The sequence below is a fragment of the Cebidichthys violaceus genome, unplaced genomic scaffold, assembly GCF_023349555.1.
Source record: "Cebidichthys violaceus isolate CVI_PGR_0920_01 unplaced genomic scaffold, fCebVio1.0.p SCAF_13, whole genome shotgun sequence".
Taxonomy (NCBI): domain Eukaryota; kingdom Metazoa; phylum Chordata; class Actinopteri; order Perciformes; family Stichaeidae; genus Cebidichthys; species Cebidichthys violaceus.
Window position 1 is genome coordinate 5,138,781 of NW_027176296.1, and position 144,179 is coordinate 5,282,959.

A 144,179-nucleotide genomic window follows, 5' to 3' on the forward strand; every position below is an offset into this window, starting at 1 on the left:
GCTCTGAGTTATGCTCTGCTTCATGCTCTTAGATGCTTGTTTGGAAAAGGAAATGTACTTATGACTTCTGGTGACTAGTAGTTCTTTTGATTACCAATGTTGAATGCACTTATTGTAAGTCGCTTTGGATAAAAGCATCTGCTAAATGACTGTAATGTAATGTAATATGTTTGTGACCTGTTTTCATCTTTAGGAAGAACAAATTTGACACTAAAAGGCAGGAGAAGAGGCCAGGTATTGGTGGTTTTAGTCATTGTATATATATATATATATATATATATATATATATATATATATATATATATATGTATAGGATTTTATGACAATAACAAAAATATAGAATATCATCGGCCTGATCATTTAACACTACAATTTAAGTGAGCTCTTAAATTGTATTACAATAAAGATGTCTGAAACCCTTTTACTCTTCATATACATTCTGCAATAAATCTTCTTTTAAATCTAGGTGCAATATTAGACTGCCTTTGTCCAATGGAAGGTTGACTAGAACACATCTGAAATATCTAGATCCTGAAAACAGACATGTTTGATGATGGGACTTCAAGAAGAGACCTTTGAGCCTTTTCCATAACTTCAGCTGAACAGCAATGTTTAAAAAATTCTAATAAGTGGGAAGTTTTATTAATTCACTATTGATAAACCTCACTAACCTCCTGCAGATGATGTTCAACTGTTATAGAATGGATAGAGGCCAATGCTGGGAAATATCGTGATGCTGGATTGTGGAAGGAGAAGGAGACACAGAGGATGTGGTCAGCACCAGAGAGGAGGAGGGGTCTGTATGGGAAGTTAGAGAGGTCTGTGTCAATCACACAGGCCTGGGCAGTAGCTGAGTGGGAGGTGGTGATGGACCAGAGCAGGCTCCCGTTATCAAGAAAAAGGGCACAGAGGGGACAAGCTTAGACGGGCGGACGATGAGTGAACCTCGGCTAGACTGAAACAGATAAATAAATTGGGTGAATTTTTAAGTAGAATAAAGAGAGCGACAGAAAGAGAGAGGGGGGCCTCACTGTTCGGGGTCCAACATGAAACAGGACCCGAGCTCTGGAGACCTATTGTGTGTAAGATTGAGAGAGAGCGAGACTGAAAGAGATGCTGTGGGTTTAGTGCAGAGAGCAAGAGAGATGGAGGATATCACAACCGTTTTAAGGGATACACTGAGACAAGACGGGATGAAAGATAATAGAATAGAACAGAGACAGTCTTTGTTGTCCCATTCTTCACAGCTGCTTTGAAAGCTTGATTACTCAATCTATGCAACCAAATGCAAGGAGCTATCTAGGCTTTCTGTAGAGCGAAGTACACACAGGTCTGCCATATGTCTTAAAGTAATATAGAAAGCCTGGATCAAGGCACAATAAAACTGAGATAGAAGATACATTTTACAGCTAATACACGGATCTAATCTAAATCTTGTGGAAAAAAAAGATCAATGAAATGTAGCTCAGTCTCAGCCAACTTTTATTAGAAACAAGGAGCGAAGAATATCAGGTGCGGAATTTCATCCTCTTTGAGCATCTAAGGCTTTAAGCCACACTTTGAATCGGTAGTGAGGTGTGCCACCTGCAGTCTTCTCGAGCAGCCATTTTGAAACAACAGGAGGGAAAGGTGGATTATTTACTGAAGGAGACAAAAAGCTGTGGTGATGAGGGGATAGCCAAGAGGGAGGGTGCTGCCTGTACACGGTACCTACACAATCACACTCAATGAAATGTTTGAAAAACATTTAGTTTGTTCTGTTTGGCAGCTATTTGATTAAAAAAATAAGTAAACAAGACTACAAATGTGACAAGGCATTCAATGCCCACTTTTGTCATTCAGTTTTCAACACTCAGACGGACACATATCAGTCAGAAACAAAAAGTTATTTCGGTTCAATACCCCTGCCTATTCCCACTTGGTGTCTAACCTTTACATGTGTATAATTACATGCAGCAAACAACCTCCGTTTACTATTGATGACTTATTTATGTTTCCTTTTGGATAAGGCTAACAAACCACCTTTGTAGATATATCAACTACTGTAGAAGCAGTGTTTTTCCTTATTTCTAGCAGTTTGAAGTGTCACTGTTCATTGTTCAAATCAAGAGAGCCTGCCCAGACAAAATGAAAGCATTTGTACTAGCATCAACATATGGGGAGGTGTCATTTGTGGGCTGATGACTGACTAAGAAACAAGAACTGCTTAGAGAGAGAGTGACGCACGAGTTAATCATACACTGTAACAGTTGTAAGAAAAGAGATCTCATTGAGTCTGATGAAGAATTTTCTTTGAATTGGCTCCTAGAAAAACAAAAAAACATGGAAGCAAAGCATTTTCTTGTCAAACAATACAAAACCTTCAACATGCTAAGACGTGACAAGTTTCTGGAGCTGGCCACACACTTACTTGCCTCCTGAACTTCTCTGAATCACAGAGAAAAAGTATGAGAAAGTCAAAATCACAATCCATGCACGCACACAACCTGCCAGTGCAGCCAAAAACAGTGTCGTGCAGCGCATACACGTGGCCAGAAATCTTAAAAGTGATGCATTTCAATGTGTTTCATAACCTGGGAAATGTACATAGACAGGCTATCACTTAAACTTTCCTGGCAGCATTTGGGAGAGAACTGAGGATAGCAGGTCTGCATAGTGTTCCAACTGCTGCCTCCTGAGACTCATTTGTAAAAACACACAGTGAAGATTGCCTCACACATACCTTCCAATACATGTGGACCGTTAACAAAAACCTTCCCATTGAAATCTATACTCATTTGAAGCCATCCGTACTCAACACATACTCTCTCCTTCCCTTTCTCTTCCGCTTTTCGTACCTCCTGGTCTCTCTTTTTTTCTCATGCTTCACCCAGGACGTCCGGATGAGCCTCTTTAACTCCTCAATGCAGAAATGTCCCCCTCTCCTTTCACTTCTTTTCATGTCTCTGTTGGCCTGCTACAGTGGGGTGGGAGCAGACAGCCAATAAAAGAGCAGCCTGTTTCTGGTTCACCAAAACATAAAAAAGGGGCTGATCCTTTCTGTGTTGAGTGGTTTGTTTTTCCTCCTTTCTGTGTACTTTGCTCCAGATTTTGGCCTCTTTTAATGTGGTCTTAATAAGAGAGAGGGAATGATTTAACAGAATTCATTACCCCAAGCTGGCAGGCCAAAGCATTTTCTGCACACACAGCAGCGGGATGTTGAAGTCTATAAAATTCTATTAAAGCCTAAACAGAGACATAGTGTTGGTGGGGTGGGGTAGTTTAATGACTATAGTAGAGTCAACGTGTTCAGTCAATTACAAAGATTAATTTCCTCCTGCATATAGCTGGCGGCTTTGATTTGCAATGTTGATTTGAACAAACGCAGAGCAGAGATAGCTGCGGTCAGAGATGGGAATGAAAGTATTAAAATCTGTACTGCTGAATATATTCACATTTTCATTGGAAAAAAGTATCTTATATTTTTTCTTTTTTAAAAAGTACAGAGAAATACACTGCAATAGTTTTTTTTGCATCTGTAAATACAAAACACACAAAATGTATGCATCACAACAAGCCATCTGTGCATCTGTTCTTGGAATCAAAACACTATTACATACACAACGGGATAAGTAAAAATATGCATGTTGTTATACTCAAGGCCCTCTCCACCGAAACCTGAACTCCTAAAAATTCTGTTAATATTTGATTGGCACAGGAGGCTTGTTTTTTTTAAACCACCAGCACATAATTTCATTGTTAAATCTTTTAATATAGCCTGTATAAATATTTTTTTGTACTGTATTGGGCTCATGAATAATTCAGGAATGATAAAGAAGGCTCTCAGGGGCTGTGGTTGTTGTTATTGTTACTCTTTTGTTTGCCGTTATTGCACTTTTCTTGGCCCTAAGCTGTACCCTCTGTTCTTACGCGGTCCACTTCGAAGCTGGCTTGTTTTGTTCAGAGGAATCACTGTAGGCCCTTTTGTTTTCTTGAGTGTGTGTGTGTGTGTGTGTGTGTGTGTGTGTGTGTGTGTGTGTGTGTGTGTGTGTGTGTGTGCAGTGACCAATGGAGACTGCACAGAAATGAGAGTGGCAGCCATTATTATGCTGGTTGCAAACATTCAAAGGTTTTCTGAGGTGTGCGATGGTAGTCAGTAATGTTCAAACTGTTTTATCGGTTTTAGAGTCTACTGCCATGGTGACGGCTCTGTGAGGCAGTAATTAGAAGCACAATGGTGCTATAAGCTAAATGCCAATATCAGCATGCAAACATGCTATCAATGAAAATGTTAACACACTAATGTTTAGCAGGTAATATCAAATTTAAGGTTCCAATTTGTCATGTTGACCATCTTATTTTATCGTTTTAGCATGCTAACATGTATTTATTAGCACTAAACGCACGATACAGCTGAGGCTGATGGAGATGTCATTATTTTTGCTGGAATTTGACTTGAGTGAAAATATGAAAGATAATTAAGGAATCACCAAAGTGATAACAATCCTGAGGGGAACATGAATGCCAGTGCCAGGTGTCATGGTAATCTATATATAGTAATCTAATTGATGGTAATTGTTGTTGCAGCATTTCACTAAAAATCACAAATGTCTAGCTCATGGTGGCTCAAGGACAAAAGTTGTTATGATACATTTGGGCACCAAGAATAATTGTACTAAATTCTATGGCAGTAGTCTAGTACATTTTTTAGCCACGCCGCACTAAAAATGGGAATACATTTTACCCATTTTAATTTAGTGTTTTACCATTGTGTACTAAATCAAAAGTATAAATAAAGTAATAATATCCTGATACTGCATCCTGGTTAAATAAGCCATTTTAAATTCATTACACTCTGCTGATCACAGGTTTTTTATTTGCAATTCAGACAGGGTTTATGAGTTTGACCCGTCAGCCCTCCATCACGGCACAATGTCTCCAACGATTGGCCAGATAAGCAATGCAACAAATACACAATAGCAGCAAAAAGCTGTTTAAGGAAAACCTCCATCAGATTAAGGTTAAGACGTCAGATTTTCCCCTGCCTGCCATCCTTGGCCTCTCACAGCTCAAATGCAGGTGTTGTGGAGACAGCAGGGCTGCTGGGTCAGCAATCAGCACTCACTGGTAAACAAATGCAGGAGGAGGAGAGGGGACAGAGTGCTGATGGTGAGAGGGGAGAAACGAGGCGGGCAGATATAAATTTTGAGAATTCAAGAGTGAGTAGGAGAAGGGCAAGGGCAAGAGAGGTGGAAAACGCAGTGGGAGAGGAGAGAGAGAGATACGTGAACTCAAGGAGAGGTGGAGGGAGAAAGTTAGGATCGGCAGAAGTAAATTTGAGTTGAGCAACTAATGAGTCAGCGCTTGTTTGAGAGCTTTGGAGAATACAGAAGTGAGAGTATGAAACAATGTGTCAGTGGATGTGCAGTTTAAGGGTGTATTCAGACAGAATACAAAGCTAATTTTAAGAAGGTGCAACTGCATATAATTTGGAAATATTATAACCTAGTTGTTCTGTTGCTGTCTGCCTTCAACTCTGACTATACACATTACATCTCTAACCATTCTCTAACCGACGATATCAATGTGTTGGTAGTGAAAACAGCAGCCTGTTTCCAATGGCCTGCCCTCTATAGGCCCGTCTACAACATAAAGAGGCTCCGGAATAGGAATATGTGTGGTTCACCTGACACTCAACATCAAAGTATAGATCATGTCATGGATTGTTGTACTCGCATTTGCAGTGGCAAACGTGCTCAGTCAGTCGATTGCTCAAACTTCTGTGCCGTGTCAATGAATTCCAGGGACGTGCCATCATGATAAGTAAAAAACAAATAATGCTAAAATAAAATAAATATTAATATTTCTCTACTGATCTGTGCTATAAATGTAATTTACGTATGATTCCAATCATTTCAAGCATTTTCATAATCAAAATCGCTGAATTAGCGCATGTCCTGTTCAAACAGAGGAGACACGTGAGGTGAGGCAGCGACGAGCTGTGCCTCATCTCAGATTGCACAATCCCTCACAAACTGGGTTGAGCGCGTGTCTTTTGCTTTCTCATTGTTTGTCACCACTGTAATATTTGTAGACACTTTTATTATATGTCTTTTCTTTACATAGAATAGGTAATGTATTTCACGTCTGTGTAGAACATATTTAGTGTTGCTGATCTGACAGAAACCGCAGTGAAAAAGCACAGAGAGGCAAACACTACTCTGCCTCAAAGAAGAGGGCGTGAGAGAGTCCACGGGTCGGGTTTATGCTTGTTCTGTCGTTGCTCTTCTTCTACACTTCTTTTCTTCTTCTTATATTTAGCTTTGACCACAAAAATGTAAGATTCTATATCCAAGCTTAAAAATGTCTCAAAAAACAGGGAAATATGAACAAATCAACAGCAATTCAACGTCGGACAGGTAAAGTAACCTTTTATGTGTTTGTTGTTCTCTTTATACATCCGTGGTTGTTACACAGATTATCGCGGAATCTCAGGATTTTCGCGGATGGTGCACGCGAGCGCTCCGCTTCTGAAACGCTCCCGGTGGGGTAGATCGCGGCGCACACGCTCCCGGTGTAATCAAATATGTACCTTACCTATGTGTGTGTAAATAATGCTGATATGAAAAACAACCAGTAGTCAATGTGCAAGCTGCCAATTGAATGGTGATTTAAGCTACTCTATTGGGTTCATATATTTGTAAATCTGACTTATGTAGTGTCAGTGCCTCACCAGCCACGAACCTCACCGCATGTCACTGGTGAATTCATACAACTTCATTGCTTACTGGCTCTATTCTTTTGTTTCACCACAAACTAAAGATGAAGAATCTGCCCTTAGTCCAAAACGGATTCATCAAGAAAGGTGCTAGTAGCGCATGCCTCACCTTGAAAAACTGATACACAAAGATACGCATGCATCAAATCACAGTAGAAACAGTTAAGTCTAGTTCAATCATCCTGAGGTGAAACGTTAAGTAAGGTGAAAATCACTAGAATCACTAGAGTCGACTAAAGATATTTTGCAGTTTATCTGAAAAATGAACCTTCCCAGACTGTATCAATTCATTTTGGACCATTAAAGACCCACACTGCTGTGGAACAATCAATATTATGAACAAAGCTCCTACTGTGAGGGCTTTTTTTCTACAAGGAAGAAGAATGTGTGTGTTCTTTAATGTCTGTGAGGTCTGTGAAGCCAGACCACCTAGAGTTGTCCTGCACTGCATGCACACAACTTTAATCTTTTACTACTGCAGACACATAAAGATAAAGAATCTATCTGCAGTCTAAAATGGAGAGTGCAGGATGGAAGATTTAAGGTGTTTTACCCTCCCTGCTGAGCCTAAGAGTCAAATGTCTGTTTCCTTGATCTTCCTCAACTGGTTTATAGGCCTTTTTTATTGCTTCCACAATTTTTTTTCCCCCATAGGTTATCTGGTCAGATTTGCTCATGCATAAAACCACTCTGTCCTCTTCTTTATTCATTGGCTGCTTCACTATTTGGCTGTATTGCAAAGACAGTAAAATGCTCCTTGAAAGAAGTCATGTTTTCTTTAAAGAAGATGGCCACTAGTCGATGGACTGGAAAGCAGTGTCATTTCAGGCTTCAAAGAAACAAGATCTTCACTAAAAAAAGTTGTCATCTTGATCATATCCCAAAGAAAATTTGCAAGAGGAACCTAAAAGGGAAAATCTGAAATACTTCAGTACCAATGCAGCTTCACGACACTGAAACCCTACACAGAGGGTAATTTTGTTCTCCAGACATCGCCTGTGATGTTAGGCGACCTGAAATAAATCCACCAGAATATTGTTCAATCACAAAGAAAAGTTAAACATGGTCAAAGCACAAACTCTCCCTCTTTCTGCCTTTGTGTCATTTCCGCTTAACCACACACGCGTATAAGCACATATACTCACCTACGCAATACCCATCTAATCCATCTAACTCCCGAACCCCAGCCTGCAGTGGAGGTCACCACCCAATAAACCAACTATGTTGAGGAATTAAAGGTCAGAGGCCTGAGCCACTTCCAAGTTGGCCTATAAAAGCTGTGGGCACATTCTGAGAGGAAAGCTTGAAGACCTGAAATGTTTTTTTGTTACTCACCAGACACACACAGAAAATACACACACATAGATCTCATAGATCTCATTCAGCTGTCAAACTACTGTCTCCTGGCCGTATTTACGCTTGTGTAATTACTAAAGCCGGATGACAAGTTGCTGACAGATAGTAGATAGATGGGCTATGCCCTTGAGTTTGGACTGCGACCCGCATTGCCTGTTCATCAAAAACATAATAATACTGTAGGTGTAGAGTCACACATGCGGATACCAAATCCAAGGACACAGGAATGCTAGAGGTTTCAACAGAAACTACATGACTATGATACACTGCAATTCTGAATGTTCAAACTATTTCTTTCCCCAGGAGAAATATACTACCACAAGTGCCGTAAATGTATTGGCACATAAGTATCTTTGACAGCAAGTAGTCTCTTCTGGGAGCTGTTTAGTTAATGCTTGTTGGGTGAGAAAATGAGGGATTTTAAGATGTTGCTGCCATCAATCCACAGCATAATTTTCATCTGAGAGAAGAGACGGGGGCAGCCATAATGTTATGTCATCTGTTAATAAAATGCTTTCTTGCTCCCACAGCAGCCATGCAGTGCCATCCTGTTTTGAGCAGATTGAAATGCATATCATCTTACACATAATGCATCAACTATGTGGTGATGAATATTTATTTTTAAGCTGTTTGTGAGAAACATAGGATGGCAACCAATATAATTTTTGCCATTACATGAGCAAATAGTTAATTTCTAGACAAACATTGCAATCATTTAGTCAGGTTTGACTGACATATAGCCTACAGTAACTGGCCCCATTTCGCTGCAGGAACTCGGTCATAAACCTTTCATAATTCAGTCACTGCAGTATTATTACAGCTGCTACGGCCACTCACAGCAGAGCCAGGAAGACAGTTGACGTCGCCGTTCAAGTACAAAAAAAGAGCGCATCAAAAATTGGGAAACGCAGTGTCAAAAAACGTAACCATGTCACCACCATCTCTTTTTGCTTCTGGATAACTTTCATTCTCAAGCCTAGAAACTCCGGCTTTCACTTGAGGTGACCTAGCTTTGTGATGCGGTGAGTAAAGCCAAACTATAAAATATGCCTGGAACTCATCTGCAGCTAACACTTTGTCAATAGACAGTGGAGGAACACTACAGGCAACTGGGCAATTTCAAGTATTCAGCCACTCAAATCACCTGACAATACTCCTGCCACATTGGCCCATGTAGATATATTGCAATTTAAGACCAAAAGAAATACAGAAATTGCTTTGGGTATAGTCAATATATCATTAACTAGGGAATTAAAGGGGTCTGTCAAGCATAGCAACACACAACACTGAGACACTAATTTGTGATTTGTTATATTACACAGATAAAGACTAAAGCAGCCATTTGGTTGTATTACCCCTGGAAGCCAAGGGAATGAAATGTTTACGAGCACACATTACTTTGTCTCTCATTATTTGCAAGCAATCACAAGAAAATATTTACCGGTGGGCTTTTAATTTCCTGCTTGGTTTCAGCAACAGTCAACGAAAAGTTTAAACATTCTAGTTTGGTTGGTTCTTGTTACTTGTTATTAATCAAGCTTTGGAGCCGTTCAAATAGTTCTGTTCACAAAAACACAATTCCATGTTATGAGGGGGTATTGGAATGACAAGTAATTAAGTAGAAAAAGTTCTGTCAAAAGATCTCAGCAGTGAACACTGAGTTTCATCATGTAGAGATGGTTAGCATAGTACATGCCGTCATTCGTTGAGTGTGTCTGTGAGTGTGTGTTCAGCGCAGGCCTCTGTACCCGTCATCCTGTCTCCAGAAGGATTTAATCTAGTCCCTCAGGCCTTGTGCTCAAAGGCAGTGACTGACAACTGGCAGGGGGTGTGAGAGATATGCATGATACGGTGCACTGTTAGAGAGAGTGTGTGTGTGTGTGTGTGTGTGTGTGTTTGTGTGTGTATGTGTGCATACGAGTGTTCTGGATGGTTTTAAATATATTACCTTATTTATTGTGTCTGTCTATTGTGCCATTGTATTTGTGTGTTTGTCCCAACATGCACATGTATGGTGTGTGAGTGTGTGTGTGTGTGTGTGTGTGTGTGTGTGTGTGTGTGTGTGTGTTTAACATCCAGCAGCAGTGCATTTTCTGCTTAATCTTCGCAGTATGCCTGCATGGCCATACTATTTCTCCTGAGTGCAAGGCCTCCCGTGAATACCATGTGTGTTTTACAACTGTGAGAGATGTGTGCGTGTAGTAAGAAATGCATGGAAATTCAGCTCATATGGAAGAACAGATTTTGTTCAATGACTCAAATGTAAATGTTTCATCTAGAATAGGTAGGGGAAAAAGTGTATATAAAGCTTATAATTTAATATCTCTAATATAACAACAATCAGCAATTGTAAAAGTATAAAGCAGTTGTAAAAGTGTTAGATGAGAGTTACAGCATATTTATTTAAAGTTGGTGAATGCTGAGTGTAAAAGTTTGGTTTTGAGCCCAGAAACAATGGTTTGGCCATAAAATAAAAATCTTAACATTTTTATTTTCTGGAGCTTTTCAAGAAATGAATGCAAAACAACATCTTTGAACGGGGGTTCAGATCTCACCCCCATAGATGACCCTGTTAGTATAAGTATGGGACCGAAGTTCTATACTTACTGTATAGCACTGAGTTACCTCTGTGACAATTAGGCAAAATTCCTTCGGCTGATACTTTTGAAAGCTGTTGAAGAAGCCAGTAAGTAAAATTTGAGTTAAGATCACTTTTCTAAATTGGTGCCTGCTATTTCAAATAATGAAGTATTTAGCTGTAAAATGTATTAATTTAATTTGATCAAACCTGCATGTATTTCCCAAAAATATATTTGCTAAGTTAGGTTTAGTTGTAAGTTGAAGTTTAAGATTGATCTTTAAGCACGGCAATCAAGCAGGTTATTCATTTCAAATTATACCCTCCATCCACTATACCACACCACAGTTTACATTAGCTGGATGTGCCTGTCGCTGAAAGCCTGAATACAGATTGACATTTCATGTAAAGGCCTCACTGTTAATTATAACAGTGCACAGCTGCAGGTTAGTGTTGGCTAAAAATGAGTTATCAAGCCCTGAGGCTGTGAATGGTCACACTGTACGAACAGCGGTTTCGTATGTCAATCTACAGGGGGGCTACTGTTGCACCGCTAAGCCTTGTCATTGTTACAGTTGCTACTGTTGGATAGGGGATGCACTTACAGTGTTGGGATCTGGTGTGTGTGTGTGTGTAGTGTGTATAAGAGACTGTGTGTACAATGGGCAACTCCTAATGTGTTACGGGTTGAACAAATTGTGTATTTGTGTGTGTGTGTGTGTGTGTGTGTGTGCTCACACAAGTGCATCGTACAGCGTGCACAGCATGCATGTGTCAGCACAAGCACGTGGACACAAATGTGTCTGTCTTTACCTTGTGCATGTGTTCGTATCAGTGTCTCCTCGGTCATCTGTGTGCTTTCTATTGTAAGAGTATGTCAGCGTGTTCTGGCAGAATTTCAGATCCTGCGCTGACAACAACAGGACACCCAGTTTCAGTGCCAAGTCACACAGTGCCCCCTAATTCCCCATAATCCACCCTGTCTCCAGGCAGGTGATCCTTGTGTGTCTTTGTATGTGTGCATATGTGTATGTCTTTGTGCCAAGCCCTGCTCTGGGGACATCAGCAAACTGTGGCTACTCTCACAATGCTTTGGAAACTCATTTTCCCCATCAGCCTGTCACTCCTCGCAGTAACCAGAAAGCTAAGCCTGTCACAACCCTGGTTAAGCCTTATCATGTGCTTTGTCTCTCACTGGGGGTATAGGGTTATTAAATATCAAACCAAGGCACTTTGGTAGTGCCATTAGTCATTTTGTCAGCTACTAGTGTAGTATTTCTCCTTTGGGGCTTTTCATTGGCATTGCAAATCTCCTACCCAAACGTAACTGCCTCGTTAACACAGTTATTTGGGCAGCTGTCTAACTTCATAATTTATTTTTCAAAATTCAAGCAAACCGTCTTTGCCTTAGTTGAGTTTAAGCTCAACTGAGAGGTAGATTTTAGCATTACATATATATTCAAGCTAGCTGGCAACATTTGCAATGCAACAACACAGTATTGTTGAATGTCAGAAATGGCCATATTCAGACCGTATGCCTACATAAATGCAACCTTTTCATTTATTTTAATAAGTATAGCTTACTAACAAGTTAACAGATGGAATAAACAACTGAGATATAACGTTTTAGTTAGTAAGCTTTAAAAAGTGATGGTATAAGGGTTGCAGGCTACTTGTTTCCCTCTGCCACCAGCTAACCATCTCCTGGCTTCAGCTTCATATTCAGCTTACAGACAAACGAGTTGTATTCATCTTCTCATCTAACACACAGCAAGAAAGCAAATGAGCAAATTTCTTAATAATATGTTGCACTATTTCTCCAATAAAGCCCAAAAAAACCTTCCTCTGTTGAGATGGACAGCCAGCATTCAATATAAGTACTACATCAAGCAGAACTCCGGTATGGCTGCCAGAGGATGTGTTACATTACCTGAAAGATATTTCTTGCTAAAATAATAACAGATGTGTAATATAGGTGAAGCTAAACCTCATGGAGGCACACATTCATGAATGCACCCAGACAAATGCACTCAAACATATGTTCATACCCCAGAAGGCCCACATAGACATCTGTTCAAGAACACACTCTTGCATTCACACAAACGCAAATCACCCCGCCATCATTCCACCCACACCGACTTTAACATGCCCACTGCATTTGTCAATCATCCAGTCAGTTATATCAGGTGTCAATCATCTTCCTTGCTGACCAGCCATCACGCCGTGCAGCCGGAGTGAATACTGGCCCCCCTGCTGCACTCCAGCATGAACTCCTCACCCCAGCCATAATGCACTTGGCCTCCCTCCAACCTTCCTTCAGCCTCCCAGCTTTTACCTTTCTCCCTCTATTCACAACACCAGCATTTATGGACTCAAAAAGATCCATCACTCAGAGTAGTCTATGTACCATACCCCCCCCCATCCCTGTTTAGGCTCATATCCAACTATTCCTGGTATTTAGCCTGAGTGACAGTGTTTAATAATGTGTTCAAGAATAAAAGGGCATTATTAAAAGGGTGAAGGGGGAGGGTGGCTACTAAAGGCCAGCTATCAGAACAGCCAGGTGAGAAAGCATGTTTGTATGATGGGCACTTGTTTGCAGGCACAAATGGGTCATGCTGGTGGTAACGTATGCTGGCACAGAAGTGTAATTAAAAAGAAAGCACACATAAGGTGTAATAGCTTGTTCAATCAATGGACAACAATTATCTCAACAAATGCCCCCCAGTGTGCTCAGTTCGACACTGATAATGTGGTAATGACAGCGCACTATGGCGGTAATTTGGTGTGTAATTCTATGTGAAGTTAGCAATAGTTAAACATCACAAAAGGCATTACCGGCATGTCTAGGAATGTGTGCTGCGCGGCCGATCCTGGCCAATGATAAGGCACCATCTGTTACCCATGAGTGGAACTGGTGGGCTTTTTGTCCATGCACACAGATGCAAACACACACCACTCTTGTCACTTGTTCCAAAGGCCTCCTTCCATTGCCTCGATTATGGAGGGGTTTTGGTGTGGTTGTTTTTTTTGTTATTGTAATGTCTTTGGGTGACACACTGCCCTTTCTTCTTCTCTTCGGTTTCCAGCCAGGATTACGAGAAGTAAAGAGGGTTGAAGGAGTGGCTTTAAACTCCGGTCTCCGGTCTCTATCTTCAATGAATTTAGGGACACATGGCCCCATAACAGCAATTCCATTCCCCGCCATCCAATTTGATTGGATGTGCCAGTGCCAGCAGGGGAGAGGGAGAGACTTACATTGTAAGCGAAGGAGTGACAAGAAAAAAAAAAAGAGATCATATTATATCAGTTTTTCCTCATGCTGTGTAAAGTCCCTGGTTGTTGTGCTTGGAAGAGGTTCAGAGTGTGAGAGGGCTGCCATGGGGCACAGAGTGAGGATAAGGTGACTCAAACTTAGTAAAATGGTCCCAGGATTGTATTTCCACAAAAAGCTTAAGAAAAAAAGAAAAGTGGCATCACAATCTTTCTGACCTCACTGTGGTTTAATTAAAGTGCAAGTGAGATGAATGTCGATTATTTTTGAAAGTCATTTTTTCCCTACTTGCCTGCCTTGAAATATCACACAACATTGAAGCAGGGAAATTGTCCCTTCCAATCAAAGCTCCTAAATTTGTATTGTTCAGTTATCTGATTCTGGTTTGGAATGAAAGGCAGTCCACTAATAGCTGGCCAATACCGGTCTGGGGCAAGTCACTGTTGGAAGTATAACCATATGCCTGATATATGTACTAGCTGGTGCTATGTTAGGCTGTTTGCTTGCCAAATATGAGGATGGAAATGAAATATGGAGAAAAACAAGGTGTCCTTTCTTCAGCAAGAGAATTTCTTGATGTAGTCTCTATTAGGTAGTGGAGAATTTGAGGCAGTTATCTGCCATCTTGCTCTCTTGATTAGTTGAAACTGCATCACTGAACGGCCCGGTTAAACATGGAGACCAATAGTTCAATTGTTTTTATTGGTCTTCAATTTTTGTGCAATGGGAAAAGAATATTTCTGAAGGCAGAACACAAAATCCAGATACAAGATTTAAACTGATGGATCCCAATAAATCAACAGCAAGTTTTTGAATGTGTGCACTCTCCACTCTGGCTCCACTGGTTGTCAAGAAGCTTTTCTGCTTACTAGATTTTCCTCCCTTAATAAGCATACATCAGTTCACCTCAGCCCTTCAATATCCCCAGCTCACTTGAAAGTCACTTCCAAGTCTTCTTCCATTACATGGAACTTAACATTCTCCAACTTCTGGTCCCCAAGGTGGTTGCCTGCGTGACAGTAAAGGAGGGACGATAAGTAGGTGGTGGAGGAGCAACAGGAGGATTGCCAAAAAATGTGTCAGGAGATTGGTAGAGAAGCAGCAGGAGGGTGACACAGAGCTCACCAGTGGGAAACAGCGGTGAAGAGGTCTTCAAATTAATGGGAAGCCACCAGGGGAGCACCAGCAGGGGATGTAACGACAGAAGTCAGAGATAAGTTAAAGATAGTGGGTTTGTAACTGGAAAGTTGTCAGTTCCACTCATCCAACCAACTCAAAAGATATGCAGAATGAATAAGTAGTGCAGACTGCTCTCATGAACGATTATTACGTTATTTATGACATTTATAAACCAGTATGAAATGCCACAGTGGTCACTTTTTATGACCTCTGACACAACTTAACCTCTCTTCACCTTGAAATATTAGTTTTATACTATTATTAATGATAGTTCATGTACAGCAAATAGTTTGGAGCAAATGTATTATGGTCCTTGAAGAATCTTGAGCAAAGATTTAGTGGCATGATGAGCCTCACAGGTACAACAGGCCAGTTGTGTATCCAGGCCTTCCCTGCAATCCCCCCAGGCCCTTTTGGTAAACAAGCGTGTTCTTTCCAACCTGTCAGGTTAAATAAGAGGTTAACCAAATAAAGGGTGACGCTGCAGTTGCCAAGTGTATGACGTTCGGGAACTGTCGGACTTCTGGCTGCTGTCTCAAATCCAATGGAAGTCTCCCAAGTGTTTGCTGCCTGCAAAGTCTGTGTACTGTGGTGGGCATGCTATCACTCCTCAAGCTTAATGGCCACAAACCATCCTTTAGCCACTGACAACCTGCGAGGTACTTGCTTTTTGGGTCAGGGATGGCCCTTGGGAAAGGAAGACATGTCATGTGAGCATACAGGTGTCCTACCTTTTAAAAAAAAGAAAATAGTTTACATTATCTTTTCCTTGTCTTCCATCGTCTCTGCCCAGCATTGCAGTCCACCCAACTCCCACACGCTGCCAACTCATGTCACTGCGATAAAGTTGAAACAAACTAGGGTGGTTTGCCAAAACAAATTCTGTGGTGTAGCCAATCATAAAATTCCTTCATTTAACGAAAACCCACAAAAAACACGCTACTCACTGACAGTGTATTAGCAGTGACAAGTACAAGTGTATTTCTGCATTGTATGTTTATATTTTTTGCGTGGGTCTGTGCATTTGAGTTTCTGTGGTTGGGGGTCGTGAAGGAAGAAAATTGGCAGGCAGACCCCATCCTCTATAATCCCCATGTCTGCCCTGCCTCTCTTAACCTCAGCCTTCTCTCCACGCTGGTCGGTAATTTCCGTCACTCTGCAGACGTCTCAGCTGTCCTGCCTCTTCACTGTCAAGGTGCTAACAAACCGTGAAAGGTGTCAATATGGAGGTCCTCTGATCAGAATTTGGCTTCCACATGAAAGCTGTCATACATGTGTGCTCGCCTGGCCCCGGAGCACTGTGCGTGATGGCAGGTCTACGACTGTGAGGAAAAACTGATGGTGGGCCAAACGGCTCAACACACTCAGGCTCTCAGCGACCCACTCTCAATGCAGATGTGAGCAATACTTTGGCTTAAGCCAGCACGGTGCTGATCCAAACCTGTGGATCTGATACCAATTAGTGGCAGCCTAATCATGTGCCTCCCGGTCCTGGCTTTTGTTAGAAAACTAAATAAAGAGATGGAGAAAAGTAAGGAGAGGGAGCCAAAAAAAAGGGGGGGTAAAAAAAAAATCCAGAAAGTGGAGAGAGAAAAAAAGAGGCCAAGGGATTGTTTAGAGAAATGATCTGGCAGCAAAAGGCTTAAATAGTCTCAATTTAATCTTTGAAGAAAATGTTCCCTAGGTTTCATCTGTAGAAATGAGTAGGGATATGACAAAATCGACAAAACGGAAATTTGGGATGTACAGGACCTTGTGTTTGCTGCACTGTTGGCCACATGTTAGCATGATTAACCACACCCAAAAAAACTTGCCTAATGCGCACTTACTGAGGAATGCAAATACAAACACATGTACAAAGAATCACGGTCGCTCACACACATATAGATGCATAATTTTCACTGTTCTCCCGTCGCAGGTGGAGGGTTGGCATTTAACCAGTCAGCAATGCCCCGCTGAGCTCTCAGCAGATTTGCAGTTCATCACAGGGTCATATCTCTCTCACTCTCTTTCTCTCCTCATTCATTACTCTGCCCTGAGCGACAGCATTGCCCAAAACGAGGTAAAATATTGCCCCCTAGTGGAGCATATCTGTCATATAACAAATAGTCCAATCAACCCTGTAAATCTTTCAGCTAATTTGAACCGATGACCCCTGTGTGAACCCTGTGTCAATCAGAGTTCATGCTGTCTGAGTTTACAGCTAAGCTTCTTTTTATTCTCTAATAATAAAGCTTAGACACATGTCCTTGTACACTGGCATGAGTTGAGAGAATTTGTTTGTTATTTCGAAGCATCCTTTCTGTTGGTGATGTCAATGGACAGCGTTCGGAGGCTCCCAGGCTCTGCTGCCACAAGGTCGGAGCACTGTATAATAAACCTGCACATTGAGAAGAAGAGACCATTACATATATGTGTAATATATGTTTTTTTTTTTTTAAAGGAATACCTCCCCAGTCATTTCATGTTTTTTATAGTTTCCCCCAACACCCCTTCTGAATTTTCGGATGTATTTCTGAGCCTAAATAAGACATCTTTTTGTTAAAAATGTAAACACAGTGGGTTTAGTACTACTTGTAAAGGTATTATAGAGTTCCATTAAATATAACTATTTGATGTGGTTTAGTCTAGTTTTATTTCTTGTTATCTTTGTTTTTTAACTACTCATTGAAGTATAAATAAATACATATATGTATGTGGGAATGTCAGGCAGAGAGTGGATGAGTGTAGTCTATGTACATATCCTTGTTTTTGTATGGATGTATACAGTAGAGAAGACTAATATGAATAGTAATAATATGAACATTAATATTATTTATGTCAATATTATTAATGTTAATATTAACATGTATTATGTATTTATTATGTTAACAAAATTAACACATAATAATCACCATTTACAGTTACAAACAATAAAAATTAAACACCAATACAATTAACATAAGACAGAGAATCTCAACAGACTTTTAGAGAAAAAAGCATGAAGCAAAAGTAATTGTATTTAGAAAAATAAGTTAGCAATTTTGATACCACTGCTTTTAAACTCCTCAAACACTAGATTTGTCAAAGTGTAGCTGTTAGCTTGTACAACCTACCTGAAAAAAAAGTTGAAAAGAAATAGTCACGTATATTTTTTACAATTTCACATATTTCTACTGAAAGTCATGCTTTACTTTATTAAGTCTTGAAGAATGTTTATGTAGCTTTAATCAAACAGCCTAGAAAATGCCTAAATATTGGCTTTTAATCGACATCAATTCTAAAATTCATCATGGCCAATAGTGTGGCTTTTAGCGATTTTCATTTCCATTCCCTTGGTATTAATTTGAATCGTAAGATTGAACCTGTGGTTTGAAGGAGCAAGAGTCATTTTATATTAATATTTGAAATCCTGGATTAAAGAAGAAAAATTAAGTAATTTAGTTTAATTTGAATTATTGATGCCGTAAAAAATACATGACATCTATCTTACATCCTGTATTTTGTGTGGTTTGTTAAGTTCTTTTGGAGGTTTGGTGTTTATCAGTGTTGTTTCTTCTTATATATACACTTGAATTCAATATCAATCCATTTTAGGGGAAAAACAAGACAAAAAATAACTTTCATTATTTATCCGTTTTATTTAATTTATTTAGTTTAATTTAGTTTTTTTCATATTTTATTTTATATTTTGGAATAACTGATAGTAATGATTTTGGTGGTTTTGTATATTATTTACAAATATAGTCTTCTAGGATTTTCATATGCTTTTAATTTGTCACGGGAGAAATCACTGGAGATAAATGAGAAGAGTTACTAAATTTACTAATACTGACAATAGTAAAAAACCAAGCAAACAAAAGTATGTTGATGTTTACAAGTCAGACACATATTGGTGTGAAAATGTGTGTCTACTACTGAGGTCACGAGTGAGCTGACCCAGGAATAAAAAAAAGACAACTGTGTTTTTGTTAGTAGTTTCTTCTGCAGCTTCTCTGCATTACTTCTGCTCTGTGGCATATCAGGAGCACAGCTGGGCTTATTGTCAATGTTTATCATTGTTTTCCCACTCCTGACATATACACATGACCGGCAGCAATGTGGACGTGATGAAGGGGAATGGAGGGGAGATGCTAATGAGCATGCTCAGTACTAGCAAAAACATGATGCACTGGAAAGGCACACAGCTATTTAAAGAGAGAACAGAAAATGGGCCGTTGCCTCTCTGCGGCCTCCCTGACAGCATTTTCACATAACAACTGGTCTGCTTTAGTGGACACTCTTATCTTAATGAGGTTCAATCCTTTGTTTAGCCCACAGTGGATCCTCAGATAGGATTGTTTTTAAATAGGCCCCCCACGTTCCTTGTGTACCTCTGTTGGCTCGCTGTCTGCGCTGCATCAAGCCAGGCAGGCCGCCTTCCATGTCTGAACTACTGAGACATGATACATCAGTGTCAAAGTTGTCATCTATTCTGGGACTAAGAGCCTGTTAGGAAAGATCTCTCTACTTTTCTTGAGGGATCGACAAAGAGATTTGGTTTAACTGTCCCCCTCAGCCATCCTGATACATATTATGGAAAAGAAGGCGAGATAGTATGCTGAATATGCTGAGAAACCCCAGCGAGCCAACTGTCTGGGTCGTTTGTGATGTGACACATAAAGGGGAGTTTGTCAAGTGTTGTAACTGTCTATTTTATCTGAGAATCAAGAGCAAAGTGAACAGAGTACAGAATAGTAGAGGTCAAGAAAAAGTTATGCTGACTTTTATTGTGACTCCAAAGACCTGGAGGACTTCCTGGCGGCGCATAAAGACATATACCCCAATATTAACAAGGGCACCAAGTCAACATTAAAAGGCACAGCAAGCTTAGTTTTCATTACTTGTGCGTATACTAAAAGTCACTACTTCCACCTTGACCCTTCTGCCCACTTTTCCCAGACCTCTGCAAACAACCTTTGTCTCTGTTCTGCTAGCTGGCGGCCATTTACAGAGGAACGCTAAAATGTACGGTGAAAAGTTCATTTGCTGTGCGGCACTTGTGGCCTTTGCTCCCCGTCTTTATACTAACACTTACTGAAGGCAGCAAGCAGCGGTGCCGTAAGTGAAATGTTAACTCCAAGGCATGTTGTGTCCAAAACAGCACCATGTAAACTCTTAAGAATACCTTTCATATAGTTTAGTTACTGAACACATGTGAGCAAATTTAGAGACAAGTATGTGTGACGAGCTTCTCAAACATGTTCCAACCACCCAGTAAGATTATAGTGAAGACTGACGGTCCAGTTCAGGGTCATCAGACTCAGGGCGGGAACACTTGAACTTCTGGCTGCAGGACTTAGTTTTCAAAACTTTACAGTTAAATGGTCAGCTGCTACATAATGTCTCAGACACAGTGCAGCAGTGGAGTCCAAATCAAACTACTTTGAAAAAGAAAAATCTGCAAATTGACAAAGTACGTGTGAAACGAAACTGTAGAACACAAAAAAGTCACATTCTAGCAAAAAATTTCAAATATTCCAAGGAAATGAAATACCCCACTACATTTGTTTAAACTCGCACCTCTTACCATTTGAACGACTTGAGCACTCTTCTAAAATGTATAATCTTGACAACTAAAAAAAGTCTTCAACTTGCTGAAGATGATGTTGCTGTGTGAGCATGGAGCTACTGGAGGTAAAAGGTCAAGTGTGTTGTGGTGGCAGCTGCCTGACAAATGATTTGGGAAAATGATTACAATGGTAAGTTAAATTGTTACTATGCAAATATGAATGTAGTTGAACTACCAGAAAGCTACTGCAAAATGTATAGTTAAACTACTAATTTAATTACTTCACAGTATTGGAAACTATATATTTCCAAGGTATGTGCATTTATTCTATAAATATTAAAACTTAATAAAAATACATGACTTAGAACCAAACTGTTCATTTCAATTGTATTCTGTTATTGGTTATTATCAAATGTTAAATACACGTCTTTAGAAAAGCACAAAAGAACTAAATATGACTTGATGTATTACATGTAATACAGGACAGAACACTCCTAGCACACACCTATCTTGTTTTATTTACATTGAAGTGTTTTCTTATTTTTTTTGAGGGTATTTTATTTATCAATATGCAAAGATGAATTTCACTTTTCCAAAGTAATGAGTAAAGTAAATAATTAAGTGAAAATATTGTGTATCATTGAATATGAAATTCCCCACAATGTATCTGTAATATCTCCAAACTATTGTAAGTATTAACTGTACTTGTGAGTGTTACTAGCTATAAACATAAAATATACTTAAAATAATGTTGTTGTTGCTATAATATGTTATGTCTATAAGTTACAGTATTTATAAATACTTGAGAGTGGATGCTGCTGCTTTTTACATTTTTAAAGTAGGACATGAAATAAAAATATTTTAAAATAAAAATGTAACAACAAATTAAGTAGTTCAATATCGACACCTCAGTCCGAAATAATATTCCTGTTAAACCAGCAGGTTTAAAGCCAAAGGTAGTTAAATCTTTAAATATATATATATTTATATTTTACTGTAAGTTTGAGTCCATCAAGAGGACTTTAAATCATTTTGTTGTGGCTCCTGTAACAGAAAAGAGAACCCAAGAACATTTCTGCCAGCACTAATTTAGACTCACCTTAGGGACAGATAACCAAAGCAGCTTCTGAGGCCGTAACAAGTCGACAAGACAAGACAAGTAGACACATGAGAGCAAAGGTAAAAGCCAAGAGTGAATTTTTTACAGTCTGTGATAGACATACATGGGTAAAGCTAAGAAATTATAAAGAAGCACCAAGATCAGAAAGCAGATAATATAGAAATAACCGCAGTACTTATAAGAAAACATGTAAAGAAAAATAAAAAGCATACAGAGTCAACATGGTCTACATTCAAAGTTACAAAATGTACATTTAAAACTTACTGTATGTGGGACTAATATTGTGTTATAAAAAATGAAATGGCTTAGTGAATAATATTTTACCACATTAACTGTGTGTTTGCTTCACAGATAAATCCTATGATGATTTCTTGCCACAATTATACTTTTCTCACAAACTTACATAACACATTCTTTGGTTGTGAACACAGAGATGACTTGAGAGTTAATTAGTCACTTCATTTCAGTAGAGTTCACCTCACCTCAGTTTATGCTTTAGTTTTCACTCCATTTAGTTAATCACACGACTAAATGCCATTAAATATTTACAAAAGTGCTTAAAGAGAAAGTTTTTTATGCGAATGGTCTAAGACAGAAATGGATTGTCTTAATTAAAATACATCTCCAGCGAGTACGTTACCACTCAGTAGAGCACAATGGAGTCAGAAGTGTTCCGCAGGGCTCCACCCCTGGCTCTTTGCACTTATGAAAAACAGTTTTTTGTAAAATGAGTTGACATACTGTATGGTCGTTGACTTTGGAACAGGAAAAAAGAACACAGTATAAAGCTTGGCAAAATTAAGTAGCCTAGATATGTAATAATAAAGTTAACAGCATAGGCATAGGAGAGACAAATCATTTGGCCCTCTTAAACTATCATTTATCCAGGACAATTTCTCCAATTCCCCAACGTATGTGTGAAACAAATACTGAGATGTAATGTGGTTAATTAATTCAATATAAATTAAATTGGATACAAATAAACACATATTTAGTGTGTTTTTTGAAACACAGTAGTAGCAACAAATTATATTTTATTATACTTTTTTTAATGTTAATATTGGGACTTGAAGCGCAGTTTACAATGTATAATTTAGAGTTCAATATAGTGAGTCTTAAAACATTGGTTGCCGATAATCTTTAGATACATGTCTGGAAATTTGACAGTTTTTAGGGCAAGACGTGAAACAATTTTCCCACCAGAATTTAGTGGAGTAGTTGGACCATCATGGACAGATCCTGTGGGTCATACTGCCACTTTTAAATGAATGGGACAGTTGAATTACGAAAAATTTGAAAGATTCTGATCACTAAAAACTTTTACATATTTTTAGGTCTCTTCAAAGATGATCTGCTGGACTCTCATGGCCTCAGTATTCCTGAAATCCTGACTATAGTCATTGCTAAAAGAGATTTTTGCAGAAACAATCCAAATGCAGTATTGTCGAGTCAAATTCTAACAACACGACTGTTCTAGCTGTATACTATATAGTAGAATAGATTATATTCAGAGGCAACCACAGAAGAGAACCTTTGTGTAACTTTGATGTCACAGGATTTTTATTTACTGTACCACCATGTCACACATGTACCAAGTTATTATTTTCCAAGACAATTTATATATTATGAATTAGCAATTATTAATTCACTCCAAGCTGAGGTTTTAGAAATAGGGTATAATACCTTTGACAAAAGGGCAGAGGATTTGGATTAGAGAGGACAGGCAACACAGAGACATGATGCATGAATCACAGATAAGGGACAATGAGTTGGAAAAACAATGTGCATAAGAGCAGCGGTGTTATGACAGTCTGGGAAGTAAACAAGAATGAACTCATAGATCACCAAACCAAATGAGACTTCATGAGAAGAATAACTAAGTTTTCAAAGTCTCTCATAATCCGTCCTTGTTTGTTTGTGACTTAAACCAATGCATTCAATTTTGGAGACAAAAACATTATAAACCATGGAAACGAAAAAGATTAAATTGAGAAGAAAGTGAAATGGAGAGTGGGGAAAACTGTGGATGGATTATTAAGTCCAGGAGGGTTAGGGCATTGTCCACAGTTAACTTTTACAGAGAGGTTATTGAGAGGCCACAGCAGGGTGTTGTTATGCTGTGCAACTGTGTGGCATTTGTCTTGGCACTGCTCTGGTGTGACTGCAGTGTCTCGGCACAACATGAGAGCAACACTCCGGCTATGGTTTTCTTTAATTTGATGAGACATTCATTGGCTTGACCGTGTATTCTGCATGTAAGGCCGGTCAGACCGATTGCTCTTTGACATGTCCAGCACCCTCACACCTCACTGTTGTGGCACAAAGACAAGAGAGGTCACAGGTGAAAGTGGCGAGTGGGCAGCTGAAAAAGAACAAGGGCAAGAGAAGGGTGGAAAAGAGGGAACAAGTGGGGAGTCCCATGGCTAGGTCGGGAGTTCAGAGTTGGAGTTTTGTCACCTGCTCGGCTTGGCACGCAATCTCACTCAGGAGCAGCAAGACTAAAAGCTCTACTGCCTCCTACACACCCTCCATTCTGTCTCCCTCTACTTCTCGCTAATTGGATTTAATGAGCAATTTAACAACACAGCACTGCCCGATCAAATCAACCCGCTACTGTCCACCGCGCTTAATCCTGGGTCACTGCTTTATAATGCTAGCTTGTCCCAGGTCCCTCCTTTCTGCAAGACCCCTGCTGCCTCACACATTCTCTCCCTCCTCTCTCACCCTCCTGTCTGTGTCTCTTAATGTCCACCCGGTCTAACACAGAACAGGCTGAGAAATCCCCTGTCCGAAAAACAACAATGTTCTCACAAGACTGGTCGTATTTGAAGAAGAATGTCCTTGACTGTTTGTTGTTGAGCTCAGGGTAAGATCTTACCTACAGCTCAAAAGGAATCAATATCCGGCCCTGCAACTCAAGCACAGCAAGTTTGAGTTGCACCTTTTAAAAAAAAAAATAATAATACAGAACAAATGAAGGAAAAACCCTATCCAAGTGCAATCAACTGATGCCTCTGTCATCAACTAGCTTGGTATACCCAGGTTTTAGTTTCTTTGGTAGTTAGTTCACTTTAATTTCTCACATCTTATGAAATACACTGCAGTTTGAAGCAGACAGATTCAAATCTTCAGGCTTATTATTATTTTTATTTCAACCTAAAGATATCCGGCTAGGAATGTTCTCATCTGGCACCGATCTTATGTTAACGCCACATAATGTGATGAAATTCGTCCAAAACGTACTTGACGTGAACACACAAGATACACCCTCTAAATAGGATTTCTGTATTAGAACATCTATATTTTATATTTCAGCCATTTAGTACCCAAGTACATGTATCATAACTAGTAGAAGTAGTTAAACTTGTTGGGTTAGTGTTTGTGCATGCTGTAGCACTTTAACTAAAGTTTATGTATACTTTACATTTATGCAGACCACTTCGGAAACTGTGCTGAAGAGTTTCAGATTTTGTCAAAGTTGCATTATCGTTGAGAAAACACCCTCCAGACTATTCCTATCAATCTACATTGAAACTGCATTAGCTTGTAACAATAAATAAACTGTATTGAATCAGTGACTGTGATGGTTTATACAACTTAAACAAGTTTAATTAAGGAGTCTGCAACTGATTTTTCTTTTTTGCCATATGGAATTGATGGAAACCAAAAGCTTCTTTGAAGGCAAAATACAAAATCTAAAAACACTACAACATAGTTTGCAAAACAGTTAATTGTAATAAAAGAGATATTTGATCTGAAGTAAATGGGTTTAAACATGCCAACTCACTGGTATTGTCCTTGAAGCTCATATGGTTATTCACACACTGGATATTGTGAAGCTCAATCGTGTGACCATTTTGTTATAGTACATACCATCTAACCACCAGGTCCTATATGTTTCCATCTTCCCTATACTCTTCTCTGCCTTTACTCCTGTTATGACTTTCAGAATACAGGCTCTTGATACAATGTGACAGTCACTCATGCATGTGGTCAAAGCTGTATTTCTTCAAATTAAAATTTCTCACATTTATGACATATCAAAAAAGATCAGCTTATGAAGCATGCTCTTCAGCTCATGCTGTTTACAATACTTTTCCATACTCATTCTCACAGATGGCAAATGTAGGATTCATTTCTCTGTGTGATAATAATATATTTTGGAGTTCAACAAGGGAGCTAGGAAGCATCCACGTAAGACAAAGCAGTAGTTCAGTCGAGAGAGATTTGTCAGTGCAGTTTGGCAAAGCTGCTTCTCAACTTATAACACCGCAAGCAGCTTAATTATTAGGTCAAAGGAGAAATGGCCAGGACCTGAGAAAGGGAAGGGCCTGTTGGGTTGTTACAGGGTTCAACATGTATTATCTCTGCATGTGTTTAGGGTGTCATTGTAAGGTATTATTTCCTTAAAGCGTCCTAATATAACAATACTCCCTCCCCACCATGTAGACAGCTACAAGTAAATAATTTTTTTTATTATTTTGGCACCTATACTATTTATAGATTTTGTATAAATATTCTAGCACACACATATGAAAACATTTCTTACCCAATTATGACAGTTTTAAAATGTTTGACAGTGCAAATGTAACATGATAAAATTTAATACAGTTTCAAAATCTAATTGAAAAAACTCAACTGTATTTCTCCAAATTGGGCCTTTATTTTAAATAGAAATAGACTGTAAAGGAATGCTGATAGCGTTTTAGCTATATTAAAGTGCCTGAATTCATAGGTCCAATTTTATGTTTAAGTTTATATACCTACCCAAATATTATACATAAATAACTTGTCCCTTTCAATCTTTTATGCTTCTTCAAATGTTTAACATATAGCAACAGATAGAGATGGACAAATATGCTGTAGTCCGTGGTCACATTCTCCCACACGTCACATTCGGTCACAGTTTTGACAAAAACGGAGCCGTGGGTTAATCAGGAAGAAAATGCCAGTAGGTCGTTCAGACGTCTAACTTCATATGACTGTGGACGTGCCATAGATAACCCCACGGCTGTGTTCAGCACATTTGTATCCATTACGAACATCTACTTAATTTTTAATAGAGAGAGACTTGAAATTTAAATTTCATACATTTCATAAATGTCTACCTTACACCTATTTGATTTAGGAATAAAAAAACAACAAAATGTATTGTCTCTCAACCATATGTGCTGACAAATCTGCACTGAAATATGTCTTAATTCAAGTGCAACAGAGCTTGTGGGTAAAACACACTGGCCTATATTCTATTTACAGTATTTTTACATTGAGCTGGAATCCAAATAAACAAGATGAACTCCTGCCAGGCAACACGCCTGATGGCTTCCTGTCAGCTTGGTCCGGCAATATGTCATAACCCAAATATCAAGGCTGGCATTGCTGTTGACATATGGTCTAACTTGACCTTTCAGACTGAGACATTGGCAGCAACACATTCCTAGGTACAAAGCTAGATGAGCAAATGCATCTTAATGTGCAAACAGTATGAATCTAAGTCTCTTCTGTGAGGAATCATGCGAAGGACATACAACTGAATGTCTGCATATGCATATAATAGAGCATTATCCATGGCACAGCGGTGATTTAATACTTTGTTGTATATTTCATCCCTGTTTATATAAAAAGTTAAAATGTTACCTGATAAGGAGTTGCATTGTATTTAATTATTTAACGCTCCATATACAAATAAACCAAAATAACTGGGGTACGACCATAATACGGTTGTGCAAGAAACAATCAGGATTTCTTGTCACGTTAAAAGACGTATGCTGGGGGACAATACACAAATGGAATCTTTATTTTAATGGAGGTAAGTGAACCGTGTATGCTGTCTTTCAAAATGTAAAAATATGCAGCAAACATCTACACTGTCTCTTCTGTGTAATGATGTCAATATATCTGAATCTTTGATGTCCTGTTGCATCCAGCAGCTCGACAGAAGCCCATCGCAGGGCCACTGAAAGTCAAACCAATTTATGTTTTAACGCTGGGGTCTATATCGTAACTGGCATCTAGTTTGCATTGGACTTAAATAGAGAAAGATATGTATGTGCATATATCTGTTGCTCCTGCACAATGTTTGGTAGAAGCTTCAAGCCGCCTTAATCTCTTTGCCATCGCTCTGTCTCTCTTTTAATTCTGTTTTCACTCCTCTCTCTTTTTTCCAGGCTCCTTTTCCCATCCGCCCTCCCCAAGTTTGCCCAGTTTACCCTTGGTTCAGCGGCAGGGCACTGGGTCACGGCACTGGCTTGATTTTCACACTGTTCCCTCTACTGAGCGCCACATCAAGTTAATCAGGGCTAACAATTGCGGCGGTGCCTTGCTGAGCAGGGCTCCCATCGGCTTAGCGTGGCCTGGCTTTGGTGATACAGATGGGCTAGTAATCTCTGTTCTGGGAGCAAAAGGGGGCGGGCGAGGGTGGAGGTACAATCGTGGCTGCTTGGGTGGGTGCGGGTGTGGGATGATAGTTGTCAGAACAAGAGAAGTAGCAAATATGTGGAGATTGGATATTAGTTAACCCAGAATAGAAAATATTTTCAAGAAATATTGTAGCTTCAATGACAACAAAAGACTGCCAGACATATTAACATGTATAATTGTATATTTTTCATGCTCTAGCTGTTTGGTAGCTCCTCTTTTTCATTGTTTCTCTATTTCTGGGCCTCAGTGCTTTGCCAGAAAAAAAAACAACTTTTTGACATTTATAATGTGTTTACCTCAACACATAATCTCATTTATATGCCTCCAGAGCAGACCCATCTTCAAAACATATCCAACTAAAACTTTAATGTGAGGAATTGCGGATTCACTGAGCTGCATTAAAGAAATGAAAGAAGATAGGATAGAGCTACAGAGAAAAGCACAAATTAGTATTCTTTTCACAGACCGGCCAACATAAAGAGTTTGAAAAGGTGTCAAATGGGACATAAGTATCCTAAATCCCTAATGTGCTGCTACTGTCATTGACCACACGGGTCAAGACTTGAAACAGAACTAGTGCCATGTCAAGGATCAAAAAGACCCATCAGAATTACAAATCCAGAGCAAGTGTATGATGTTTTATGATCAAAGAGAGGGTGAAGACTGTTGTTAGAAGCAAACTTCCAGCACTGAAGATGACTGAAGCGTGACACATTTGGCAAAACAGAACTCTCAGCGCAACAGCAGCTGGCTAGCTTGCACAACACAGCCCAGAGTGCTCCGGCCATAGGCTACGCTGACTTAATTATTCATTCAGACAGAAGAAGCATTACACAACTGTGCTTTCCTGATAGGACCAATGGAGAAAGAATCCTGCATGTCACACAGCCTCGGGTGACAGAAATGGAGCTCAATTTTCAGCTGGACTTCCATTTGTAACATCAACCAAACTAGACTGTCCAGATGACCTTTACAACTTAAGAAACTAGGTTTAAGTCTAACTCTGGCGTGAGAATGTATTGCATTTTACCCTTCGTTATGGCAGACTTCCTGTCGCAACACATCACTTTTTTCCCGCTATACCACAACTCAAGCACTCTGCTTGTCCCTTTTTTTGCCATAACCGTCTTGCTTTCCAGATGCCCCAGCTCTGCGGAGTGACATATGTATTATTAACACAAGGTTCAAGTGCTACTCATGCAGGGACACTCACAGACTTTCACAGGTTTCTGTCGGTGCCACCATTTTGATTTGACAGTGGCTCGAGCAGTTTTTGCAAAAACATTAAGAATCCGTGACACTAGAGCACAAACTAAATATTGCATACGCTTGGCAGCTCAAAAGCTTTGAAGTCCAGGTTTGAAAGCCCTTCTATCCATTTATTACCCATCTCGACTACCATCATGAAAGTCTAATAATGACCAAATTGAAGGTGTTATTCATGAACTGCTAAGCTGTCCAATGAACGGAGAGAGGGTCTTGTAAAGTGCAAGAGCAAGATAAAGAAGATATGTGGGAAAAGTGGCGGCTGATGCTGCAGTGTGCCTTTGTCCACACTCCCATGGGTAAAATATGTATGTTGGACTGAGCTGCGATGTCCCACAAGCCCCAGTGTCGGAGTACATCATCCAAAATCATCCCTACACTAACCAAACCCAGTTTAGGGAATGAGATTGAAAACTATGAACGTTTAAGTCCCACTGAACTCCACTTGCCCTCGCTGCCCTCTTGTCGAAAAAACACAGTTCATCAAAAGTTCACGTCCATTATCATCATTGAATTAGGCTGTATATGCCTCGTACCATATCCCTGTGATTGGCAGGGAAGGAGGAGGAGGAGTGAGCTTACCAAACTCAACCCAACAACCGCTGCTGATATGACACCGAACAGTGACCCTGATACGCAGGGTCACTGTTCGGTCAGACTGCCGCTGTTGGCTGTGTGTGTGTGTGTGTGTGTGTGTGTGTGTGTGTGTGTGTGTGTGTGTGTGTGTGTGTGTGTGTGTGTGTGATGGGTGGTGGAGGGGTCCAGTTAAGAAAAAATAACCAAATATTCCTTTTACTTGCCCTGTGTCGTAACATTTCGGAGCCTGCCCCGCCCAACATGAAAATGGGTTCATTTTGAGAGTTCACGTCTAAGGCCACACCCCCTCGCCACTACGTCAGCAGGCAGACGGCGTGTCGTCATGCGTAAGACAGACCCCAACTATGCCCTACTTTCTGGTTCTGTTGGCTAAATCACAGCGACCCCCAGTGGGCCCCGTCCACACACCCATTAACCATTAAGACCAATGATTAGAACACCGGGTTTAGAAATGTGCTGGTTATCATGTCGCTTTAAAAACATGCTGTGGTCTAAAATCATCTGGAAACCAAGAAGGTCTGTGGTCTATTTTTTTAGTAAAATTCCTTGTGAGTAATATTTTTCATAGATGATGCATGCTATTTTGAAATATTGCAGAGACACTTTCAAAATAATGTTGCATGTTACAATTGTATTCAATTTGTATTATAGAATCATAATAAAGAAAATACAAATTATATATAAATATGTACTGTAAATAAAATCAAAAATATATACATAAGTAAATTCAGATTATATTCACATTACATATTGTACATTTATAAATTGTTATTTAAGAAATATCCATATTTATTTATAAGAAAATATTGTCACTAATTATTCTACTGGGTTGTAAATTAAATATTGTGGTGCATACATACATCAAATAAACATTCAGAAAAAAGACTTATTAGATTATAATGGAATATTTCTTTATTAATATATATATTAATATATATATTAATATATATATATATATATTAATATATATATATATATATATTAATATATATATATATATATATTAATATATATATATATATATATTAATATATATATATATATATATTAATATATATATATATATATATATATTAATATATATATATATATATATTAATATATATATATATATATATATATATATATATTAATATATATATATATATATTAATATATATATATATATATATATATATATATAATAGCCATTGCCACCAATATTATCCACATTAAAAACAACTAGCACTATAAGCTCTGAACTAAGTCTGTTACAATTTATGTTTAACATAAAAATAACTAACATTTTCGATCAATATTTTGTTCATGGTCCCTTACAAATTAAAAAAAATACTAAATCTAAGAACTAATAAACTGAAAATGAAAGTATAAAATATATTAGAATGACTATGAACAAATATTATGAATTTTACAACCAAAATAAAAAATAAATCTTGAGAAAAAAAAGAAAATACAATAATTTAAATTTGAATGAAACAATATTTTGAAAAGAAAAGACTATGTATTTAATTAAAAAAAAAAAGTAAAGACAATGATTAATTCATGTCCCAAGACATTCATTATTATTTCACACATAGCACTCTTTAATGCTGTTATGGAAAGGGGGAAAAAAGTTACCATTGGCAACATTATCACAAATGAAATGTGATAATTTGCTATAAATATTTCCATATATACTGTATTCAATTTGAGTTGATAGCATGTTACCTACTAAAAAAGGAATGAGCTTAAATAAACTGCATATTAAATATAAATGTACTATTAATATATTATACGCCTACATAGGTTTCTTGTGAATTATATTATAATATCATTATTTTTGTTTTTATATGTTAATATCTTTTACCGTGCGCGCGCACGCACACACACACACACACACACACACACACACACACACACACACTCTTGAGAGAATAATGAAACACAAGCCAATGTAATGCAATAAACGTTCATGTCTTCTGCATAGAAACAAGGAATAAAAAAAAAGTTGGGTGTACATGTTAAGGGCCATAAAAATATTTAAGAAATAAATACATAATAAATTTGAAACAAATAGTCTCAAAGTTTATAACATTTTTTGTGTTTGTAATGATAAAACCTGAACAAATTACAGAGAGGTACAACACATAATGCCAAGCTTACAGAAGTTATTTTCCTGATTGGTATTAATTTTTTGTACTGTAACCTAAAAAACAACTATACTATTTTTGTACAACAAAGTTCCCAATGAAAGCAGTTTTTCCCTAAATGTGTGTGATAGTGCACCTGACCGAATGGAGTTATCATACTGACTGAGATCACACTGCAAGCATTAGGCTCAGCAGGAAAGACGGGGATATACTTTGGTAGAAAGTCTAAGAGTGCCCACTAGTGTTGAAAATATGTACTACATCAGCATTAAACATTTCTTTTAAGCAGGAAACTTATTTTATCCTTTGTCAGCCTTTAAGACAGGAAGATTAGAAATTATAATTACCATTGTATTTAGGCGTTTCCCTGAGAATTGTATTACTGTGAGGTTTCAAATGCAGCTTTTTCATCACCATGGGACGATAAAGACTCCGGATGACAAATAGTTAAAACGCACATTAATTCAGTTATTTTATGTTAGTGGTTCTTTTAGACAATAACTCATTACACTGCTTCAATGGTAGGGGCCCCTCTGAAAGTATTAATTCAAAAAAACAATTTAACTGTTAAATGAATAAAAAAAAAGACGTAAAGTTTTTCAAATATTTCTCTGTGTCCATTATATCAGACGTAGATGGAATAAATATGAGTAAAGTAGTGGATTGAAACTATATTTCATCAAGGCTAAATTCGTTCTGATGTATCAGCAAATAAAATCTTGGTCCAAAATATATGTATTTTAACTTGGAGGACAATAAAGCCTGTTTTTTTTCTACATTCCAAAAAACTCCTTACACATAAAAAAAACTTTTGGTAATATCACTCATCTGACTATTTTCCGTAAGCTTGATAAATATTTGCCTGTTTTTCCCAAAAAAGTATCAAAGCTGAACAGCTAATTTATTCTCATACAGCTCAAGGACATGGGTCACCTAAATCCACAAACATTTGGCGTGTTCGTTAAGGTCAGAGTGTGATGAATCCAGTGTAGTACCGGTACACAACACAAAAGGATAGAAATGTTTTTCATCCAGAGCTTGCACACGCAGCAGGATTCCATATTTCCATGGGAAATATACGTATACACCATACGAGTGTTTTGATTAACCTCTGTAGACAAATCTGACTAGTCCAAGTCTTAAGTAAGCCCTCAGGAGATAGTGAGGTGTGTGCCGTTAGTGTGTGTGTGGGTGTTATCACTCTGCATGCTGGTCTCAACGCAGAAAGTGAAACTGTGGAGGGTGTGTAAGGTGCAGGACAGGGAATCCTCCATTGTGCACAGGCAGAAGGGAAAGAAATGCAGCATTAGAGGCAGTATGGTGGTAGACAACACTGTTATTTAGAGTCCGGAAGTTATCCGACGAAAGATATTGTTTGCCAGTCAAACCAAAAACATGGAATATAGCAATTTATTATTACGGACAAAGGGGTCCAAAATCCCAGTGACCATTTTGATTGTTACTGGCTCATAATATGAATGCATGCAAGAACAAAAATTGTCTTGCATGAATAAAATACAGGTCTTATTGTAAGTCTTTGGATACGTAAACGTGATTCAATGTCTTCCTTTATTAAATATATTATGTTTATAAAAGGCTACCTTCCATATCCAATTTTATTGCATCACATCAGCCACAGTTGTCCGCGTCGTCCACTTGCTCCTCTGTAGCAGGTGCAACTAGCCGGTTGTATGAGAAAGCCAGCATCATCTGTATAAGACAATATTAGACTAGTTTTAATACAAGAAAGACAAAAAGAAGAGAACAAAAACTGTTTGGCAATGAAGCTCTAAGAGAAAAAAACAAGTGTTGGATTCTCTTGTACATTTCTTATATTCATTTTCTGAGATCTCTCTCAGTAATAAACTCAACTTAGAAATCTCTTACAAATAAGTTGTCTATAAAAGAATTTCTCATGAATCTGAAAATGATACATTAAAATAAAGACCAAAAAGTCTGATGCCTGAGCAAATAATTTGATTTTCACACTAAGCACTTTTCTTCACTCAGCTGCAAAATGAATCCTGAAAACTGACTGATTTGGTGAAACCCTGAATCTCGACACCCTGCTTCAGAGCTGTCAGTGATGTAACAACATGTCATTACCAATGAAAGAATGTAAGAAAGAAAAGACAGGGCTGTGAAGGCAGCTTCCCGGTGGGCCTAATTTAAAAGAAAGGTGGACTCCCTTTCACCTGTTTCAAAGTGTACACACTGAGTCCTTCTAACGCAGGCACACACTCAAGTTGTGTATCCGTCTTTCTCAGTGATAGTGGAAACATTTGGTTGCTGAGCTATGGTTTGCCCACGCTTCATTACAGGCATTACAAGCATTTCGTTATGCTTGTATGTTCCCGAGCGCAAGAGAAGCTGCTGGCTATAAGATGTCAACTCGCATCTCCTATTCCTAACTGGAAACCCTTTCCTGAGCTTTGTTTGTTTCTTATTCATTCTAATTAGATTCTTGCTGCAAAAAAAGAAAAACTGTCATTGCAATTTTTGCTTGAAATGGAAATAAGATCTGTGTCTCGTGCACATTTTAAATGAGGGTAAATCAAAGTATTTGGTATTTATACCTATAGGTGCATGGCACTACAAAAGTATTGAGATTCAGGACACAGTAAAGTTCCACTGAAGTAGATTTGATTAAATTTGAGCACAATAATAATTACTACCAAAACTGGTGGCGAAATTAGTCCTCACATGGTGCAGTGAGTGACAATTCCCCAAAACACAGTCATAATCACCCTCACCCAGACTGGATGACTTGTAAATAGACACATTCTCTGTCTTTTAGTTCCCTTTTGCATACCGTTAGCAGTGCCAGCAGTGCCATCATCACCCCCATCATGATATACATGTTCTCGGTAAGGCCACCAGCCCACAGAGGGCCGAGGATGGTAGCTAGACCTCCCACTGAGCGTCGTACTCCCTGACTAAAACCTGCAATACAAGCAAGGCGCAAAGACTCAACACACCAAAAAACGCGAGGTACAGGACACACTTTCAAACATGCAATGCTTTCTATTTTCCAATGGATGGTGCAGTTTCTCACCTTGTGTTTTCTCAGAAGTAATTTTGGAGAAGAGGGAAACCTGAGCCACGGCTACAAATGGCAAACCCAAAACCTGCAGAAACACCCCAATGATGAACTCAGTTAGCTGCCAGGGGAAAGCACCTGCAAAAGAAAACACCAAAACACTGATACACGCACGATACAGCCAAATTCTAATGGGGTATTTCAAATGTTTGATCGAGAGGATGGTTGTCATAGAATTTGTATCTATTGTATACAAGAGTGTTTACCAGATTTAAGGATGTTCTATATTCAGCAGTTATTCATATAAACATGCAAACCTGCTTTGTCAAGCAGGCCTCATCAGTAAATAATGCACCATTAAACTGACTCTTCGTGGGAGATCAACTTTTGTAGCAGCATCAGTTACAGTTGATGAAGATCTGTGTGTACAATAGCAACAGTTTATTCAGTGCAGTCTGACCTAGTGGGTTAGCCAAGAAGATGAGGCACCAGACCCCAGAGATGTTGCAAATGGTCAGACCGACGGCCAGGACCACTCGATCAGCAACACGCTGGCTCAGCCAGCGCACAAACAGGAAGCCAGCGATCACCTCCACACCGCACAGACAGTACATCACGCTGTTCTCCAGCTCCCCGTAGCTGAAGTACTTCTGGGTCATCGGAGTCACCATGGTCTGAGGAGGGAACGTGTGGAGATGTTGGTACAGTGCATAAAAACACATATCAGCAAGTCAATCGTCACAAAGTCCTGAAAACTTCCTGAGTAAAAATGTCTGCTGGAAGTATCCCATAATAATTCCTACCCCAGCATGGTTTCATTTGTTTCTAAATTATTTAGAAACAAAAATCAATTCATTGAAAGCAGAACGATTACTCTACTTGTTTTAGGAAAGTGATCCTTAACTAAAGAAATATAAAGAGACTTTATTTGTGTATGTGTGCGTTTCTGTCTGCACCTCCAGCGCTGTCTGATTGAAGAGGGTGATGAACTGAGCAGCCAGCAGCACGACCACTTCTTCTCTCAGGAACTCTACAAAGAGGGTCAGAGACATCATTTTTAAGAATTTAAATGCGTTTTACAACTTTTCACTGACTTTTTATGGACCAAGAATGATATTGACACACGCACTGTAAACCACCTACCTCGGGATATGCTGAAATTCTTAAAGGGGCTGGAAGACGCATGGGACTCCGGTGGCACGGAAGAGGGAGGTGGAGAGATATGATGCAACGTGGCCTTTGAGGCAGCAGAGGAGTCGTATCCGGCTGGGTTGGATGTCACAACTGAGCCGTTAGTTGTCACAACTGAGCCGTAGGACCCCCCCAGCTCCTGTGACCCCATTAGCGGCTTTTCCTCGTCATTGTCCTCTTCCATCAGCCCTTGATCCTCCTCCACCTCCTCCCTGCTCTGGCTTGTCAGACTCTCCTTGGCCTTGCCCTTCTCTAAAGGCGGTAGGTCCCAGTACATGAAGATCACCGCTACTTGAAGGAGAGTCCACAGCAGGCACATGAACAACTGCAGGAGATGGATAAAGAGTTACAACTTTTCTTTGAGGGGGCAGCTGCGAAGTAGAAACAACTTAATGCGGACCCTTACCCCTGGCGACGTATATTTATTGACCACAAAAGGACCCAGGTGGAAATCACACAGCCTCAGGAAGATGTTAAATGCTGGACCTGTGTCAAACCCAAAGTTAAAACATGCATTTTAACCACATGTCACCCCAAAATCTTTGCAAATCATTCAGCACAATCTTGGCAAGTAGCAAACTAATCTAAAAGCAACTACAATCATACAGGCTACTTGTATTATTATCTAAATTATTATCTAAATTTGCTTGTGAGCTCTAAGCTTAAATGGGAGGCTAGATGGCAAGTAATTCCATTCAAATCCCAATCTTATTTTCTGTGTAAAGATCACAAAACCATTCCAGTTCAATCCCAATTAAACTCAAATGATCAGTTGGCAGCCTTTGGAATTTGTCATAAGAAAGCAGAGATACACTGACCAATCAGAAGGCCAGCTTGTCGACATGCCATGACAGAAGCAAATGCAGTGGCGCGGTCGTCAGGAGAGGTGCTTCGGGTCAGGAAGCCAAAGATAGATGAGCCAGCACCTGTGCCAATGCCTGGGGAAAATACATATTTCATGAGTAAATTACATTACTGAAACATTGAGGTTAAAACCTGGAGCTCTGGAGAGGATGTACAACCTTGTGGTATTATGTCACATAATGTATTATTATATACCTAAAACACACAACATCAGAGTTAAAGTGGTATACTGCGTCACCGCAGGTTAAAGTTTCAAAGCATGATCAATGTGCTGAAATTTGGGGATTTGTGGCTACTATTGAGCATTCTTACAAAGAGAAAAATGTATGCCAGTGTTTTCAAGCATTTTGGATATACTTAGCTGGTCAACCATATATTCTAATGTTATCATTTTTGGGTTAAATATGCGTCACATTTAAAATATACTGAACAGCAGCTGTTAGAAGGCTCAAACGACGATGCAACATTTTATTTACAAGCTCAAATTTAAATCTTTACATAATGATACTGCCAGGTTTTACTGGTATGAGAGGTGTATTCTACTGGCTTGCCACCAGCTAAATGGGTAATAAGTCAGAGTGTCATTTGGTGCAAACCCACCTGCCACCAGTCTGCTTGACAATAACAGCCACTTGGAGAAGCCCATAAAGTACATGAAATTACCTGGAGAGCAAAAAGTTGTAAAAAAAATAATAAAGTTAGCCATGTACAATATTAACACAATTAGAATAACAAAGGAAGTTGTGTTTTTGAAATGAGAATACGGTTTCAAGGCAGTAGTGGTATAAATACAAATATGAGAGGACTCACCAATTATCTCAAAACAGTTGGCAAATAAGATGATCTTCTTGGTGGTCTGCGTTCGGTCGGACCAGTGGCCAAACAGCGGTCCCGTCAGGAGGCCGCTCAAGCTGAATGCCGACAGGGCCAAACCCAGAAAGTAGGGTGCTGCATCCAATGTCTGCAAATACCTCCATATTGTGGGCAATATTACCGCTGGGGACACAAAAGGAAGCAGAATCAGTTTGTATCTGCCTTCTGAAGTACACTTTCATCTGAAGTAATGTTACACTTCAGTGTCTGACTTGAACAACACACAACATATGAAGTGAACATTGTATTCCAAATCTGCTGAGCCTACACTGGCTAACTTAGCGATGCCGAGTCATCTGTGTCATCATTTCCTATTTGGAGTCAATCGACCACACTGTGGCTCTGTTGGGCTGCATCCTTGTGGCACCTCATCAGTGTTTATTACAACCTTGTGACTCTCCTGAGCCCTATAGTGACATATTTATCAGTGGGTAAAACAAGAGATTAGATGATGTCTGTATGTTTCAGTTCTAGGTGCTAGTCATGCTGAGAGAGTGGTAGCTTGTTCTCCATTTTAATGCCTCCATGGCGCTGACGCTGTGCAACCTTCTTTGATGAGTTTACTGAACTGCTGTCTATAATCTGTATTGATTTTGACTGTGTTGTTATTGTTGGCGATTTTAATATCCATGTTGATAATCCCCAGGACAGAGGGTCTATAGAACTATGTGGTGTCCTTGAAAACTATGATCTGACTCAGCATGTGACAGGACCCACCCACAACAGAGGGCACACTCTGGACCTAATCATCACCAAGGGTGTAAACATTTCCAAGGTTGCTGTGACTGATGTTGCACTCTCTGATCATTTCTGTGTTTTCTTTGAGAGTGCAATCTCCTTGCACACAAATGTCCAAACCAAGGTTGTGACAAAACGTTACATCTCTGAAAACACCAGTGAACTATTTATTCAGAAGTACTCCTCCACACCAGCCCTCTCTTGCATCTCAGTCAATGAGCCTGTAGATACCTTCAATTCTAAAGTTAAATATGTTATTGATGCCATTGCACCCACTAAAGTGAAGGATGTTTCGGGTAAGCAAAGATCTCCATGGAGAAATGCTACGCTGGTCCGAATAGAGAAAACAGAGTGTCGGAAAGCTGAACGCAGGTGGCGAAAAACAAATCTCCAGGTTCACTGTGACATCTATAAAGAGAGACTTTGCAATTATAATTTGGAACTTAGAAATGCAAGGCAGTCCTTCTTCTCTGACATCATAACCAAAAACAATAACAATACACGTGCCTTATTTGCTACCGTCGACAGGCTAACAAACCCTCCAGTGTCAGTAGCTGCTGAGCTCCAATCCACCTGGGCATGCAATCAATTTGCCTCATTTTTTACTGACAAAATTCAGAAAATTAGACAAGCAGTCAGTGCCTCCACACCAACCACAGGATATGTGTTGTCCCCATCTCTGAATAACATCCATTCAAATATCATGACAAAATTTCATTCAATCGACCTTAGAAGCCTAGAAGATATTAGTCAACATCTGAAGTCATCCTCCTGCTGCTTGGATAGTCTACCAACACACTTTTTCAAAAATATTTCAAACTGCATGACCACTGATCTTTTACAGATTGTAAACACATCCCTTCTCTCAGGTGTCTTCCCACAAGCCCTAAAAACTGCAGTTATTAAACCACTCCTAAAGAAGGCTAATTTAGACTCCACAACAATGAAAAATTATAGGCCAATATCAAACCTCCCATCTTTGAGTAAAATAATTGAAAAAGCGTTTTTTCAACAACTGAACAACTTCTTGGCTGTAAATAACAGTTTTGATGTCTTCCAGTCAGGCTTTCGACAGCACCACAGTACTGAAACTGCTCTTGTTAAGGTTTTCAACGACATCCACTTAAACACAGACAATGGCAGAACTTCAGTCTTAGTATTACTAGATCTCAGTGCTGCATTCGACACAGTCGACCATGATATACTACTAGAAAGACAAAAAATCTGGGTGGGACTCTTTGGCACAGCACTTAACTGGTTTGAATCCTACTTGAAGGACAGAGAATACTTTGTGTCTGTAGCTAATTACACATCCGAGCTGACTAAAATGACATGTGGTGTTCCCCAATGTTCAATACTGGGGCCTCTTCTGTTCAACATCTATATGCTTCCACTAGCTCAGATTATGGAAAACAACAAAGTGCGTTATCATAATTATGCAGATGACACACAAATCTACATAACTATATCACCAGGGGACTATAATCCCATACAAGGGCTGGCTAAATGCATTGAACAAATCAACAACTGGATGTGCCAGAATTTTCTTCAATTAAACAAAGATAAAACAGAAGTAATTGTTTTTGGTACCAAGGACGAACGATTGAAAGTCAGCGCTCAGCTTCAATCACTGACGTTAAAAACCACAAACAAAGCCAGAAACCTAGGTGTAGTTATGGATTCAGACCTCAACCTGAACAGCCACATCAAGACAATCACAAAATCAGCCTACTATCACCTGAAGAATATATCAAGGATTAGAGGACTTATGTCTCAACAGGATTTGGAAAAACTTGTCCATGCATTTATCTTCAGTAGACTGGACTACTGTAACGGTGTGTTCACAGGTCTCTGTAAAAAGTCAATCAGAAAGCTGCAGCTGATTCAGAATGCTGCAGCTCGAGTCCTCACTAAGACCAAGAAAGTAGATCACATCACTCCAGTTCTGAGGTCTTTACACTGGCTTCCTGTCCAACAAAGAATTGACTTTAAAATCCTGCTGTTGGTTTATAAAGCACTGAATGGTTTGGGGCCAAAATACATCTCTGATCTGCTGCTACCCTATGAACCATCCCGACCCCTTAGGTCGTCTGGGACTGGTCTAATTTCTGTTCCCAGAGTCAGGACTAAACACGGAGAAGCAGCGTTCAGTTTTTCTGCTCCATATATCTGGAACAAAGTCCCAGAAAGCTGCAGGTCTGCTGAGACCTTCAGCTCCTTTAAATCAAGATTGAAGACTTTTCTGTTTGCTGCTGCCTTTGATTGAACCACATTCAAGGATTTTAATACATTTCTGCATTTTACTACTGTATTTTATTTCTTAAACTGCACTGCACTGTTTTTAGCTTTTTAGTGTTTTAATGACTGTTTTTAATGTTTGAATGAATGTTCTTAATTGCTTTTAAATCTCCTTTACTTTTGCATTATGTTTTGATACTTTTAATGGTTTTATGTGAAGCACTTTGAATTGCCTTGTTGTTGAAATGTGCTAAATAAACTTGCCTTGCCCAATAAACTAAACTAAACCCTGACAGAGGCATCTGTATGTGGGTGAGTGATAAAACCAAGTTATGCAATTGAATTTTGCTTCTTTGTTACAGTTACTAGGACATTATACCTACAGGGAGTTGCAATGAAAAAAAAACATGTACAGTGAAGTGCAATCTAACACAAGAGTCTTGTAATGAATCTTATCTTTCTGAATCTTATTGAGAGGTGTTAGAGGGGTGTGGTGTTGTTATATGGGACAACATTAGAATCATGTTAATGTAAACGGTCATGTCCTTGGGTATCATAAGGTATTGGGTATTGTAAGCGTAAGGTGGCATCTGTATGAGGGCTAAACAATGTGCTAACCCCAGCCAGATTTCACTTAATATGGATTGGTCTGCAGCTTGATTCAGGTGAGAACATCGAGTCATGTCCTTAGGTACTGTTTGGGGCATTTTGATTAACAACCTATGAAAGATTTTCCACAGGTCAAATTAGTTTTTTGTGAAACTTTTTAGACAGTAAATGACCAAGTAACGGCTTTGAGAGCGACCACAATGTAGGCAGACAGAGTTAACACAATAGACAGTTAAATGAAGTTACTGATCCACTTCTGTCCTTTGTAGAACTATAGTCCTGCTCAAAGTATATTTTTTATCCGATAGGTTCATATCATCAATGTCAGGTTCATACCATCTCATCAACTTGTCAAACCACAAGTTCAATCACAGTATGTAGCACACAAAAAAAACAAAAAGGTATGAATAGTAAAATTCACTCTACATGGCTTTAATCACCACTCTATATTACTAACCAATGTTCAATTACGACGAGTGATAACTTTATCTACAATAGCTTTACATGCATGTAATGAAATATGTCAATGTTTATGCGACATTTAGATTTTAAAGGGAACGTGATTGAATTAAAACGAGATCTTACCATATTCCACACCACTTAGAAGAAATATAAGCCCAATGGTAAAGAACGTCAGCTTCCTTTTCCGTCGATTATCCATCGTGTTTGGCTGCTTTAATACTATACTTGGAGATATATGTTCATTCGAATCTCTCCACGAAACACCTCTGTTGACATAATCCCGAATGCAGTGCTTCTAGTCAGATCTGAACGCTGTGACATATCACCAAGCCCGTTTAGAGTCAGCTTTAAACGGTCTTTTTTAGTGTAAAAAGATAAGTGCGTATTGTGCTACATATCTCTGCGGGCTGTGATACTGCACGGCGCTAGTTGATAATCGTGAAGTGCAGTAAACTCCCTGGACCTGTAAAGCTGGAAACACCAACTCCCGGCGGGCAAACAAGCAGCACCGGGATGCTCCTACGCAGTTTATTCCAACCTACATCACTTCCGGGGGACTGGAACCAATCACAGGGCCGACCCGAACCCTAACCCTCTACTGCAGCTTTAATGCACGTGTGCGAGTGCACAGGTGTGCTATACATTTGTGCTTTCAGATGCCTGGCCATTTAATGAGAATACAAATTGACAACAAAAAGCATGGAAGTATAATCTAATTTCCGCGGTGAAATGATTAGAAATCATTAAATAGCGAGAAGAGAAGCTCAATAAAGCTTTGGAAATGCTCAGAAGTGTCGTAAATAAAACCTTAGTTGTGGAAAATAGACAAGACGTGAAAAACCAATTCAGTTATGACTTTAAGAGGTTACACTGAAAAATAAGAATAAGAAGAGTAAGCTATCTGAGATCCAAAACGCAGGTAATCTTGTAATAGCATCATATGATTATAGGAGAACAAATCCTGCTCCAGTATGGCACAACCAGGAAACAACTAATGTACCGACGGCGTTATTCTATGTCTATGTAAATGCTGGTTACAGTTGCAATTTGTCACTTCTGTAATCCATGCCAAACCAACAATGTCACAATCTGAATTTGATTTGCATTCAGGGTGTTATTAGACCAGACCAAATTATGTTTTGGATGCATGTCCATCCTGAAAAGAGTATGGTGTCTGGTGAAAAGCACTGCATATGTGAATAAGTGTTTGAGCAGAAAATGTGTTACATAATGTATTTAAGTTACTGATCATCAGCACAAAATCTGCTACAGAATCTAGAACATAGATTAAACCATTCAAATCCATTATTTCCAGTAGGAAGCCAACATTTATACTCTTCTAATAACTTGGTTGGTGTAGTGACGTAATTTTGCTTTTGTTTTTTTTGTTAAGGCTGCAAGCTTATTCTAGCTTCACTACACTCAAATATTTGAAGGCTTTCCATGCACATATCAGGAGTTTGTTAGTCTTTGGCAGTGTTCCTCCACACCCTGTGACACCCATTAAGGTTGACATTGAAAAGCCTGTTACACACAAAAAGCTGCCTCTTCACCCTTAATTCAATCTTCTGTCTCACGAGTATCCACATTTTAGATTGCTGCCGTCCAAGCAAATATAGGACCATTGCCTATGGCATGCTGGGTAATAAAGTACCATATGCGAGTTAAATATTTTAACTTCCTAAATTCTTTGCCAGAGGGTCTAGACAACATCGCAACTTTAACTGATTCACTTAATGGTTAATCTGGGGATGGTTCATGTTAAACTAAGCACATCGAGTCTTTATTTACAATCTGCCTGTAAATTTAATACAGAATCTGCAGATTGACTCACAACACAGTCAAATGAATGAGCTGAGTGCATGAGCAAATGAGGTTTTATACAAACTGACAAAAAATGAGATCAGAGAGGGACGAAGTGACTTATTAATTTAAGCTGGCAGCATCTTCAAAAGATGTCATAGCATAGGCAATCTGATCTTCTCCCGTCTTGAACATTGTGAAAAGGCACTAACAGTTTGCTATTTGCAGAGACATAAAATGGATTTAATAAGAAGTAATAACGCATGGCCTCTTCAAGTTTTCGGCTTGGTCACTGTGATAAAAGACAAAGTATATGGGGGTTAAGAAAAGTACAGAGTCAGTGTGGGCCTGTGGTATGGAAGAATACATAGTCTGGAAATGTCCAGTACATATGCAAAGCAGGAGAACATAGTAGCACTGAAGGCCAAATAAAGTTGCAGCTACTCATTCTGACAACTACAGCAGGATACACACATAACAATATTCCTATGTGAATAGATCCCAAAGTCTTTTGATGTGAGCAGATTCCAGTTACTCTGAACCATTTCTGAAAAGAGATGTTGACAACTGTTCCATTGTTTTAAATGTAACTTTTTAAAGCTGTGTCTGGATTACATATCTACCAGACATGTCAGTGCTTAATTTACTGGTTGTAAGAAGGAATGCCTAAATGTATGCTTTTAATTAATATTACTTAATGTGATGTAATGTCTATCAATTATATATTTTTCCTAAAACAAAGCAGTGTTTACGACCATTGCCCTGTGAGGTACAGTGCTTGGCCCAGTTAGCATCAGGGTCTTTATAAAAACCATTTCCCGCCCTCTCCACTACAGCACAGTGTGCCTGCAGTAAAAATAATGCAGATTACTGTTACAAAACATAGCCAAATTCAACACGTTTGTAAGAGCCCCTAAGAAGTTGCAGAGGTATAAGGTTGGTTAATAAAAAAAAAATAAGAAATTGTCAAGATAAGAAAAAAAACATTGTTAAAAAGGTGACTTGACCACCTGAGAATTATGTATAAAAGAAATCTTTATTTACAGTTTGCCAGCAGATGGAGGTTGCAGTTCTTAAGTGTCACAGTCTGTAGTCCATCATCTTGGAGAAAACATTTTGTAACTACAAAAGTAAAAAACTAAATATGTTCTCTTCAGCCTCCACATACTCTGTCTATGAGCTGCTCTTGGATGATGGTCACGGGCTGCAGACTTGAGAATACCAATGTTCAGTGTATAGTTCATTTTGACTTTAAAGTTGACTGTGGCATTCGAGGAACCAGTGAAGTGGGCAAGCAGAGGTGAGTCTTAGAAGGCCAGTTTCTTCATGAGGAGGTAGACCCTGGCGTCCACCTCGAAGCCGTGGAGGTTGTTGGCGTCTCCTTGCAGCCTCATGAGGAGGCCACCGAAAGACACATAGGCAGAGCTGAAAGAAAGAGCACATCCGTGAAACTTGATTTAAGTTCCAACGTTGGTAACAACTGATAAATAATATATCATTATCTCTCACACAAACTTTTGTTGGGCAAGTTAATGGCTTTGATAATACAGTGAATAGTGGACCAATGACAATCCACTGAAAAGCCTCCTACAGTGTAATCTTTTCATCAGTAGATTTTATTATAGTATAAATATATATATACACACAACCAAATATCATTTCATTACAAACTAGGGGCATTTTTTTCTGCCGATTATTTAGCACATAAATATATTTTTTTCAACTTGTTTTTGTCATGAATTTTTCACTGCAAATAGCTCATCAACCAATCCGGTTGTGCTGTAACTTTCACAATAAAAGCCCAAGACATAATCTTTGAACCAATTATTTCGCATTTTTGTGTAACTTTTTTCATCGTGTTTCTGTGCAAATTTCAATAGGTTCCTGTGGTATTATTGCACAAATATGGTATCTATAATGGCTGCAATGCTACTTGTTATTATGCAAATGGTTTATTTATTAGTTATTGTATGAACACACGCCGCTTCAGTCAAAGTGAGAAACATCACTCACAGGCGTGTTGCTGCTTCTGTTGAAGTCTCATCGCCCTCAATCTTGTAAACCTTCCCATACATCACATAATCAAACTGGTCCGCTCTGGGAATGTAAACAAAGTTAAATGAGAGCACATATCTAAACCAGCAAACAATATTGTATCTCACAGAGGACAGTCACAGAAAAAAATATATACACTGATGGTATTACATCCTATTAAAAAAAGTAAGCAGTTGTTCGTAATGTTAAATGCATCAATAAATGAAGAGCAAATGTCTCACCTAGATGGCCGGTCATCCTGAGGATTGTACTCTCCGTCGTCTGGCGTTCCATCTTCATACAAGGTGCTGGCAATAACCAGCCTGAACTTGTCACCTTAATGAAATGGACACATGCAAGTGAGTTTCTATAGTGGGCTTAGACACCCTGGGTTATTTAAGCACAGTACTTTGCTCATTTATCTATTTATACAAAGGTGCTCTCACATATAGATATAAGACTTATATTTAGATGTTTTAATGCAAAATGAGTGCAGCCAAACACTTATGTGACCACTTTATGAAAGAGGAGAAAGATTTAGATTTAAGAGGAGCACATTTACTCTGATGGCATAACTGACTTCAGAATCTGATTGTGTTAAGACAAAAAAAAAGACTTCCAATCTTCATTTAACTTAAAATAAATTAAGACAAATATATTGCTCCTTACCAAGATCAACCGGATAGATCTGAATGTTCACATCCAAGATGAGGTCCATCTTAAAAGATTCACTTTCACAATGCAGACGAGATACTTAAGTGGAAAAAAACAAGTAATAGTAGATTTTGGATAAGTTAATTCGCAGTTTTAAAGTTAAGGACATCAATTGAAAACTACACTGAATACATGACAGTAACTAAATGTAAATATAGGTTAATTTTTTTATAAAAGGTTAAACTTTTTTCAGGTGAAATACATAAACAAAACTCAAAACAAAGGAAAGAAGCAAGGTCAACAACAAACAACTAAAATGTAGATAATTGAAGCTGTATGATTGGCCGCAGGCATCATTATTTAGAATTTGAGTTATTGGACACCCAGTCAAAAGGTAAGACCAATATTAATTCTACTTTTAGCAATGGTTACATTTCCACAATGAGAAATGCATCTGGGTCTTTAGCTTGATGCTAGACGTTATTAATGATTTTTAGATCATGTCATATTTTTAAGGTGGCTGATGGTTGACTACAGGATAAATTTACCAGTACTGTAGTAGAGACCGGAGACCATTGTGATGTATAGAGTTCTAACTTCGCACCTTCTTCAACCTTGTTTTAATGACATTTCACACACCTCTGTCAAACTTCTTGCCATCGGGATCAATGTCCTTTACATCGAAGATATCTTCAAACAGGATTCCAGCCATCTCTGCCCGGGTCTATGAACTTGGGACGGAAAGAAGATAAAAGATATCATTAAGCCAGCTTTGTTGAAAAAAAAAAAAAAAAAAAAAAAAATGAAAACAACCGTCATGCCTAGGAAGCTTCAGACTTTAATAACAAGTGCTGGTATTGTATTTACTAATGGGGGTGGGATTTTACAAACAAGGTATCTGTAAAGACTGCTACAAGTCAACCTGTACAAGTTAACGTTACCAGTTATATCAAGCTAGAAGATGCCGAAATTCATAAAAACTACAGGCTTTATAATTACTGTTCAGTGGATTTTCAGACTACACGTTGAAAGCTTCCTTTCTGACACTGGAAACATATCGCAAAAGACAGTAGTAGAAGTAGTAGTAGTAGTAGTAGTAGTAATAGTGATAATAGAGACAAACCTACTTCACAAAACTAGATGAATCACACTGAAGAAGATGAACCCCATTAGCTAGAGTCCATGTGGAACATGAACATTAACTTTAGCTTAACATGAAACGTTTAAACTTAAAAATGTGTTGGCAACTAAACACTCAACCGGCGTTAATTCAACAACGTTGCTTCAAGGTATCGCCAAGTTATCATCTGAGCAAGTTTTAGGGTCTTGAATGCTAACTAACGTAACGTTACAACTACTGACTCAGGCTAGCTGTTAGCTTTAGCATGTTGTGAACACGCTTCCCAGACTTACCTCAAATAAGATGACGTTCTTGTATTATATTGGCAACAGAATAAAGTCACAGTCACCTAATTTCTCTCTGTGATAATGCGTGTCTAACGTGTGCCCTAGTTAACTTATTCTTCATTCATTAGCGTTACTGTGAGAAGCCAGTTGTATTGAATCAATAGACTGTAGGATTGTACCGCGGAGAAATGTGCTCAACCTCTGACACGAAAACTACTTCCGGTTGAAAATACAAACTTATTATAATTTACCGACTGATGTTGGAAATTAAAATAGATGGGATACTGTTTTACTGTCTATGGCTAACAAAAGTAAGCTATATTAAAAGTAATACGAAAAATCAACGTTGTAGCTGTCGTTCCGTCGTTACTGTAATTTCACGATTTAAAAAAACAATTGTGGTTTACACGTCATTTGTTGAATAAAGAGAGAGCACGCAGTATTAACACGTTTTAGATTAATATCACAGTCGTTCTCTAAGAAATATATAATGTTTACACATCCAGATTCAGTTGCTTTCAGTTTATACAGTAAAGTGTCATACTTTACGACATTTGCGTCTACTTTCCAGTCTGCATTTCCCAACTGTTTGGTTGCTAGGTGTTAGCGTCCTGTCTGTGTACGGTTGCTAGCTAACGGCTAGCTGACTAATATTGTAAGTGAAGCCCATAAGCCTTGTCGAAAATGGATTGTAAAATATTTAGTCGCGGACGAACACGTTGAAAGCAACAATAGCCTATATTCACGAATGTGTGAAAAGGGTGAGAATGATGTCATGTTTGCTCTTAACGTCAGATCACGTTAACTGATTAGCTTGTCTGCTAGTAACGTAGCTTAACTAGCTTGCCACATTTTTTTTGTAAACGTTGATGCTGTCGCTGAAGTTGACTTAGTTAGCTAACATTACGTGAAATGGCTTTGTGATTACGTTTTTTGGGGTGTTACACTCATATGACTATTTAATAGTGCCATGTATTGTCCTATCCTCACAGGCTCTGCAGAATGCTTGATGGAAGTGCATGCGTTCTTTAATGAGTGCAGACGTCTTTGCTGTCAGTAGGTGTTTTCAAGGTTTTGGTCACTCACATGAGTTCCAGGGAGGCAGCCAAGATGGGGGACATCTTGGCAACAGAAGCCGACCTTCTTGGGATGATCAAAGAGGTAACAAATTCCAATTTTGAGAATGCACACAGAGCAATATAAGAAACTGAATCAGCCAAAACAGTAATTATATTATATAAATATTCTCAAAATGCACCCTCAATATATTGATGCAAATATAAATACATAAAAAATTACCCCAGGACAAGCTGTTACTCTACTGCTGTTGATAGGCACAAATAATGTTAACTACTTTAGGCCACTGTCTATATATTTCATTACTTTAACAATTCATCAACTGTAGTTGAAAGTTGTTGTTGTTGTATTTGACTCAATGTTGATAGCATGATATTATAGAGAGTTTTGTCAAGCCAAGAGTTGTTCAGCTGTGGATGACCTAAAACAGTACTTAATTCTGCGCTGGTTACGATAGAATTAATGCCACTTGTGCTTGTTTCTGTCTTTTGTAGTACCTTAAGTTTGGGGAATTTGAAGAGACTGTGAACAGTTTCGACAAGGAGTGCAAAAGCAAAGGCAAGCTCGTCTCAAAGCCTCAAGGAAATACTAGAGACTCAAAGAATCGTGGGATTCAGGTAAATTCCACAATTATTTGTATCTGTAGTTGATCATGTATGGAGGTGGCAACTTCGGGATGGGTAGGATGATCCAGAAGACAGAGAGTCAAGAACGGCTCATTTGTTTTAAACATTTTTTAAAAATTTTGTATTAATTGCTATTGGCTATTTCTCTAAACGTCCATTTTCAATTTGTGTTATCATGTATCAGTTATCATGGTGTGATATGTAAATAAAATGACCATTAAAAAGTAGCATAGTGTTCTTGCTGATGTTATTTTAACTCTGACTTTTCTAGAAAGACCTTCTGAGCTCTTTTGATGATGGAGATCACAAAGTGTTCTTTGAACTGTGGACAGAGAATATTCCCTCTGAGATAAAAGACACAGACACTGAGGCCCAGAGCCTGGAGTTTTACCTTCACATCCACTTCACTATCTACCCACTGAGGAGGCACCCTGGTAGACACGTATGTGGATCCATTTTTTTTCTGTAACAAGAGCATTACTTAGTTTAGATTATCTTCAAACTAAATCAAACTATATCACGACACCACAGCTGAATATCATTATGTGCTCTTTTTCAAAACGTCCACTAAGCTGTGCTGCAGGCTTGTTCTCAGTGGGCTATCAATGATGTTTCTAACGTCTATAATATGCCTGTCACTGTGTAGGTCCTTGCAGGAAATGAGGACATGTTTTAAATAATGTTAACATTGACATTTTGTAATGAACTTGAAATAAATCAGTTCATTTGAAAACCTGAATCTTTCTCAAGGACCAAGCTGAGTTTGAGGAGAGGATTTCCCTCTTCAAGCAGTACCTGGAGACTCGAGGAGCAGCACTGAGTCAGACCTCAGAGTTCCTGCCTTACTATGCCTTGCCCTTCGTTCCCAACCCTACCGTCCACCCCTCCTTCAAAGATCTTTTCCAGGTGCACAGCTAAATATGGAACATTACCTCGTTGGTTATCAACTAGTAATTACATATGCAACATTATTACCCAGTGCCAGCTTCGTAATAAACATGACGTAATTTACTAAATCCTTACCAAAAATAATATTAAACAAAAGAATTAACATAACCATATCTTCTCCCACTCTACACTCTTTATATGTAGGATTCCTGGATACCACAGTTGAAGGATAAGCTGGAGCCGTTTCTGTCGGTGACACTGAAGCCGTCCAACACCCCAAGGCTGCTGAATTTATATGTATCCTCTATTGTGACTCGTCATTGCTGTCATTATTTTTTTTTAAAACACAAAAAAATCTAGAAGGGAACATCTTAGAAATTGCACACAGGATAAATACAGAGTGGTTGTCATTCCCTCTTCTGGCTGAACTGCACATTTCAATCTCAAGATAAAATCCTTTCTGTAAGTGACTAAAGAATGAATTAACATTCAGACTGACCTGGTTGGTTAATATGCTGCAAAGAAATGGCTGTGTTTGAGTATGGCAGAGCCTAACCTGACACTAACTCACCCTCACTTCTTCAAAATAGAAGGGCAAGTGAATGATAACAAGAAGTGTTGCTTTTACTGGAAAGCCAATGGGTCGACTTTCCTCCTTACGCATGAAAATTAAACCATGAAAATAAAACCCTGTCCCTACTGGCCAACGATCAAAGCATACAGATGAATAAAGCGACTATCATCTCAAGAGCTGACCAAAGAAAATCTGTCTTTTTGTACACAAATAAAAAATAAGGGAGCGAAGTTATCTGACATGTATAATCTTTTTTATATTTAAACACTTCACCAGGCAGCAATTTTGGCAGCTGACACGACATACACACAAATGAGAAGTGACTGTTAGTCAAGTGCACACACGCACTCAACTAGTGTGTGCACAGAAACATTTACATGCTTACGTGCATATAAATGTATTTAATGGTCCCTATATTTGCCCACGCAAGGGTGTTGGCCCATGGCCCTTTTTTGAAAAAGATCTATCCCTCCCATTAAAACAAACTAGAGTTGATTCTATATTGAATCTTATTTCTTTCAGCTGAATCTTAAATAAATGTTTGATTTATGACAAATCTGCCTGCGTCAAACAGGATAGAGGACATATTGTGTGTTTGTTTTATGTCCAGTCAAACTTAAGCTAGACATTGTGTCTTATGAATCTCGGGATAAGGAAACAAATACAGTATAAATATTTGACTTGTGTTCAATTGAGTGCTAGTGCATAGTCTTTAACAGGAAGCATGCAGAAGGAGGGAGGAAGGAGCACTAAAGGTAAATATCCCTCTCCTGGTGGACAAATATTCCAGATAAAGATTTAAAAACTATATCTCAAGCCAAATACATAACTGATGAAGGCATATTATTTGTTTGGTAAAGATGAATAATTACTTAATGTTCACTTAAAGATGGAATCAACATCTGAAGTATTGACTGGCTGACATAATGTGAAAAAGCATCCATCCATTAATTTTTTTCATTTAAATTCTCAGATGACACATTTAACATGTTATTAAAAAAAACATTTTGACCTTAATTTACACAGAGAATGTCACTCATGATATGAATGTTGCATATTTGTTTGTGTTTACATTCTGTAACTTCCTCCTGTGTGTGTTTGCGTGACTGCACAGAGGCCATGCAGCAGTTACATCTCCAGCTAGTTGAATCGGACCGGCGCATCACTAGCTACGTGCGGAAGTTCAACAAGATGCAGGCAGACTATCACAACCTGATTGGCATCACTGCTGAGCTGGTCGACTCATTGGAGGCCACCGTCAGTGGAAAAATGGTAGGTCGGCTTGACTGTGGGGCACAAGCTAGACACAGAAAGACACCAACACATATGCGCACATGTGGTGCACACATAAACACTAGACAGAACTACTAAAAGGGTTTAATCAGGCTGTTCACAGTTGTATATGGAAACACTTTTTATACATAGCAACATTTAAAAACAGTCCTGATATGCACAAGTAGCTACCAGGTGACAAAGCTGTTAAACTGGGAGCCAGAAATGGCAACTTTGCCCTCCCTCTACACACAAACGGTATCTTAAAGCTCAAGGGGCCCGCTGTGTTTTTGCAGATCTCCCCTGAGTACCTGCAGAGTGTGTGTGTTCGCCTGTTCAGCAGCCAGATGAGGCAGAGTGTGGTGCAGAGCGCTGACTTCACTAGACCTGGCACTGTGAGTGAGAGCACACAGACACCTCTCTTCTCCTTCTTTCTCCTTCACACTCTCACTGGAAGGACAGTGACAACACACAAGGCCTAAACACTGGCAGAGGAAAGTGCTCTCAGGGCCTTACGTCACACAGTTTATCAACCACTTTTGAAATGTAGCTGATGAAAGGGGTTAGATTGGATGCTATACACATGGTTGATTGCATGCCAAAGTTAGAGGAGAAATCTGTGTTGTTGCCATGATTTGATAGCTGTTACAGTGTTACTCTATTGCACAGATAATCAAAAAATTGTCCACACTTAAACCATGACAATCCCGCTTACTGTCAGTGGCCTTCATTGTGGTGTTGAGCTACGGTTTGTGAAATCTTGTTTCTTTCTGTGTTGAACTGAACAACTTCTTTCTGTGTGTTTGTGTTTTTCTGTGTGTTGTGCTTTTGTCCACAAAGGGATATTACTCTATGAGTCCCTATGATGATGGCTATGTAAGTTTCATATGTTTTCATCTTTACTTCCTGTCATCGCTCAGGTCCCCACTTCTCATCTTGCTTATGCCTCGCCATGTCTCTTCTGTTTCCTCCTCCTCCTCCTCCTCCTCTCCTTCTCCTTGTGTCTGCCTCCTCTTCCTTTACTTGTATACAGTTAGCCTGACTTTGTAAACAGTCTATAATCCCTGTTATTTTCCTTTGGTTCCTATTAGATTATTCTAGTTTTAAGTCATATTAGGTCTCGTTTGTTGTAAGAATACTTCTTTTGTCAGGTCACTGACCGAGCCTCATCTTTGAATTTATTTTGTTCGTTCTCTCCCTGTTGGATGTCTGTCTTCTTTTTTAAAGGTAAAAGTGTTTAGTTTTGTTCCCACATCATTTGTTAATAGTAATAACAATGATTTTAAGTAGTTTAACAGTTTAGACAGACATAGTGACTGGACAGGAATGGCCAACACAAGGCGCTTTGATGTAAAAGCACTTCTTTCACGCTCAGGTTGTCAAACAGTTGAAGCGAGACAACCAGAAGGCGTAATGTAATTGTGATGGTTCTTAACATAATCAATAGTAAGCACACATATGATAAAACCAATTAAATAATAACACTTATTTAGATAACTTCCATGGAATGTCAGGTCAAGCCTTTAACTGTTGTATGAAAAAGTGTTGGAAATTAGAAAAATCAAACAGCATTGAATTAGTGCTTAATGTTAATTTCATGAAAGCTTATAGTCCTTAATTTGCCCTCACATGAGCTCCGTTCCGTTTATTGCCACATAACACCATAAACGACCATAATTATGAGACTCTTTATGTGCTCGTAATATTGTGAGGGCTTTCACAGATCTTTTTTTGTTACTCCGCTATGATTTATCTTGCTGCCAGGGGAACGAAAATCAGTATCAGATCAGGCAGCAGAGCAGTCTACTTGCACAGTTACATCAACAATAGATGACCTTCAGCTGTCCCCACGGTCATAAAAGAGTTAATGGTGAGACGACGTGCTAAAGAGGAGAAGAGAGTAAAGGCAGAGCTAATGTAAGCTGTGCATTGTCCGAGAATTCGGGTCAAGCATTTTCTTCAGATGATTAGCTGAAATCTGAGCATACAGGTGGCCTTGAAATAGAAATGCCTTAATATAGTTTTACCTCCTGCCTCTTAGATCCTTTTGTTTGACGCCACTATTCAACATAGGTGTGTGGCTTTCTTGTTAATAGACAGCAATGGAGACTATTTTTTTCATTGATATACATCTCTTAATCAGGCCCCCTAGGATCCAGACACTCCGGTGTTGAATGTGTCAGGGAACTTTTCTCCCTTCAGCATTCTTCAGGTCAACTGAAATGTCTACAGAGAAAGGAATTTCGAAGGAACCCAAGTAGCAATGTTCTCCTCCACTTACGTATTTCCCGCTGCACAGCAAAACAAAAATGTGGCCAGACCCCCTGATCCATCACAGATCACCTGACCTAACACTGCTCCCGCTATAGGCCTAACCACTCAGGCTTCAGATTAGATTGCAGGGCTCAAAATCCCCATCCAATAATAAAAAAACACTTTATCAGTTCTTTCAACCTTCTTCCTAACACCCTCACCACAATGACATCTTACTCTGTTCAATAGTCTCTGTTTCCTTTTCTCTAGAACAACAACAACAACACATAGGTCTACAGTACAAGTACACAGAGGTGTAACGAATGGGATGGCTGTTTCACACTAACTTGCCCTCTCTGGTACTTTTTAATTGCTGAATTATCTTTTCCCAGTTGACACTGACTGCATGGGCGATGGTGCCAAACATCACACCTGTATGTGTGGGGATTCAGCATGTACCACAAGCATGATGTATGCATGTCCAAAAAAAACCCTACTAATGACTTATTTAGACAGTAGCTGACTTGAATGTTTCAGAAGGATAACACTAGGTAAGTACGGGGACCAGAAAGTACGGATGATAAAACAGATGAACAGCCGCATGGATTAGTGTTTTCCGCACTTTTAAGTAAGAATGTGATAAATGTACTAACATTTATCACATTTATAATGTTTATAATGTCTGAACTAACCAAATTCTAAAATATGCTCTGCTCCTCTGTGTCTTCTTTTCTCAATGTTGCTCTCACTCACAGGCCTCCTCAATGCTACGAGCATCCATTGCACCGCAGTAAGTCTTAAATTTGATTCAAATTTATTTAGTTTGAAAAGTGCCATGTTAAAAAATATGGCTGACTCGTCTTTTTTATTAACATCCAGGAAATCCAAGGAGGTGCCAATGCTGCCCTCGCTGGACTATGAGAAGCTGAAGAAAGACCTGGTCGAAGGCTCAGACAGACTCAAGGCCCTGCTGCTTCAGGCGCTGCGCTGGGTGCGTATTCATATTCTTATTTACAGTATATTAGCATTTTACAGAAAGGCTAGTGTACTGTACAGTGTATGTTGTAAATGTAGTGTAGTATAGTGTTTTTAATGTAGCAACTTTAACATTCCCATGTGTTTTATTCTTTGTTAACCCAGCAAAAGCTTCCTGTTTTAACAAACAGAATGCTTTTCACACAAAGCCATAGCAGCCTAATACACTTTCTTCTACTGAGCAGGAGAGAACAATAAGAACAAGAGTGTTTTTGTTTTACCTTACAGCAGTTAATGAGCACCAATCATATTCACTTTGCATGTCTACTCCTTTGAGTTTTCATTGGTTTCTCACGTTATTTTAGAGACTGACTCGCTCACTCCCTGGAGAACAAAGAGACACAGTACTTCAGGCCTTTATCAGTAACGATCTGATGGAGCGCTACAGCACAAAACAGGTGAGATTATTGGACTACAGCTTCTAATGCAATCTTACTGTGGCATGTTTAAACACTATAAAGCAATTACTGTGGTAGACATCTCTACTGATGTGAACTGAAATGACAGTGATCTTGTTTTTCCAACCTATATTTCATGCAACCATCAGAGCCAAAGGAAAACATAGCTTCTTGTCCATTGGCCGCATGACCTAATTAATCCCCAGGGTCTAATTTCAGGAGGCCCTGAGTTGGTGAATTGGCACCCTTGCTGGGTGCACACAGATTTGTTTCTCACTTGCCATTGACTTATAATTGAATTGGGTGAAGAGCATAGACAAACTGGAGCATTTCAGATGTCAACTGGATGCTTCTGGGATATTTGTTTTTTATAAATGTTATGTTACTCCTTTTAACTTTTGCATTCCCTGTAGATAGCAAGGACACGCTCTTTCCATTGATTTAAAGAAAACTTTTACTATTTTATTTCAGTAAAACCCTTTAAAATGATCGTCAACAGATATCAGCTGTGAGCACTGAAATAATCAATAATCAGATAACTATTTGCTTTGAGAACAGTTTCCCTCCATTTTAGAATATTGTGGGTCAATGTCTTGATGAACCCAGGATGGAAAGGACAAATTGATTGGACATCTATATGCTATTTATAGAGTAACTCTTCATCATTGTCTTGAGAATTAATATAATTTGACACCTGATTTCCCACAATATTATCTATGTATGTCATCATTTTAATCTGACTGAACACTTGACATGTTCCCAGCCTCATTCTCTTGAGACATTTCCTCTTTTTACTCAACAAAAGGCCAGAGCGGGAAACACAGATTTTATTTCTTTCACCTAGCCATTAGTCGTAGGGTGCCATGTTAAAGACAATCCCTTTACAGAAGAGTAAGTGATCCTCATCTCACACCTGAGCTCTTTGTTTATGTTCTTACTGTGGTACTCCAAGCCACCCATAAATGACACTTGAGTCATTTACTCAGAGCCACAATAACAGTGGAAGGGTGTCAATTTCTTGTAATCAAATAACATGCATAACTGTTCTTTGTTTGATGATAGCCAAAAGCATTAATTAGGCAAGTTTTCCCAGTACACTGGTCGGGTTTCGGCTCGGCGGCGATACTAGTATCATGCACCATTCGGTTTGATTGGACCAGTTCCATAAACTTCCATAAAGCTGTGTGGGTCAACTCGTATGCCATGCTAACTTTACTTTACGACATTATTATTAATATTTACCTTTATTTAACCAGATAAGTCAATTGACCACCAGTTCACATTTACAATGACGACCTGATCAAAAGGGCAGGAATAGTAGGCAAGTGGATACAAGACAAAATATAACATAGATACATCTCAAACAACCTCAACAATATGTACAATATATGAAAGAACAGTGTTGCTGGAGAACCAAATTCAGAAGCAAGAGCTGTGATCAAAGACTATTGTTTGTACTGAGTTATTAAAGGAGGGTAACGGAATGAGGGTGTGGAGTTTTAGCTTCTTTTGCAACTCATTCCAGTTGCTTGGAGCAACAAACCAGAATGAGAAACAGCCGAAGGAGGTGCGGACTTTCGAATGTCCATGTTAACGAAATTGCTAGAATGTAAATTGTGGCGTCAATGTTGAAGATGATGAGTAGTGAGTGGAAATATGTGGGGGTTTTACCAATGGCAGTTTTCTAAATGAACTGATACCAGTGGATTAATCTGCGGGTATTGAGTGATGGCCAGTTGACTAGAGAGTACAGCCTACAGTGATGAGTGTTGAAATGGGCCCTGGTGATATAGTGGATTGCGGTATGGTAGATGACGTCAAGTTGATTGAGAAGATTTTTGAAGGCAGACCTGAAGATTACATCACCATAGTCTAAGATAAGAAGGACTGTCATTTTAAGCAGGGTGTGCTTTTGCAGAGTGGGTAAAGGATGCTTTGTTACGGTACAGAAAACCAATTCTTGATCTGACTTTGGAAAGCAGTGTGTTTATGTGCGTGTTAAAGGTGAGCGAACTGTCCAGCCAGATACCCCAGTACAGGACATTTTGCCTTTCGCCATTAGTCATTCTTATATGACTATAAGTCTTCAGTCTTGATTTAAAGGAGCTGAGGGTCTCAGCAGACCTGCAGCTTTCTGGGACTTTGTTCCAGATATGTGGAGCAGAAAAACTGAACGCTGCTTCTCCATGTTTAGTCCTGACTCTGGGAACAGAAAGTAGACCAGTCCCAGACGACCTAAGGGGTCGGGATGGTTCATAGGGTAGCAGCAGATCTGAGATGTATTTTGGCCCCAAACCATTCAGTGCTTTATAAACCAACAGCAGGATTTTAAAGTCAATTCTTTGTTGGACAGGAAGCCAGTGCAAAGACCTCAGAACTGGATTGATGTGATCCACTTTCTTGGTCTTAGTGAGGACTCGAGCTGCAGCATTCTGAATCAGCTGCAGCTTTCTGATTGACTTTTTATTGAGACCTGTAAACACACCGTTACAGTAGTCTAGTCTACATATCATGACAATAGTTTAGTATAGCTATCCTTTCAAAGTGTTTGAAATTTACACTGGGAAGTTTCCACACAAAGTACTCCTGGTGAAGTAAAATTTGAATGCACGCTTCATTCGAAGTTTCATCTGTGTATTTGTATTCCCGTTTTAACTGCTTGCAAAGGCACAATGACATACTAATGCAATGCAGTGGAAATACATTGTCTATATTTGCTAAATGCATTGGCAACATTACATACAACTACAGTGTACGTCACTAACCTGTTTAACATATAGAATTCCAGCATTTTTCATATTCCAAATCTCTTAGTGGAAAAAGAAAAAAAATGCACAACTTGCTCTTTGTAAGTATGGGATAAACAAAATCTGGACTGATTGCTTTTTTTTTTAAATCTTGAAATCTCAGCAGCTGTTGAGATAACATTAGCGTTTATCTGCCACACCTGTTAAGCCTGCTCATACGTTTATAATTACTGATTTTACCTGTCAGCAGTAGATACAATTCTTAACTATCCTACATTTTGTGTTTTCATAGAAAACTTTGCTTCATTTAATGAGATCAAAGAACGAGATGGTCCGCCAATACATGGCTCGTCTCATCAATGCATTCGCTTCCCTGGCAGAGGGTAAGTGCTGAAGCATCATTATTTCTTTGCAACATGAGTCATTGTCTGACTGGATGCATTTGGAGACATAGATTCACGGAAGACCTCAGTGGCTTTTACAATAACTTTGGGTTTGAAACCGCTAATGATCCCCTGTAGCAGCAACTGTTGTAAACAGACGCTGTTGTATATTTATGCTGACACAAATTACTTTTATTATGTAGGAAGTGGTTGTGGTTTGATTATTTTGTAAGAGCTTGGGTAGTTAACAGTAAGTCTGAATAACAAGGGAAAGTGGTTAAAATATTGCTTTGGCAGCCTGAAGTTTTAGGGACTTAAATACTCAGAAAACATGCAATGTGACACCAGTAAATTGTTAAGATGGTAGAAATGTATTTGTATCAGGTTTACCCTATTTGGGGCTTTTCATTGTCTTCCCTTTTGATCTTAATTTCATGTTGTGTAAATGCTTACAGGTCGGGTTTACCTCTCCCAAATCCCCATTCTTCTGAAACTTCTGACAGAGGCACTCAGGACGGAGGAAAAAGACTCTCTGACTAGAGAGAATGTGCTGGTTGCCCTGCAGAAGCTCAGCCTCAGGTAAAAAAAATGTTTTTAAATTAAATTCATACTAAATGCCATGTTTAGAACAAACATCACACAATTTTCAAAATTGGGTATTTCAACTTATAGATGGCCTAAAATAATAAACCTACATTAACATGTGCAAGGAACTTAACAGTGGTGTGCCCCGGTAGCTTACTTGGTAGAGCCCATGTGCTTACCGCAGTGGCCTGAGTGAATTCGACCTGCAGCCCAACATTTCAGTTCAAGTTGCACTTAATCCGTAATTTATTTCATTTCTTGGTAGGAGGAGCCAGCAGACTGCCATGATAGCAGCCGATCTGATTGGCTGGCTGGTGGACGAGCTGCAGGACTCGGACTGCCTGAGTGACTACACCCTTGAGTATTCTGCTGCTCTGCTCATGAACCTGTGTCTGCGAACAAAAGGTAAAGGCAAGGCACAGGTAGATACAGAACAGAGATTATGATAATACCCCAACCCTTTTGAGATTCGGCTGGATATTTTGCTGATACATTCAATTATATCATGTCCAAAATACTAGACAGTATATCTGTTTTAGACTAAATTGTTTGATAGCATTTTTCAAAATTCATCAAATGTATGTATGTAAGATGACATTGCTTTGTTCCCCACGTTTTTGTCCCTGATGAAGGCAATAAGTGGTGTTGTGCAACTAGTTTTATTTTGTTTATCTAGCTGGCCTTCCGATACAGTCTCTAGGGTTTCTTGAAGGTTAATGTTATCTCTTTTAAAGCCTCATAGAATATCTGTCTAACTTTGTTCCTGTTGGATTATTTTATTATGGCCAGAGGATGGGCCATTATTTTTTGCTTCTGCGTTTAATACAACATTTTAGCTTTTACAACTTCTTCTGAACTCAGTGCTTATCGGTTCACCCTCTCACATCATATCTAGTGTGTATCTTTGTTCATATTACTCCCCTTTAATGCACAAGATACTCTCCCTCTTTCTCAGTGCTTCCTTCTATTTTGTCTCAGTTGCCCGGGGGCCTGCTTTTTATAGAGAGCCTCAGTGCAATGCTGTAATGCATTTGATTTATCAGTGGAGATATTGTCTTACACACAGAAAGATAAAATGCAAAGGAAAAAAGGATCGGGTTGGAGGGAAGCATTCATTTATTGAATGAAATATCATCCTATTTTTAAACAAACAAAAAAGTCACATTGTGTGTGTGTGTGTGTGTGTGTGTGTGTGTGTGTGTGTGTGTGTGTGTGTGTGTGTGTGTGTGTTGGATGGCTGTCTTTGTACAGGAAAAAGGAAGTGTGCAGAGAACGCCAGACATGTGCTAAAGGTTCTAACTGACGTCCTTGGACATGAGAACCATGAGGTGATACACACATCCGTCAACACTTGCACACAGATATTAAATACACAGTACATGTAATGTGCACGTAGAACACACTCATAGAGGCTGAAAAACATGGACCCTGCGCAGCATATTAAATCATGCTCACACATTCAGAACGCGACACCGCAACAGAGAGTTGTCTAGTTTGCAGCGCTAAACTTAAAATCTAAACGCCAAAGTGGACAACACACAGCACTTCAATAGTTAACAGAATTCCCAATAACACATGAATCTTCACCACTAGTTAATCTGTTGAAATACCACTGTAACCCAAGCAGACACACCCAGGATGCCATGCAACTATGTTTATGATGCCTTCCCGAGTGTTTTGCTGTCTTAATAGAAATGGGCAAGGACTTTAGATAAGTCTATAAAACATAAACAACACTAGCTTCTTTCAACGTCATGAAAAGGCTGCCCGCAACTTTGGAGGGCCAATAACTCAATTATTATTATTATACATGACATACTGTGAGTCTATAAAGATATACTTGTGTTTGGATCCACTGCATTAGTATTCTTTCCTCTTTTTATCCACATTTCCTTACTGCTGCATTTTCAAACAAGCTGTTACCATTTGGCCTGAGATCATTAAGACAGTGGCTGTGTGTGTGTGTGTGTGTGTGTGTGTGTGTGTGTGTGTGTGTGTGTGTGTGTCACTTTGCTCTCTCAGATTCGACCATATGTGAATGGAGCCCTGTACAGTATCCTGTGTATTCCATCTGTGCAACAGGAAGCCAAAGAGATGGTGAGATAGCAGAAATGTCTTCACCTGCTTGGAGGAAACAGACCCAGTTTTTTTTTTTTGCTCTGCATTTGTCTCCTTATGACACCACACAACCAGTGTTTGGAGGGGAAACAACAGGTGTTCACAGTCATATGACACAGTCATTGTACCCAAGTACTGGTGAGCTGGTGGGCTGGAGAGTGTGGATGTAGCTGAGCCCGTCCTGTCCAACAAATATCATTTTTGATGGTCATTATCAACATAATACGTTGTAATCAACAACAAAATTGGCACTTTAGCCAATTGTCTCTACAGTGTATACCGCCTTTCAGTATTCAGTCACTGATTTGGAATCTAAAGCTAACTAGAAAAGTAGCTCTTGTGTTTGTCTGCCATGGGTGGCAGTGAAAGCCAGGGACCTCGATGGACCAGACCTGGGCGGCAAAGGCTGGCTCTGGGGACGTGGAACGTCATCTCTCTGGGGGAAGGAGCCGGAGCTTGTGCGGGAGGTGGAGCACTACCAGTTAGATCTGTTGGGGCTTACCTCTACGCACTGCATCGGTTCTGGAACCGTACTCCTGGATAGGGGTTGGACTCTTTTCTTCTCTGGAGTTGCCCAGGGTGTGAGGCGCCAGGTGGGTGTGGGGATACTCACAAATCCCCGGCTGAGTGCCGCTGTGTTGGAGTTTACCCCGGTGGACGAGAGGGTCGCCTCCCTACGCCTGCGGGTTATGGGGGGGAAAACTCTGACTGTGCATAGGCACCGAACAACAGTTCAGAGTATTCGGCCTTCTTGGAGACCCTGACTGGAGTCCTGTATGGGGCTCCAGTAGGGGACTCCATTGTTCTGCTGGGGGCTTTCAAAGCGCACGTGGGCAACGATGGGGATACCTGGAGAGGCGTGATTGGGAGGAACGGCCTCCCTGATCTAAACCCGAGTGGTCGTTTGTTGTTGGACTTCTGTGCTAGTCATGGATTGTCCATAACGAACACCATGTTCGAGCATAAGGATGCTCATAAGTGTACGTGGTACCAGAGCACCGAAGGTCGATGATCGATTTTGTGATCGTATCATCGGATCTGAGGCTGCATGTTTTGGAAACTCGGGTGAGGAGAGGGGCGGAGCTGTCAACTGATCACCATCCGGTTGTGAGTTGAGTCAAAGGGTGGAGGAAAACTCTGGACAGACCTGGTAAGCCCAAACGGGTAGTGCGGGCAAACTGGGAACGTCTGGAGGAGGCCCCTGCCCAGAAGACCTTCAACTCACACCTCCGGCGGAGCTTTTCTAGCATTCCTGTGGCGGTTGGGGGCATCGAACAGGAATGGACGATGTTCAAAGCTTCTATTGCCGAAGCTACGGCGGTGAGCTGTGGTCTCAAGGTCTTAGGTGCCTCAAGGGGCAGTAACCCTTGAACACCGTGGTGGACACCAGTGGTCAGGGAAGCCGTCCAGGATATGTTATCCCAGAGGACTCCTGAGGCAGTTGCAAGGTACCGACAGACCCGAAGGGCTACAGCCGCTGCCGTGAAGGAGGCAAAGCAGCGGGTGTGGGAGGAGTTCGGAGTAACCATGGAGAAGGACTTTCGGTCGGCACCAAGGTGTTTCTGGAAAACCGTCCGGAACCTCAGGAGGGGGAAACGGGGAAACATCCAAGCTGTATACAGTAAGGATGGGACTCTGTTGACTTCAACTGAGGGGGTAATCGAGGCGGTGGAAGGAGCACTTTGAGGAACTCCTGAATCCGACTAATACGCCCTCTACTGTAGAGCCAGAGCTGGAGGCTGATGGGGGAGCATCATCAATTTCCCTGGTGGAAGTCACTGAGGTAGTCAAACAACTCCACAGTGGCAAATCCCCAGGGATTGATGAGATCCGTCCAGAAATGCTGAAGGCACTGGGTGTGGAGGGGCTGTCTTGGATGACACGTCTCTTCAACATTGTGTGGAGGTCTGGGACGGTGCCTAGGGAGTGGCAGACCGGGGTGGTGGTTCCCCTGTTCAAAAAGGGGGACCAGAGGGTGTGTGCCAATTATCGCGGTATCACACTACTCAGCCTCCCTGGTAAAGTCTACTCCAAGGTGCTGGAAAGGAGGGTTCGGCCGATGGTCGAACCTCTGATTGGAGAGGAACAATGCGGATTCCGTCCTGGCAGTAGAACAACGGACCAGCTCTTCACTTTCGCAAGGATCCTGGAGGGGGCTTGGGAATACGCCCATCCGGTCTACATGTGTTTTGTGGACCTGGAGAAGGCGTATGACCGGGTCCCCCGGGAGATACTGTGGGAGGTGCTGCGGGAGTATGGGGTGAGGGGGCCACTTCTGGGGGCCATCCAATCCCTGTACGCCCAAAGCGAGAACTGTGTCCGGGTTCTCGGCAGTAAGTCAGACTTGTTTCCAGTGAGGGTTGGCCTTCGCCAGGGCTGCGCTTTGTCACCAATCCTGTTTGTGGTATTCATGGACAGGATATCAAGACGTAGTCGTGGGGAGGAGTGTTTACAGTTCGGTGGTCTGAGGATTGCATTGCTGCTTTTTGCAGATGATGTGGTCCTGATGTCTTCATCGGGCTGTGATCTCCAGCATTCACTGGATCGGTTCGCAGCCGAGTGTGAAGCGGTTGGGATGATGATCAGCACCTCTAAATCTGAGGATTGCCTACTCCGGGTAGGGAATGAGTCCTTACCCCAAGTGAAGGGGCGGTATTGCAGTCGCTCTACCGCACCGTTGTGACGAAAAGAGAGCTGAGCCGCAAGGCAAAGCTCTCTATCTACCGGGCAATCTTCGTTCCTACCCTCACCTATGGTCATGTGAACTGGGTCATGACCGGAAGAATTAGATTGCGGGTACAAGCGGCCGAAATGGGTTTCCTCAGGAGGGTGGCTGGCATCTCCCTTAGAGATAGGGTGAGAAGTTCGGTCATCCGTGAGGGACTCGGAGTAGAGCCGCTGCTCCTTTACGTGGAAAGGAGCCAGTTGAGGTGGTTCGGGCATCTAGTAAGGATGCCACCTGGGCGCCTCCCCAGGGAGGTGTTCCAGGCACGACCAGCTGGGAGGAGACCCCGAGGGAGGCCCAGGACCAGGTGGAGGGACTATATCTCCAAACCGGCCTGGGAGCGCCTCGGGATCCCCCAGTCAGAGCTGGCTGATGTGGCTCGGGAAAGGGAAGTTTGGGGTCCCCTGCTGGAGCTGTTGCCCCTGCGACCCGATCCCGGATAAGCGGTTGAAGATGAGATGAGTTCTGTTGTATGTTGGTGTGACGTGTTTCCCTCACATGTGTGCAGAGTGTGGAGGAGATTCTCCGTTGCTACAGCAAAGAGGAGAACCCAGACCTCAACAGACAGATTGAGTTCATCATTAAACAGCTAAACTCAGGTTAGTGAAGTCAAATGTACTGTTTCAATTGATGTATTCTTTCCTATGAACATGTATGCATACAGTATGTACTAACTGTATATGTACATTGAAGAATAAAATAATGTAATTATTGGAAGGGACGTTGTGTTAATTTGGAGTTTGGGGCATCCGCTGTTACTGGCAGTAGTCAGTTGCCACATCTAATGTTAGGAAGTGCTTTACATAACAGGTAATTAAACAACTACATGTAAATGTAAAGTCTAGTGGCTTTTGTCAGTGGTTTATAATGTATTAATAGCAGTTACCTGTTTTTTTGAGATACTTGATATGTTTTTTAAGTCAAAATCCCTAGTTTTTATATTTGATCATTTACACTATATAAGCCTTCGGAAAGTATTTTCCAGAATGATTCGAAGACTCCTGCTGCTGTTGATTTTTGGACTGTATTGTTTAATCCTTATGTTCTGGCTGTGTTCCATCCAGCTGATGAAGAGGGGCCAGAGTCAGATGATGAAGAAGATGAGGACGACAATGATGTAAGTCCTGCCCTCAACCCATTACACATTGATAAGTTATTGCTTTACACCATCATATTAAATACCTAGCTATGCATTATTCAACCTTTATTTTAACTCGCAAGTACATTGGGGTGGGGAACTCATTTACAATATAGCCAATTAAAAATAAAAACAAATCCTAATCATCAAGAAACACAGAATAAGAAACTTAAATGATAACTACTCAAAGAGTAGAAATCCTAAAGCCATAAGAATAACTAAAGCAATTAAAATGTAAAGCAAAATAATCAACTAAAATAAGAACAGCTGGAAGAGAAATAGGATGAAATCACAAAGTTAAATTGCCCTAAGTATGACCAGAAATGAACATCTATTATTTGGCACCTTTCCCAAACCTTTAGATGGCAAGCTCAGGTTGACACAGATATTGGGGGGGGGGGGTTCTGTGGGAAAGTGGGTTATCAAGATAAGGTATGTGGTAGTAAGTTTAAGTGGAAGTGGCTGGAGTCTCCTAGGTGTGTGTGTGTGTGTGTGTGTGTGTGTGTGTGTGTGTGTGTGTGTGTGCGTGTGTGTGTGTGTGTGTGTGTGTAATGTGTGCAGTGTGTGTGTGTGTGTGTGTGTGTGTGTGTGTCCCTATTCCCCTCGTGGTCGCACAAGAATTCCTTGAGTGTGAGTGCCCTTGTTCCACTGCCTCTGATCTCAAATGTGGTGTTTTGTAGCTGCTATCCATTTACCATGGCTATAAGGGGGATATATATATATATATATATATATATATATATATATATATATATATATATATATATATATATATATATATATATATATATATATATGTGCCCGCAACAAGTGCAGACTACACTGGTCTCTGTGTTCGTAGACTCACATCAATGTTATTGTGAAAAAGTAAATTAGGCATGACCAAACTAACCATAGTCACAGCAGTCAACATACCTCAGAATCTTTTATATAATCTGTTTGTAGTGGAAGAAAACATCAACATCAGCTGTGGTCATTTCATTAATTTTATTGCATATACTCAATACTCATACTGCATACTCAAGTAGTCTTTTGTGACTATCATGGTTCAGATTTTGCTTAAACACACCTTACGTTCATTGCAAATGATGTAATTTTTATCTGATTCACTATTAATGTCTTGTGCAGGAAGATCTAATGGAGACAGACCTTGATATAGAGGAAGTTCTCCAACCACAGCCCAGGGAACTGTCTGGGGAGAGTCTGCTCACGACCGAGCCTGGGAGTAAGAACACAATACACACTCTTAGTACACTCCTCACCATGCAAAGGTTAAATTAACACGTTTTATTAGAAGACACATTAACTGCTTAGAACAAGGTGGACGAGCCAGTTACACATAAGCAAATATTGAGTTTTGGTGCTCATGTTTGTACTGCCCTATGTATATAGGAAGAAAAGCTGTTCCAATGATTAGTGTCTAAAAACACAGCCAGACAACTATTTGGAAGAGATTTAAGTCGTCAACATCGTGCTGCATTTACACTGAATTAGTAACTAACCACTGTGTCACCTCATAAAACTTCTGATTAACATGATTTGAATTTAAGGCGTCTAGATGTGAATCATACACCAAACCGAATGGCTCTGAATATCCCTGTGTCATACCAGTCACTCATGCCAACACCATTTCACAGGTTTAACAATGATCTCAAGATTTTTTTCTATTCATTCCGGGTTCAGTGTCTGGATGACATCATGTCTCGCTGTTTAGAGATAACAACACATACACAAATGAACACAGATATATCACCTTTATTTACATTATCTTGTGTTTGTGTTGTGTAGATTATGACCAACATGGCAAAAGTGAAGAGGAAGTCAACCCCTCTGTCACAACCAAGCGTTGATGAACCCCTACAACGGCCAGTCACCCCAAGTTCTCATCGTAATTTCAACGTAGTGTAAGTTACACACACACACAGACAATATCAGACCGTCTAAATTGCAGTTCCATCTTGCTCTTATGCTAATTCATGGTGTCTGTGTGTCTGTGACTGTAAGGGTGCAAGATAAGATTTCTTGCTCTTGCTGAATTGTTCATGTACTATAAAAGAATGAGTCAGCAGGAAGAGATTGGAACTTGAGCTGCTTTAAAGGCAGAGCTGTGTCAATAAAACAACCTGTAATTCAGACTGAAGGGATAAAGGGAAGGGTTATTTCAGAATAATGGATATGACCGCTGTAAGGGAACGGTGCACTGCACATGACCTGGCCCCAGAGCATCAACCCACATTGACTCACAGCAAGTTATTGATGTGCTGGTTTTATAACTTATTAACTAGAACCAACAGTATTGCTAACCTTGAATTGCATAGCATGGTTAGATATAAAGCTGTACAATCATGAACAGATAGCACCAATGAAGGTCAGGAAAATCATTAAGATAAAGGTTTTGAGATGTGATATAAATACAATGATACAAACTACAATTATGATGCAATACATGAGCTTTATTGTTTGTGTCATGTGTAGGGATTATCGATGCGACGGCCAGGGAGATGAAGGTGACAGGCACAGGGAATTCCCCCTTAGCAGACAGAAGAGCGAGGAAGGAAGCCTGCCTCCTTCTCGATACAACTCCCGACCTCCTACACGCTCCGGCAGTCGCCCCAGCACTGCTGACTCCCTACGCCACAGTATCGGTGGGTGGATGATGTCATTTACCTCCCAAATGTCATTTACCAATACATTTATACAATTGATAGCGGTAGAATAAAAAGAAAACTGACTGTGACTGTTTGCAGTCAGATTGCTCATACTTAATACACTTTGTGTATCCTGGAAGTCAGCTGCATATTGATTTTCTATACTGGCTAACGTCAGGTGTGCTCACTGTTATGTTGTTTTATTTAAGTTCTGATTTATAATTCCAAACGTAGTGTGATGAAGCTTTAATATGTCCGTCCTCTCAGACTCGGAGTGCGGCCGGTTGTCGCAGGAGTCCGATTTGGACGGTCCATTCGAAGGGCGAGCCAGAAAAGGGTGTTCCCAGGAGGAACACAATGGACAATCTACCAGGTAAACCCTAAAAATAAATGTTAACTGCACACACATGCAACAATAATGAGGAACTGTGTGTTCTCATGAATGTTGCTGTAATTTAATGGTTACAACGAGAGGTCTTCAACTTGAGCCTCATTCTATTTTTAAAGTTATTTAAAAACATAGGATATAAAATACATCTATGGAAGTGCTTCAGCCACAGCATGTTTCAACAGGCTTGAAGAAGGTGGATGATATTTTATGGTATCCTGGCCTTATATACAGTCCCTCTTAAAAGGGGCCTGTTGTATTTGCACATTTTCAGTTCAATAGAAGCGAGTGGGCAAGCCTATTGATGGTTGGAGCGCGAGGTCTGTGTGAAATCAATCCAAGCAATTCCTATGTGGCGCCATATTTGATCTCTCCCTCTTTCTGTTACAGAGTGTCATTTGCTCAGTTAGAATCATTGAATTCAGTCAGGGTGAGCTTTGGGTTATGAAAATAACTGAAAAAAATGGATTTAAGATAAATACAACATAGAGAAAAGAATAACAAACCTCTGTGTGTGACTTCAAAAGAAGCACAAGAATAGAAATAACACAACAATAACACAATAAAACCGCAGTATTTCAATGACAAGTAGCAACTACCATAAAAGAGAGGCAAACTAATACAAACAGTGGGAGTCAACTGAGGTTCCTGTGAAAGCCTGAGATGTGTGTCTGTGTGTCTGTGGAGAGAGTGTTGTTCTGCAACGATCTGTGACTCAGCGCCGCCAAGCTGGTCTGTGATTCTGTGACATGCGTTTAAACAAGCAGTTCCCACAAAGAGACTCATTCAATCAAACCTCCCCACTTTCTCCTCTCCTTTAAATCCCAGAGGAACTTGACTCCTGAATTCCGCCAAGAGCAATGACTCCCAGGAAACCGCTTCAGTTACCCCCCCCCCCCCCCCTAAAAAAAAAAAAAAAAAAAAAAACGTAAAACACCTTCACAATACAGACTTCAGTTGCCTCATTTCACCCCAGTTTTGGAGGCAAGACTTTTATACTGAGAAGAGATTTCACGACACAGTCATTGATGTTTCGCTGAATAGAATCTTAGCGACACGGCAATTTGGCAAATATCATATCTTTGTTTTTAGGTTAATTAATTCCTTTTTGGGGGGGGTCTACTTCAAACTTATTCAAGGTAACCTTTCGGGGTGCAGCCAGGCCTTTTTCCATTCAGACTTCAGAGTTAGAGACTGACACCCTGTGGCAGCGATCCCTTCGAATGGACCAATCTTAGGGTACTGCCTGTATTTCATCACCCATAGGCATGAACACACTCTGAGGGGAGGAGAGAGAGATCTGACACATCAAAAACAAAATGACCCAGGGTCATAACACGACTTTGTGGCCATTTATGCAACATGTATGCAAAATTCAATTCCCTGCTCTACAGGGCTGAGCATGCTGGTTTCTAAGAGGTCTGCACTGGTGTTCAGAGAGCGACAGTTACTGTTTGTAACATTCAGCTATAAAAGACGATATCAGGGAGGTTGGAACCAATGTGGCTAGCAAGAATGAGCTGACTGAAATCCATCCATCTATTATGGAAACACATTTCTCCACAGGATGTAGGTCATCTGGCTCCTTTCTGATAAGGACATTAGCAGACATAATTACAAAGTCCCCTCGTTGTAGTTTCAGTAACACAATGAGGCTTTTTTACAAAGATGACAATTTTACAACCCGATATAAAGTAGCTGCCAAATATTTGGTCATTTGCATAAATAGATGGAACAATGAAGTGTAAATAAATCATTGTATTACTTCAGAGCATGTGTAAGTTGAACAAAACGTGAAAATGGAGGAATGAAGATGCTTTCATGCAGCACTGACAAAGGTCAAATCGAGGCACTGAATCTGAATTTGGGGTTTTGAAAAAAAAAAAACGTTTTTTAAATATTGATATTGCAAAGAAAACATTCAGGTGCACTTAACTTAAAAACATACATAGTGAGAGAAGGCACAGTGGACTCATGACTATTAGATTTATTTTGTTTATTCAGAAATATTTAGCCTGAGACACCCTGCCTCTCACCATGCTTATGATATTGAATGTGTTTTATTGTATAAAAACCTGCAGTTTTGAGGTTTAAAAATAGCTAGATGTTCCCAAGCATAATATAGAGTTGCAATGTAGGCATATATTTATGAAGTCTGTACGGTATGGATAACCCTACTGATAGCTGAGTAAAGGTGGATGTTGTACCCAGGAATGTCACGTGAAATGAGATCTGTTCATGGCAGTAGTATCACACGGCTACTGAGCAGCTCAATAGATAAAAGGATACCCTCTCTGAATAATACTTTTAACCATAAGCAAGTGAGAAATAGCTGTAGTGAAAAATAAAATCAATAAAGGACAGTTTTTGTCATTTCTCAGAAGGCTGTATTGCTTAATCCAGCCTTAATATTGTAAACAATATATTATGTTTTATTTTGACTATTTTTCACAAGACGATGTCTGTTTCCACAATATCTTTTTTGTTGATTATGACTGTGCAAAGCAAAACTGATGGTTTATTTCTTCTTTGTCTCCCTCTCCTCTTCCTGTCATCATTAGCGATTATGTCCCTGTAGTTACAAGCCACCCCAAGACCCCCAAGACCCCCGACGCAGCAGACAGCCAGAACGACGGTGCTCACCGGGCTCGAGGCCCAGCTCTGGCACCCCAGTTTTCCAACTCGGAGCCTCAGCAGAGCAGCCGGCCGGGCTCCGCCAGCTCCAAGGGAGGAAGGGGGAGACAAAGTGGAAGTAAGCACATGCCCGCCAGCTGGTGGTTGCCTTGTCCACACGACCAACACTTTGAAAGATAACCAGCAATGACTTTGAGGTCCAGTGCTTTTCAGAAAATCAAGTTGTCTTAGAAACACACACTCAATTGGAATTTAAGATGAAATAAGAAGTGAACATAACATAACCTTTCTGTAACTGTTTATGTCAGTCTCTATTTAATTTGTCCACCATCAGTAAGTGTAGTTAATATGGATGAAATATTGCATAACAAAATATGAAATCCCCAGATTTCTATGCTAATATTATAATACAATGAATCAGGGAATGTTACTGGCAAGCTAGCCACAAAGAAATTGGCAACATTTGGATAATCCTGGTCATTAGACAACAACAACAACAACAACAACAACTGACAAATCAAAGTACTTCATCTCATTTATGCAGGTGAGAGTCCTCTAAATGCAATATTACCATTACAGTACAACTCTTCCACGGTCTCTGTCGGTCTCACCAATTTAACAGCCGAGAAATAGTTACGTTTCCTGCTCCTTTCAAACTGAAGAAAAGCGGACTTACAATAACATGCAACAAGACAAAAGTGGAATTTACTGTAAGATGACAAATCGTGTTCCAGTTTCCGTGAAGCTCACAACTTGAGTTACACATCGTGTTTTAGCAGTTTAACTAGAATTCTGTAACAAAATCTGCCATTACTTTGTCTCAAAGCTATTGAAACTGTGTTTCCAGTGTTTTGCCAGTGATGACACTCAATCATCAGTTGGTAGTTATCAAACAAGTAGTTCAGAGCTCACATATTCATTCACAATTTTTGTTCATAGCACTCTCAGTTAGTTTAGCCAATTACATTTAACAGGCTCGGAGTTCTCAGCTAGCTTTGAGTATTGCGTTTTAAATTTCTAAAGCCCTCCCTGTCTTTTTGACTTTCTCATTTACGATCCTACAAAAGAGTATTATTATATTGCTTTCTTTCTTCTTTTTTTTAACTAACAACAAAAGAGCAACAAAGATGGCCCGAGGACATACATTAGCTCTCACAAGAACAAGAACAAGGCCGGTCGAATTGCCTTTAGATGGAGGAGTGGACAGAACATCCAAAAAGGATAAAACTATAGACTTTTGATCTTATTATTCATCTGAAGCAAGAGTTACAGCATGAACATATTTATTTTGTTGGCAGTACATATATGACTGTTGGAAGAAATAAAAGTATGGCATTCGTTTTTTCAGCCCATATGTATTTGTTGTTATCTCCACATCTTAAACTTCAAACTTGAGTCAGTGCAGTGAAGAGGGCCTGACGATGGTGCATCATGCTCTGGTGCTCTTAGTTGGGTGATAACATCTCCCCATGCTCTCATGCATCTTAACTGCATTTGATGAGCGAGTACCTCCGGCTCTTACCCTTACCATGCGGCCTGTAATAGGGCCTAATGGCTTGTCCAAGCCCCCACATCCTCCTGTGTGTGTGTTGTACTTATGAGGTCTGGCAAGTGTCAGACATCTATCGACTCATAAGGAAGTCACTTAATCGTAGCTCCACTTAAAGGGCAATAAGCAGGCGCACATGACAGGGCAAACTAAATAAGTACACTTTTACTGTGAGCATCTTTAGCTTTTATTGATGTGTTTCCTGCACGTTTTTTTTGTTTTGCTCTTGAGACACTATCTTTTCAATTTATTTTCACATGAATGCAGTTTCTGCTGACTGTCAGAAGTTATTATGCCTAATGTTTTGTGTTTGGTGGAGTCTGGTTGCAGAGAGACCAACCACATGCTGAGACAGGAACCCCTTTAGGCCCACTTTTGGTAAACATATCCGTTGTGACTGACAGAAATGCTCCTTTGGCTGAAGAAAGATAGGGGAGGCATTTTTTATAGCTGACCACCCACTCAGCCAGCGCAAACAAGGAGAGGAGCTGCCTCGCCATGTTGAGAGGACGGGGGAAAAAAACTGCATTATCCTACCCGAGTCATGTTGACAAGGCTGACTTCATGTGATGACAGTTCCTTGTTATGTGGCCGTGCAGCTCGAGAAAGAATAGGAAGCGCCGCTGTCTCTCTTTGGACTGTCACTCTGGGCCTGAGTGAAAAAATGTGATGAGGAAATCAGGTTCTCTTTTCTCACAAGTAGGAAGTAAAGAATATAAGAGCACCAAAATCTTGGATTTTAAGTTGTATCAAGATGATAACAAATCTTAACCTTTATTTTTCTTGTGTAAAGTTGAATGAAGACACATTACCGTGTTTACATTCAGTAGTTTGGGGAAACCTTCCCGCCAAAATTAAACTATTTAAAGGAATTGAAAAAGTCACTGTCAAATAATATTGTGTGAATAAGGACGAATGAAGGCATTTTGCTGCTGAAGGGAGGAAAAACCTCACATCAGGCACAAATTAATATTAATATTAATGTGTCTCAAAGGTTCTCTATCTGGCATTCCGAATATTAATATTGCATTCCTTTATAGAGCTTCTTTTAAACATGTATATTTTCTTTTCATTGATAAGTTCAAATCTGACTGTCCTTTACCGTCTCCTCTTCTCAAACCCCACATCCCTCCTCCTCCCCTCTCTATTCTCTTTCCTCCTTCAGACAGCCAGTCAAAGAGGAGGTGAAGAGGGAGTTGTCACCACGGAATAGCACTATCTCCCCGGGAGCATCGGGCTTCCTGTAACATCATCCCCCGAGGTTGTGATCAGGGTCAGGGCAACAGAGATGGCCGAGGATCGGCAGCAGCAGGAGTAGGGGCTTAAACAATGCGAAGCATTGTGGCTCTCCGTCCCCCCGTCCCCCCATTTGGCTTCAGCACAGACTTCTTCTGTAACGTGATATAGACAATAACCACAACCCCCAGCCTTCCAACCCTATGTCACTTGTAGTCTTAGTTGGGCCTGACTTTATCCACTCTATCATCAAGGTGATAGTTGGCACACCTATCACCTGCACCAAGATGCGGGTAATCTAACTCGAAAGTATAGCTCTGACACATAACCCGGGCATGAATGGTTTAGGATACCTGCCAGAACCAGGCATAGAGATACAATGTATTGTCATTTTTCTGTGAATATCACAAAGTGTATTTCATTTGAAATGGCAAGGACTTTTTTGTCTTTGAATTGATTGCACAGATATTAATCAAGTTCTAATCTTGATTTTACAACTCTGTCATTGTGATTTTCACCACGTACTGTATATATTGAGTTTTGACTGGTTGAAAATATCCATCCACATGAATAAATCATTTTACCGGCTTTACTTCAAATATAACATATTATCTCATATCAGAGTAGCTGCTCTTGTTTAACTTATGCTCCAGGAACTGTTTACAGAAAGACACAGGTCTTGACATGAGTGGTCAGGCTAGTGCTAGTTTATATATATATATATATATATATATATATATATATATATATATATATACATATATATAAGTGTTTATTGCTATTAACATACACCACCATCCATACGTCTGACAAAAAAAAAACTTGAAATTGTGTGAACATCTGAAATCCAGCATTGTTTGCATTGTGCATTTGCACTGTTTTCCAGGTGTGGTGATGTACAGTATATTTATGTGTACTGCTGCATTTTTGTTGTAATCCATTTTGATACTGTTCCAAGTGGTTTTAAATAAATGTGCGACATGTCACCTGTTTTCTGGTCTTGGAATCTATATCCCATTAGCCGCTTTATTGAATTTCTCAATCTGATGACTCTTGATCTGCAGCACAGTCTTGAATCATAAAACACTTCCTCTTGCATAATAACTGCCAGCCGGCAGTTGGCATATTGTGCCCACACAGCGTTGTGTGCTTGTCTTTGTGTTGCACTCTGCAAAGGAAAAAAAAAATCTTGTGTTCAACTCATCAAGATGTCACACAGCAGGAAGATTTCTGCTCTCGTATCGTGTTGTAAACTGAAAGCTATGTCACACTCGGCAACTCAGTTGACAGCTCTGCCCTCACAAATGTTCTGTGGACAAGCTGAAGTTTTCAATTAAAGTCCCCATGAATAATTTGCATTAGTATTCAAGACTCATACTCTAAGATCTGTTGTTACTCATTGCCACCGGATGCTTGCGGTCAGTTTACTCCAGCACTCTCTTGCTTAACCCATCGGTTGCTTTGACAGAAAGTGAACATGGTTTAGTTTCTCATGGGGCAACAGAGATTTCATAGAGGACATGGACGACAAAGATCCTTCACCGGTGACAAGGCTGGAAAAGTAAATCGTATAAATTCAAACTGTTCAAGGTTTTGCAAACTGTTGGATCTGTGTAAAGCATAAAATCAAAACTGCTGTTCATTCTCAGCACACAAATGCAATGTAGTTAAAGACTTGGGTGGAATGAGTAAGAGTAATGATCTATGGTGACGTGACATTGCTGGCAGCAACTTTCCCTCTCTGCTTTCAGGTATGCACTGATGAAGGTCATAAAAAAGGAAAGGAAGGAATGAGAAAGGTGTGTTAAAAAAAAAGAAGCAAAAAATGGAACAGAATAGAGTTCGTCCCTGTTTCACACTCTTTCAAAACAGATCTTCTAGACGCTCTCCATACTGTTCATCACACTAACATTGACGAAATGCACTCCAAAAGACCCCTGCTACTTGTCACAACCAGACTTAATTTAGTGATCCTGTTGTTTAGAGGGAAAGCCATCTTCTGCCCTCTTCTCTCAAAACAGGCAGTGAAAGTGTTGTGTGTGTGTGTGTGTGTGTGTGTGTGTGTGTGTGCGTGCCCTCCTGGTGTTCTCCCAGGTGTGTTGCATCAGTGACTGATTACAAGTCAACCTTCCCCCCTATGGGTGACATCAGTGCTGATACGCACAGGTGTAAATAATAAAATTAATGATAGACAAATTTTACTGAGCTGCTTCAGTTTCAGGCTCCTGGTATTGTGCATGCTGAATCACTGTCACACTGTTATGACTTACTGAGACACCTGATTGGGTTAATGTTAAATCGTTAATATCATTAGTAACACCTGTGCTTTTCCTGTTATGACAAGTGCAAATGTCTTCAAACAGATGTCCTACTAAAAGACTTACTGTATATAACAAGTAACTACAAGTTAAGTTCCTGTGATTAAGATGTTAACACCTAGCCAGGACTTAACTTAATAACACACAGATATATGTAAAGGCTGCGGGATTGATGTATCGCTAGTCTTTCTAACTTTCACGTGTGGTCCCCTGAGGCATGACATGTTCAGCGATTAATACTGTGTGGACGCTGCCGGTGAGCAGCAGCACAATGCGAGGAAACAGGCCGCACATGACGGGGTGACGCACTTGTAGCCAGGTGGCCATGTAACCCTGAGCTCCAGCCACGCCGCTGCTGTCCAGCTGTAACGGCGACAGAGAGGAAGCTGCTGCAAATCTATCAAAACAAAATGTGGATAACAACTCGGCATGGGGCTTACAGATATGGAAAAATCATCAAACAGTTACTAAGGCTTTTATAACACTGAAGAGATTTCCAGTGAGTGCAGGGAAACACAGTTCAACCCCATGGCATATCTGATTTGCCATTTCAGCTTTAAAAGGCTGTATTAAAACAAGTTGTAATGTAATCCGTAACAAATCTGTCATAGCATTGAACAACTACAAATTGAGTTGGAGAAACATGGTTTAATGGGTGTCTTCTTGCAGGTAAAACATGGCAATGATTATCCAGGAACACAATAAAGATTTTCACGTCTTTTGGGTTTCTTTATTTCTGCTTTTTAAAACCTGGGTCTTTGTAGTTTCGGCAATCACTCCCTTTGGTCATCATACCAATTTACTCATCTGAGGAAGCAACTGTCCCCTCACGGCTTTACCACAGAGTTTATTAGAATGAGCATCATGTGCTGTCAGACAAACAAATTCCAACTTTAGCCATGATGAAATTGCAAACAAAAGTGGATTTGGATTTGCATTATCAGCAAATGCAATGAGACAATTTTGAACCAAAACAGCTTTTTAAATTTGCACAGCAAGATTATGTAATAAAACCTTCTACTTTGACTTCACTTTTAAAAAAGTCTTTCAGTAACCTGGAGACTTGTTTGTGACCTGCAGTTCCTTTAAAGCTATGTTGAGAAAACTGACCACATCCTTGTATCTCTACAAATAATCTGGTGAGAAAATGTGCTCATAACGGAATGTTGAAAAACTAAGACATCCAAATCTTCAACAACAGGAGCATCCTCTGAAGAGTCCTAACTGTCATCAGGATCAGTGGCATCCATTTCAGATTTGTTTATCAGTAGACAGCCATGTGCTCCACTGATAAAAGGTGACGCCAACCAACAAATGACAGCGTTTTAGCGTCTCCGTCTCCTGAACCTCCGGTTTCCTCTTGACTGGTCCTTTTGAACGGATAGATAGAAGTGACCCCCATAGCTTCCCTTTTGTTGTAAACACTTGAAGCTGCGTGTCTTTCCTTCCAGGTTCATTAAAAAGACATCATTGCATATCGACAGAAGGCATTCTTGTTCAAAAACAAGCTTTTGTCAAAGTTAAATAGGGTTCTCATCAAACAGACCAAAGACTAAAGCTTATTTGGAATTCACCATTCACAGTTTTGACCTTCTCAGGAATGTCCTCACAAACTATCCATTAACTTTTAGCATGAATGCCCGTACACTTTTTCTGTGCGCACACACTCCAACAAACCTAAACTGTGGGTTTGCATGCTTTATGGGAAACAGTAAATGTCCGTCTAAGGCTGTTGATTCTTGAACAGGAAGGGGATAACAGATTAATCACTGTCACAGATGACAGCTGCATCGGTTTAACAGCGAGCCACGCTGGTTGCTTTCCTCTGGGATTTCCTGCATGCACCGAGGGTTTATTGTCTGTGACGACACCAACGTTTCGAGAATTAAGCGTGGCAGTTGATTCTCTAAATTGAAAACAACAGTTAATAATCTAAACTCAACTCAGAGACAATTCAGAAAGGAGACGGCGCTGTCAGTTTTCTGTATCTGTGTCAGATGGATTATGCCACTGCCACGCCCCATAGGATAGTAGCTGCAGGTCCTGAGTCTATTAACTCAAAATGGGAGAAGTAATGCATACTATGATTGATTCTTTTGCCCCATAGCCACTGAAGTAAATATGTTTTATAAGCCACAAATCATCTGAACATTCTGATACCAAAATGTCATTTTTTCAGGCAAGGTGGGGGGAAGGGGGGAGGTGGACACATCAAGACAACGCTCTCTTAGGGGACAGGAAGTGAATACCATTTCAAACCATTGGCAGAGCTTGTAATGCATCGTCTTTGTTATTGAGCATCTTTGCTTCAACTGCGGTTCTCACCAACTGTCAGGTTCCTGTGGGTGTTTTCAGTCTTCCAGCCTCAGGTAGCAGTAATGAGCTTACAATGAAACGAAGAGGACACCAGACTAGGGTTAAGGCTAGGCTTGATAGTTCATACCTGACCCTGAAAACAGAAATTTATAAAACGGCCTCTGCTGATGTGGACCCCGAGAAATGAGCTCTACCTATAGTGAGTAAATGGGAGTTAAGATTATTTCGTCAATTTCTCAAATTGTTTTGATGCTGCAAGATGCCAATCACAGAGTAAACATACCAGGTTTCCCAAAATAGCATAATGTAAATCATTAATATCTTTCTTGTGACTTTGCAAAAGGACACTTCAAAACAAGTCAAAATCAGTAACGTATTTGAAACTAACTAAGGTGTGTCAGCACTTCCAAAGCCAGGAACTTTAGTCGGCAAAATCAACAAGAATTCTGCATTAAGTAATTCAATTTTTGAGTGATAAGGGGTATTTCAGATTGCCTTTATTCAACCCATAGTGGCCTCTGGTTGTTTAAAGAGGGGGCTGGTGTTTACCTATAGCCAAAGCTGACAGGGACATTCATAACACAGCCTGATCACATCGCCTTTGTTCTATCAGCCTTTTCAGAGACGAACATCCTTAGTTGACGGCTGAGTGGAAAAGAACGAGGGGGAAGAAAAAGATCCCCTCAAGCCAAGTCTTCTTCCCCGGCAGTAAATTCTTTCATGGTGACTGCGGAGTTAGCAGCCAGGGCCCCTCACTTATCTAAAGGAGGAGGGACACGTGAACTTTCTGAGCCTCGTTCATCTCAGTCACTCTTGACAGCCGTGCAGACCAAAAGGTAATCTTCACCCAAGTCCCCCAGGTGTGTTAAACCCAACAAAGGATTAGCACAGACTTCCTCTGAGCCAGAAGAAGCGGCAAAGTTTTCTGTTTCTTCGTAACAGTCTATTTTTCTTACCACCCCTAACCCTCCGGCCCACCTTGACTTCCTCATACTTGCATAAACCACACCAAAAGGTGAAAGGGAGCAGTTGATTGGGATAGTACCAAGGTCGAGAAACCCAGGGAAGGACATGGGTGGGTCATATAGTGTCATTTCACCTGTTGACGATAAAGATTTCACAACTCTGCTATCGTTCCCCTGGAAGCAGAAGGTAATATATTATGTGACGGAAAGGTTTCATGAGATAGGGAACACTTCTATAGCCTTTGGTAATCATTAACCTTCTCATAGTTTGGCTTTGATCCTTAGGCAAGCATTTTGAGAACATAAAAAAACAATGCTATGAGGAAGCAATGTTAGATATGCCGGCAGTAGCAGTTGCAGTTGAAAATTGTAATGTCATTGAGTTTTGACATTTGTCAACAAAGCTCAACTTATAGAAGATAAATTTAAACTTTAACATGGAAATCAACAAAACTGTAGTTACTTGGTCATATCCTGACACTAGCCACATGTGAAATTGAGTCACTGTGCTCTTAGGACTTAGTTTTCCTTTGCTGATGCCTCTGTTAGACATCAGTGACAAACGCTGCCTCTCCAGCCAAGGGAAAGATGAGGGGCCGTGGTATCCATCACCACCTCACTCGTCTGCAGCACTTGCAGAGCCTGAATCCACAGAGAGGAAAAAAACAACCAAAACGGGAAAAAACACTACCAGCAGGCAACAGGATGCACATGGCCCTGAGAAGGATGGCTGGTTGGATCCAGGAAATGGAGAGAGAAGGAGAGGAAGGAGAAAATTTGGATCGCAGCTGTGTTCAGATTGAAAAAATCCTGTTTTGAAGCACAGAGAGACATTGTGTTGTTCTTTTCCCAGACCATAAAGGGGTGGAAGAGCACAGTTTGCCACAACAAGGGTTAAGTGCGGTTGTGGTGGTGACAGTTGTGCAATCCGCAATTCACCCATCACCAGTCCTCATTTGTTTTCAAGTCTGAGAGACCACAAGAGTGAAAATCCACAAGAGTGAAACTCAAACATCAACAACATTTGTTTACATTGCACTACTCATATTTTGGTGCGATTTCTCAGATTGTACCATTTAAGAGAAAGCGAAACTTAGTCTTGCTTTTGATTTTCAGTAAATGTAGATACGATCTGTAAGTCATATTGCAGGAATGCATTAATCAAAACCCTAAACTTATCTTGACAACTGTTTCCAACAGCCTGGCTATAAAAATGACACATCAAATGACATGTCACTTTTATAGGCTGTCAACTATTTGAAATCCTTTGTTATACAATGTCTGTGAAAGGCCGGGGCGCTGATAAAAACCCATGGTGTTTGCTCCTTAACACCAGGACCTCTTGCTGACGTCAGTAGCATACCGGAAAGCCCACAGTGAAATATATCACTATCATAGTTAAGTGAATCATTGTGACTCTGTTAATTATTTAAGCTGTTCCTGGGGGCCAAAAGTTTTTATAAACCTAAGAAGTCACAATTCCACTTCCTTAAGTTTCCATTGTGCAGTTAAATACTTTTGACACCATTTATTTTAATACTGTATTCCTATGTGTCCATTTAATTTGTAAAACACATTGAAATAAGACTTTTTCATTGAAATAAGACTTTTTCATTTGAGGTGGCTTGGTCACTTCATATCTTTACCTTTACTTAAAGCTGTATTTGTCAAACCTGGGCCACTTGAGGGCAGAAAAACACGATGACAAACCATCACCATATCCCTGCTTATATCATTTTGTATGGTGAACATAGTAGCAAACAACTGTCTACTCACACATCCAAGACACACAAAGCAACATTACCTGAATACCTCTCCTTTTTTTGCTCTGTTTTGGTCCCCACTGTATGTCTGCAGCTGCAACACATTCTCATTCCCAACTCGTCAAATACTGCCGATTTTCTATTTGAACTTCCATGTCCACAGGAAACTTACAGTTTCCGCTTGTTACATACTGTAGATATATCATTTTTTTTAAATGCTGGTTCTTCAAAAGGTCTTTATTCACCTATGGCACACTGAATGAAAATAACAAAGTTTTCTCTTACGTAATCAGTTTTAAGTTAAATTGTTGATTTATTGATATCTGAACATCTCTGGAGAAGTAGGGTGATTTTTTAACAGTGATGCAAGTATCTTAGTGCATAACTCAGGTATACTGTACGCACAAATACATTCTTTACTTGAATATTTGCATTTACTGCCACTCATATACTTCAACTCCATCATGTCCCATGGGGAAATATTGTACTTTTTACTCCACTGCAATTTTCCGGAAGCTGTAATTGCAGAATATTTTACAAAACGGTACATTGTTATAGAATAAAGTATTAGCTCTATATAACGTGGTTCAAATAGATACACCTCAATATGCTGCGTTTACACATCACTAAACCAATGATCCAGGATGCCTAATAATCCCCCTGAGACGGAAAAATACGACTTCGACTGATGCAGGAAAAGTATGTATAGGAGAGAATGTTGACTCTGTCATGTGTAATAAGAAATGATAGAGCACCGTGCGTGTTTACTAGATCCTTTGTGTGTGTCCTTCCTATTCGCTCCTCACCACATCCTGTACGTGTATGTGATAGCTACGGAACTGCAGCCTTGCCTTTAACAAGCCGGACCTCAGCAGGAGTGAGGGCAGTCCTCGGCAGCACAGACCACACCGCGCACATCTGCATCAGCAGACACAGACACTCTCTGCTCCTCTCTATCAAAAATTCAACAAGACTTTTTCGATGGAAAGGACTTTTTTATCAATTTGTCCAACAGCCGAAGCGACATAAACTCAAGCGACTCCGGGCTCAATAATATTTATATATTTTATTGGTGTATTGTCTCCAAGCAACAGTCTCAGATCATCGAAATCACACGAGAAAATGTAAGTTTCGTTTTTAATTTTTGTAGGCAAGATTAACAATTCCACAGCATGCGTATTTCGAAATCCATCCCTGTTGGATCGTTGTTATTAAGGCATAATCTACAAATCTTAAAAAGAAGTCACTCATCAAGATTCTAACTTAAGAAAGTCCTTCTGTAAATTAAGTGAGCGCTATTTTACCTCAATTGAAGAGCTTATTATAGCACGCAAAGAAAGAATAAACAGAATAATGAGCCGTTAATGTGGTTCCAAAATTAGTCAGAATTTATCTTGCTTTTTGGTTATTTGGGGGGCGGCTCTCCTTCTTGGCCCCCTGGGAGCGTCTCTTGGGTCCTGACATGACACGTTAGAAATGTGAGAAGCTCCAGGGGTTATTACGCTTTCTAAGTAACTTCCACATAGTCTTCCAGAAGGGACACATGGTTTGATGGAAAGTGACAAGTGATACTTCACATTAAAAACTATGTGAACAACATACCTCTGCTGCATGTCATTTGTTTTAGAGCAAACGTTGTTAAGGCCATTAGAACATGCAAAGAGGAAACATCCACATTTGACTGTCTTATAATGTAACAGTGCATGAGGTGCATGCAAACAAATAGTTACAGGGTAATCACACAGTGATCATAGTACAATGTCAACATTTTCTATTACTTGCTTTGCAGTGGCTATACAAAGAAGAGCAATATATATATATATATATATATATATATATATATATATATATATATATATATATATATATATATATATATATATATATATATATATATCATGTTAACATGTGGGAACCTATTGTAATGACAATCTTTCCCTCTTTGCTTTACTGGCTGTACATGAATCAGCAAGTATTTTTTTTTTTTTTTTTAATGTCCTCTATATTATGAATACCTTTTTATTGATTTTGTTTTAACAGTTTATTTTTCCAACTCTTTGAGACAGATGCATGTGCACTAAAAAAAACGAAATTCTGGTGTTTTATTCTTACTCCTAAACCTATCGCAGTTATATTTGTTTAGAGATGGAAAAAAAGAAGAGATCTAACAACAAAACCTTCCTTTACTAATGTTTGATCCCATGTTTCAATGTCTGGCAGAGTGCATTGTTTGACAAGCTAAATGACTTCTCAATATACATAAATGTATGTGAATTCCATCAAAACGGTTCAACATGATATTAGTATGATTTCATATTTAGCTTTCCGTCTATCAGTAGGTATTTGAGTTTGATAATTTAATTTGCTAAACCTGACTGGCATCTGTGATATTTGTCTTTCCTCAGGAGGAACAACAGAGATCGCTGGAGGGTGTACAAGAGGGCGAGTGCCATGTTCTTTCTGGCTGTGGTGGCGCTGACTGTTGTCCAGAGAGGAAGTATCAATATAGGGGCTCCCTTCGAATTTGAGAGGCTGGCTCACATGGAAGCCTCCGGTGGAGCGGAGCATGGAGCTGCTCCGGAAGGTAAAACTCACTCGTTCCTGGGGATAAAAAGCTTCTGGAAGGCTAACAAACGCCAGCCAATGCCTAAAGCACGGGCCAACACGCAGGAGCCCAGGATCACTGAGGACAGCAGATCCAGAACCTGGGATGTAACCAGCTCCAACTGTAGCGCCAACCTCAACTTCTCAAGTCAGGAATGGTTCACAGGCCTGGAGGACAATTTCAAGCAGTTCATGCTTTATCGACACTGCCGCTACTTTCCCATGCTCCTTAACCACCCTGAGAAGTGCACAGGGGATGTATATTTGCTCATGGTAATAAAATCTGTGGCCACCCAGCATGACCGAAGGGAGGTCATCCGAAAAACCTGGGGCAAAGAGCAGGTGGTTGACGGCAAAAAAATAAAGCTCCTCTTCCTTCTTGGTAAACCCTCCAATGTGGCAGAGAGAGTGCACCACCAGAAGCTAGTGGAGTACGAGGACTACATCTACAGGGATATCCTCCAGTGGGACTTCCTGGATAGCTTTTTCAACCTCACACTTAAGGAGACTCACTTCCTCAAGTGGTTCCACACTTACTGCCCCAGTGTACGCTTTGTCTTCAAGGGGGACGATGACGTGTTTGTCAGCGTGGAGAACATCTTTGAGTTTCTAGAAGGCAGCAACAGTGCAACAAACCTGTTTGTGGGGGACGTGATTGTCAAGGCTAAGCCCATTCGTAAAAAGGAAAACAAATACTACATCCCCCAGGCTCTATATAATAAGTCACACTACCCTCCATATGCCGGTGGAGGGGGTTTTCTGATGGACGGGACCCTGGCAAGGAGGCTTCACTTTGTGGCAGACACCCTGGAGCTCTACCCCATCGATGACGTCTTCTTGGGCATGTGTCTGGAAGTGCTTCAGGTCACCCCTGTAAAACACAATGCCTTTAAGACGTTTGGCTTGGTGAAAAATAAGAGCAGTAAGTTGAACCGAGAACCTTGTTTCTTTAAGAGCATGATTGTGGTGCACAAGCTGCTCCCGTCGGACCTCTTGCACATGTGGAATCTGGTCAACAGTGACCTTGTCTGCTCGCAGAAAGTGGAGATCCTATAGCCTGAGCTGAGCTGTACCTCTGCGGATACTAGACTGCATGAGAGGCCCGGTATACCCTCCTTTATGTGGAGAGGGACCATAGACAATATGTAAATATTGCTGTTTCTGTGCAGTACTGCAATTTTTGGAAGAGTTTCCTCTAAAGTCAAATAAATTATACAGAGTTTGTAAAAGTTGTAGAATTGTGTATTTATATTGTCATTTTGAAGAACTCACACTGTCAGCACGCAGATTCAGAGCCAACAACGTTAAGGAGGACAGTTACTTGCTCCAAAATTACAGGCCTTCTATTCTTTGACATGTTTGTAATGGGTCTCAACCTTATCACAGCCAGACACACTGACAACATCTATCATCCTCCTTCCTTCTGGTTGGATACGGTAGAAGAATTTCTTGGGCCAGAAACCTTGTGGCAGTGAGCTGTCATCAAATCACCAATGATAGCAAACCCATTAATGTGAATACACTTCAAAAATGTAGGGCAAAAAATTATTATGAGGATCATTAGCAAACAGAACTATGAATATGTATTTATGTATGGCGCATAATGTGCATTTAAATTAGAGGGAAATTGTTTGGTTTAGTTTAATTTTGAAAATAAAAGGGCAGTTACTGTTAGTTGGTGCGCTGAAGTGTTGGGTTCAAAAGCCACTGCACATGCTGCCTAGCCTCCATTTTGGGTTTGTACTATGTGTTGCATAGTTTTACACATTTTACACATTGTCTTCACTTGGAGCAGTATGGCATGCTGCAGTGGCCTCACATCGAGTAAGAGAATGAAACAACTCTCTCTACCTCATTGATACGGGCCAAAGAAATATTTTGATTTCATCACTGATCACCTATTCTACTCTAAGTGTGACCATTATTTTCATATGTAGTACATGGAAGTAAGATTTTAATCACTTTTGATACGTAGAGGTCTTTGATTTTGGGAATGTGACTGACTTGATCTGGTAGTCTCCCACTCCTACGCTACTGGAAACAAAAAACTTGTTACATGTTGGCTGTCTGAGGATTTGAATGTGCTGATATACTTGACATGGGTTCGGTAGAGGGTTTACAATGACACTGTGAACTAAAACTATTGCTGGTACGAGTATATGACATGTTAATTTAATCCCCAATAAAAGGGGGCAAATGTGGGATGGGGGTATTTAATTTAAAGCGTCAGGTGAGCATATTAATGGGATGTTCAATGACTATATAGCTGAATGTTGTGGGTGTAGTGGGTGATGATTATGTCTAGGTAATGTAAATATATGAAAATCAAAATGTACATCCAATGTCATTTGTAAATAAAATTCTTGACAGTACATTTGTCTTTGAAAATCTGTCCTTGGATCGGTTGCTTTTGTGTTTGGCGTTATCAGCATTGAACATCTATGTGAAAATCCACATCAGGTGTTCCAACAATAGTGTCCAGTGTTGACATGTGGGTATCAGTTACGCAACTAAACGGTCAATGAAAACATAATATGCTCAAACAGTCATACAGTAATAATGGTGTACTCAAAACGAGACACATAATGTTCATTTTATCAATGTTCAGCAACTTAACTCACAAGAGTGTTCGGTGTTCTCTCTCTGCCTGTGAAAAGAAGTGAAAGAGCCGTCACTTCCGTAATTCTTACAATGTTTTAATATAAAAGGCTGCTGCATTAGAAAGTTTGCGGAACATCCTTTTTGGTGCAAACTCAAAAGAAATGTGACACAACTTATTTTGGATATGGGACTTTCTTTTTTTTTCAACCCCCAGTCTATTTTGTACTCAAAAGCAACTGTACATGCTCCCGACTCGGTGTGACATTTCACACTGTTTATGTTAAGTATACCAAGCAAAACTGCTCAGACTGATACTGCCAAGGAACAGTGAAGATACTGTTTAGAGCTTTAAGTTGGCCCAAAAAGACAAAGAGGGGCAAAACAAGACAAATACCTTCTTGTTGTTCTTCACAATCTCTTCCTGGACAAAACAAGAAAGGCGTATATAGAAACTGGAACTTCTCTGTATATTGTGTTTCATAAGGGGTGCAATTGCCAACACTGAAGATTTCTGTTGTTCTGTTCTGTTCTTATGTTAATCTGTCCTGCGTTAATCACAATGAACAAGTGACATGGAGTAAAGCTAAGCAAATGTGCTTAATCATCTCTATTATTGCAGCTTTCATTCACCAGTGTGGTCGGCCACATCGTTCACATTCAAAGATTACGTTTTTATTGAGGTTTAATGTTACAGAGACAGTTTAATTAATCAGAGCAAGGGGCAGAAGCAAGAGTAAGCAATTGGGTACTTGTTTTATGAGCAGCTGTAAGTCAATTGGTCAAATTGCCTGTTTTTCTGGGTCCTGGGGGTAAAGATATTGGCGACATAAGGGTGTGAGATTTGGGGTGACAAGTAATTTATTGGTGGAAGTGAATTCTTCAAAGAAACAAAGTGTTCCCTCCGTGAGAAGAAACCGAAATGTACTTTCATTTTGAAATTGGATTGCAACTTGTGGCAGCTTAAGAACTTTTTGTTTATTTGATAAATCCTTCCCAGATAGTGTGCACTATGAATGTCAGCTAACAGTGAGTGAAGTGCCACTGTAGTTAAACTCATTAAAAAAAAAGGTTTGATTTGAACTCCAGTTCAAACCCTTCCCAATAAATGCTCATGCCCTATACATGAAATGAATTTACACTGATAGGACTTGACAGGATAGGACAAGCAATAGTTGTATTATTCATGGGTCAATTGCAATTTCTAAATTACAAAAGTATTTTGAACTTTTTGTGCTTTAAGCAGCTCCCGAGTAAGCACATCAGGATGCACCGACTCTTAGTCAGTGATCAAGCGTGTACTGTATGTGTGTGTCTCACCCACTCCCTCAAAGCTCTGTCTGGAAAACCTGTAAGTAGAGAGGAACCTGAAACCCACAGCCAAAAGATGTGCCAGTAACAGAGTTACATTAAAGGACACACAATTGTTGCTGTACTGTCCAGGGTGAATTCTGATTTTATTTTCCCAGCGTAAAAAACACTGACTATGTGGCTGGAAGAATTAACTTGTCAACCACCAGCCAAAAGTTACTGTCATCTAGTGTAAATGTCCCACTGTAGTGAGGATATCTGACTGAATGTGAGCCCACACCCAGCTTTCCAACCGGCCTGCAGACCAGGAGCTGATTGTTTGCTGACACTAATTGGAGGAAACTTTTGATGTCAGCGTGGTCAAAGGGGTTGGCTGGAAGGAGCTTCAGGCTTTCACACTAGCCCTCTATTTTCTTCAAAGGCCTCTGGAGCACCATCATGGCCAATGATGGGAATGTTGAAATTAAAAAGAACATTCCTCAGCTTAGCTTAGTTTACAGGCTACTGACGAGAGCTTCTCTATCAGCTCAGGCATCACAGAACATCTCATTTAGGCCTTGCATGTTATTTCAGCTATTAAAAATCCTGTGAACTGTAAATTATATTACTGCTGATCACTTTACAAAACACAGTGTTCCAGATCACCAAATGTGTTTTTACATCCAATTGTCTAGAATAGTTTAGTGGGTGGATTATGCAAATCATCACATTTCAAGTGGACCTTTGTCTTGCAGAGAAACAAGTAACAACCAATGGCTGTCTGGAGGATAGGACACGTTCTTTTCAAAAAGCATACAAGCATGCAAAAACAGCAATAATTTGGAGGAAAGAATAACGGCTTGCAGAACTAAACATACACCACAAACAGTAGAAAACAGTGTATGAGACATGGGGGGATGAGAGGCTGAGCAGAAACTGAGATCGTTCATTATAAATGAATAATAAGGTTGTGACCAATATACAGTATAATGCTGGAAAACAATCCTAATACCCCCATGCTGCAGTTAAAGAGTTTGAAATTTGAGGAAATACACTTGTTCACTTTCTTGCCTAGAGTAAGATGATATCACTCTGTTTGCTAAATTCGAAGCTACAGCTAGCAGCCTCTTAGGTCAGCTTAGCACAATGACTTGAAACGATGAAACACCTTCACCAACTTCAAAGAATCGTTCGACATTTTGGGAAAGCACCTTTGTTATCTTGCAGAGAGTTATAAATGACACCATGTCTTTAAAGTAAACCTCTAGTTGGAGCCAGCAGCTGGTTAGCTTAGCTTAGCAAAAAGACTGGAAACAGGGGCAGAGTTAGCCCCGAGTCTGTCCGAAGGTGTGTATACCATGTGACAACCAATAGCTCACCTGCATGGCGAGCTGCTATAAGATGTCAATGCAAAAATGTAGTCTTCAATAAAAACTGAAAATATGACAGAGGTTCAAAGCCACCATCTGTCAGTGAAAGGCATGTAAATTTAGATTTACATGTGATTTCCTCAAACTGAACTATTCGGTCAGCACAGTAAAGTAATACATCTCATCTACAGTCTGTAAACATGGTATTCCACAATATATTTTGCAAACAACTTCCATTGTATGGCTTGTTTGAGATTAAAATAATGGCACAACATGAGGCTACACAAAGGTCCCTTTTGATTTAACTTCCACTATTTCGTCCCCATTTGCAAGAATGGAGATGCTGGAAACAACGTGTTTGTAAGGGTGTATCAACAGCAATGAGTTTACGCATGCATTATTTGCTGGCATCGATGAAACTAAGCTCACGGTCACAGCTCACAACATGTTCTCCTCTATTACATACATTTGGTAACAGTAAAGTAGACGAATTGTGTGTATTTCCACTCAGCTGATAAAGAGAGTGCAGTCCCTGACTCCCCATATTACACTGGAAGAGAGGCCAAGGCGACTTCATCGTACATCTGTGCTATAGGACACCATGTACTTGACAAAGATCCATTGTGAGGACTCTGAGCTGTATACTCCCATTTAAAGGGGGGACCTATCAGCTACTAAACAAATGAGAAAGCATCAGTCTGTCCCTTTTTCTCCTCGCAGTGGAGGAAAAGGGACAAAGCTTCACTAAAATAGTTTCATGGTTTGACATTTACTAGTCAAAAGGTAAATTTGCTGTATCATTACATCAATCATATTCTCTCCCACAGCTTCTATTATGCTGAAACAAAGCTTCTTTCAACAGAGCTTCTCAATATGGTCACTATAAATTATAATTAGACAATTGCAGCTAGATTTGTTAAATAGGGAAAACAAACAAGAAACAGCAGACAGAAACTATAAAGCATTATGAGCTGAACAAAAGGCACTCAAAAGGTGAACGAAAGGCTCACACAGGTCACAGCAGACAGCTGACATGACCTCGGTCACTGTGCAAGGCCGGTGGCAACAAATCTCTAAATGGAGGTATTCAGTGGTGCCATCATCAGTGCCTCCTGCCCAGGCACCTTCACGAACAAAGATCCCTGTTCAGCTACTAGGACCGAGGGATGACAGCATACTGCTGTCCCCCCCGTCTGGTGGTGTCACTGATGAGAGACCTGCCCAGCAGCTCCGATAGTCACTACGTCCTATTGTTTTTGATCAGGAATACAAGATTAAGACCAAGATGTTACAGTACCAGTTTAACCTGTATATAGACATTGCACATTGAGAATAGATGCATCTTTTTCACCACCTTGCCAGTACACATATGCTGTGATTGTTTAGATTTGCTGTTGGTCCATGTGCCTCCATCTCCCTCTGGATACATTCCCAGCACCGTACAAGCACACTGGCAGCTATAGAAACTGCAGTTACATTCGTTGTATTCCTCAGCATACTCGACCCATGAAGCAGATTTTGATCTGCTTTGGAAACTCACTCCTAAACTACCAAAAATCATACTGAGAGATTTTATAGCATGCTCAGCGGCATCACCGAAGCACTGGGGATTTAAAAAAAAACAAAAAAAAAAAAAACAGTAGTTTCTAAAGATTTTCAACCTCATCTAACTTTCCTTTTTTCCAGCTACTAACCACCAGAACTTACAGCAAGTCATTATAAAGTGCTCAAAAAGTTGTAGGACATGAAAGAGATTCATCTACAAATTTATATCAATCCCAATTCGGCATCACTTGCATACATGTACTCAGTATGCAGTGTTCCATGTAGAGAACTGATCGTGGTCTGAAATCATTACAAATGGATAGCTGAAGGACACTGCCACCGTGTGGGGAAAAAATTGAATTGTCCTCCAGGCCATTTTCAGACAATTAAAGTGATGCATCGCCAATAATGCTAGCTGTAATATTTCAGCTGCCGTTGCTGCTTGTACACAAGTACTTTAGGCTCATTATAACCCCATTTGTTTATATAAACACATCTTACAATAATTTCTATTCTTTCATTTCAGCTAGCTTGAGCATCTTTATAAAACCCTTTCAACATAATGCAATACAATTCAACAGCACCATAAATCTGTCTCCATAATTTGGAGTTGAATCAACAAGTTGATAAGACTTCAAACGAGAATTCATTGCAGTGATGTTATATTGCATTGCATTTGCTGTAGCAATGTCCATATTCATAAGTATGTTAAGCTGGAGGTACTTATTCAAAGCTTCAGATCGACATGATGCAATGAGGACAGGTGTTTAAAAATCACCACCTACAAGGTTTTATTTAATCACGTGAAAATCTGGAGATTCTCAGATGGGGAAAAAACAAAATTAGTCAATGCACTACAAATATTTTATGTTACATAGACGAGAGGTTTTTCATCCTCTGTGACTCAGACACTGACTGTGCCCCACCAAACAAACATGACAGAACATCTTTGCCATTTTCTTAACACCCAACTCTTGACCACTGACTCAAATCTGCTATCAAAATATGCTTTGCACATTACAATAAAACTTGGCAACTGAAGCAAACTAAATGACGAAATAAAAACAAAACATATGGATACAAGTGAATCTTTCGTTTTTTGTTGTTTTTTTTTTTACAAAAAGGTAAAATGAAATCATACAAACTGTTTAAATTTACACAATGTATCTGACAAAGACAAGCGTATTTTTCACAGCAAACTTGTTTGCCAGACCCGTTCCATTTTACTCCTTCGGAAAAACAAGTAAGCTAATGAGGGCGAGAGGTGCAGGTTTGCATTCGGGACATTCAGTACTCACACAAAGCTCTCGAGCTGAGAAGGTCAAAAGTACCATTCTGGCACACAAGGGTGGGGAAGGTTTGAGGGGTCTAAATAAAGGGCTAAAATGCCCATTAACAGTTAAATATATATCAATGACGCTTTCTGGAATGTCCAAAAGCTCTGAAAAGTGATGAAACCAGAGTCCATTCAAAAAAGTAAAACAGACCAATGATTTAGTCATCAAACTTAATCTTCTTCCCCTGGGGTTTGGCTCCAAATCCACCGCCGCCTCTTCCACCTGAAACGAGACAAAGGCAACTGAGTTTAATGTTCGGCATCGTCAACTCAACATATTCTGAATGTTCCGTTTTGATCCAGTCGAAGCAAATATTTTTAATTAACATCTCCTTTGCTTTTGCTAAGGTATCGATTATGAAAACAATGAAACCTCAGATTGCTATATTTAATCTAGCAACTGACCAAACATTAGCAGGTGCCCTATAATTTAATATCCTTTACCTCCGAAGCCACCGCGTCCACGTCCACCTCCACCTCCACGGGGTCCTCCTCTTCCTCTGCCACCGCCGCGACCGCCGAAACCTCCGCCGAAGCCGCCGCCACCACGACCACCAAAGCCTCCTCTGCCACGACCGCCGCCGCCAAATCCACCACCGCCGCGACCTCCGCGGAAGCCGCCTTCACCCTTGGGCTTGGCGTAGTCCAGGGTCACCTTCCTGCCATCGATCTCACCGTCCTCCATCGCCTCCTTGGCTGCCTTGCAGTCATCCTCATTGTGGAAGTCCACGAAGCCAAAGCTGCAGGGGGAGGCAGAAGGATAGGACTTAGTTAAACTTCACTAAAGTCAACTTGTATACTATTTTTTTTTTTTTAAAGTGACATGATTGTTTCACATTAGACATGGGCAACTCCCACTAAGGTAGATGCCGGTTTAACTGTGATTTAACTCTACTTGTCATGCGAATCCACTCGGTCACCACTGGACAGAGCAGTGCTCACGGAAGAGCGAATGGCTACAGGGAATATTTACAATTCTATAAACTTACCCTTTTGAGGACCCTGTTTCTCTGTCTGTGACTATTCTGGCTGCTGCGGCTCCCTCGAATGCATCCTTGAGGGTATGATCTGTTGTGTCCTCAGAGAGACCCTTGACGAAGAGGGTTTTTGTTGGACCTGGTAGCAAAGAGGATATCATTAAAACTACGGCTTTCATGGACCTTTAAGATTTGATCCACCACAATGATCATAATCGGTTTTCATCACATCTGGCCATGCTGACACCTGTATCTTTTTGGGATATCCCAACCTAGACAGCAGTTCAGATGCACATGGTAACATTTGCAAACCTACCTGAGTTTCCTCTGCCACCGTCTCTGCCACTGTTCTGACTGTACTCCAGTCGGACCGACCGCCCTTCAATATCTGTGTTGTTGAGGTTCTCCAGAGCATCCTTGGCATCCTCTGTGGTCTCAAACTCTACAAAAGCAAAACTAAGAAAAGATGCATGCCATTAGAAGAGAGTACACGCTTAACTGGGTGTTGCAATATGACCACACAGCCCAAAAAGAAAATGGCAGCAGAATTAGTGATCATTTTGTCAAATGATTCCATAATTCTACATGTTGCACAATAGACATAAGCAACACCCAAATGAGAGGGTGAGCCTGTTCTAACTGTACATTGACTCTGCTTCTCGTGCGAATCCATACAAAATCACGGGTAAGATTAAGAGGAGCTCATGAGAAGGTGTAGCAGTTTGAGATTCTATAGATGAAAAATGGCCGTCCTAAAATAGAAAATCCTCCTTGCACACATTACAAACACTTACCCTTTAGGTCTACCATCTCTCTGTGGAATCCTAATAGAGACGGCCTTCTCAAATGTGGCTTGTAGAGCTTCCTCTGTGGCAGTGAAGGAGAGATTATTCACCACCAGTGTTTTGCAGGCTGCTGCTGACGCTACAGGGACAGGAGGACAAGAGACCAGTGAGATGAATACGAAACACTTAATTCATACTTTGCTTCTGATTCTCTACGATAAACATGCAGCTCTAATCACAGAAACTATTGCATAATCTCTCCACCAAAAGCCATAAAAGGCCAGAATGTTACAGCGATTGAGGATAGAACCGGCAGACGATAACACACACCGGTACCGAAGACATAGCACTGCGTTTATTGTTCCTCCGTACATTTCACACACGAGTACTGGACAACCACGTGCGTGCCAAGAAATGGAGGGTGTAGCACAATATTCTTAAAATGTAAAAGGTAGTATATTAAATGGAATTGTTCAACCTAATGATATGATGTACATGCATAGCTTTACAAGCTGTCTAAGGAGCTTACCTGGTCCCACGGCCCCCCCTTTCTGGCTCTTATCTCCAACATAGTCGACCATGATGGACCTCCCCTGTACATCAGCTCCCTGAGCCTCCTCCAGCATCTTCTCTGCTTCAGCCTCAGATTTGAACTCGATGTAGGCAATGCTGTCAAAAGGGAAAATAAATTACTTATTCTAGAACAAGATAAGGAGACATGTACCGAGTGCTGGTCATGAATGGCAGGATTGCCTACTGGGAAACAAAAGCCAGACACGTTGATCCTTCAAAACGGCGATGCCTTTGCAATTGTGATGATATGGGTAAGTCTGTTTCCTTCACAGTTTGGATGCTCATGGAAGGTTAGCTTATAGGACACGAGGAGCTTTCTTGTATTCCTTAAATATTCTCCCTAGCAACATCATCCAGACTAACAAAATAAGATAACATTTATATTTAATTTGTCCATCAACCGCTGGCATGTTCTTCTTACCCTCTATTTGAACCGTTCTGGCCTGGAGGTAACCTGACGTCAACTGCATCTTCAAAGACTCCCTTCAAGTCATCGATGGTAGCGGAGAAGGGAAGGTTCTTCACAAATAGTGTCCGCGCATCCCTCTCTGTGGGAACAAATGGCAATCTCAGTATTGGGACCAGCTTCCTCTCAATCTTCTGAAAAAACATTTCCCCTAAGTTCAGACTTTTCTTGAGGAAATGCACATACAAGAAACATGAATTTGGACATTCATGGTAAAGGTAAGAATGTTACAGCGATTGAGGATAGAACCGGCAGACGATAACACACACCGGTACCGAAGACATAGCACTGCATTTATTTTTCCTCCGTACATTTCACACACGAGTACTGGACAACCACATGTGTGCCAAGAAAAGGAGGTGCTGGTGGCAATTTAAATGTAAATGTAGAAATGTCTTAAGTTAACTGCCTGGAAACATCCCAGTTTGACTTTCCTATACATACACCGGCTGATGAAAGCAGTTTTTTTTTACCTTTCTTGCCCTCCTGTGAGCTGTCCTTGCTTCGGGCCCGGTCCAACTTCAACTCCTGACCCATGACCTTCTTGCCGTTGAGCTCCAGTGCCTTCTGAATGTCCTCCTCAGAGGAAAATTCCACATAACCAAATTTCCTGTTGAAGCAAGTCATGCAAGAACCATTAGACATAAAAGAGATTAAAGCAATGTTTAAATAACAATGTGTTGTATTGCACACATCGATTTCACAGTTTGATAATATATCAAAGTCTGCAAACTTTAAAAGTATTCACATTTTAACAGATAAATCATCCATCTCTGGATACAACTTTAACACCCAGTAAAACCATTCAATTATTTGTTTGTGCATCATGGCTACAATGTGTGCCACATGTCTCCTTTACAGTCTACTCTTCAGGGGTAACAGTAAAAGCAAATACTGACCCAATTAAACCAATTTGCAATCAGAAGTGACAGATCTACAATGTCAGACTTCTACAATTGAGAAGTTCAGACTTATCTTGATGCAATGCACATATTAGAATCATGAATTTGGACGTTCAAGGTAAATGTAAAAATGTTACAGCGATTGATAGGATAGAACAGACACACAAAACTGCATTTATTGTTCCTCCGTCCATTTCACACACGAGCAGCCACGTGCGTGCCAAAAAAAGAAGGTGCCTGTGGCAATCTAAGTGTAAATTTAGTTTTATTCAGATCTACATTAAATACAGTCAGTGTCATTTAATAAAACACTGGCATTGGATCGGTACTCATTGGCTACAACCCTGACTTTAGATATTCCACACAACCACCAACAAGTACCGATGATCTATTGTTTCATTAATCGCTTACTTGGATCCACCCAACCGGACATCAGCGACCTCAAGGCTGTTCTTGGTGAAGAATTTCCTCAGGGCTTCTTTGATTTCATCAAAATCTTTGTTGGAGTTCAAATTTCCAACAAATAGACAGAACCCTAATAAATGAGAAAAATTACCATCGAGTTTCATATTTTGCGTTTAACAGTACCAATTATGCCACAGATTCAGAATAATAAAGGTGACATCAGACATCAGTATTAAGTCCCTTGTTGATCATCATGATGAAATGTTACATTTGATTGATGGGTCAGTGCTTCATTCCTACCTTCGCCCTCTGACTTTGCTTTCTTGGCAGCAGGTGTGTCCTTCTTGCCCTCCGCCTTCCTCTTTGCAGGTGTCGCTGGGGCATCTGAAGACACAAGTGTTGCAGAATGTTGAATTCAGACATCGATTACACCAAGACAAAGGAAGAAAGTCCAGAACAGACACTGGGTTAAACTTAAACATGCTTTTAGTACAGTGTCATTCAGAATGATGGGGCCAAAATTTGGCAGGTGAACCACAGTAAAATCTTTAGCACCAAAACTCACCATCATCTTCCTCATCTTCGTCGTCGTCATCATCGTCCTCTTCATCATCATCATCATCATCCTCCTCCTCAGAGTCTTCCTTGGCCTTGACCATGCCTGCTTTCTTTGCCTTTGCTGGAGCAGGAGTGGTGTCCATCTCTTCCTCAGAGTCTGGAGAAGCATAAGCATCATTGAGTTACCAACCAGAGTCAATGTGACCAAATTCAACCACAGACCCCCTGCCAACATCAGATTCATAATAAAGGTGACATCATACAAAATCAGTATTAAGTCCCTTGTTGATCATCATATACTCTCCTATGACTGCAGCACACAAGTCAGGAACTCCACATTGACTTAGCATCTCGAACAATTCAGAAAGCTCAAAATAAGGAAGGTAATTAAAGGGATTTCCTAACCATCTTCTTCATCGTCGTCGTCGTCGTCTTCAGACTCCTCTTTGGCTGCCTTTGCAGCTTTTTTGGCTGGTGCGGCCTTCTTGGGAGGTGCAGCCTCTTCTTCCGACTCATCTTCATCAGAGGACTCCGCTGCAGGTTTAGCCTTCACTGGGGCCTTGGCGGCAGGTTTCGCTCCCTTCTTGGGTGGTGGGGCCTCTTCTTCAGACTCATCTAGACAAACACACACAAGAATTAAGAATTTTCACGATGTTTTTTAAATCTACAGAGACACTCTTTAAATTCCACCAAAAGCCATAAAATGCCAGAATGTTACAGCGATTGAGGATAGAACCGGCAGACGATAACACACACCGGTACCGAAGACATAGCACTGCGTTTATTGTTCCTCCGTACATTACGCACACGGGTACTGGACAACCACATGTGTGTCAAGAAATGGAGGGTGTAGCACAATATATAATATTTAGTTTACCAAATGGAATTATATGATCAACTGGTGCATTAAGATTTAGCTTGAGCCAATCTTGAAAGCCATTACAAATAAATAACTGTTACAAGGAACACCCGCAATACAACGTTTAATGTCCTACCATCTTCTTCGTCTTCATCATCAGACTCCTCTGCAGGAGCTGCCTTGGCTGGTGCGGGTTTACCCTTAGCAGGGGTCTTTTTGGGTGGGGGGGCTTCCTCTTCAGACTCCTCTGTTGGTTGACAAAACATAACAGCACCATTAACTTGATGAAGCAGAAGAAATCCACATTTGGGTCTTACGGTGCTCATCTTGAATATGAGGGCATACACATTCATAGCATTATCTGTGTGGCTATAATAAGCTGGAGTACTAGATCAAGCTCAGAAGCTGGAAAATGTAAATTTCAGCCGATTCATACAGGCTGCTTCTAAGGAATATTGTACTGTACAATCAAAGCTCCAGAACAGCTACTTAATGGACCTTGTTATGATTTTTGTATTATATAAATCTCTAAACATCCCAAAACGGTGTGCTTTGAATTCTGATGCTTACCTGAATCATCATCATCATCCTCCTCACTTTCTGCTTTTTTGGCAGCAGCACCATTTTTAACGACCGGGGTAGCTTTTGCTGGTGTGGCTTTCTTTACCGCTTTAGGGGCCGGAGTCTGGAATAAAAAAATAAAAATAAAAAAACATGTATGAAATCTACATTTTATTATTACTTTACATGCCCGTAAAGAATATTACAAACTCAAATTAAATGTACCTCTTCCTCCCCATCACTGCTTTCCTCTTCACTAGATTCCTCCTCCACTTCTTTGGGGGGTGGAGGGGCTTTTTTCTTCTGCGTTGCCTGCTTGTTGGCTGCCTGAAACAAGAGGGGGGGGGAAATCAACTTTAAAAAACAAATCACAAATTTGATGGCACTAGTCAAATCACAAATTTAGACTAAAAAAAAACATTGGGGGTTTAACGCCATCAGTTACAAAGTTAACGCCAAAACGAATTATTTAATCACTATAATAATGATTTGCGTGGGCCAAACACGATCCGCGCTTAGTAACCGCCACATGTCTGGGCGGTAATCTGGTTCTCTTCGGTTTGGTTTTTTTTTTGCCTCGTGTGTCACACCGAGCAGGCGCACAACCCACGTGGAGCTCAGGAGGTCGGGCTGCTAGCATGTTGGCTAATTTTGCCTGTTCCGAGACAGGCTCTTAAGCACATGCCGAGCAGATACAGAAAAACGGCTGCACGAGAACGGGCAACAAACTTAAATTAAAACGGTTTATGTTAAATAAAGCAAGAAGAACCACAAGTTATCCGCCCTGCCAACAAGTCGAAGGAATTAAACTTGCGCTACGGCTCTGCATTTTGACTATTAAAACAACACGCTAGCGCTTAATCACTACACGTTAGCTAGCTCAGTACATACATTTCCCATCTTTAATAAATTATTAATACATGTTGATATTAGTTACCCAGCGTTTGCGTCGTAACATTAAATACGTCTTATATGCATCTCTAAAATCCATCCTTAAAATCGAGAACGCGCATGAATGCCATCTTGAGTACTCGGTAGCGTTAACAGTTAGCAGGCAAGGCCACAAAACCAAAAGCAGGGTACAAACATGGCCGATCTCGGACTAGATGAAATGTTTAGATCGTTTATCAATTTCACCGTGCATTTTCGACCAAGCAACACTATTTCATTAACGGTGCAATTACTCGATAGAAAGCAATAGCAGCGAGACATTTCCCCCCGGTGTCATTTCCGTTTTTCACAGAAACGCAGCAACTTATTCGCGAAGGCCTCATGCGTAACAACAGAGCATTTCGACCACAAAAGCAAACACTTTAAACAGTCAAATGTGCGCCACTTGGTCTTACCTTTGCTAATTTCACCATGGTTGCTGTTGTGTGTTTCAATGAAACACAAAGAACTGGACGTTTGGAAACAAGTAACGAAATTGCTATCGCATACACGTGGCTCAGCCTACTCGGTGGGACATTGGGCAGGAAAGACAGAGAAGTGGAAGCCGCGCTCGTTACTCTCCTGCTCTGCGCGTTCGCGGCGACCTGCTCACATGACTGTTTTCACCAATCAACGGGTAGAGCATTTGCATCGTGCCCGCGCATCACTTCCACCGACAGCCCTTAACATGTATTAACGCAGAGGTAAACCATTTTAACGTTACCTATGAATACATACCTGAGCTACTTAAACAACCACGTTGGTAATGTGTTGTTGCTGAAGCATCTATAAAGTAATGTTTGTCTCTGAAGACAAGTAGGCCTATGTCACGCTGAATTTAAAGCGATACAGTATAAAGGTATTAACTTTATTAACTTTACATTTTTAGAGAAATAAATGGTCGACTATTTCATAAATGGTACAGGTAAATAAGTTGTATGGCCATTTTAGACTGTGTGTGCCACACAGTACAGAGCATCTGTATGTCCCACGCAGCTGTTTACGTGAGCCACGTGGTCTGGGCCAGTTGCCATCACCGATCAACCACATGGAGCCCACCATGCGGAACACCAGTTGCATCGAGCAGTTAATTTACTCAGATAACGTTGAGGTACTTTACCAATTTGAGGTAGCCCAGCCTAATACTCGAGTACTTCCATGTTATGCTGCTGTATGGCATGCTGTATAGGTTTGCTTCTTCTTCTCAAGTAACGTTAGCTTATTTAACAGGAGATTAACTATTTGCGCTACTACATTGATTTGCCATACAGTTACCAGTTGCTTTGCAGATTATGATTTCACATATCATAACATATGATGCATTGTTAAAGGTTAGATTAAACTACTTAACTGTATAAAGTAGGAAGAATAGTCCCAGCTTGACCACGATCAACAATATCTGCCTCTACGTTAAAGCATCATAGAAACAGCCTGTATGATGTTCGTAAGGAGTACTTCTGCTTTTGCTAGTTTAAGTACTTTTTTTGTGTGGTATTAATGCTTATACTCCAGCAAAATATCATAATTATTATTATAATAATGATTAAAAAAAAGAAATTAAGATAACAAATGTGGGCTACAGAATGGATATTGGGTCCAGACCTTTGAATTTGCCTTCTCCACCGAGTTTGACAATTATGTCTGATATCAGTCAAGTATAATAAGGAAGGGGAAACATTGAAGTAGGCCTAGTAGACAAAACACCATTAAGTCTGTTTAGTTGCAGTTCTGGAGCTTTTGAATGTACCCCATCAATCTTCACCAGCAGATGGAGTTTGCCAAGTTTTCATGGAATTGAAGATGTTAAAATTTCTATTTGAGCTCTTGAAGGACTTCAATGTAAATATTGAAAGTTCACTCTTGACCATGGCAGATGAAAAAACATCTCACCACAAGGCCCTTAGCTGTTCTAGAACCTTTGATGATACCCCACGGTCTTCCTTTGAAGCACTATGTATGTGTGTACTACATGGTGTAGCCAACAGCATCTGATACTCAACTGATTCCCAGGGGACACCAACAGCACATTTGAGTAATTAACCCTCAACACCACACAGAGGCAGCATTGCGTTTTAAATCCCTCACTCTTTTCACAGAGCAGTGCGTGAAGAAAACCTTTCCATTCCAGCTTAGTGTCTCACAGTTAAATAAAGATATACCCATAATTTCATTAGTGAGGGGTTAAACAACTCCTTTGTTTCGTTTTATTTGTTCATTCATTAGCTTTCTTCTTCTTTTCTTTTTAACTAAAAAGACATTTGAACTCTTTTTATTTTTTGTAAAAAAAAATCTGGGGAAAATCACCTGGAGAGTCATCTTTCTTTAATAGTAGATTGTTTTGGACACTTTTTTACTTCTACAAAACACTTACCAATGATTACTTGTCACTGATCCGGACTCTGGTGAATAGCATCGCAAGCTTAAAAAACCTTAAAAACGGTCTGTCACCTTACCTGTCTAACAATATACATATAAACAATATATTCACCCATAGTCAATTAGTTTAAAACCATCCTTGAATAAAAGTAAAATGTTTTTTTCAACACACTGAAGGTATTAGGGTAGGGATGATCACACATACTTCATTTCTAGGGTTAAGCTGTTTGTTGCATGTCATTCACCATCTCTGTCATATCTCATGCACTAACTGCAGTGACAATAACAGCACATCCGCTGCAGCTATATGCTGGACTTGTTTGACAGTCCACTCATAATGTGACACTCATTTTCCAATATTTTTTTCATAGTGTTTGGTCAAGTACTCAATGGCTCTTCTCAGTGCTGCATGCATGTGTTGTACCATTTATCATGTATGTATGTTACAGCTTGGCTTGGAATAACTATACAAGCACGCACAATGTCATATTTTTCAAATTAAAATAGTTACCTGATTAAAACAATCCCTGATTTATGGTAGATTGGTTGAGGTAAGAGTATAGATAAAAGAATTTAGGAACCATGCAGTCAACCTCAGTCATATGTTTCTGCATTTCATTTCCCTCATGTTTCAGTTTGTATTCAACACAAAATCCGACACTGTTTTAGGTGTTTGAAATATATTCCACCTGGCTATTGAACACAACGTCTGTTTTCAGTCTTGTTACTGTCACTCGTTTTATTAATGTCCTTCAACTATGCTGAATTTGAAGGAATGAACAAAGCTACTTTCTTGCAACTGTTAGCCTATGCTGTTTTGCAGGGATGTATCAAATTGATTGAATACAACAGACAGAAAGTGCAGGGATTGAGATAGATGCATCCTGGGATTTTAGGTCAGAAGGGATTTTCTTTATTATGGGTAAATGCACATTTGTTTCTGGTCAACCATCCAGCTTTTCAGTGTAGTCCCTTTACTGTATTTGTGTTTGACAGTTGTTATCATGTTTTGCACACTGCTTCCTACCTACCTACAGATATGGTCTTTCTGGCTCTCATCTCCCTTCTGGGTGATTATACCACAAGGCTGTGGAACAACCTGTCACAGAAACTTCGGCTCGCCAATTCATTATCACGTTTTCCTCATAAATACACTTTTATGGACTTGCCTTTAAATGTTTCCATCTTATTTTCTTGGGTTGCTTGTTTGTTTCTTTGAATATCTCATATATTTATGTCTTTTTCTGTATGCTTTACTGTTTTCTTTTCATGCCTTTCACTTTGGAAAATCTGCTTTAGATGCATGCCATATAAATAAAGATTGGTATAACTACCATAATCATAAAACTTAAAGCTGTGAAAGTAAAGGCTTGACCTTCATCCACGTCCCAAGAGTTAGTGCAACAACATCTGAAAACGTATTGCTTTAAGAATCTCTTCATCTCGTCTGCCCCTTAAATCCAACCATGATATTTGTCATATTGCATTGGATGCTATTACTTTACAGGGGACATCATGAACATGTCTGCTTTTGAGGCTTTGGCCCATGGATTTTGGAATTGAACCTTATTCTACCATTGCTCTCACTCTAAATTACTTTTTGTCATAGTGTGAATATGCAATGCAATGGTACAAAGTCATATTTCCATTTTCTTTTGTAATGTTTGTCTGTATGGTACCTTATGTTGATTAAAAAAGCTTCACCAACTTTAAAAGTGGCACCTAATAAGGGTGTGATGCCATTAATACGTCTCCAACTCTGTGAGGAGCAGGTCCCCTATTGATGTACACTCGCTGCTAGTGAAACCTTTTTAAGATCTGATCAGCATAGAAATAAATGGCGGTCAAGCTGAAAATAAGGCAGCTTTTTTCTTAGCCCAAGCAGACATATCCAACATATCGCTTTTTTTGCCTGCAAGCCGTGCAGAAAATGTTCAGTAACTAGAATTTACCACTTTTGTTGAAACATAAAACCCCAAGAGGATACATGTAAGTGCACATGGAATGTTGTTTTTATCATCTTTGAAAACATTTACAACTATTTGAGACAAAAAGAAAAAAGTTACAAAAAGAATTGACCTGCAGTTTGCATCCATTTTCAAAATGTTACATAAATAAAACTCATATTTATAAATATCTCTTTTTATAAACATATAAATAGTTTTTAAAACATAAATACATTTATGCAGGAAAAGATGAAGTACATGAATGTACAGCAGCAGCAGCAACAATATACAGCTTTGCGGTTTGTAGTTTTTACACTAGTGTCCGCTGTCTTGTAGTATGCATCAGTTGACCATTTGTATGGTATACACATATGTATATATGTATATATACCTGCATATTTATCATATATATATAAATTTATATGAGGGTTTTGTAGCATCGTCATCTCAGTCTTTGTTTATGCTGGTCGTGTTGACTTTCGTACCGAAAATCTGTCACTTGGTGAGTTTTTCTTCTTTTCTCCCTCAGGTGAGAACAAACTGAACCATTGTTTTCCAACCCATCGTCCAGAGATCTAGATAAAGACAGGAAACGAGAAGAAAGTTTAGACTGAGCATTCTCAAACTACCCTATTCACACAAGTTCATTTATTCAGCAAATTTGCAGTGCTTATCGACCATGTATTCATCAACGTAGCCCTCACGGTTCTCATCAGTCTGTGAATCTCCAAATTAAGTTTTCAGTTTTATGCTTAAAGGTGTAAGATCGGGAGCATTTTGACTGCCTCTCAATGGCTCTCAAGGTGTTGAGTTTTGCCATGACTTTCACCTCAATGAACACATATCTAACACAGACTTCCACATTTACAATACACTGCAGCCCACTGAGGGAGTGTCAGCTGATGAAACACACACACTCACTCAAGTTAGTCACAAAATCACACTCCCCCATGAGGATTTACGCCTCAGGACTAATTGTGCGTCACCTCGCTTCCTCATTTCTTCATTCACCACCACAGCCAAGGGGGCTGTGGTTGTTGTTTTTGTTAAAATCACTTGGATAAAAAGAACGGGTTTCCCAGAAAGATCCTGGCCACTGCAGGGTGCCGTGTGTTTACAATGTGTGTGCGTTAGCCTGTCTGCATCCCCTTTTCCCTGCTCCATTTCTCGCTCTCCTCGTTTGATATATGCTACTTGTTTTCTAGATCAAGCAGATGGGATCATTTATGATGATGTGCATGAATACAAGAGTGGACTGGATTGTTTCCCATATATCAGCTGAAATCAGTTTAAGTGGGCTTTCCTGCTGTCTTAAGGAGGTTCCTGTCCAGGGAGGAAACACTGCTAGACAATAGGTCAAGGTTTGATGACATCAGAAATTTGAGGCATCATGTTCTCTTATCTCAAGTATTCTCACAATGAAAAGTCCGTCAGGCAACTGAGGTTAATGACATATAGTTACAGAATGCATTGTGTTTAATATGATTTCTTACATCAAGCTGACCTTTGGCCAAGACTGTGAATTCATCGCCTGACGGAATACAAGCATGCATGGCCATCACTCTCCACTTGCTATCCTCAATATGGCTGCCACTCAGACTGGATGCTTCTTCTAAACTGGCCTAACCGTGGACGCAAAGCATACGCTGTGCTGAGACAACCATCAAGAACATCTGTCCTGAACATCTTTTCTGTCTTTCTTGCTTGCTTTCTCTTTCCCTCCCTTCCTTCTTTCTTTCCTTCCTTCCTTCCTTCCTTCCTTCCTTTCTTTCTCCTTTCGCTCTGTCCATTCTGCAGCTAAACTCAAGACCCATTAAGGACCTTTGATGAAACAGAAAACCTCCCATCTGTCACCTAAATGGAGTCCATAGATGACCATTGACAAAAGAGAAAATAACTAAAATGCTTTCCTTCTTTCTATCCTCATATTATCCATTCTCTCTTCCTACTGTCTTTACATCCCCTTCCAACATCCTTCCATAAACTGGACCCTTGATTACGCTTTCTTGATTGTTTTTCTTTTTCCCCTGATTGTGTCATTCTCTCCTTACCCCAATACATTCCCCTTTGTCCTCATGGTTCTGTTTATACGCCATGTCGTTAGGCTGCAATGAATCTAAGTGTGAGGCGGGACCATGACTTAAAGACAACTCACCATAACAGCACTGCTCCAACCCTAGCAACCCATGCCGCTGATGGTTCCTATCCTGTCCATCTTGTGTCCGAAGCAGCCACTCCGTGACGTGGAACCCCCTTTCTTGTTTCCAGATTTGTGTCTCCTCGGTGCAGGTTGGTCATTAAGGAGACGAGCCCACATCCCTCTGGCCCGGGTGTCCATGCGTAAATCTCGCAGTAACCGTATCCGAGAGCGCACAGCGTCTAGCCGCCTCTCCCTCTCCTCCGACTCCAGAAACTCTGCCAGCTCCTCGCCCAGCAAACTTCTAAGAGACTGGAACACAGATTGATAAAATAAATAAACCACATCTTCCTTAGTCAAATACCTTGTGCAAAAAGATATTCTTTTGATCATATAACAATACATGCTTGGTGCCTCTTTGAGCAGAGCAATTGTTTAAATTGGGGGAAAACCTCAACGTGGTGTGTATTAAAGCTCTTTCAAACACTGTGTGCATTGGCCAAGAGAGAACATGTAGTAATGCTTGTCATGTTTTACACACGGCGCTATAGGATTAATTGTGTTGGATAGTGAAAAGCAACTTTCGAATAGATCCACAAGATGCTAAAGTTATTCAATTCAAAGGACTCAAAGGACACCATCAATGTAGTTAGGATTCTGTACTTTCATTTTCATTAGGTGACAGGTCAGTTATGACATTTCAGACTTTGCTTTTGCCTTCAGTGAGGAGTCATAAGACAGGTGCCTGTAGCCCGCTCTTCTGCTCTGAACACAGGCTGTGGCATCAACTTGCAGCCATTCCAAATTTTGCCATCTAAGTTAATAATTAAAACGTTGATTTCAAATGGTAACATATGAATTATCGGTTTTATTCTACAGACGAATTCTATGCGTAATGGTGATTTTACGCATAAAAACGTTGAGATTGTAGTTTAATTTGGCAAAGAAATGAGAAAATATCAATTCCAAGTTGATAATGAATATGTAAATAATGTAAATTAGCTTCTTATATTGCTTAAACCACATTTTAATTTGAATGGTTTCTGCTAAAATGCTTCGTTTTTTTTCGTATTTGTAGCTCTTGTCAAATTATTTCATTGGGCGCTTAAATGCTAAATGTAAAATGCTGGGGAGCAAAAGACAGTAGTTATGATGTCTATATGGGATCAATTGGTATAAAATATGCTGTCTCTTTATAAAATAAAGTGATATAAAGCCGATTTGCTATGATGTTTTAGATTCAGGGTGTGGAAAAAATGCCTTCGCTGAATTGCTAAACATGACTGAAATTATGAAATATGATGCGTAAAACAACAGTCCTGCGCGTCTGGACCACAGAGCAGCTGCTCACTCCTGAAGCGGCATTCAGCTCCCAACGGTTGATACTGCGAAGCAAATACCCTTTAGTTCTCAGCAATAAGAATATAAGTGACTTATTCTTACCTTCTGTTGCGCCTGAGATAAAGGTTTTGCCCCCATCCTCACTGAAAGCAGGGTGACCATAAGTCCACACGCTACCAAGTATGACAAGTTCATTTTGCCAAGTCTTGTATTCTTTAAGGGATTCCGCTGCGCTGAAGTTCAGAAAAAGAGACGGTAGCAGCCAATCAGCTGTTAAACATAAGAGGCTTCAGTCCGTCCTTTACTCCAAAGCTCCTCAAGTGCTTCTCTAACTCTGCGTATTGGTCCTCACCGCTTTATAGCCAGCCCGTGGTGATGTCATGATAACCTGCGTAATGGTCCTCCTTCCTCGCCAACTCCCTGTTTGCTCTACCTGCCTCTTAGCACGTCGTGCCAGGGCTTAATTAGCCATAATGATAAAAGCTCCGGTCATCGGTGCTATGGAGGAAATGAGATGTCCTTTTTTTTTTTTTTTTTTTACTTTCAGTCCTCTGGCTGAGATGCAGCGGCTGAAATCGAAGGTACTTTCAAAGACTGCGCGTCAAGAGCTGAAGAGCGACTTTGGCAGAGGAATAACTCATTAGATGCCAGCTGCTCAGTCAAATATTCTACTGTGAGAGTGAGAATGACATTTCTTCATTGCAGGAGAAATAAAATTCTGCCACGGGAATGAAAAGAATACATTATTATTTATGTTTTATATTCCGGGGAATTGTATCATCAAGTATCATTTTCTAAGACTTTCTTGAAAACATCTTAAACAAATTAATTAAAATGAAATGTATTTATCACAAAGAAAAGTTAGCGATTTTTGCGGTGTGATACAAAGAAACAGATCGTGTATCAGATTATCTGTGCGCAAAGAGGTTACTGGAAAGTTGACTTTATGCAGAGCGATGACATCTACCACCATGGCACATTCAAATGTAAATGATTCTGATGGTTCATACGACAGACATGATTCACATTAAAAAGGAGCCTCATTATAAAGGAATTACGAATGTGTCTCGCTGGGAATGACGTTATCATTAGTTCATATGAGATCTGTGGATTTGTTTTGTGGATCGTGGAGATATCTGGGTGCCATTCAGACCTGTCGCACTGCATCAGGTACTCACATTGGAACCACAGACGGATGCTGAGGCTTCTCTGAGGCACCATGATAAGTGTTTGGACTGAAAACATGTGTGTTTGTCTGTCTCTTTGTCCCGACAGTAATCCGCACACAGTCACCCACACAATCGGAGGAGGTTGATTAGGGCTCCTTAGGTCATTAACCTAATTATTATCAGGTTACTAATTAAGTATTAGTTATGATGTTATAGCTGCACTCGGAAACATAGATAATTGAACCAAAAGATGATGTACTGCAAAAGGCTTAAGACCCCCTTAGTGCTTTAAAGAATCTGAACAACTTATTTTATAGCACAAGAAAGGGTTCTTGGGTCCAGCTTTTATTTCAGGGTTATCAGGAACCTTTTCTGAAATGAATCTTTGTACTATCAAAAAGTAAGGAAAACAAGAAACAATTTAATTTAACAACAGAGTACCGATCGTTTTACCACAGTAGAGCTACAACCTTTAAGAACCATCTTTTAATACAGTGTTAAGACTCTAATAGCATTTCACGTTATAGCATAGTCTAATGTGGTGATATGTGTTGGTTTATTTTTTATTTTGAGATGGAATGTGATAATTTCACTTGTTTTGTATTTTTTAAAGCTTGACTCACAAATGCAGATATGCTCTAGAAATGACACACGTTAAAATACATAACAGTTTTTTTTTTAATAACTTAATCTGTGTCAAGAGAATGACATTATATTAGCTTGAATTATACTCATTTAGCCCACAGACAGGTGGTTTCAAATGGTGATAAATGTGCATTTAAGGTGAAATAAAAAAGTCACTAAAAACTGTTACTTTTTGCAGTGTGTAATGACTCTGGAGCAGAGCGGAGCTGCAATCTCAAGCAGCACCGTCTGTTTTGGAACACAGAGTGGCAGTATTTGCTGTGTCCAAAATGTGAATAACCCATAGTCACATGTTTACTGGATCAATACCATCTTGTAAAGATACCTCATTATTCACAGCAGATCAGGAGTATATGAAAATCCAAATAAGAAGATTAGACATAATGAAAGGATCTCAGTAAATCCCTGATTTCATGTACCACATTTGTCTTATCTCAGACTTCTACTAGGCTTAAAACTTGCATCTACAAAGTGTATTGGATTTCTATTGACTTGACTTGAGTAGCAAAGGTGATGTTTGGACAAGTGTCATCATAATCTGATGAATGTGTGGAAGTGTCTGTAGCAGCACTTGACATTGAAACCCAAAATTAGTTTCTGAATTAGAAAATAAAGTCAGGCAAATGGATTGCTCTCATCCTAACACACACACAAACACACAGTCAAAACAAAAAATGTATCTTTTAGGTGAGAGCTTTTCCCAGTTATATACAGAAGTGATCTATTCAGTCTGTAGTATTGTGGGAACAGCAAAAGTCTCACGCTCATATGCAATATTTTCATCTTTATGTCCAACAGCATCATTGCTTTTAGCATTCGGTGCTTCTGCAGAGCACTTCTAAGACATGAATAAAACAGCGTGGCGTCTTCCTTGTAATTCTCTGATTAAGTTTGAGTTGTACAGCCTGGCACTCTTTTCTTCTGCCTCTCCTCAGTCGTGGTGATTATCATTACTCATACCAACTACCCAGTTCTTCTTCTATTCATTCCTGTATGCCCAGGAATAAGTAGAAGATGTGCTGGGAAAGAGCAACCAGACGCTACAACAACAGACTCAAAACCTTATCTGAACTGGGAAACACTATTGTGTTATATCAATCAGCAACAGTATGTAGCAAACCATTTACTAATTTAGAGTTTTACTCTAAATGATTGTGTAAGGTAAATTAACTTCCAAAATTGTATAGATGTCTGTGTTCACTAACTGGGTCTGTGAGGACAAAAGGGTTCACGTCAAACAGCAGATTAGAGGTGCATTTAATAATTCAGAGAATGTTTACTGAACATGCATCCCCTTTTTCCCCGTGCTGTGCCCTCTTTAACACAACACGGAGGCACAATTTTGCATAACCCTGATCCATGTAGGCAGTCTTTACCAGGTAAGATTCAGGGTAATGTGCTTTGCTCCAGGGCACTTTATTTTCATTCATTCCTTGCTAAAATCCTGCCATTGATCTGAGATTTACGTCTGAGGCGTTATTGTACTTGATTGATCAATGTGATCCTAATTTTGATTCTGCCGTAAAGATTTTGACGGCTATTATTTTCTGCCAAAATCGACTGTAATCAAATGAAAGCAGCTGGAAAAATGTTTTAATGAGAGTGGGCAGCTGTGGTATGAATGCGGTAATCACTTCTTAATTTCAAGTAAATCAGCTAAACTAAACATGTGCTACCCACTTTGCTTTATGAAAACAAAAGAGTTATGAAAAGACAACTGTTTCCTCCATCACCAACATGTAGAACTCTGACATGAGTCACATATCCTTACTTCCATGACATACTTGTCACACCGCAGTGGAACTTTCACCAACTCACTCGTTTGTTGTCACAGACACATCATCTAGGATCAAGAAATCCCTGTCTGTCTGTCTGGTCTTCGCATATCTCCAAAACAGCTCATCTGATCTACTTCAAACTCTACTTCCCTGTATTGGGTCCTAAGGGAGTACCGTGTCGAATTGATGCAGTTTTTACAGGCGACACGTTCAATATTAATAAACATAAAATAAACAAGTAAACAGTGCTCAGCAGTGGGGGCGGAGCATCAGTAAATGTATTTGCACAATGATTTCCTGTGAAGTAAAAGTACACAATATGGTTAAGTTATATATATAAGTGCTTTGTGAGGGGGTGGGGGGGCATTGTAATATATTTTGGGGTACAATGAGTGAAAATATTAGCACCATTTAATATTTTTCATATCTAAATATCATGATACATTTATAGCTGTTGAACAGCCCAGGTCCACAGTGTCTGCCTTGCCTAAAGTCTGGCCCCTGTTTTTTCCCGTGAACCAGTGTGTACAGTATTTCAGCCGTGTTTCTGACTTGATTGTTTGTTGTTCTTGGATGTGTGACGCGACTATGTAATGGAAGGTGTTGGGCAGTGTTGAATGTGAAGTTGTCTGTATGAGAGATTCTCGAGAAAGCAGCAAGCACCAACACCACAGGCCAAGCCTTTGACCTGTTTTGAACATGTTTTATCTATAGATTTAATTAACATGAACAAGTAGATTGACGTTAAGTATCTTCCTCAATTACAGCTGCTTTTGGAATTGAACCTTGAACATTTTTGTTACCTAACAGTCTCTTGCAATGCAAAAAACCTTCATTATGGAAGCCTGTTGCTCTTACACTAATATGCTGTCACCACATTACATCTCTGTACATTTAATGTACTTACTGACACTGGGGAAGTTGGATACAATGACAAATGAAAAAGTCTGATATGTTCAGGTGCAAGTTTCCAGACCTGCTTGCCCTATCATCAAGATTTTGTCTAAAAGTGACGGCCTCCATGCTCTTTTGCAGTTTTTGTGGCACTGGGGTGATGCAGTGTCAGCTATCATCAGGAGAGATGGTTTTGTTTCCCATTCCCTTAAGATGAAAGGAAGTCTCATTGAATTCTTTCTGTGGACTAATTGAGGGCCCCTTTTCAGCAACTGCAGTTGAAAAAATCCCACTCACCCTGTAAGGTACCTGTGGCGAGAGGCAGTAGAGGATGCTAGGTCTCACTGGGGAGCCACTTCATATCTTAACTCATCCGCAGTCTTCCACAACAACATTGTGGAACTGTTGAACTCTGCTGACCTTGTGTCTATGACGACTTCTCTGGTTTTTGCAGAACATTTTTCTCTGATTGTTAATTCCTTTATTTTGAATTTTAACAAGTGAGTGACACATTCTTCCTTAATGCCGCAAGTGTTGTGTCACAAGTTTGTCTTTTTTTGTATAGTTTAACAATGTTACACACTTTTCCATATGACATCACATGGGTTACTGAGAGCAGCTACTTTGCTCTGTCCTTTTGTTCCCCCTTTTTGTCTGGCTCTGCCTTTGGAGTAAATTCTTATCCGCTTAATTTTCAATAAATCCTCAAGCTTTCATGTTGCTGAAAAAAGAAAGAAGCATTTCACTGGTTTGCATCAGGAAGCTAAACAAACCAGCAAATGAGCCATGTGTTGCAGTTGCCTTAGCAGTGAGTGTCTATGAGAGGATTGAGTGTCTTGGTTCCTCCTCTTGGGTTTGTGTTAGACAAACTACAAGGCTGTTACGGTCCTATAAATAACGGTTTTATTGCGTGGGGAATTTTAATGCTTTTTACACAAGTGCTCTGAAGGATTTTGCATGTGCCAACAACAGGCTTGCCGTCAATGGCAAGGGATGGATAGATTCCTGTATAAATACAAACCAGGGTCAAGAATTTAATTTTCAGGCAGTTTGTTTTGTCTTCTTGTCATTTTTTGTGGCATTATTTTTAGGTGGCAGATTTAAAGAACTAAGGAATCTTATATTTTCTTAACTATGGCGCAAAATGTTTGCAGATATCCTTTACAAGCTCTTTAAAGATATACAAATTAAGTTTTGTGAAGTGAAAAAATTGGACTGTATCTCTCACGTACTGGTGTTGATGATCATGATTTGTGCATTTGTCAGTTACATTCTGTACATTCAAACATACACACAGACACACAGTTAGGTTTTGCACTATTTTTCTGTGGGAAGTTTCGAAAAAATCCAACACCTGTATCAACTATTGCTGTATCCCAATTCACAGATCCAATGAAGATCTGTGAATTTATGCACAGAAATGTACAAATATGAATTTAATTTGTTGTGTTCATATATTCAAGGTGTGTATAATTTGTTTTCACTTCATGTAACCTTATATACATTGGTAAATCTGGTAAAGCACATGCAAATAATATATGCACTATTATTGCTTAATTTCTTTCAGTTTTAGCATCCACTGTTTGATTTAGGTTACGATCCAACACACATCCAAACCAGCCCTTCTTTCAACTTGTGGAAAACAGGCCTTAAGTTCTGATGCCACTGTCCTCCCCTGCAGCAAACCAGTCCATCTTTCCCCCAACTGCAAGTCTTTATTATGGAATCCATTATTTCTTGCTAAGCCGGTGGTTTGTGTGGGGTAGGCCTTTTAACATCTGGCTGTATGGCCTCTACATTTGTATCTACAAAACTTCAATTACTTGTTATTTGGTCTAAAATCACTCAATTTATTCTCAACCATAATGATAAACTGTAAGAAGCTCTAATAAAAGTCACTATCACGACACAACAGGACCCCCAACAAACAAACAAGGATGCCTGGAGATTTTTCTCAAAAAAGTTGAATCCCTCCAAAATTTGGTTCAGCGTTGATCATGCATGAGGCAAAATACAAAGGATGATGAAGCCACAAGTGGAATATAGTCATATGAAAAATAGAGTTTTATTGCCTGCTCCAAAGCATGCACTTGTGTTTTTACTTTATTGTAATTCCATAACCAAAATATACTCATGATTTTTGAGCAGACACTAAGATGACTAAAAAGTTGAAAAAGTTCAGTCATGTACAAACAAGTCAAATTGTCTGTCAGATTTTACATCCTATGATATCATCAAACATCCATGGCATTGCACTTAAAAACCGCGGCCAAATTCCAACTATGCCAAATTTGTCTAATGTCTAAAAGGGTTAATGAACAATAGTGCCTATTGTCTGTTAAGATGTTAATATAGAAAATGCTGTTCTGCTTTTAATGACATGACACAGCTGAATATTTAGTCTACTGTTCACACCAAAAATGCTCCGCAGATTGTTTCCTATATGTAATTTTTTGCCCTCATGGCATATTGCTTCAGTCGGACAAACATTCCAATCTGGAGGAGCGAGGAAAGAACATATGAAAGACTCTTTGGTCAAAAGCTATTCTTGCACAGATATTTTGTTTTCTGGACCACAAGAGATGCTGTCTGGCTTTTATTTTACTGGGTTTTTGTTTAGTAGTTGAAATGACTGTATAAACGCACATGAACAAATTGCTAACATCGTCAAATACTGGGCCAATGATATCACTGCGACAGCATGTTTTTCCTAGTGGCAACATTAAAAAAATAGCTAAAATCTTCATAATAATTATTCATTATGTAAAACTAAGTTTAAATGTCCCCCATTATTATTGATGTCCTTGCCAATGTTACCATTTCTATTAAAATCATAAAAGTGATAATATGCAGACTGTTTTAAGAGCATTTATTCCAGTATGCACAGCATTGCCACACATACTTGGTGGCAGAAATGTTTTATTCTAAGCCACTCTAACAGTGATGTATCACTTGTGTTTTTCAGACCATGTGGAAAAACGCGTGTTTGGGGTTTGGGTGGCACAAGCTGTGACAAAACCACATGGAAACAGGACATTTAATTGCAGATATATAGTCTTGGATCATAGTTCCAAATAATTTGCTGGACAGTCCTATTGCTACACAAATGCCACTGCATAAACACAATGCAACACACTATTTCCCTAATTATTATTTGTTTAAATATTAGAACAGTATTTCCCCAATATGTAATTCATGGGTTTACTAGCAGTTAGACAATAGTTAGACACCAGGATGTAAAATGTGTAATTCATGGTTTTGCAAGTATTAACAACCAATGCACACCATTTTACTGAAACACAATCCTTTAATCAGTGGTGTAGAGTAGGGTAGAATAGTCAGACTACTAGTATAAGTTATACTATTCAATTAAACAGTTTGTGCACAGCATCATTTATTTGTTGTTAATAATAGAGCCAGCCAAAACACAGAGGTGTGATACAATTAATAGACCTCCGACAAAAAACACGACTTCTTCCACTGTAAAACAAAATATTTTTATTCACTCTTGTCGTAAAGTCTGAGGACAACTGCGTTCAGGCAGTGATGTAACCCACTGTTAGCTGAACAACAAATCCAGAGCTGCAAAGGCTTCATATGAGGTCACTACTTTACTCCACTTGAAAAACATCAAGGAATGTGTGTCAGGGCGACCACATAGGAAATTCAAAGGCTTAGTTAAGAGCTTTAGGGCATCTAGCTGGCATTTTTACACAAGAGTTGCTTAAAATGAGTCAAACTTGGACGGGACAGTTAGCAGTGTATTTATAGGATAATGAAAAGGTATTAAAAGTTGACGTCAAGAACTGATGTAAAAATAGTAGAAACTGCCCATTTATGTTATCTGATGAAATCTATCATGAAAGTGAGCTTGCATGTATTTGATTATTGTGCCAATACAATGGTCTCATGAGAAATGAGGGAGCTTAGATTTTACAGTGTTTTGTCTGAACACGGCCTAAAACCAATCCACCAGGGACGTGCGGTCAGGGGAGGCAAGATGAGGCATGAAAAGTAAAAAAAGAAATAATGCTAAAATAAAATAAATATTAATATTTCTCTACTGATCTGTGCTATAAATGTAATTTCTGTATGATTCCAATCATTTCAAGCATTTTTACAATCAAAATTGCTGAATTAGCGCATGTCCTCTTCAAACAGAGGAGACACGTGAGGTGAGGCAGCGACGAGCTGTGCCTCACCTCAGATTGCGCAATCCCTCACAAACTGGGTTGAGCGCGTGTCTTTTGCTTTCTCATTGTTTGTCACCACTGTAATATTTGTAGACACTTTTATTATATGTCTTTTCTTTACATAGAATAGGTAATGTATTTCACGTCTGTGTAGAACATATTTAGTGTTGCTGATCTGACAGAAACCGCAGTGAAAAAGCACAGAGAGGCAAACACTACTCTGCCTCAAAGAAGAGGGCGTGAGAGAGTCCACGGGTCGGGTTTATGCTTGTTCTGTCGTTGCTCTTCTTCTACACTTCTCTTCTTCTTCTTATATTTAGCTTTGACCACAAAAATGTAAGATTTTATATCCAAGCTTAAAAATGTCTCAAAAAACAAGGAAATATGAACAAATCAACTGCAATTCAACGTCAGACAGGTAAAGTAACCTTTTATGTGTTTGTTGTTCTATTTATACATCCGTGGTTGTTACACAGATTATCGCGGAATCTCAGGATTTTCGTGGATGGCCGTGAGCGCACACGCTCCCGGTGTAATCAAATATGTATCTCACCTATGTGTGTGTAAATAATGCTGATATGAAAAACAACCAGTAGTCAATGTACAAGCTGCCAATTGAATGGTGATTTCAGCTCCTCTATTGGGTTCATATATTTGTAAATCTGACTTATGTCAGTGCCTCACCAGCCACGAACCGTACGTCACTACAATCCACATATCCTATCCACTCGTAAAACAACTTATTAGCAAACATACTGACCCGTGTGGTGTACTGTCTTAAAATTCCTTTGTTTATCCAACCATCGGCCCCAAACCCCAAAAACAGTTCGTTTTCTGTCTTGACTAAGAAAAGCTGAAAATCCTCACACTACAGAAGCTGGAATGAGAAAATCTTTGGCATTTTATGACTGAAATGATTAATAGTAGACAATTCATTTTCTGTTGCTCTACTACACAAATGATTGTTTCAGCTTGAAACTGACTAGGCATGAAAGCATATGGTGGTATAACATGATTTGACCCTTATCGGTGCCTGTTTAATACTTCTTGTTAAATACAGCATAACGGGGCAATATCACTGTGAATAAAATGTTGACCCTTGTCTCTTCAATTGAGAATTGATCAATTATACTATTATAATCAGTCAGTGAAACTTGTGGATTTTTTGGTGAGAAATCCATTGACAGATTTCCCAGCATGTCACCATAACCTACATTGTCTCCCTGTTGAAAAAGTACAAGAATTTTCTGGCTGACTGGAAATGAGGTGCATTATGGCTTTGCCTTTCACTGAAACCTGCATTTAGGAGCTGCCACTTGGAGCTGTGATAGCCACTTGCACACCAGAGTAATTTCCAACCAGATGAAGCATTTGACAAGTGGCGTTTTGACGATGTGAGGTCCAACCCAGATCAGACAAACCAGGCCAGTCTGGCAATGGAGTTTTCAAAATAACCTTCACTCCTAACTCACATGTGCCTCCTATTTAGTGGGTGATTTCTGACGTCAAGTTACGTAGACCTGCGCAAAGGCCACACAGGTCTATAATGAGCAAGTTAGCGCATAGCAAAATACAGACTCTCTTTATTTACAGTACGTGTGTGATTTGCATATTCTGTAATTTTTGTGTTCTTTGGTATAACCAGTGTTTGTGTTGGTGAATATAACACATTCAAATTGTTTTGGAGTCATAAACTCATTTTACCTCAGACTTCATTTAATATGCATGGATTCAATCTTGTATGAGCGTGCAGATGTAACATTGTTTAATTTTGTTTGATTGTTTGATTGACCAGAATGAATGCCTCATTTACCTTTGTATGACACACAAAGCCAGCGCACAATGACAAGGCAGAGGTCTGGGATCGTTACGCTTCAAGGGAAACCTGTTGGCCTAAGACCTGAGAAAAAGTCCTGAGCTTGATGGCAGTTAACTTTACAGTGGGGAGCTAATTTAATAAAGATCTTTTTTCACCCAGTACGCGTCTACAGCTGAGTCTAAAATGAGAGAGGATAGAAGACAGTAACCCTAGCGCTGTTGAAGGGCGTCTGACTTGACACATTAAAGGAAAACTCAGGCCGCTGTCAAGCAGTGTTAAGCACCGCTCTCATAAACTCCTGTCACACACTGTAGACTGTGTGAATGAACTGCACCATAACCTCCGGGTGACCCCTTCCATTATTCAGGAGGTCAAAGACAGTCTCAGACAGAGTGGTCAGTGTTCTTCCACAGGCATTATGTTATTTTATCTGACTGGCACATACTGAATCAGAAATTGTCCCCACCCAAATTAAGTGTAACCATTATATAGACTAATAACCACATACATGCCATCAACCATCAAGTGACATCATCTAGGATAACAGTCAAGGATCATGGCCAGTGTGGCAAACTAGGGTAAGGTGGTGACTATGTGGCTAAATGAACCTCCAGGCAGTACATTAATAACTCTACATAAGGTCACGCTCACACACACGTATTACCTAATTTAAGTATGTGCAAAAAGCACAGGAGCACGAGAAGCTATTTGCTTGGCAGAGTAGTTAAAGCCAATTCATACTTTCTGCGAGGGTCCATTTTGGTCTGCATAACGTTAATGTCGTCATCCGCCCATGTCTGAGAGGGTATGAGCGGACCCCTGTACAGCCCGAAATTTGCAAGCTGTGAATTTGCCCCTGAGCATTTTTAGTATTTAGAGGGCACTATGGGGCACACTAACATGACGCGCAGGTATTATGTAGAAGTAAAGCAAAATACATCTTTATCCTTTAAATATTAAGTTGTAGCTTATATAAAGCTTACAACAAATACAGTGTTTTACTTTACTTATTTAGATATTTAGGGCTGGGCTAAAGAGCTTATACATAATAGCTCAATATTTTTAGGCTAAATGTATACATTATAGATCTCAATATTTTCACATTTTCTTTAAAATGTACAATATTTTACAATATCAAAAATGGATTGATGTTCAAACTGCTGAAGTCACAGTTGGGACTAGCTGTCACCCAGAGGAACCAGCACAGTAATCAAGCTATTGACAGCAAGTGAAAGGTGAGCACATTACACCACTTCCTTACTTTGCTGTCAGAATCAGCTGTCCATCAGGTGTGCGCACAGCAGGTTCATCCATTTTTATTCTTGTTCAGAAGGCCGAACAAACAGTTGGAAGTACTGGAAGTAGGAACTAGACCCATTAAGGTTCTAGCGTTAGCATTGTGTTAAAATTAAAGCTCCAGTTTTAGCATCAGTTGGATGTACAATATTTGAACAGGGAGGGGTAGAGGGCTGTTTCTGCCTAGCCAGGCCTGACGCCTTAACCAGGCTTTTACAGTAGGAATGAGTGAAGCCAACGAGGTTTACCGCCATGCTGGGATCACCAGTTTAATAGTGGCTCGCCCTAGCCCACATTCAAACCCTGCATCTCTTGGCTCCCTTCCTGCCGCTGGGGTATACTGGGGAACGTTCCCATGGAAAAGCTGTTAAACTGGCCACGGTAGTGAGGATGAGGAACAAGTTTCCATCATGTTCTAACTAGCTACAAAGAGATTCACATATTGCACTGCCATATAGACATCTCTACTGTGGGATAGCTGTATCACTGTAATTGTGATGAAGTGGGTTTTAGTGGGCATTTGGATGTTTTGTCTGCATTTTCTTCCCGCCTTACCATTCTAGGGGCTACAGGTGTGTGTGCATTGTCAGGTCTGTTTCCTCCTGATGTTTTTAACTGACCTATGAGGGGTCTAAGGGAGCTTGTTTTTGCATCGTCTCCATGTTGCTATGCAGACTGACTTTTCCGTTGGCTGGGTTTTACCAGTCATCCTTAAAGACAAGCCTGGTCCTGATTGTTCGGAATTGTACGGCAGAATCAAATTAGGGAGTCGTAATGGCCATAAAGTCCATGTCTGAGGCATTATACTCAAGGGCGTGGGCCCACCTCACATTTCCAATCTGCATTTCCGTTTGTCCCTGTTTCGGAGCGGGATTGTCAGCTTTTTTTCATTACCGACTAATCTGGAGGATTTGTAACTAAAACAACAAACAGATAAAAAAGCACAAATCATTGGGAAAGAGTGATGTTCACCAAATTAACTATATGTTCATAATTGGCCAACTCATACATCATGCTTGATCTTCCATGAAAGGGCCCCATGCTTTGTAATTTAAAAAAAAATCCAATAATGTCCGACATCACAGTGTTTCAAGGTGCATGTCCTGCTCTGTTTTTTTATTTTTTGGGGGTGGGGCAGTGATACAGAAATCCCACAACATTTACTCTCTTGAAATCATTAGTAACTAAATTACCAAAAGTCTTTGCATTAACTTTTTTCACTAACTATGGAGGCTTTACAGATAATTTGTATCACAATGTGGGAGCATTTCAAACTAAAATATGTAGACAGTAGCCACCACACAATAACTAATTACTGAGTGTAGATTGTGGCTGTTGTTTGTTAGTTAACTATTGTTTTCTTTAAATAAGAATGATCAAAAAGAGCCAGCAACACATTTTTAGTTGTTTCCAAACTCCTACTTGTGAAATGTTGAAGCAATCTTGTTATCATTACTTTTTATTTTTTCCTATTCCCTGCAGGACCCTTAGGGTTTGATATCATATTGTGGCATTTTGCTGGCGCAGTGATAACAGGTAGATATCAATCTTGGGTTTCAAAAAATGTATTCCACACTCACTTGCCTTTTGATGTGTGACGATCAGCACCGTAATGATTACCTTGTTGCTCAACACCTGTCAATCTAGTTTAGGTCCTCACGTATTCTGACTTGCAGAATTCCCTTGGAAAGGTCAGCAGATATCATCTCTGTTTATTTTGCTACAGTCTCTAAAAACTCTGATTGCTCAGTTTACATGCCTTCCTAAATGCATTACAGCAGCAACAATGTGCCAACACCTATGCTGTAGTCATTCATTCTTCCAGATCCTTCATGGACAATTTGACTTTTCCCTCAATTAGAAATTCAAACACAAGGGAGATGGGTCAGTTAAGTGTCATTGGTAAAGGAACAGTGCGTAAGTTTAGTATTATCTAGTTGTTTGTGGCAGGTTGCAACCAACTAAATACCCCTCAGCTCACCCTCATTTGTATTGCATGTACAGTAACAAGGGTACGATCTTTAATTATTTAGCACCGGGGCCCGTTTAATACCGGGTTATGGAATGCATCCCTACCTTCAGATAACGTAAAAGGGCCAAAGGCTCTTGCTAAAACCAGTGTCCTTTCTAGGCTACTGTAGAAACATGGCGGTGCAACATGGCGGACTTTGTGGAAGATGACCTGCTCCCTAGGAAGATATAAATGCCTTTTTCTAAGTGAAGGAAAACATACCAATTCTTTCGGGGTGATTATACACTGATTAAAATATAGTCATGCATATTCTATTTAATATGTTACACACTGTTCTTTTAAGGGTTTGAATTATTTCATGGATTAATTTACTTGAGAGGCACTTTGATAAAGGATGATTATAATAGGTCGCGGAAGTCTGGCAGCTTTTAAACCAAATATATATTTTGAATTACCATTTCCGTTCGTAGTCGTGAAAGTGTCGTAAGAATGCGGCTTAGTAGTTACATTGTTGCTTCATAGCAAAAATGCAATGTAAACTGTGGATGACAGTAAAATCAGTAGTCATATTGTAACTGATTGCAATTAGGTTGGACATCTTTGACAACAAAAGTAATGCCAATTTTGTGTATAAAGGTTCTACCCATGTTCTCTCTGAGAATAGTTTAATTTCTCCACATATATTATAATCATTTACATAAAGTGTAAGCCAAGACCATGTCTGCTTTCATTATTTTTGTTCCAGTGTGACATTGAGCTATGTCACATATTATAAAGACATTATCTTCTTCCATCCAAACACACAAGCCTACATTGTTTTTCATATTCCTTCACCTAGTTCACAGTTGAACTCTAATTCCACCATGTGTGTCTTTCTCATCAATGAGATGTGGTATTAATGTTCAGTGACCGCATGCGTTGTGATAAATTCTTTTTGCATGTTTATCTGCTCTATGAGTCACAATGCTTTTTTAGGACCTGACGTTCTAGTTTTAATATGAGAATTTAAAAAACACTCCACTTAATTCAGAGCATGTTAACATGTGGCGAGCAGTCATATCCAGGGTGACTTTCAGTGACTGAGTGGTTTCAGCATCTTGCTGAAGGGCTTTTGGCCAGGATGTACGGCTGTTTCTGCAATTGAACCCTTGTCCTCTACATGATGGCACCGTCACTGTAACCACTAGGCCACCCTACCACCCTGAATAATCGTTATTAGGTTCTCCAAATAAGTAATACACTTGGGGAACGGAAGGGAAACCTTTCAGTGGACATCGAGTGGGTGGTTGTAAAAGTAAGATTTCTTCACTTTATAAGACCTGAAGCTGCCCTCACATCTGGGTGGAGCTTTTTCCTAAATTATTGCCATAATTTGTCGCTGCACTAGCAGCTGGCGGTGAGCATTGGAAGTGGACGTTTGTTTCCTAAAACAGTGCCGCACCGGATGGTGGTGTCAAGCACTGGAGCGGTCAGGTTCCTTTGGCATGTAATTAGCCATGAAGCAGTTTGGTGACCGCATTGCTCCTTTGTCACTGAGCTAATATTAGCTTACCTTACCTCACTGGCAAACCAGCCATGACACCTTTTACTGAGTTCACATTAGCATAATGCTAGCCTGTGGCCACCATCAACTGTGTGTACTGTAAAGTTATCCTATTACTAGGAGTCTAAACCCCCACTTGCTCACTCTGCTGTGGACAATGTCCTTCAAAAACTAAAACATATCTGTTCTCCTTTTCAAAGCCTTACAGTCACTCAATTGACAGGATCTGAGCTGTTATCTACAATAGCCTAACCTCCAAAAGCTTTGCTACATTGAAGCCAACGCTTCTGCCCCGCAGCTATAAATGTTGCAATTATGATGTGAAAAAACAAGTAATGAAAATATTATCTCCTAGAGACCAAGGGAAACATATTTGAAGACATCGGATGTGTTCTTCAAGGCTCATTTAAAACTCTTCAGTGACAAATTATGTTTACATTAGAGTTTTCCTTAGAATACAGTCAAGTGTGTTTAATGATTTTAAAATAAATATTTGGATAATTTGAGACCTCATTCTTGCTGTGTTCATCACCATATGTGCACAGCTAAGGTGAGTCCAGGTCATGCATAACAGAGAGTAGTTTGTTTTATTTAATTTTAGGAATATGACAATATATTTGCAGTAATTATATAATTGGGCTAACACTGCCTTTCCCCATTTTCTCAGTTAAAATAAGCTCAAGTCTAAGGATAGCATTGATGTCTATATCATGAATATCACAACCAAAGATAATGTGAGCAATATAAAACATGACATGTATGAATATTGACTTTGTTTCTAATTCTCACTGCTCCCTCTTAACATAACATAAAATTAAATTTGCCGAAGCTATCACAAGTAAAAAAAAAAATAGTCCCTATTCGTTGTAAATGTACCCATTTACAAACATATACAACATAAGTCTTGTCATGCTCACTAAAGGGATATAGCTTCAATGGCTTCATGCACTAGTCTTTGTGAGAAGCTGTCGAGGACAAAATTGCAAACTTGGCATGCATACAGCAATGGAGCACTTGCACATGAATGCATACATGCAAACAAATGACTACAAACATACATATAGAGCCATAAGACAATATTGAAATACTTACAAACACTCAAAAAAGTCACTTGTACAACACACTGCCTCCAAAATCATTCGCCCTCCCAAATGCAGTCTCTCAGATCACATCTACCTCAACACATAATCCCAAATCACAGGGTTAGAAGATTGAAAGCCACTAACCTCAATGAATGAACATTTTGAGTAATTTAGATATGATAATCAAGCAGGTGCAAGCATTCTTTGTTTCCCAAAAAGTGCATTGTATAACTGTAGGACGAAGACAAACTCAGAATTGACTACCAGCACAATCTGCCATTGATGGGGTCTCTGGACGCTTGAAGTAAACCACTGCTCTTCAGTGAAAGCAGCTAGCTGAGGTGGTTTGACCATCTAAATCAGGATGCATCCCAGATACTTTATCTTGAATCCTAGACATACCCAGGACATGCTGGGGAAGACTTATGTATTGTACCATCTTACAGCACCTGGGGACACCTTTGGAGGACATGACTCATAGCTACCTGGACTCTTTTACCACCTTCAAACAACAGCATATAATCTTACTTATTATTATGATATTTTTGATGAATTTCTCAAGCACAAGGAAATGTGCGTGTGTTGATCATGATGTGTATGTTTTGTCTCAGTACGAGATGTTTTTCATTTAGTAAAAGCAAATGTGTGTGTGGTATCACTAGTACATTATGCGTGTTCATTGTGTACTACTTCTCTATGTATACACAGTTTATGTGTGAAACTCTGAGTTTCCATCACTGCCTTTGTAGAATTAAGGTTAAGATTACGGTCAGGCATATTAGAGAGAGGGAGAGGTTTAGAGTTTGGGGAATGAATGCAGTACATTAAAGTCCTGACATGATCAAAAGCACTGTGCACTGTGTGTTTTTGTGTGGTCTGTCTAATACTGTCTGTTTTGGCATGGAATTTGTTTCTGTGGGCAGCATGCCTTATTTGCATAGTGCTTCACAAGCTTAATATAGACCTCTCGAGTGTGCACATGTTTTTGTAAGAGTATTGTCGAGTCTCACCGCATCCGATCTTGATGTGTGTGTGTGCACTGTTTACATGCATGAGGCAGAGGGAACTTGTTTCAGCGCAAAGCTCTGTAAGCCTTAACCAAAGAGAGCTTGTGTGGCTGCTGCAGTGAAGTGCTTTGTCAGTCAAGGTCCGCCAAGCTACTCTTGGCAGTCGGCCATGTTCTTCAAGTGTTGCTGCTGCCTTTGCTATGTTGTCTCCTGCCCTGTTGTATCATGCCTGAGGGAGATTCTCCTCCTCCCCAGTCCTCTTCTTTATTTCTGCCTCTGACTGACAGACTCGCCAGGCTGCACATTTTCACACAATCACTATTGATACAGATACAGGTTATAGTTATACAATACAAACATTAAATGATGTCATTGGCGGAGTTAAACCTCAGACAGCGAGCCAAAGAACCTAACATTTTCTGGTGAAGTAATGTCAGATCTCTGTCCAGGGAGAAATGCGTGCAGGAAGGTAGGTTGCAAACATGAGGCCTTAGGTTACCGTTAAAAAAAATACAATCCAAACTATGTTAGCTTGTTGGCCTGTAACTACTACGACTTTCAAGATAAAAAAAATGAGTGGTAAAAGAGGTCAGTGTCATTCACATATTCAATTCACTAACTGACTGTGGTTCTTTGTCTCCGCCTGCTGTGGTTTTGAGGTTTAACTCAACAAGTGAGATTAGCTCAGGCTCCAATTTTGCTTCAGAGAAATGTTAGTTATGATGTTATGATTAAAACCCATCCCTCTTGTTCCGTTCATCGAAACTCTGTCTGACTTAACAAATTTAAATGATATTGAGTTCCAATAAACAGACAATAGCTAATACTACTTCCAGTATTACTACTCTTCTACTACTACCACTATTGACATTAGATAATAATTCAGAGGTAATGGGCTTTGTACTCACTTTTTGACTTCCCATATTTTGCTACTATTGCAATACTATTGTGGTGAATTTCATCCACTATCTCTGCTCATTTTAAATCATATTCAGTTGGTCAACCAACTGGACAGGAAACACAGCAAAGAAAAACATCAAAACTTTTGATCCGCCTTTGATCTGCTGAAACACTTGACGAGGAGAGGTTCCTCGGAGGGCTCTCAAAGGTTATAGGAAGCACGGTTGGAGACCTGGGCTCATCCTGTGTGATCTGTTTTGAGAGTCATCTGAGGTAGAGCATTTGTTCTGGGTGGGGATGTTGATTTGAACTAAATTAGGGGCTGGAAACCCAATAGTGGTGCCTCAAGTAGGAAGAAACACCCCAAGGCGTCTGACTAGTGCAATTTGGCACTGAATACAAGGCTTGGTGTCATTAAAGCAAGACTATTAGTTTAGATCATGTATTTCTGAACTGCTCTGCACAACATCAATCTGAAGAGCATTGTTAAAGTGGAAATTATCCCTTCCAGACTGGATTGCTATCAGTACATAGTGGGTGAAGGAGTTTGCTGCACAGTTAGTTGAATAGATGCATTGTATAATGCCTCGTTATACTACAGAAATGTATTTGTTACAACACTGGAAGAAGTACAATTCAGCAACCATAATTCCAGGCCATTTATCAAGAATTGAAAGATCAGTTAATGTGCGATAAATACAAATACAAAGTGAAAAAGAATTAAAGACGGATTAAGAAATCAAACTAAGGAACCCAAATGGGCATGTCACCCAAAATTGAATGAGAGAAACATGCCACATAGCAAGAAAAAAGAAGATATTTAAAAGTCTTTGAAGGGAAATATCAGTTTCTTAAGTTCAGCATGTCAGCATGTATAATCACTTTGTTAACCAAAGACTATCCTTCAAATTTACCATTTTCTGTAAGAGTATAGCGAAAAAGAAAATAAGAAGTCAATAAAAGAGTTAACACTGTGCCAATCTAATTTTGGAAGAAGTTTTCTCATTTGTTCTTTGAATGTGAAAGTGGAAATTCAAACACCGTCACTTTCCACAAAAACAAAATTAAACAAATAAGTTATGGAGAGGGAGTCTGAGGGCACGGTGGCATTTTTTGCAGCTGAGGAGTCGGAGCATGAGTCAACAAGAACAATTAAGAGTACAGAGCAACAAAACAAACCAGCAAACACTGTTTGGAAGTGTGTGGCGCGGAGCTGAAAGATACAGAATACAGGAAACATGCCACCTCTCCAAGTAATAACCAAGCAACTACCCCCTCAGTGGTTTGCATTGTAGTCAGTTTCTAGGTTTAATGTGAGCAAATAAAGCAGGAGTTCCATTTTGGTTGAACTATTTCTTCAACTTGAGCATAGCTGCTGCATGAAGTTTTTGTGAACTACAGTTGGTACCTACCCTTTGATGTATTTACCTTTTGATTTGGTATTCACATGGATTTTCTTTTCATCTTTACTGATCATCCCTTTGCTATAGCCCATAAAACTGATCAAGAAAGAGAGACTATAAATGTAATATTCAAGAAAGAGACTATTTTCGGAGAGGAAATGTTAGTGTGCCACTGCAAATCAGCACGTATTCAGCCGCCACATTGTTGGATGAATGTGCCAGCCTGCATCACTTCAATTGACTGAATGCCTGTCGCAAAGAAATTGAACTCTCTGGTCCCGCCCTCCTTGGTGAACCACAACTTTTAGGCAGGAAACGGACAGCAGGAAAAAACTCATCAAACTGCTCTTAACATCTTTGGAAACTGTTACTCAGACAATGATATTAGACTAATCCGACTTCACCGCCATCCAGCACATAACCATACAGCTTAGCAGACAGCCTCAGCACTCATTCTGTGAAGACACGACTGCGTCAGGTTAAAATCATCTGTTGTGACACTAACCATACTTGGCACTATGATTTCAGTGAAACTGGTGTCACTACCACAAGGTCCAGCCACAAGAGGCTAGCCCGACTGGCATGAGCTTAATCGCTACCATATGTGTGTAATCACAAAACGTGTATCCTGCACTCTGGTTTCATGAGCACATAGTTATGGCAGCGATGATGATACAACATGCTGAAAGAAATGCACCTCATTTGGTTTTTGTGTCAGTTTGTGCTCATCTGGTTAAAAGTTCAAGTGGTAATCCACAAGATCCTTATTTTGTCATTCTGGCAGCATCTATGGTGCGAAGCGTTCATTGCTGTGGTGTTCCTGCACTGCACTCCCCAGAGTTCACTTGTCAATCAATGCAGCTTGTGCTGTGATGTCTTTTCCTTGGATTTTCCCTTGGTGCCAATGTATCTGGTGGTTGTGGCTATATGTCTTTGGACTGCAGGTCTTTTATTTTATGCATTCTTCTGTTTATTCGAAAGAAAAGAAACTGCAGCCAAAGACCTGAACTGCAACACTCCCTGGGCATCACAAGTTATTTCTCCAGTAAATATCTACCAGACACTAGTCATGGAGCAACAAATCAAACATGTTTTAATGACCTTTGCTGAATCACTATATTGCCATATCAACTAGAGTAGCCAAATAGAAATATTTTTGGAAGAAAGTGTTACAGGTTAGGCCACTCCGATAAAAAATAATTTACTATCCCAAAAGTATTCAATGTTCAGAACAGAGAGCAACAGGCTGACTGAGGTTAGTTTGATAATAAGGCGGAATTACCATTATGTTTTGTTTTACTAATATTGTGTTCTTGTTCACCTTTTTCTATTTAGCAGGGTTTGTCATTTTATCCCAACCAGTAAGTACCAATGTATCCATCTGCCCATGTCATTTCAAATAACACCGAAGTTGTGATGGCCATACTGCTCCTCTTGAACATGCAGATGACAACATTTTTGTCACGTGGTCACATCGATACGTAGTATAAAATAGAAGTTTAAATACAAGTATACATTCATATGTCTGGAACCAGGCTAGACTGAAAGCTGACTTGAAACTGATAAAGCATTACTCAAAGTTTGGAGTTCTTTGGTAGAGTCATTATTCTGATCTGTAACCAGGTAGCCCTAATTGCTCACAAATATCACACGTCTTAAAGATGAAACTTAAATGATGAATGGGCATAACGTTTTTTGTTCAGGAAACTATTATCACTATCAAAGTCTATCCATCTTCCGTACAGCTAACACCCAATGAAAGTCAAACCAAGATGATTTACATGGCGACACTCCGCAAACCCTTCAGGCAAAGAAAACAAAAAGATCAGACTGTCACCATTTCTCATGTCTCATCAAGACCGCTGAGTCAAGATGGATCTTTTGTTTTTCTACTTGCATGCTGTAACAGTTCCTCATTGTAGGGAAACACAGAAATCTTGTTGCATCCTGACTGGGAAAAAAACTTCCCATTTCGAGGTGGTCCCAGATCGTGGTTGGAGTCCCCTCTCTCACCCATTGCCTCTCCTTGTTGTTCAGTTCAGACGTTTCTGTTTTGTATCAGCTTGGTTTTCCATATACCTGTTTTTGCACAGCTGTGTTGCCTTCTGTGTAACCTGGTACACTGTGGGCTCTGTGCTAATGTGCTTCAGAGAACTGTGCTCAACTCCAATTATGCTCGTGTACAACCCCCACACAGAGACACACACACAGTGGCGTTAGCGATGGTGGGCGCCATGGAGGGTGTATGTGAGTAAGTAGGAGCAATGTGCGGACCTTAGTTATCCTTCAGTTAATAAGAACTTCAAAATCAGACAAAGTTTGATTTTAAATTATGAGTGAATGGCAACTTTTGGCGACATTTGTCAATCAGTAACCAAAGCAGTGTGGGATAACAAAACATTAATTAGTACATATTGTAGTCAAATTGTATGTAAAAAAAGAAAAAAAGTATTTCTCTTTGTAATTATGGAAAAAAGCATGTCTCTGTTTCATTAGGGCCCCAGTCATTCTACAATCGGAAAAGCAGACATTCCCACAACCAGCTGATTAAGCTCTTAAAAGGGCAGGAGCACTGTTACCTCTAGCTGTGGTGCCTACAGAAAGTCACTCTGAAAACCTAAATTCTGAAATCTGCAAACTAAATAATCCCATCCTAATAAATATTTGCGGGGTATTAAACAGTTTTGAAGCAGAAAGTGCTAATGACTACTACTTGTTTTAAAAGGTTGTGGGGAAATTACATAGTCCTCAGGAAACATGACAAGGTAAACATAAAGATAAGTGGGTGCTTTCTCATTGGGAGTGGCAAGGATTTGATTTCACAAACAAAGGACATGAGCTGTGTTCCTGTTAGATCTTAAATCAAGTGTGAGCAGGAGCAGCTTCCTGTACAGTAAAACCTATTGCAAAATATTCTATCATACTCATTCAGTTCAAGGATTTTTTTGTTTCAAAGGAAACAGCTGTGTTTAAATTGCTGAATCTTATCTCTTAAGGTCATATATTTCAAGTTAAACATGGTTTCCACCCACAGTAGCTTCAGACTTTATGAATACCCATCCTATCTCTTGTCTAGGAAGCAGAAAGCAATGTTGATGTTGTCTGGCCCTAATTTAGAATTCAACTTGCCAAGAAACCAAGGCCTCTTGATATTTCTGGGCATTGCAGTCATTAAGGGGAGGCCCTTCTGGGCTCTTCTAGAGACCCTTGAACTCAGCTTGCTGAGCAAAGCTTGAGTGACAGCCAATCGTTTAGACTTCCCTCCTTAAAAGATAAAGGACAGGAAAAACTCCACCAAATCCTTACACATAAGGAACCTCAACAATGTTTCAGAGGTGGAGAACCATGAGCCTCTCTGATAATTCCCACCCAGAACAGTAGCCCTTTTCCTTTTCCTGTCCCACCTTTTTGACTTAATTTTGGCCTGCTTAGTTCCTTTTTTCATGACTGCTATTGAGTGGTGACACGCTTTCTTTGTTTCATTGGCACTCCAAAAAAGCACCAGGTTCAAATCTGTCTTATGTAAACACTTTAATTAAGACAGAAACAATGAATCCAAATGTCTCTAAAAAACAGCTATGATAGTTCGCTATGTCTACTACACCTATCCACCTGTAGAAGAAAACATGAAAAACATATAAGAAGAAACAAAACTCCATTAGAGCTCAGCTCACAATTAGTACCAGGAACCATAAGAATTTGTAACAGTGACAACCAAAGCTTCACATTTCCCCTGGTGGCCTTCTCGGATCGGGGTCTGCATTCAAAGTCAATTTAATCCAATCAAAATAAACTTTGGAGAGTGCTCTGACTACCACAGCACCTGCAGCATTTTAGCTATGACTGCTCCAGTCATTCCGATGAGGGTTTAATTGTCTCAAACAAACCACCACCCAAGTGCAGTATACACATTGTTTCATTTTTGGGCTTATCCGCATGTTTACATTTCAAACCACTGAAAAAGTTACACAAATTGTCATGTACACAAACCACATTTGAGAAGACATGAAATTCATATCAACACTTTCTCCATTGCAGAACTAAGTACGGAGAAATTAAGCTCAACACTGTGAAATTGGCTGAACCTCGGGGGAAAAAAGTACACATCCGCAGTATGAAACGGTATGACACGAAATAACAAAAGTTCTTTAGGCTTCAAAATGCCACCAAACCATAAAACAAAGCACTTGTCATTAAAACAAATGGCCTGCTCAGATATAGTCTATAAAATGCGGAATAGTAATTTTATTGGACACTCAGTCAGAATACAACCTGTGGATTTGTGTCGTAATAGAATGCTATTACTCGTCCAGTTTCTTCATGTGGATATGGGTGCAGGCATTGGAATAACGAACAGAACTATTCAAGATAGAATCTGCCTAAGAGATGAGATATTTTAATGGAATAAGAGGGAGGGGTGCAGCTCCAACTAACCTGCCTGTGGTGGTTTTTGACTCCACGAGATAAGCCAAGGAGACATAATGTTTTCCACCCCTCCCTTTGAATGCAGCATAATGGCCAATATTCACTTGGAGGCCATACTAATTCTGCGGCTTGACACTGAATATTGGAAAAACAATGAAATGGAGGGTTTGCAAATCACATCGTAACGGCCACTATTTGATCTAAGTTGCAGATGTCGTCAAAGTTGTCACGGCCCACACATCAAGAGGAACAGATCAAAATAAAAGAGTGAGGAAGCAACTATTACCGTAAAATGAACCATAAAAAAATATTTGGTTTATGCCTCAAAAATGGCAGACTGCAACTGCATATGTTTGTTAATTGCAACAAATGTGTTTTAAGGAGAAATTCAAATCTCACACATTCAAGAGCTATTGAAACACAACATGTCTTCATATATGCATGTGATTTTTGTGGACACAAAAGAACCAAGCTATCTGATGGCCACACAAGTCTTTTTTATCATGAGGATGACATCTTTAACATGTAACTGCAATAGAAGCATCTACTATATAAATTGTTCTACAATATCAAACTGTCCAATTAACAACATTGTTTTCACCCTGTACAAAAGAGAGAGTTTAAAAGGGGGGTTGGAGGGGGGTCTCAGTCGTCTGGTGAATTAGCTGGAAATTTCTGTTGCTTTCTTTGGCGGAGGACCACTTCCTCTAGCAGTGTGTGTGCTGTGTCCCAGGTGTGCTGTTCTCGACCTCAGAGCTCCGTATTAAAACACATGCGGCAGACCGCACTGGGCAACAGTCACCAGCCACTTAAAACTCCACTCAGACTCATTGCTTTTTGGTTTTTCACTCTGATTGTGTTCATCTCACATCAGACAGCTGGTGTTGTTGTTAACAGTGAACTCTATGGATTTCTTTAAGCTTCTCATACAACTGACTTATTTTCCTGAAAAAGTAAACTTAAGTGTGCTGTTGATCTATCTTGTCAACTTGCATAATTTATTTCTAGATTTTTATCTTGGTTATTTTACAGTAGCCTACCTCTGTGTCACCTGTTGCAATATTATTCATGAATATTAATTTGGGCGTTGTGATGCTGTTCCCTTGCACCACATTATCGGTTGCTTCAAATGAGTGGTGAGCTCTGAATGGATGCATGCTCCAGTTTTTCCAATTCTGTGTGTGGCTAAGCTTTAGCTTTAGTTCAGGCTGTAAGAGGAAAGGAAGCTAAGGTAAACCAAAAATATGTACAGTATTTATGTGTGGGCAGTATTGCAGTAGTGGAAGTTGTATCATTAGGCCTCAGCAATTAGATACATACAGTAAATACAAACTTCATGTATGTTTTTAATGCTTATTATGCAACCCAAATAAATTGAAGGTCTGATCAGAGTTTCCCATTTGGAAGACGTGCTTTGGCTCAAAATGTTTGTCAGAGACTTAAAAAATGTCGCAAATGGGCACTCCCCTTCTTATCTCAAATCCAGATTTCAGTTTTCCATAGGAGAAGTTAATTGCCATTAACCCTGGTCACTTAAAATCAATTTGCCCCTCCTGTTGATGTAATGTTCTCCACTGAGAATGAGCCAAAAGCCAAAAGGAAGGAATTTCTAGACTGTAGATCTCACACATCATTGAGTACAGAAAAGACAAACTAATATGTATTGTATCTTTAGTCGGTGAACCAAATTTGAACATCTATTTTATATTTATCTTTTATATTTATCTTATTTTATCTTTATCTTAATATTGGCTGCCTCTAGGCGGCAACCCCTGAAAAGTAAAGCCAATGCAGAAATGCCTTAAACTTGTGTTCTTTCTAATATATACGCAGCAGGGGGCAACTACTTTGGTTGCAAAAATAAGTTTAACTGTATAGAAGTCTATGAATTTAATTAAACATAATTTATTTGTAAAGCCCCATATCAAAAATCACAAATTTGCCTCAGAAGGCATTTCAATCTGTACAGCGTATACGGTATCCTCTATGCTTGGACCCTCGCAACGGAAAAGGAAACCCCCCCCCAAAAAAAAACAAACAACCCTTTATTAGGAAAAAAAGAAAGAAACCTCCGAAAGAGCAACAGAAGAGGAATCCCTGATGGCCAGAAGTGCAATAGACGTCATGTGTACAGAATAAACAACATAACAAATACACATATTCAATCCAAATTATATAAATGTAATGAGAGTTGCAATAGTAGAGTACACTGATAATAGCAGAAGTAATAATAGAACAATTATTACTACTATTAATAACAGCAGCAGTGGCTATAGTAGAATAACATCCACATCTCACTGGATTAATTACCTCATTGTAAACATGAGTTTATGTTCTCATTCACTAGATTCAAATCTTCTTCAGTCCAGCATGATGGTCATTTCGTAAATTATGATCCCATTTTGAGTAAAATAAACAATAAAGCTGGATATGCTTTAGGCTGTTGCTACCTTGTGATTGACAGGTCGCTGATCTGATCTGGCAGTTGTCCCTGTTTTCACCTTACAACTTAACCCTTTCACAGTGTGTTTTCAGTGCTGTAATCTTTTTGGTCACCTAAAAATGTCTTATTCAGCGTTTGGTTGAACACTCTCTCATTGATTGTCATTGATTTGATTGCAAAAAGTCAAGATGGCGATGGCAGCAACTAAGCAGGCTGCCTCCTCCAAAGTTACTTTGGAGGAGGCAGCCTGCTTAGTTGCTGACTTAGTTCTGTGTGTACTATATGTAAAAACATAAAAAGCACCAGTAACTGGGTGCAAAGGGTTGCAAACTGGGTTTACCAAAGTGTAAAACTTTGGTAAAGGTCACAAAATCATTTAAAAAAAGAGTGGTGGTATCACTAGCAGGTTAGCTTTATTTTCCGTGCGTGGATGGCTCATATGCTTTGCATGTAGGGCCATATTCCATGTATGTGGTAGCTTGTTTAAGGGTACAATATGTCTAGAAATATTTCTTCAGTGTTGTCATTGCCACTGTTCAATGCAAGTATGAAAAAATAAGTCTAAACTAATCATTCCAATGAGGATTGTGTACGATTATTTAGGAGCATTGATGTAGGAACACAAAGCGCCATCCCAACCCAAACAGCACGCCTCTGTTTATGGTTACCATTCATGCCGTCTACAGAGTAACTAATGACTCACCAATGTGGCTCAAGATGCAATGTACTTCAAGATCAAACATAAACCTATGAGATAATCAAACCTCAGGCTCACCATGGAACCAATGGAGGTGTGGCTTCGGGCAGACCTACTTTGTTTTGGAATCCCAAATTGTTATTTGTCTCATCTTTCCTTGGCTGTTGTTAACTGCCAAAACATGGCAGACGTCCATAATGTAAAACACACCAAGGCTCTCCCCTTGGCGACATTTTCAGGAAATTCCCCTTGAAGCTTCAGTTCCTGTCACTTTTTGTTGATGCGATGGGTAGAGGAGAAATGGCCTGCTGCCTGGGTACCACAAGCAAGCAGAGTTCCAGCTTTTGAAATGCTTTGGTTTTTGCATTAGGCCGTAGAAATAAAGTGAAGCTGGGGCTGCTTAAAGTTCTTATCTTGGGGTTTAAGGTCTGCTGTTGGCTCTGCCCACAGGAAGGGAATGGTGACACAAATTCCCTGCTCATACTCCCATGACGACAGTTTCTGTGCTTGACATTAGGTGAACACTGCCCGTTTCCTTCCCCACAAAACTGGAAGAAAGGTTGAAGTGCTATTTTTACTTTAAGCCTGAGTGTAGCTTTGCACTAAATGGCCACATCTTCCAGTGACCCATAGTCATTAAAAAAGGAAGTGTGTGTGTGGTTTAAGAACACCTTATAACAGCTTATTCAGTGGTATGCATGATGACCAGTAAACCAATCCCTCAAACTGTGATGGCATTCCGCATTTGATGACACAGTGATGGCCACAGTCTTACGGTGTAATCAGCCATCTTCTTGGCTGCGCTATACTGTATAAGCACCTGCTATACTATTAGCAAAGTACTAATAGCTGTCAAATGTGTGTGTGAAATCACTATCCGGCAAGTATTTGACTACAGCAAAGATATAGTTGAACTCCACTTTATAAAGCTTACAAGTTAGATGAAAAGTTGCAGCCAAAAAAAAAAAACAGGTCCTGTGCAGCATTTATGCTCTAAATAATGAATTTAGGCAGGCAAAGCTTAGTTTTGTAATGAATTTGAATGTCTGAGCTGTGATTTAAAACATGAAACAATTAAAAGAATACAACAGGTGAGTGATGGGACTGTAACATACTTGCCAGGTCAAATGCAAGAAAGTCAATTTTCAGCAGGGGTTCCAATCTGTTTTGCTATTGCAACAACTCAACTCTTTTATGTCTACATTTAGACAAATGAATGGAAATACTATCATCTAATAAAACAATAATAATGTTGCTAGTAATAATGTCACTAATAATAATGTCACTAATAAAAAATCACCCTTGGTGATGACGTGCATGTTTTGCGGTCATTCTGACCTGATTGACTTTCAAAGGTGCACTCAAATAAATGTATTCACAAGTTGATTTTAAAGCATGACAAGTAATAAAATTGATTAATCATTCAATAAAAAAGTATTTTCCTTCAAGGACCAGATCTATAATTCATAACATGTATTACCAAAATTGAATGTAGGTGAGAAATTATGTCCCAAGATAGACTAAATGTAAAAGAGTAAACTTGTGCTGATGCATATATATATATATATATATATATATATATATATATATATATGCCAATGGACATGTTATCTGCTAATTATGACAAGATGTTAAAAGTGGTGTTCTTTGCACACGAGTATATTTAAAAATACATTTGTGCAAACCCAACTGAAAACACACTTTCTAAACTGGCAACTATTATGCATTGAGTAGTTTGGTCTGGGAAGTAATGTGATGTTGTCATAATACAAAATTGCATCAGCTTACTAATAACATTGCATGGTGTAAACATCAGTGACTGCTGATATATACAGTGTCTAAACAAATTATTATGAAATATAGGTAAGCCTGTTCTTTCACAAGGCAACTGATTTACCCAAAATAAACCTTTCCCATCAGGCTTAACAAGTCAGATGTGAGAAGGTGACATCAGATGGAACAACATGTAATGTCACTTTTATTGCAGGATCATTTGTCCCTGTCAGACATTAGCGAAGAGCCAAAACATGTGGACATGATCAGTTTCCTTATATTGACAATATTCTCTGTATGCACAAAATATTCAATGGAACTGCTAAAAGACAGTGCTAAAGGCTTTAGGTTTTTGTGGGCAAGAACGACTTGCACTTGGCCTCAATGGGGTACTGTACAAATTTGAGATTCTTAACAAGGCAGGGAAACTGCTGACTGCTGTCATTCAGTGGAAGGAAACAAATCTCCGTAATCTGACTTATACACTCTCTGTATTTTGGATAAAGGTCACTGAGGAGAATAATGATCTCTGCAGTGGCAGGTAACAGGGCTGAATGTAATTTACCTGAAATGCTGAAGGCTTTATTGGTGCGTGACCTACAGCGTACACTAGGGTTATCAGCAATCTGTAAATAAGTTGGGATGAGCCCAAGAGCATGGTCATTGTACACCAGAAAACTGTGGACCACTCCTTTAGCGTGTATTATCCCAGTATAACAAATCAAAAATGGGCCTCAGGGGGCTTCACAATCAAACAACATCCTCTGTTAGACACTCAACTTGGATGAGGAACAACTCCCAGGTTTTGATCCTGTCCCTCATCCATTTTTTGCATTTTTTTGCTCATAGTCCTCTTTGCAACTGCCTCCACAATGTTCAATTCTAACCTGATCACCTACCTGGCCTTCCTGAACAGCTTTTTGAGACTGCTGACCTCCAACCTTTAGCGCTTGCTACTACAGAATGAAGGAAGATCTGCAGGAGCCTGTTACACACACTGAAGGATCCGACTCTCCTTAGGAAGAACAGTCTGCTCCCCCCATTCCTGAAGAGGTCTTCAGTGTTGTGAGTCAAGTCCAGTTTGATTGACCCCAAGGTACTTGTCTGAGTCCTCTTCACTTCCTCTCCCAGGATGAAAACCAGGACAGGGGGCCTCCTGTTCCTCGGGTAGTCCACCACAAGTTTGTTTTTGCTGATATAGACTTTCAGTTGATTGTCGTTGCAGCATGCGATTAAGCTCTCTGTCAGTCCTCTGTAAAAACGGTCTCCCAGCGAAGAAGGCACTTTTCTCACTGAAAATGATTCACTGGTATTATATATGTCAATATAGTGACAACTTACCATTTACCAAAAAAATACACTCGATAGCTTTGGTTAAATTCCTTCAAAGTCTTTACTACAATATATGAGTCTGGACAGACATGGATGTAAATTTCAACGTGACTGGTTGGCGGAGGCACACCAGCCCGAGGCAGTAATTCTAGTTTCAGTCTGTATTATTGTTTCCATCCTTGTGTCCTCCTTGTGTGCTACATTTGACGTCATATCTAACAGTATGATTCCAGAATAGAAGAACGCTGGATTTCACACTATCACAGATGCATCTTGGTTGGCAAGACTGAAAGGAAAACCCCCCAATTCAACATAAGAACAACAAATCATGTCAAAACTAACTGAAGCAAACAGTACCACAGTCTAAAGGTCGGGGCTGATTGATGCAGCCCGGAAAAGAAACGTCTGTTAGTCTTAATTCAGGATTAAATGTCATGCACAGGAATCTAAAATTGCAATAATTTAGATCAAGTTCTTGGGAAGTTAATACAAACTAAAACACAAAAAATAGGATAATGGTTGATATTAATAATCAGCTTGTAACAAAAATCCTTTGTGTCGGTGTGTGTACCTTGGTGTATTTAAAGTTGAACCGTGTAGAAAAAGAGCAAACATTCTCAGTCATCTGCTGATGAATAAGCTTGACTGACAGTAAAGTCCAACAACAATCTTCAACTCTCTGATCTCTTAAAGCCTTTCATGTAAATGCAATAGTGTGATTGGGTACTTTGAAATAAAAAAGGCTCAATAATGACTTCCATACCCTACGTTTGTGCTCAGTGTTGCCAGTGGGGAGCCCACACTAAAAAGCAAATGATTCAACAGGGTTTTTTCAAAGGAAACCAATAAGTAACTTAGAATTCTATATCACAGATTTATAGTATAGAGTTCTTTGAAGACAGTTTATATACCGTACTACCGAAGAGGCTCTCCAAACATCACTCTGAAATGCAATCTGAAGAAAACTTGTTCCAGTTTCCTTGAATTTTTTAGAGTGTATTGACCAGCGCTCTCAAGTACCAAGAGTTCAGAGTAAATTACAGGCCTGATAAATAAAGAGGGAAAGTCTGGCAGGGGTCTTTTCTCACTAGATTATGGTAACAAGACCTCCTGGCTCTGGCCTAGCAAACCCTTTTAGATTGAAGGATGATTAAGAGCAAAACTGCACTCTCATAATAATTAGTTAAAAGATCCGTCCTAAGTTGGCAGCAGGCCCGGTATTGTTTTCACCCGTGGTGCTCTTTGATGTCTTTGCAAGTGTGAAACACTTCTTCAGGCTTGTTCAAAAGACTGACCTTATTTTGGTTTTGCTACTGACTCTGCACTTCTCAGGCAATTAGTGTTCAACGGAGCAGAGTACTGTTGGGAGCCCTCACTGAACAACATGTTACACTGCTAGGGCTGCTCAACGGGGAAAGGGACCACCATGAGTGAAGGCGCTTCAAACCTATGCTACTCTGAGAATATCCTAGTGAGGACTTTAAAGCAGTGCAAAAATCATTAAGCTAAAAGTTTTGACATTTTGATAATGTCGGTGTTGGGCAGGAACCTTTAATCTCCAAAACCATTCTTTTTCAAGACATATAAAAACATTTCAGATCAATGTTTTTAAAATAATTGAGCAATGCAATCATTGACGCTGGCATTATGTCTTTATATGGTCATATAATTGTACGTGTCAGTGTATTATAAATATTTTACAAGCGCAAATGTAGTTACAGGTTAAGCTTTTTGACCTACGAATGTTGAGATACATGTTTTGTTCGGCGTTGATTAGAATGCCACTCAGCCGCTTATCTCTCACTTTTTCAGATATTTCCATGGGTTATAATCCCTTTCACTGTTTTTTTATGGTTGAACAAACCTACAACAGCCGCAAAACCAGGAGGACAGTAGCAAATATATTGAAAATGAAAAGGCAGTGGACAATTAGCTGTATGATGCACTGGACGGTCAATGGTCTAACTGATTTTTGACATGACACAAAATGGACTTCATTCTTCGAAGGTTGACAGCATACAAGACCTTCAATGACTTTAGCCATGTAGTTGGAAGGCAACCAAGATGGAGTCACTGAGTAGCCCAAAACGGCATGAATTTGTCTAAAGATCTAATAGCTGGCGCAAAATGGTAACTGCTTACCCACCAGGATTCTGTTGAATGATTTGCTTGATCCAAACAAAAGTTCAGTTTTGGATGAGAACAATAACCTGTTTGAACTTGCTAACAATGGCAGGAAACAAATATGACATGACCTGCTTGGCAAAATGGAATAGCAGTGGATTAAAGGCAATTAACTAGCAATGTGGTTTGTTCAGTAGGTCACATGTCTCTCCCTTTTCTATTGCATTATCCCAACTTTTATTAGCATTATAAGTCAAGAAGCCTGGCAGAGGTATTTTAAATCCATGAGCAAAGTCTGCTGAACAGCTGGCATGCTCTCATTTGTTGGCCTAAACACCGAAGTTGGAGGCTCAGTAAGTAGCTCTATCTTCCTTTAAAGAGTGTTTGTAAGTAATATCATTAGACTAAACGACAGCAGATAATTAGGTACAATGTGGCTAATTGGTCTAATTACCTGATTTGAAAAAGGATTGTCTCAAAGGGACATGTCAGTCTCTAGCTTAGGAACAAGACGCAGCTGTCGGCGAGTGTAGCTGTAAAAGAGATAGGCCTAATTACTGACTAATTCACACAAATTAGTGTCTAATGCACAAGAAGCAAATGTTTTCAGCAGCCGATACGGACGGGGAAGGCGTCATTTGCTTATTTTTTACACTCAGATTTGAATATATTTGACTCACTTTCTTCTCAGTCCACTCCGTTACAGCTTATCATTACTAAAAATATTAATTATCATACAAAAATAACTACACATTGTGCATGGAAAATAAAGTTTTAGTTTTAAGATGTGACAGATTGGAGTTTGAAGATATCAGATATTTTTGTAATATACGTTAAACAGTCACTACTACCAAATCTAATGCATGCTTTCACCTCTCTTTTATCAGCAGCTGTTACACCTGCGGCCCAAAACACTTTTCTGATCACTTTCTTTTTACCCAACAAAAAAAACTGTGAAACTGTCATGAGCTTGTAAGCTTGCCTTTGGCTAAGTGAGATCAATGCATTTTAATGTGGAGTTGGGGGTGCGGGCCTGCCTTTAATTCCTTTAAGGATGTGACCTCAGACACCAAAACATCGGAGGCATGTTGAGCCACTTACCACTAGGGAACTTCAATAATACCGGACTGTTAGTGGTGAGCACATTATTAGTGCTGATAGGAAAATGAGTGCTGATTCACTGAGATTTCCCCATGGACCTGTGCAATGGTGACTCATTTGAAACTGACTGCCTCTGTTTGTATGATCTGTATGTGTGTTTGTGTGCCAGGGTGGTGTGTGTTAAACTTTTTTGTGTTTAGTTACCAGAAGTACAAAGGGAACATGTAGACGGGTCAGTCCGTCATGCTTGTCTGCGTCGTGTGTGTGATCCAAGAACCTCATCAGACTAAAGAGTCTTAGAATATCTTTGGGATCTGCAGGCATTACAGGGCACATAATTTGTTCCATACAACCTTCGAAGTCGGAAATTTCTCGTCAGGCTTCCAATCTGCCTTCACTTAATTCTCAGGTAGAGCTCCCTGTGGCTACTATCCATTTGAATGCAAAAAGGTCTGATAGACCTGTGTGTGTGTGTGTGTGTGTGTGTGTGTGTGTGTGTGTGTGTTAGTTTGATTAATTAAGCAATTTAAGACACACTTGGGGATTATTACCAGCCGCGACAATGACGCTGGTATTGTTTTCACCTTGTGAGTCTGTTTGTGAGTCATTGTGGCAAAAAGGGGTCCCGGAGACACCTACTGTGGCGGGAACTACCACAGAAGCGGTGTTAGGTACTTTGCCAGGTGTTCCTGTAGACAGATTTTGTCATCGGGATAGCATCGCAACGGTGCTAGATGCATTCAAAAACCTTTGTGTGGTTGAAATCAAACTTAAGGCAGAGAATAAGTGATCTATTGTTTTTAATTAATTTGACATGATCACATGTTTTATTTCATACTTATACATATGTATCTGTAATACTGTTATATACATATATTATTATAAATACATATTTAATATATGCAGAAATCAATGTATCTACTAGGCCAGACAAGATATATAGTCCCTCCAGCCTATCTCTAAGGCTATCTAAGGCTATATATAAAGATGTATACTTTAAAACATATTTTAATGAGTAATAGAGTAGTCAGTGGTTTTGGAAGTAATTTTACTGTAAATTCCAATTTGAATGTTTTCTTTTAATTTTTTGAATGGTTTCAACTTCGTTTATTATTTTACAATATTTTTTTCTTGTCTGTTTGGTGGTGGCTTGCATTATGATAACCTTGAGATTCGCCATGGTGAAATAGCTAATTCAGGACACCTGTCACCCAACATTGTTAATAGAAAATGAACATGATTTTTACTTCTGAATATTTCGACACCAAAAACAACCCCTCCCATACCCCTGCAACTCCATACTGATAGCCATGCCTGCATTAAGTAAATCTATGAACACGTACTGTCACTTTTACTTAAATTCAGATTTTGCTAAGATGCAACTATTATCCCAGAAGGTCTTTATACTAATAGGACCAATAAAATACACCATGAAAAAAGTTAGAACATTTTCTTAAAGTCACATTAATTTAAAAAAATATATTTCATAAAGAATTACATTTTGCACAAGTTTTCACAAAGTGACCATTCAACAGTGGATTATTTAGTAACTACTTATATTATTCTTTAGTTAGTCATCAGCCATCATAGTAAAATGAAATCTGTCTGCTTACATAACTTACATTCTGTTTGTACAGTTAGCCGCATCAGTTTGACCAGTGTGATTACATATATCATTGATATGATATCATTGTAGATTTGAAATATATTAGACTAATATGACACATGTGAAATCTATTTCCTTCAGATATGGAATTAACATATTTCTCTGTATGTATTTCATTAATTCTCAGGTAACAGGTCTATTTTAAGGCTCAGTCATAATCACACCCAGGCTTTGCTGGCTTTACCTCTCTGACATTCAGCTCTTTATCATGAGAAAATATTACCCAACTCATGTGGCAGAAATAATGAAAAAAGAAACTAAATTATACCAAATGTTTACTTTAGATATTGATACTAACAGGTGATGACATATGTTGATGATGTCTTGATATCAGGTTCCTGCTGTGGCAAGATGTAGGATTCAACCTCAAGGTTGGCCGTATGTAGGTTATATTTGCTTTCTGTGGTCATGAATAGGTCCTTTATTTAGGGTCTGCAAGGCAAATGTAAATATTTCTCTTGTCCATGTCTTTGGTAAGTTTAGTATATTGTGTCTACGGAGAGGGCCTTCATGGCTTTTAATGTTATTTTATAATAACATTTATTTATACAATCAACACTAGAAATGATGAAGGCACTTGCAAATGACAAGGTAGCAAACATGTAAACCATACTTGTTGTTGTGGTGTTTCATTTTTACCTCTTTACTTAAGATTTCATTTTACTTATTTTTTTTTTGTAAAAGATTTGATCATTAAGAGTATACGCCTGGATATCTGTCTTTAGTTACGCAACTGCTGAAACAGCATCTTAGAAAGTATTCTCATTCTTAAAGCACCGGGGGATTCCCTCGCCTCACTACACATTTCCACCAGCCCCCAAAAATATACAACAACTGCTCTTTGCTCATTATGCGCTTGACAAGGGGTGCCTCCTTGTTGGATTTTCCACTTCTTGTGCCTGAAAACAACCCCTCCTTGCAACTCCTTCAATACTTTGAAGGAATGGCAGAGTGTAGCTCTAGATCTGGTGGCATTTGAGAGGCTTCCACTGCTCTGTGTTTACATGTTCCAGTGGCACTTACTTCAGATAGGCTGGGGAGAAAATAATTAAATAAAACACACATACACACACACACACACACACACACACATTGCATGTTAGTATTCTTTCCAAGCACCTTCGTGCAATGTTTGGCCCTTACCTGCCATTTGTTTATTATAGAGTCAGCAGTTTAGTTCATTTAACAGGGGATTCCATTTTTTCCCCTGCAAATGGTTTCTGTTTTACTGTGCTTGCTCTTTGTAATGTTGTTGTAATTCAGTCCAGCAAGGGGTTGCCCATGATTTGTATGCAAGGAATTGAAATTTGCATGGAAATAAAATTGCCCAGAACTGAAGCCACTGAGTGTTTTCCTCTATAGTTACCAGAAAATGCTCAATATACAGTGTTTGAGCAAACTCACTGACCTTTCTGTGATGGTGTACAGGTCCACATAAAGATGTGTAGCAAAATCAAACAGGCCGGTGAGTAACACATACAATACCTTGCTATTCACATTATCCCCCATTCAGCTTTGTAACATGAGTCTGAATGCGCATGGTGGAGTCATAGGATTTTCTATATATCCTTGTCAGCAGTGAATAATACATATGAAATGGCTA

At 39.7% G+C, this 144,179-nt stretch overlaps 6 protein-coding genes and 4 non-coding genes across 12 annotated transcripts; 2 read left to right on the plus strand and 8 right to left on the minus strand.

The window, feature by feature from the left end:
* Positions 1-31,272: 31,272 nt before the first annotated feature.
* Positions 31,273-42,705, minus strand: mfsd8l1 (major facilitator superfamily domain containing 8-like 1). 3 transcript variants are annotated; one of them, XM_068707494.1, is made up of 12 exons: positions 42,345-42,705; positions 38,112-38,297; positions 37,902-37,964; positions 37,256-37,375; positions 36,844-36,923; positions 36,390-36,762; positions 36,203-36,276; positions 35,707-35,920; positions 35,262-35,384; positions 35,019-35,149; positions 33,808-33,916; positions 31,273-33,474 (listed from the first exon to the last, which is right to left on the minus strand). In XM_068707494.1, exons 1-11 carry the CDS (start codon positions 42,418-42,420, stop codon positions 33,836-33,838), a joined length of 1,521 nt encoding a protein of 506 aa, XP_068563595.1. In that variant the 5' UTR covers positions 42,421-42,705; the 3' UTR covers positions 31,273-33,474; positions 33,808-33,835. The 3 variants fall into 3 exon arrangements, with proteins under 3 accessions (XP_068563595.1, XP_068563594.1, XP_068563596.1); XM_068707493.1 differs by having other exon boundaries at positions 31,273-33,916; XM_068707495.1 differs by lacking the exons at positions 31,273-33,474; positions 33,808-33,916 and having other exon boundaries at positions 35,064-35,149; positions 35,262-35,334.
* Positions 42,706-45,041: 2,336 nt separating this feature from the next.
* Positions 45,042-48,333, minus strand: polr2h (RNA polymerase II, I and III subunit H). Its single transcript, XM_068707134.1, has 6 exons — positions 48,126-48,333; positions 47,352-47,443; positions 46,728-46,811; positions 46,301-46,394; positions 46,038-46,121; positions 45,042-45,449 (listed from the first exon to the last, which is right to left on the minus strand). The coding sequence occupies exons 2-6, from the start codon at positions 47,422-47,424 to the stop codon at positions 45,332-45,334; spliced, it is 453 nt and encodes a 150-aa protein (XP_068563235.1). The 5' UTR covers positions 47,425-47,443; positions 48,126-48,333; the 3' UTR covers positions 45,042-45,331.
* A 376-nt stretch (positions 48,334-48,709) lies between these two features.
* On the plus strand, positions 48,710-75,383 carry LOC137870595 (lisH domain-containing protein ARMC9). The gene is made up of 27 exons (XM_068708000.1): positions 48,710-48,880; positions 49,112-49,280; positions 49,691-49,813; positions 50,094-50,264; positions 50,573-50,728; positions 50,915-51,007; positions 52,015-52,039; positions 52,399-52,556; positions 52,853-52,951; positions 53,397-53,432; positions 55,565-55,599; positions 55,689-55,800; positions 56,150-56,242; positions 59,282-59,372; positions 59,828-59,951; positions 60,223-60,362; positions 61,209-61,285; positions 61,980-62,054; positions 65,309-65,399; positions 65,865-65,917; positions 67,067-67,163; positions 67,550-67,575; positions 67,727-67,842; positions 68,414-68,583; positions 68,854-68,959; positions 71,536-71,726; positions 74,323-75,383. The coding sequence occupies exons 2-27, from the start codon at positions 49,206-49,208 to the stop codon at positions 74,343-74,345; spliced, it is 2,556 nt and encodes an 851-aa protein (XP_068564101.1). The 5' UTR covers positions 48,710-48,880; positions 49,112-49,205; the 3' UTR covers positions 74,346-75,383.
* Positions 75,384-82,622: 7,239 nt separating this feature from the next.
* Positions 82,623-86,731, plus strand: b3gnt7 (UDP-GlcNAc:betaGal beta-1,3-N-acetylglucosaminyltransferase 7). Its single transcript, XM_068707496.1, has 2 exons — positions 82,623-82,879; positions 84,161-86,731. Coding segments are annotated over exons 1-2 (1,257 nt in total). The 5' UTR covers positions 82,623-82,877; the 3' UTR covers positions 85,416-86,731.
* Positions 86,732-91,928: 5,197 nt separating this feature from the next.
* On the minus strand, positions 91,929-100,072 carry ncl (nucleolin). Its single transcript, XM_068707497.1, has 16 exons — positions 99,931-100,072; positions 98,810-98,911; positions 98,594-98,708; positions 98,160-98,270; positions 97,570-97,779; positions 97,172-97,321; positions 96,907-96,990; positions 96,613-96,736; positions 95,773-95,909; positions 95,255-95,381; positions 94,790-94,929; positions 94,270-94,399; positions 93,792-93,931; positions 93,488-93,614; positions 92,943-93,238; positions 91,929-92,721 (listed from the first exon to the last, which is right to left on the minus strand). Exons 1-16 carry the CDS (start codon positions 99,946-99,948, stop codon positions 92,657-92,659), a joined length of 2,076 nt encoding a protein of 691 aa, XP_068563598.1. The 5' UTR covers positions 99,949-100,072; the 3' UTR covers positions 91,929-92,656.
* Positions 94,059-94,189, minus strand: LOC137870618 (small nucleolar RNA SNORA75). The gene has a single exon (XR_011102704.1). It is a non-coding gene; the product is annotated as a small nucleolar RNA SNORA75 (small nucleolar RNA).
* Positions 94,544-94,681, minus strand: LOC137870621 (small nucleolar RNA SNORA57). The gene has a single exon (XR_011102707.1). It is a non-coding gene; the product is annotated as a small nucleolar RNA SNORA57 (small nucleolar RNA).
* On the minus strand, positions 95,522-95,659 carry LOC137870620 (small nucleolar RNA SNORA57). Its single transcript, XR_011102706.1, has one exon. It is a non-coding gene; the product is annotated as a small nucleolar RNA SNORA57 (small nucleolar RNA).
* Positions 97,874-98,011, minus strand: LOC137870622 (small nucleolar RNA SNORA57). Its single transcript, XR_011102708.1, has one exon. It is a non-coding gene; the product is annotated as a small nucleolar RNA SNORA57 (small nucleolar RNA).
* A 2,765-nt stretch (positions 100,073-102,837) lies between the features above and the next one.
* nppc (natriuretic peptide C) lies at positions 102,838-107,671 on the minus strand. Its single transcript, XM_068707135.1, has 3 exons — positions 107,417-107,671; positions 105,992-106,285; positions 102,838-104,411 (listed from the first exon to the last, which is right to left on the minus strand). Exons 1-2 carry the CDS (start codon positions 107,507-107,509, stop codon positions 106,013-106,015), a joined length of 366 nt encoding a protein of 121 aa, XP_068563236.1. The 5' UTR covers positions 107,510-107,671; the 3' UTR covers positions 102,838-104,411; positions 105,992-106,012.
* Between the last annotated feature and the right edge of the window lie 36,508 nt (positions 107,672-144,179).

What these genes read in the sequence shown, in the direction of transcription:
- mfsd8l1 (XM_068707494.1), bottom strand. Translation starts at nt 42,420, where the DNA reads ATGGATAATCGACGGAAAAGGAAGCTGACGTTCTTTACCATTGGGCTT. An exon ending in GTCAAGCAGACTGGTGGCAG is followed by an intron (nt 37,376 to 37,901) that starts GTGGGTTTGCAC and finishes TATTTTCCCCAG; the next exon opens with GCATTGGCACAGGTGCTGGC. An exon ending in TACTTCTGAGAAAACACAAG is followed by an intron (nt 35,150 to 35,261) that starts GTGAGAAACTGC and finishes CTTGTATTGCAG; the next exon opens with GTTTTAGTCAGGGAGTACGA.
- polr2h (XM_068707134.1), bottom strand. Translation starts at nt 47,424, where the DNA reads ATGGCTGGAATCCTGTTTGAAGATATCTTCGATGTAAAGGACATTGAT. An exon ending in TGGCAAGAAGTTTGACAGAG is followed by an intron (nt 46,812 to 47,351) that starts GTGTGTGAAATG and finishes TTTCCACTTAAG; the next exon opens with TATCTCGTCTGCATTGTGAA. An exon ending in CAGGATGACCGGCCATCTAG is followed by an intron (nt 46,122 to 46,300) that starts GTGAGACATTTG and finishes TTACATTCCCAG; the next exon opens with AGCGGACCAGTTTGATTATG.
- nppc (XM_068707135.1), bottom strand. Translation starts at nt 107,509, where the DNA reads ATGAACTTGTCATACTTGGTAGCGTGTGGACTTATGGTCACCCTGCTT. An exon ending in TATCTCAGGCGCAACAGAAG is followed by an intron (nt 106,286 to 107,416) that starts GTAAGAATAAGT and finishes TCTGTGTTCCAG; the next exon opens with TCTCTTAGAAGTTTGCTGGG.
- LOC137870595 (XM_068708000.1), top strand. Translation starts at nt 49,206, where the DNA reads ATGAGTTCCAGGGAGGCAGCCAAGATGGGGGACATCTTGGCAACAGAA. An exon ending in AGCGCTACAGCACAAAACAG is followed by an intron (nt 56,243 to 59,281) that starts GTGAGATTATTG and finishes GTGTTTTCATAG; the next exon opens with AAAACTTTGCTTCATTTAAT. An exon ending in TTGGACATGAGAACCATGAG is followed by an intron (nt 61,286 to 61,979) that starts GTGATACACACA and finishes TTGCTCTCTCAG; the next exon opens with ATTCGACCATATGTGAATGG.
- ncl (XM_068707497.1), bottom strand. An exon ending in GCAGTGATGGGGAGGAAGAG is followed by an intron (nt 98,709 to 98,809) that starts GTACATTTAATT and finishes TTTTTATTCCAG; the next exon opens with ACTCCGGCCCCTAAAGCGGT. An exon ending in AGAGATGGTAGACCTAAAGG is followed by an intron (nt 93,932 to 94,269) that starts GTAAGTGTTTGT and finishes ATCTTTTCTTAG; the next exon opens with TTTTGCTTTTGTAGAGTTTG.